General features: G+C 50.6%; 1 protein-coding gene across 2 annotated transcripts; it reads left to right on the top strand.

Moving 5' to 3' along the window:
• Positions 1-3,202: 3,202 nt before the first annotated feature.
• Positions 3,203-66,559, top strand: IGSF5 (immunoglobulin superfamily member 5). Of its 2 annotated transcripts, XM_070407174.1 has the most exons (10): positions 3,203-3,345; positions 27,886-27,943; positions 31,962-32,035; positions 37,280-37,597; positions 43,733-44,032; positions 53,819-53,938; positions 57,075-57,090; positions 58,393-58,475; positions 59,658-59,809; positions 66,156-66,559. In XM_070407174.1, the coding sequence occupies exons 3-10, from the start codon at positions 31,978-31,980 to the stop codon at positions 66,237-66,239; spliced, it is 1,131 nt and encodes a 376-aa protein (XP_070263275.1). In that variant the 5' UTR covers positions 3,203-3,345; positions 27,886-27,943; positions 31,962-31,977; the 3' UTR covers positions 66,240-66,559. The 2 variants fall into 2 exon arrangements, with proteins under 2 accessions (XP_070263275.1, XP_070263276.1); XM_070407175.1 differs by lacking the exons at positions 3,203-3,345; positions 53,819-53,938 and having other exon boundaries at positions 27,779-27,943.
• Positions 66,560-105,077: the final 38,518 nt, after the last annotated feature.

The raw sequence follows: 105,077 nt of genomic DNA, 5'->3' as shown, positions 1-105,077 counted from the left end.
ATACTAGTAACAGAGGGCACAGTTGAGTTAGCTGATTCTGAAACAGTGTGTGTGTTTCCTCCACAGACTCTTGGACTATCACAGCAAGCAGGGTGTGTGTATGCCATTGAATATTTTTTCTCTACAGCCTGACACCAATATATTTTACTTTCTTATTGGAGAATTTTATTGCTATTAAAAAATGGCTTGGGCCCTAGCCAGTTTGGCTCAGTGGATCAAGTGTCAGCCTGTCGACTGAAGGGTCCCAGGTTCGGTTCTGGCCAAGGGCACATGCCTGGGTTGCAGGCTCGATCCCCAGTAGGGGGTGTGCAGGAAGCAGCCAATTAATGATTCTCTCTCATCATTGATGTTTCTATCTCTCCCTCTCCCTTCCTCTCTATAAAAATCAATAAAAATATATTTTAAAATGGCTTGGCAGCCCTGGCTGGTGTGGCTCAGTTGGTTGGGTCATCATCCCATATACTGAAAGGTGGCGGGATTGATTCCTGGTCAGGGCACATACCCAGGTTGTAGGTTTGATCACAGGTTGGGGCACCTATGGAAGGCAACCAATTAATGTTCTCATGTTCTCTCTCACATAGATGTTTCTCTCTCTCTCTCTCCTCTCTCTCTCTCTCTCTCCCCTCTCACTCTTCCCCTCTCTCTAAAAAATCAATAAGCATATCCTTGGGTGAGGATTAAAAAAGGCTTGGCAGATAAAAATGAATAGAAGCTAAGCAATATTTGTAGCTTCTGAGAATTATAACGATGGGACAAAATAATATGACTGGATTGGGAAGATAATATGTTAGAGATTCGTGTCACCAGCAGTGTAACTGACAGTTGTCCTCACAGGAAGCTGTCCTCGCCATGGAAGTGTCAATGTGCTGGCCAATCTCACTGACCCCCTCAGGGGCACAACCCTTTGTTTCACTCAAGGAAATCTTTTCAGTCAGCTATTTGACTTACAAGCCTCAGTTAAGACCTTTAAAAACAGAATAAACAAAAAGGAGATTTTCTCCCAGCAATGTAATAATGTAATATACCGACAACAAATGTGTTTGTAGAATGTGGGCAGGGCACAGACCACACAGCAACCTTGAGTGTGTAACTTAGCACCTTGAGTTCGTGTGCTGTGAATGTTTTCCAAAGCCCAGGCTCCGTTGGCCAACGACTCTGCGAGGTGGGCAGAGGGGTTCTGCCCATCTCCCATTTTGGGCAGGACAGATAAGATTCAGGCACCTGTCCCCTCCTCACTTTTCCTAATGCTCCACTTCTTGTCCTGCTTGTCTGTTTACAGATGGTGCTATCAGCAGAGTGTGTTAATACCTCAGGATCTTCCAACTCTTGTCGCTTTCCCAGCCTCCCTTGAGATTGGTTTGGGACCAGAGTCATTCTTCATTTCCACTTGGTTCTTATTGATGGTTTCTACCTCCTTTTTTATGCTGCTATAGTTCTTACTAAGTTCCATAATGTTCTCATTAAGTTGCTTGAAGTTCTGACAAGTTGTTTGAGCACCCTTAGAACCATTACTTGGAATTCTTTATCTGACAAATTGCTTGCCTCTATTTCATTTAGTTCCTTTTCTGGCGATTCCTCCTTTTCTTTCATTTGGGGGTGTTTCTTTGTCTCCCCATTTTTGTTGTCTCTTTGTATTTGTTTATGTATTAGATCAGACTGCTATGCCTCCCAGACTTGGTGGGTGGTCCTATGTAGCAGGTGTTTTGTGGGACCCAGGGATGCAGGCTCTCGGATCTCCTGAGCAGGGTGCTCTAGGAAAGCCCTTTGAGTTATTTGGGTTCTCCTGTTGTAATTGGGCCTTGAATGTTGTCCCATTCGTGGATGGAGTCTCCTCTCAGGCTGGCTGACTATGTGGCTCACCCCCAACCATGTCATGTGAGCTGTTGTGAGGATGTTTCCAGAAAAGAACAGAAGACAACACAACAAAGCAAGAAATAAAAGAAACAAAACAAAACATACACAAGACCCCCACAACAACCGCAAAAGCAACCACCAGAGGGGAGAGAATTGGGAAAGAGAAAAGAGAGCAAGAATGACAGAAGAAAAGAAAGAAAGAAATAAGAGGAGAAAAAAATAAGAGAAAAGGGGGAAGAGAAAGGAATATGAAGGGACAGAGGTGAAATAAAGAAAATAAGAATAAAGAGTAGGGGAAGGAAAACAGTGTAAAAGAAGAAAAATATTTGGAAAAGAAAATAGAGGAGAAAGAAGATAGACCCAAAAATAAGAAAAGGAAAAATGATGAGAAAGCAGGAGAAAAAGAAAAAAAAAAGAGCAGGAAAAGGGAAGAGAAAAATTAGATATCTGAAGAAAACAATAGAGGCTAAAATAATCACAAATCAATAAAGTAGAGGAGGTAAACAAATAAACAAAACAAAACAAAAAAAAAGAAAGAAAAGGAAGAGAAGAAAAAAAGGAAAAAAGTGTCTCCGCAGAGCTCAGTGCTCCTGGGAGCTCCCTTTGGATCCTGCTTGACTGCTCTGTCTGCCAATTCGGGGCTTCCCGGGAGGTGCTTAGGCGCTAACCACTGTCAGACACTGTCCTGCTTTGGCTCTCAGCAGCCTGCCTGAAGCGGCAACAGATCCACGGTTTGTGTCTGTCTCCCCAGGACTTGGCTGCACATGGGAGGGGCCAAGCTACCCCCTGAAAACAGGTTCGTTAGCAGCTGGGGCCTAGGGCCGGGTCAGTGAGCTTCCCCAGGTTCCTTGGGCTCTGCCTCTGCTCACCTTCACCTGCCAGCCCCCTGTCAATCTTAATCACTCAAAGGTCTGCTTCTGAAAGGACTTTAGGCGGCATTGGGAGTCTAGACCTCTGGTTCTCCCGTGAGGGGAGGTGCTGTTTAGATTCCAGGGAATGTGGTAGGTGATTTTCCCTGCCCCAGAGCTACCCCCCTGCGAGTGGCCCAGTGGGACAGGCCGGCAACCTGGAGTGTCTATGAGCTCTCCCGTGGGTGCGGGGGAAGGACCAGCCAGGTTCCCAGGATGGGGTGGTGGTGGGGTGGCCCCAGCCCCAATCCAGTCACTGCTGCTTCCAGAGACTGTCCAAACCAGTGGGCTGGGCCTCTGCCCCGTCTCCTCTGCAAAGGTCAAGATGTAGGGTGTGGCCACAGGGCTCCTGAGGGCAGGGCGGGCTGGACCACCTCGGGCGGGCGGGGTTTTTCCTTTTCCTGAGCTGTGGCTTCCGGGAGCAGCCAGTGCCTCTCGGGAAAAATGGCCATTTCGGTTTGGGGGGCTGCGACTGAATGAACGCAGGACCCCGGCTGCTGCTTCTCGTCTCCCCGAGTGCTTCCCACCGGGCCTCTCCTTAGGCACCAGCGTCCGCACCGGCCTCCCTCCACTGAAGCCTCGGGTGAGTAGCTGCCACAAACACCTGTGCTCTGGGTTTAAAAACAACCTCCCTTACCCCCCACCCCCCCCCATAAAATCCCCCACCAACAAGCTGGCTTTCTGTCAGGCCAGCTCCAGACTCCCTGGCGGCCAGCAGCCCTACCGAAGGGCCTTGATCTTCTCAGGGAAATACCCCTCCCGCAGCCAAGAGCCCCTCTTCTCTCTCGGCCTGCCACCTGTGGAAGCGGGACCTGCCCCTCTCTCGGCCTCGCCCTTCCGCCCTTCCTACTGGCCTCCAGGTGTTTCTGTCCTTTCTTGGTCCGCCTCCTCCTCAGCTGGACCTCAGTTGGTTTTTCCGAGGCATGTTCCCCACTTCAGTTTTATTTCCAGCCTGGCCCTGGGAGGAGGTGCAAGAGGGGCCTTCCTATTTGTTTATGTGATGTATCATGTTTACTGATTTGCGGATATTGTACCAGCCTTGCATCCCTGGGATAAATCCCCCTTGCTCACGGTGTATAATCTTTTTAATGTATTGCTGGATCTGATTTTCTGATATATTGTTGAGGATTTTCGCATGTATGTGCATCAGGGATATTGGCCTGTAATGCTCTTTCTTTGTAGTGTCTTTATCTGTTTTGGAATTAGGTGAACGCTGTCTTCATAAAAAGAGCTCGGATGTGTTCCTTTCTCTTGGGTTTTTTTGAGTAGTTTGGGAACTAGCAGGTGTTAGTTCTTCAGTGAATGTTCGGTAAAACTCCCCCTGTGAAGCTGTCTGGACCAGGACTTTTGTTTGCTGGGAGTTTTTTTGATTTCTGCTTCAATTTCATCAGTAGTTATCGGCCTATGCAAGTTTTCTGATTCTTCCTGGTTGAGTTTTGGAAGATTGTATTTTTCTAGGAATATGTCCATTTCGTCCAGGTTGTCCAGCTTGTTGGAATAGAGTTGTTTATAGTATTTTCTTATAATCCTTTGTATTTCTGTGGGATCAGTTGTTACGTCACCTCTTTCGTTTCTAATTTTATTTATTTGGGTCCTCTCTCTTTGCTTCTTGATGAGTCTGGTTAAAGGTTCATCAATCTTGTTTATCTTTTCAAAGATTCAGCTCTTGGTTTCATTGATTTTTTGCCTTGTTTTAGTCTCTATGTTATTTATTTCTGCTCTGATCTTAATTATTTCCTTTCTTCTACTTGCCCTAAGCTTTTATTATTGTTCTCTTTTTAATTCTTTAAGTTGTAGGGTTAGATAGTTTATTAGAAGCTTTCCTTGTTTTTTGAGGTAGGCCTGTACTGCTGTGAACTTCCCTCTCAGGACTGCTTTCCCCGTGTCCCATAGATTTTGGGTTGTTGTGTGTTCATTTTCATGTTTCCAGGAAGTTTTTGATTTCTTCCTTGATCTCTTTGGTAAGCCATTCATTGTTTAATAACATGCTACTTTGCCTTCATGTGTTTGAATGTCTTTGAGTGTTTTTACTGTAGTTGATTTTTAATTTCATGCCATTGTGATCTGAGAAGATGCTTGATATGATTTCAATCTTCCTGAACATGTAGAGGCTTGTTTTGTGTCCTAACGTGTGATCTATCTTTAAGAATGACCCATGTGACTTGAGAAGAATGTATATTCTGCAGCTTTAGGGTGAAATGTTCTATAAATGTCTATTAAATCCATCTGATCCAGTGTATCTTTTAGAGTCACTGTTTCCTTGTTAATTTTTTGTCTAGAAGATCTGTCCAGTGAAGTCAGTGGGGTGTCAATGTCCTCTACTATGACTGTATTGCTGTCGATCTCTCCCTTAAAATCCATCAGAAGTTTTTTTTATGTATTTAGGTGCTCCTATATTGGGTACATATATGTTTACCAGGGTTATATCTTCTTGTTGGATCAATCCCTTTAGTATTATGTAGTGACCTCTGGTGATGGCTTTTATTTTGAAGTCTATTTTGTTAGATATGAGTATTGCTACCTCAGCTTTTTTATTTTTTGTTTCCATTTGCATGGAAAAATTTTCCCCATCCCTTCACTCTCATCCTGTGTGAGTCTTTTGTTCTGAGGTGGGTCTCTTGTAGACAGCATGTATTTGGGTCATGTTCTTTATTACTGCTATGTCATTCTTCATTTCCGACTGGTCAGTTTTCATAATTTCTATATCTTTTCTCTTGCTGTTGAGTATCCTGGAATAATGATAAATTTCTTATCTCCATTTCATTTAGCTCTTCTTCTGGAGAATTCTCTTCTTTCATTTGCGGCTTGTTTCTTTTGTCCCCCTGTTTTGGCTGCCTGTTTGGGTTTGTTTCTACGTATCAGGTAGATCTGCTATGATTCCCAGTCTTTTTGGAGGTTCTCTGGTGCAGGACAATGCTAGGTGCTGTTTGTGACTGGCCCTGAGCACCCCGTTGGGAGCCATCGGCCATCCACAGCTTGTGACTCCCTCTGCCGGGGCTGGGTGCCTTTGGAAAGGACTAAGATGTGTATCAAAATCTGCTTTTCCTAGTCCCAGGTCCGAAGCAGATAAGGAAGGCAAAGACTCAAAGCATCCAGAGAGCTGCCTCTGCCTGCAGCCTGGTTGCTATTCTGAGCCTCGGAATGAGCCTTAGGCTATAGGCCACAGCAAGGCATAGTCTCCACAGGGTGGGGCGAGAGGTTTTCCAAAAGCTGCCTGGATGGTCAAGTTTCTACCTGAGAAAGAAGTCCTCTGCAGTTGGGGGGGAGGGGGGGGGAGGGGCGGGATGACTCAGCACAGGAAACCAAGCCCCACCTTCTGAGCTCCAACCCCAGAGCCCTCAACCCTGGATTCTCAGACAGCTCCAGTCCACTCTGCCCTCCCTCTGCTGGAGCCCAAGGTGAGTGGCTGCACATGAAATTTTGTGCATTTGCCCTTTAAGAGGGTGCCTGCATTTCCAGCCATCTCTCCCTGGCAGACAGCAACCCTGCTGCTTTTCACAGCCAGATGTCATGTGGGCAGCTTTCTCAGTTCTGGTGCTCTGGGCTGGGGAGCCAGCCCAGTTGGGGTGTAGACCCCAGAGTTCTCAGTGGGAACCCCCCACAGCTGAAGTAATCCCTCCAGAACTTCAGCTGCTGTCTGTGGGCGCCTGGCCAGCCCTCTTGCGCCTGGGACTTCCTACCAGTCTCTCTGCCGCCTCCACTTTCCATCCTTGGTTATCAGGGTTCTCTCTAGCGAGTCTCCAGTTGATTGTGTAGGATGGTTTTTCGATATTTCAGTTGTAACTCCAGTTTGGCCCTGGGAGAGTGAGTGTCAGTGTAGCTTCCACTTAATCGGCTGCCACTTTGGAACCCCACCGAGTCCTTTTTAAATAAATGCAAGTGATCATAAAAAGCCGAGCCTCTGTCAGTCTTTGTGGTCAATTATGAGATGCCCTTTCGATAAGATCAAGTAAAAGGCAACCATATCCTTTCTCACCACTTCAATTCCACAAACCGCTGAGGTGCAACGCTCCCGTCTGGACGGAGACCCACAAGGGGAAACCACCCAGGGAATATGCTCCGAGGTAGGAAAACTTGAACTGCGGTTGAGAAGTTGATGGAGGCTCAGTGTGGACAACACAATATTGTGTGTGGTTACGGCTTTTTCCCATTAAAGTTCCTCCTACTTCATCGGAATGAATATCTGTCCATTTTCCCTTTGCTTCGTTTGTATATGTAGCGATCACTAATTCTTCCCTCCTTCGACTGCTGGTCAGTTCTGTTTGTCACGTGGCCAAAGGTAGTGCATCATTTTTCTGATGTAACTTCCAGTGGAGCCCTCTGTCCCAAGCTCCTCGTGCCCTGGTCACCCCCAGGCTCACTGCCCAGCTGGCATCCTGCATCTCATGCCTGGAATCAGTGTCTTCCTTCTGTTTGGTTTAGCCTCTTGTATGGGCGGAGCACACCTTTTTGCATTTACAGAGACAGGTGCACGGATGATAAGATGTGTGAGCTCTTGCTCGTGTGCTGTTGTTGCTTTGATATCTTCTTAGTTGGCCCCCACTGGGGTGATAGCTTGACTGGATTTGGAAATGGTGTTGAGAATAGTTTCCTTCCCAGTCCCTCTCTGGAAACATCTGCTGGGAAGTGGGAAGAGCGGTTGGCCTTGCAGAGGAGCACTGGGGGTTGGTAGTGGGGCGGAGGGCTCCTGTGTTCACTATGCAACTTTTTGTGCTGCTTGACATTTAAAAATTACTTGTAGACACTGTTTTATAGAGTGATGTGGTACATACATACGATGGACTACTACCCAGCTATAAGAAGATTGTCATTTGTGACAACATGGATGGGTTTTGAGAGTATTAAGAGTATTATGCTAAGTGAAATAAGTCAGATGGAAAAGGACAAGGACTGTATGATTTCACTCACATGAGCAACAAATGAACAAATAAAACAAACAAACAAAAAACAAGCTCATTGATACGGACAACAGAATGATGGTTGCCAGAGGGTTAGGGGGAAGATGAAGAGGGTAAAAGGGCTCATACATAAAGTGACAGAGGGGACTAGACTTCGGGTGGTGAACACACAATAGCGTATACGGATGTCAGATTATAATGTTGTACGCCTGAAACTTACATAACGCCATTAACCAATGTTGCCCCAATACATTTAATACAAATTAAAAAAAAATTAAGGAAACACGGCAAATATAAAGGACTTAAATTATCCCCCAATTTATCATGCATTACATTATATTTACCATGGTTTGAGCCATGTGAGCAATATATTCAGTGCGATGCAATGATTTTAAGGGGGTTTTCTCTAGACAATGCCAATGTGTAAACCCAAATATAATGACCATAATTTCATGATATAATGTTATCTCAGAGATTTAAAAAAAAACTAGTGAAGATTTGAAAATTTTTGGGAACATGTGTACAACAAAAAACAAATCTTGGCCACCACAGGTTGAATTACATTGATTTCAGTCTTCCCACGGGGCTCACGGCTGGCCCACTTCCTTCGTTGTCTTTCATGCACCCAAACTATGAGGAGGAGCTCCCTTCTCCAAGGAGACATTTAAAACTAGAACGTTACAAAGGATGGCCCAAATCTCCCTGTTAGTACACAGCAGAGCTCAGACGCAGATGCAGGACTAACTCCAACGCCTAGCCTCTCCCCCGGTGCATCTGCCTCGGGGAAGCTCACGGTCCGAACCATCAGAGACCAGAGGGAGCGCAGCCACCTCAGGGCGATGCTGGCCTAGAACCAGGGAGGCGTCGGGTGTCTCAGCAGATGGCGGCTCTGGTGGATGACACTCGACCCCCAGAATCTCCTACTTATTCAAGATGCTAAGACCCATGGGAATGAAATGCCACCCTGGGAGGCGGGAGGAGGGAATTCACCCCCAGCTGACGTAGTTTTACTCAGATATAACTGAGGTGACCCTAAATTATCAATGACTGTTCTGCGAGGAGGGGTCGGGGAGAGCTTGAGATAGAAATGAAATCCAGACATAACAAACCAATAAGAATAAGGAACGCTTCCTCTGCGGCTCACCTAAGCTTCGTGGATTGAGACACTGGCGCTTTGAGGGCTCTAGCTAATTGCCAGGCCCTGTGCTGAATAATTGATATGGATTAGACCATTTAATAATAGCAGCCGAATGGGTTGTCGACGATGATTGTTTCAGACGCGCTCAACTAGTAAATGGTTGAACCAGGTGTGTGGGGATTTCTAACGTTCATTTCCCTTTATTTTAAATGACGAAGAAGCAAAAAGTAGAGTCAGGTAGGCATCAAACTATTTTAGTTTATTCACTGGCTACTGTGGTTGAGAGAATGTGTTTTGGGCCTGAGTCTGAACTTTCTTCTTCATGCTCCTTCATCCATTACTTCTTCAAAGTCTAGACTTCATCCACCTCTCCAAAGTCTATACCTTGCCACAGGTTAGGATCCTCAGGAGATCCCTGAGATGGAGATTTCTGTGCAGGGTGATTGGGGGGTAATCTTTGAACTAAACCTAGCTTTTTACCTCCTCTTTGGCAGGTAATAAAGGGCAGTTCTCACCCATGTGGCCACAGGAGTGAACTGAAGGAGAAATGCTGATATAACAGTAACAGAGGTCAATGACCTGAGGGTAGGCCACCTACTGGTGCAACTCACGTGTTCATTCTGGTCCTGTGGTGCCTCTTCTGCAGGTTCCACCTCTGCTGTAAGAGTTATTTGCTGATTGCTTGCCTGACCTTATGAGTTACAGGTCTGGACAAGACCCAGGCCATGATGGACAGTTACAGCTGCATGGTCATGTGGTGTCCATGGTCAGGGACTCGGTCTCTGTCAGGACCCAGGGCCAGACAAACACTGTATTTCAAGCAGTGTTTATTTCTCGGCTGCCATTGGCATGCTCTTGCTCTAGAAACCCAGGGGTCGGCACTGGGTCTGTCCCGCTGGGGCTTGTCCCAGTGGCTCCTGGTGTAATTCCCACCGCAGATGTATGGAGGTCTCCCAGCCAGTGCGGGCCAAGCCACAGGCCCACTGCCCCACAGCCTGGACCTACTGCAGCGCCTTTCCTTCTCTGGGCTTCACTGAGAGGTGGCACCTGCCGTGTCACACAGCAGATGTGGTGAGCAATGGTCCCAAGTTTGGAGTGTGCTACCTCCAGAACCCGGAGTGGTCCCCCAGGCCTGTGCCTCCTTCTCAGAGGCAGGAGGCATAAGAGGCACTAATTCCTCAGACCGTTGGGCCCTTACAAATGTATTGATGCCCTGGATCTCCATAGCTTTCGTCTCCCACCTTCTGAGCACATGTGTCTTACAAAGACCTCCAACATACTTGCCACTTTTGTCCATTCACTCTGCTTAATGTGCTCTCTATATAGTGAGGACTGACGTGATGTTCTGAGCAATGCCCAGATGGCCCAGGTCTTCTCAGATTATATTATAACAGAGGGTAGGAGAACTAATATAGCCCTGGGCAGAGCTATAAATAAATACCGTTATCCAGCCCATCTATAATAATAAAAGCGTAATATGCTAATTAGACCAGACGTCCTTCCGGGCGTCCTTCCGGACAAGCCAGGGCTGTGAGGGAAGCCCGGGTCCCGGGTTCCTGCCAGCGGCTGGAGGGAAGCCCAGGTTCCAGGTGCCGGAGGGAAGCCGGTGCTGGCAGGGGGAAGGAAGGCCTACTCTTGCATGAGCTTTGTGCATCGGGCCTCTAGTGTGGATATAAACTGCTTCTGATCCCTCTTCCTAATAAAGATGGACAATCATGCATCCATCAAAGTGGCCGCGTGCCATCTCTGTGCTAATCGGCTCTGGAAAAGAGACCACATCTGCCACCACAGCTGTATTCGGGGCTACTGCCGGGTTGAGTTTGCGGGAGTTTGCCTTTCCCTTCTAAAACCGCTATGAATTGGAAGGGGCTCCGTTAGTGAATAAAATGGGGGAGGTGATGGAATCTACCACCCCCGCAGTGGCCTGTAAAGGCCTGTCCTTTCTCCTAGGAAATGTTGTTTGTAATTTACTGTCTAGACCGGAATTCAATTTCATGTTTCGCTTGGCCTTCCCTACTGTATGGCTCTAACCACAGGCCAAGGAACCAGTGTCCTGGGGCTGCCACACACAGAACCACAGCTGGGGCCTACTCAACAGAAGTCTATGGTCTCACAGTCCATGATCAAGGTGTCAGGAGGGCTGGTTCCTCCTGAGGCTGTGAGGAAGAATCTGTCCCATCCTCTCCCCCAGCTCCTGCTGGTTGCTGCCCGTCTCGGGGTTCCTTGGCTGTAGAAGCATCACCCCATCTCTGCCTTCATCGTCACATGGCATTCTCCATGTGTGTCCTGGTGTCCAAATTTCTCTCTCTCTCTCTCTCTCTCTCTCTCCTCTCTCCTCTCTCAGGACAACAGTTCTATTAAATTAGGGCCCATTTCAGTGACCTCATTCTAACGAATTCCATTTGCAGCACCCCATTGCCAAACAAGGTCACATTCTGAGACACGGGGGATTGGGACGTCAACATAAGAATTTGGAAGGAAACACAATTCAACCGGCACATGTGGGTGTCGTCATCCACCACGCCCGTTTGTCCCAGTTACACCTGGAGGACGGGACGTGGCCACCGGGCGAGTGTGGACCTGCTGGACGGGGGCCAAGCCTGCCTGTTATCTGCCCCAGCCCGTCCTCGCTCCAACACGAGCACCTGATGGCGCTTGGATGCCTGGTATTAACACCGGCAGGTGTCCCCTTTCCTCACTGAGTGGCTGGGCGTCCCTATGGGGAATGGCGAGATTAATTCCCAGGCACATTGCTGTCGTGTTGAGGTCCTTCCTCCTGAGAGCCCAGTGTCTCCTTCAGTCGATGGCTTCAGCCTGAGAACTGGCTCAGGTGCAGAAACTGGACCTCCAGGGGGGACGGAGGCAGGACAGGCCCGGGGACTGAGCAACAGCCAAGTGCTGGGAGCAGAGGCCTCACCAACCCTGAGCTGGGGAGGTGGGATGGCCCCTCAGGGGTGTCCTGAATTGAGGCCTGGGGTGAGGCCTTTGTCTCACCTTGGGGGCTTTGGGGGACGACTTCAGCAGCCACGGTGGGCCTCCTTGGAGAGGAGGCATGTGTGCAATGCAGCACAGATCCCAGCCAACCTCAGAAAGGAGCCTGCTCGGCCTGTGTCCTGACAGCCCCAAAGCCCAGACCTACTTCCCAGGAAAGAGTTCAGGGTCCCAGGCCCGGCCTCAGTCCAGGTGCGCTTCCCCAGGAGGACAGGAATGTGCAGGGCGTGCAGATGCCCTGGGGCGAGGCCATCCCCCAGTGTGTGTGAGGGGCAGGGCCCCAGGTGCCTCTCCCCCAGGGATCTCTCCCAGGGCCGGGCCTACATCTCTGACCTCCTTGGGGCAGGACTGTGACAGGCGCAGGGAGAGAGCGCCCCCCGGTGGAGCACTTCCCTGAGGCCAGCAGTGTGCTCTCCCTGAGCAGGCAGGCCTCAGCCAGAGACAGTCCCCTGGGTTCTGCACAGCTGTTATCCAGCACCCATCCCACTTCTTTTTTTAAAAAAATTCTTTATTGTTTAAATTCTTAAAAACAGGGAATCTCCTGGGAAAGTACTTCTCCACGTGTGTGTGTGTGTGTGTGTGTGTGTGTGTGTGTCTGGGAAGTCAAGCTGTCTGCCAGCTCTAGGCAGGGGCAGACACACGACACGCAGATGCTCCCTGAGACTTTAACCTTGAGGGGAATCGCCCACAGAGGGGAAAAGGTGGTGGGGGCACGGGTGAGGCCTGAGTCAGAGGAGGGGAAGCCCTGCTGTGTAGACACCAGGGTCTGGTCTTGCTTCTAACCCCAGTTCTCAGCTCCATCCATTCTTGGAGCTGCCCCGCATCCCCCCACATTGTGCTGGTGAGCCAGGGTGAGATGCTGTTTGCAGCCAGAGGACCTGAATTGGTCTGAGGCGATGCAGCTGAGGCCTGGCCCTGAGGTGTGGGCTCCGGGCACAGAACCCGAGCGAGCCAGCCGGTCCCTGAGCAGCACGTGGGCTGAGCGAGCCCCGTTCCTGAGCTGCGTTGCTGTCCTGACCGCCCTGTGTTGCGTGTTCATTTAGGCGCCAGACCGCGCGGTTGAGGACTTACTGCTGAGAGGGGGGCAGTGGGGCGAGGCAAGTTTTCTTAAAAGGGACAGATTCCGATGGAGGAAGGCGTCCTTACGCCTAAATAATCCTTTGTCATGAAACTTCCTGTTTTGGTGATAAATCTAGTTTTTCCTTTTCCTTTTTAAAAAAAAATCTTTATTGGATTTCCCTTTTTCTTATAAAGACTGTGCTTTGGGAGTCAACACCAGGGAGCATCGGTGTTGACCACGGACACTTACAATGGGTCTCTGTCTCCTTTCCATGTCTCAGCCGCCCCTGGGACGTGATTGCGGATAATCCTGTAATGCTGGAGTTTTATTATGGCCACTTCATTTTGTACCAAACAATGCACACATTTGATTAGCAGAGGAAATTTTCTCTTTTGTTAAATTTCCTTCCTTCCTTTCTTTTTTTGAGAAATATCAATTTCTTGTTCCACTTATTTATGCATTCATTGGTTGATTCTTGTATGTGTCCTGGCTGAGGCTTGAACCTGTAATCCTGCTGTATCAGGACAATGCTCTAACCACCTAGGCAACCTGGCCAGGGTTTGTTAAATTTCAAAAAGCAAAGAGGACTCGGTGTGTGAAATGCTTCTTTTCTTCTTCTGTTTTGCTGATGGACATTTTTTGAAGTGCTCCTTTTTTTTTCTTTTTTTGGTGTGTCTTATTCAGAGAACTGAAAAATAAATTATTTAGTGTTTTTCTTGGTATATTGGCCTGGAAAAATATTTTTATTTTTGATCAGTTTGTTGCTTGGTGAATGCTATTTCCTGGACACTGGGTCTTAAAATCTCCCTTGAATGTGCTTTTTTCTTCACTAGAAGGGAAAAGAAAACCCTTTATTTTCATATTGAGGGTGGAATCAGCAAAAACGGAGCTGGTAAAAATTCTAGCTTTTTATTCTAACTAATCCCTTGTCCTCAAGAAGAGCATTTCATCCTCTCTTTTAAGACCTACAGTTGATGATTCCTGGTAAAGGCCTCTTTGTAAATGTAAATAATTATGTGCTTTTGTTTTGAACTGGGTTACGTTATTCCAACTTCCATACAGTTCTGTCTAAGCTACTGGAGGTCCATATATTGACCTTCTTAATAAACTAGTCCATTCATGGGTTTATTCATTCTCCATGGAGCACTTACCTATGGGTGCTTTTGTTCTAGATCAGCCATGGGCAAACTACGGCCCTCGGCCCGTTTGGAATGAATAAAACTAAAAAAAAAAAAAAATAAATAAAAAGACCGTACCCTTTTATGTAATGATGTTTACTTTGAATTTATATTAGTTCACACAAACACTCCATCCATGCTTTTGTTCCGGCCCTCCGGTCCAGTTTAAGAACCCATTGTGGCCCTCGAGTCAAAAAGTTTGCCCACCCCTGTTCTAGATTCTAAAGATACGTTGTGAACAAGTAAGAAAGGAGATTCCTGATCTTGTAGAGTATATAAAATGTTCTGGCTAATTTTAGCCTGAATTATGAAAGTAGAAGAATAATTTTACTTTATTCAAGAAGAAAATATGGCTGAAGAATAATCACTCATAGACTTTATAGTTAGTATGATTGATAGCCTTTTTTGTGTGTGTTCCAGTTTTAGGGTAAGCATTCATAGAATTACTGACTCATCCAATATCACAGAATAAGATGAAGTGTGTGTGTGTGTGTGTGTGTGTGTGTGTGTGTGCGGTCTGTGGGGAGGGAACCCACTTCAGCATGTTATTAAAATAAAATTTTGTGTGCAATTCTTTCTTATTCAGTTCATTGCCCTGCAGTGCCATCTGGTGGTCGATAAGAAGGAAACCATTTCAACTGCCACTCAGAATTGTAATAGAAACGTTTCACCCATGTACCTGGGATAAAAATGTCATGTATTATCCAAACTTCAATAGTTTGGATGTAAGAAGGAAACCTATGAAAGATTTCCCAGGAGCAACAGGCATAAAGTTAGACTCTCAAAGAAAGGCAAAGCTACACTAGATACAAGAGTAATAATTATATTAAGCTTTATATGTTGCACCAATGCTTTCCATATATTATTGCATAAAATAATTACAGTACACAAGTGAAAGGGACATATAATATTATCTTCATTTTTATTGGTGAAGACATGGGGCATGAAAGTTTTCCAGGTAAAATAGAGGGCGTTCGGTTAATTCCAGATAATCAACAAATATTTTTTCAGTATGTCCCAAATATTCACATAAGCAATGAATAATTTTTTAGCAGAAGTAGATCCCATGCGATATTTGAGACTAGATGTTCTGTTTTTGTTTGTTTCCTTCCCCCTAAGTCTGGCAACCCTCGCTCGGAGAGGTGAGGTGAGGCCGTGTAGACAGTAAGGACAGAACCGGCATGGAAACCAGCTCTTGCTTAGAATGCAGCTCAGGCTCATCGCTGCAGGCTGAGCTCCGGGACCACTGCCCATGCCTGACAAGGCCCACCTTTGGGTGGGGGGGCAGGAGCCAAGCTATAGAATTGTGCTTCTGTTTTCCGCCGTATCTGTGGCATGGACTGTGTGAAAGTATGGACTGTCATTATGAACAGCACGTTTATTTCAAGTGAGTGAACCTCGCCGAATTTTAGGGCAGAAAGTGCAGTTGGGCGAACAGGCAGACCAGAACCCAGGCCTGGAAGGTGCTGGAAGGTGCTGGAAGGTGTGAGAAGATTTTCCCACGGTAAAGCAGAAATGCCAGCCTGGAACCTGGGGCACCGTGCAGTGGGTGTGATGCCTGGAGCGGCAACACGATGTGAGCATGGGGAACACCTGGGGACTCCTAAGGGGACTCCATGCTCACCTCCCAACCGGCCCTGAAACCGGGTGGCACAGACGAGGGCGCACCCTGAGGCCCTCTGGCCAGGGACCAGTGTCTGTGGCAGCCTGGCCTCGGCAGACTGGCAGCCGGTCTGTGGCTGTGAGCTGGGCCTGAGTTGGGGCCACCACTTCTAAGGCCAAGCTTGGTGGGTTGCCAGCGTCAGAAATGCAGGGAGCATGATTTTAACACTTGGATTTCGGGAAACGAGTTAAGTCGGCTCGCGTGAATTGCGCGTACTCCGCGGGAGCCGTCTTAACTCGGTTCATATAGATTTGCGGTGGAGTGCGGGAAACGTGTAAACTCGGGCCGATTGTAACTGCGTATTACCAAATATTTGTTTGTTTGCCGTTCACAAAGATACCTACCTGCGTATGCGAACCGTTTCATACCCATTGGGGTAATAGGTATCATAAAAATCCCTTGTAAGTAGAGAACACTTTATGGCGCTGGTCGAGTACAATACCGTTAGGGTACCAATGTATTGTTTTCTCATTTTATAACCGATATCCCTGGATATCTCACCATGCAAAGAGAATAGTTATTGAGAAATACTTCTTGTGTCCGGACGTCTTTAGTTTTGAGTTTTGTGAATATTATTACGTGTTTAAATATTTAAATATATTGTGATAAAGACATTCATATAGAATTTTTTAACCAAATAAAATAAAATCGTTCTGCAAAGTGTTCGCATAATAATTATTTTTTTATATCAGATATCTATCGGAGTACCGCTATTTTCAGTTAGTATTATTTTTATTTGCTTTAACCTAGAATGTCGCAGCATTCAGACTATAGTGATGATGAGTTTTGTGCAGACAAGTTGTCCAATTATTCTTGTGATAGCGATCTTGAAAATGCGAGTACAAGTGATGAAGATTCTAGTGATGATGAAGTAATGGTGCGTCCCAGGACATTGAGGCGACGAAGAATTTCGAGCTCCAGCTCTGACTCAGAGTCAGATATAGAAGGCGGGAGAGAAGAATGGTCGCATGTTGATAATCCACCGGTCTTAGAAGATGTTTTAGGGCATCAAGGATTAAACACAGATGCTGTTATAAATAATATAGAAGATGCCGTGAAATTATTTATCGGAGATGATTTTTTTGAATTTCTTGTAGAGGAGTCAAACAGGTATTATAATCAAAATAGGAATAATTTCAAACTTTCAAAAAAAAAGCCTAAAGTGGAAAGATATAACCCCTCAAGAGATGAAGAAGTTTTTAGGGTTAATTGTTCTCATGGGACAGGTGCGCAAAGATAGAAGAGATGACTATTGGACCACGGAGCCATGGACGGAGACGCCATATTTTGGTAAAACGATGACGAGAGACAGGTTCCGACAGATATGGAAAGCTTGGCACTTCAATAATAATGCGGATATCGTAAATGAATCAGATAGACTTTGCAAAGTGAGACCAGTACTAGATTATTTTGTGCCTAAATTTATAAATATTTACAAACCTCATCAGCAATTATCACTAGATGAAGGGATCGTACCTTGGAGGGGAAGATTATTCTTTAGGGTATATAATGCTGGCAAGATTGTTAAATATGGAATATTGGTTCGTTTGTTGTGCGAAAGTGATACAGGATATATCTGTAACATGGAAATTTATTGCGGCGAAGGAAAGCGATTATTGGAAACGATACAAACAGTAGTGTCTCCATACACTGATTCGTGGTACCATATATATATGGACAATTATTATAATAGCGTCGCAAATTGTGAAGCACTTATGAAAAACAAATTCAGAATATGTGGAACAATCCGGAAAAATCAAGGTATACCTAAAGATTTTCATACAATTTCTTTGAAAAAAGGTGAAACAAAATTTATAAGGAAAAATGATATATTGTTACAAGTGTGGCAATCAAAAAAGCCTGTATACCTGATTTCTTCGATTCATTCTGCGGAGATGGAAGAAAGTCAGAATATTGACAGAACATCAAAAAAGAAAATTGTCAAACCGAATGCACTCATTGACTACAATAAACATATGAAAGGTGTTGACCGGGCCGACCAATACCTTTCATATTATTCGATATTGCGGAGGACGGTCAAATGGACAAAAAGGTTGGCAATGTATATGATAAATTGCGCATTATTTAATTCTTATGCAGTTTACAAATCAGTGAGGCAAAGAAAAATGGGTTTTAAAATGTTTTTGAAACAAACAGCTATCCACTGGTTGACGGATGATATTCCAGAGGACATGGACATTGTTCCAGACCTTCAACCAGTACCGTCTACTTCTGGAATGCGGGCTAAACCACCTACATCTGATCCACCATGCAGGCTATCGATGGACATGAGAAAGCATACGTTACAGGCAATTGTCGGAAGTGGAAAAAAGAAAAACATTTTGAGAAGGTGTCGCGTATGTTCCGTTCATAAATTGCGCAGTGAGACACGCTACATGTGCAAATTTTGCAATATACCTCTACATAAAGGGGCGTGTTTTGAAAAATATCATACGCTAAAAAACTATTAATTTCCATTTGTTTTGATTTATTATGAAAATTTTATTTTAAACTTTAAAAATATGTGTATATTTTTAGGTAATAAGTATTTTTTGGGTTTTTCGTATTTAGTTTATATATATCGAATTATTTATGTACTGAATAGATAAAAAAATGTCTGTGATTGAATAAATTTTCATTTTTTACACAAGAAACCGAAAATTTCATTTCAATCGAACCCATACTTCAAAAGATATAGGCATTTTAAACTAACTCTGATTTTGCGCGGGAAACCTAAATAATTGCCTGCGCCATCTTATATTTTGGCGGGAAATTCACCCGACACCGTAGTGTTACCACAAATGAGCAGTGGATTAGAAGGATGCTAGGTGACGCCCAGACGTCACGGACGGAGCTGGGTCTCAGGCCCAGCCAGAGCCCCACCTGCCCCCCTTGCTGCCCCCAATGTCTCCCTACCCCCCTGTGTGCTGCCCTTCTGTGCACATGCCACCAGGCCATCGGCATGTCACGCCTCCAGTCCTGGATGAAGACTGACATGTCCTTTGGGTCTCACGTCGGGGAATTCTCACCGCCCCATCCCACCTCTGGGCCAGCCCGCTGTGGCCTGTCGAGCAAGGTGGTGAGAAGCAACGGCAGGTCCACAGCAGCCCACAGAGGGGGGGTGAGGGCAGCTCCCGGGGGAGAGAGGTGTAGGGCCCCACCAATGTGCATGTCCCCTAGGGCCAGCTGTGGTTCTCACTGTGGCTTGTCAGCCGGTGGATGGAAGCCTGTTGTGTGGCTTCTGACGGGCTTGTCTCCAGGGTCCCCTGACTCTGTAGGGGCCCGTGGGTGAGGCCCCTTCACCTGGCTGGTCCCTGAGGAGGCCATAGGCCACCTGTGTTCCCAGCACGGTTTCCCACGGGCCCCGCCTGGCCACTAGGTGGCGACAGATCTTGGAAGATGGGCTGGATCATTTGGGTGTCCCATGGCTTAGGGGACATCCAGGGGGACTGGAATGTCAGGCATGTCCCCGAGGCAGGAATGCAGCAGACACTTCAAGGCTGCAGGGCGGGGCTCATGCAGGAGCTGCCCGGAGGGGCTGGGGGGTGGGTGAGCAGGAAGCCTGCAGGGCTGGTGGGAGGGTGCTCCGATATATGGGGAGGTGGCAGCCTGGTTCCGAGGCCAACACCCAGCCGCTCACTGTGAGGGAGACTGTCCTGGGGAAACAGTCTCCAAAGACACCCGTTTCTGGGTGAATTAATGATAATGTAGCGTGTCTCCTCGTTGAACATGGGCGGGAGGACCGGGCTGGGTGCCCTGATTCTGTACCAGGCACCAGTGTCATCTGGGTGACAGCGCTGATGGTGTCACACAGACCAGAGGCCGAGGGGCTGCGGAGCTGCCGGGAGCATAGGGGCGTGTCAGGGGCTTCCGGAACTGGAACACAATGCTCACCTGGGCCGTGGGTTCCGGATGGGGAGCTGGGACGCAGCAGAGAGGCAGGCCTGGGCTCCCTGGTGCTGGTGAGCCACAGGGTCCCTGCTGCTTTGTGGTTCTGTGTCCTTCTCTCTCCTCCCTTCTTCCCTCCTCTCCTCCTCCTCATTCCTGTGATGACCCCCCAGTTCCCGGGCTGTCACCTCCTCCTCAGGTGGCACCAGAGACCAACTAGAGTCCTGGGGTTAAATCCTAAGTTCCCGGGAATGGGCTCTGGTCGCCCATCTAGGTCTGGTCCCCGCTGCCAGCTGCCGTTCTGGGCAGAGGGACAGGCCACCAGGGTTAAAAATGGCGGCCAGGGATCAGGAAGGACGTGGATTGGGGATGCCCCTCTGTGGGGTGGAGAATAGGTTTCATAAGGAGAGTGTGATGCAGGAGATGCCTCAAAACGCACATTCCGGAAGCTGGTGGCTCACGCTCAGGCCCCCTGACGCCTTTCCTTCAAAGGGAGGACATTACACAGAAGCACGGATACCAGGAGGCAGGGGATCCTGGGAGTTCAGAGAGGTGCAGCCACGTGCCCAAGGACACACAGCAGGCTTTTGGTTTCTCTTCTCTGCTCCTTGGAATCACCTCCCAGGTAAACGCCTTGCTCACGAACCCTTTTTTCCAGGCTCCCCCTCTTTAGAAACCCAGGCTAAGCAGCCGTGCGGTAGATCTTAGCATCTCTGCTGTACAGAAGAGAAACCCAGTGGGTAGAGGTTAAGTTTGTGATCCCCGATCCACGTTCTTTCTCACTCCCTGGGACCCAGACTTTGCCCAGTAAATCTTGAATTTCCCTAATGGCACCTAGCTTTTATCTATGAATCCAAATGTGTTAGTGTTTGGTTTGGCTGCTATAGAGACCAAAATGACAGTGGCTTAAACAAAGGAGAAATTTATTTCTCTCTGCAAGAGCCTAGGTGTGGGCTCGTCCTCTTTGGAGAAGCTTCTAGGACTTGATTGCTCCTGTCTTTCTCCTTTCTCCGCCACCTCTGGGTGTGCTTTACCCAGAGATGAGCCATTCCCACCTCCACTCTCCAGCCGGCAGGAAGGTGGGGGGGGGGGGGGGGGAGGAAGAGGAGAATACTGCTCTTTAAGGGCAGAATCTATTCACGCTGCACTCACCACAATTTGCCCCACAGCCATGCCTAGCTTCGGGGTAGAGGGGAGGGCTGGGAGATGCCGTCTGCATTGGTGCCCAGCTAAAGAGTAGGGTTCTGTGGCCACAGAAGATGGGAAAAGGGATATTGGGGGCCGCCAGCAGCTGTTCATGGGGCACTGTTTGCACGGGGCACTGCATCAAGCTTTGCTGGGAATAGAAAGGCAGACATGTGGTCGCCTCATCAGAATTCAGATGAGGGGGACCCCAAAGGTAAAGTTTCATTCACAGGTAGAAGTCTCCAATGTGGTCCATGGAACCACTAGGGTACAGTAACGGGGTGTGTGGATACCCCAGTAGAGCCAGCCAGCAGGTTCTGGCCCGAAGAATCCACAAAAGAAATACTTAAACAGAAGGGGGACGTGAAGGCAATATTAAGCCAGCGCAGGGCTTGAAATGCAGATCTCCATGGCGTACGATAAAAAACCCAGAGAACTCACTGACTGACTTCCGTTTTGAAGGAGACACGCCAGGGGAATGCAGGCAGAGTGGGGACACGAGAGACACTGAACCGCAAAAGCTAACTGGGCACCGCGTTCTCAATGACGGGGCGGAGCCCTGGGGACAGCGGCGAGACCGGCAAGCACTGGTGTCTGAGCGTCTGGGGCTGTGGAGCAAAGGACCACCCCGAGTGGCTTAGAAAGGGCACCGTCTCACAGTCCTGGGGCCAGAGGCAAGGCGTCAGGGTGTCGCAGGGCCCGCGCCCCCTGAAGCCTGCAGCAGAGGATGCGTCCTGCCTCGTCCGCTCCTGGTGGCCCCGGACGGTCCCTGGTTTATGGCCTAATTCCAGTCTCTGCCTCCGTCTTCATGCGGCCTCCCCCGCAGTCTTCCCCCTTGTCTTCCTCTATGTCTGTGGCTAAAAATTCCTCCTTTTAAAACAAAATTTATTTTTATTGATTTCAGAGAGGAAGGGAGAGGGAGACAGAGATAGAAACATCAGTGATGAAAGAGAATCATTGACTGGCTGCCTTTTGCACGTCCCCCATGGGACTCGAGCCCACAACCTGGGCATGATCCCTGACTGGGAATTGAACCATGACCTCCTGGTTCATAGGTCGATGTTCAACCAGTGAGCCAAGCCGGCCGGGCCAAATTCCTCCTTTTTATAAGGCCGCCAGCCCTATTGGATTAGCGCCTACCCTAATGACATCATTTCAACTGGACTCCTCTGTGCAGACCTATCTCCAAACAAGGTCACACGAGGAGGTCCTGAGAGGGGCGGGGACCACAGCATATCTTTTTGGAGAGAAGGGTTTGCTTGATGGATGTTCGTCTCTGAAGTCAAAGCAAATTGCACTCGCATCCTAGAAGCAAGCAAGACGCCCTGCTGGGGCCGACACTGACATCGGAGCTGCGTCTGCAGGCAGCTGAGCCCCGATTGCCAAAAAAGGGCCGTGCAGGCACTTCTCAGCGCGCACCTGCGCTCCGTCAAGCCGTGTGACAGGCCTACATGAGAATTCTGCAGTAAAAATAGACGAGGAGAAATTAGATGATGATGTTCCAACGGCACTTTATGCTTGTCTGTGCTTTGGAATTCATTTTCAGGAGACTTTTTATTGTCTTTTAGAATCGAAGTTCCCTTATTTTGCTTTCTGTCCGGCCATTATGTGACCTGAATTAGTGTGTGAGCAGGACAGTAATTAAGCGAGGGCCGGGGCACCGACAGAGAGCCTCCACATTTAATGACGGCTTTCAAAAGTGTGGGCACATTTAAACAATATTTTTATTGATTTCAGAGAGGGAGAGGGGAGGGAGAGAGGAAGACGGAAAAAAAGAGAGAAATATCAGTGATGAGAGAGAACCATTGATCGGCTGCCTCCTGCACGCCCCCTACTGGGGATGGAGCCCGCAACCCAGGCATGTGCCCTGACTGGGAATCGAACTGTGACCTCCTGGCTCATGGGTCGACACTCAACCACTGAGCCAAGTCGGCTGGGCTTTGGCACATCTGGCAGCCCTGTCGCCCATCAGCAAACACCGCTCTTTGCCCGGTGACAAGGCCAGATTGTCCTCCCAGGCCTCTTGTCACCCAGAGGACAGCTGGCACCCCGAGGCCCCGGGCTGGGAGCCTGGGTGTCTAGGACGCCTCTGTGAGCGCGGGTCAGCTCCTCCTGCGCCTCATGTCCTCTCCTCACAGCCCAAATGATTCGGGGATGCGGTGGCTTTAAAACACGACCCCAAGTTCTTTGGCATTTCTCCGCCGAGGGGTCAGAGCCCCCGCTCCCTGAACCTGGACTGCTTGGCCAATAGCACACAGTGCAGTGGCTGCAGGAAGGATTCTCAAATGACCGCCAGTGACCCCCACCACACCCCCACACGCTGAGTGTGGTGGAACCCGTGACGATGTTAGATTATGGGGAAAAAGGGGGACTTCCTAAAGGGGTCTCATCTAACCCCATGAGCCTTCCTACTCACTTCACCCCAAATGTGCCAACTCCCATCTGAGCTCAAACCCAACTTCCTCAGGGGATCTCACCCCACTGTACCCCTCCTTCAAAGATTTCTTCAGAGCTGTCACCACGACTCAAATTACAGTGTGAATATGCTTTATTTTAACTTGAACTTTGTGATTTTAAAATAGGCTAAAAATATTAGTCGAATATCTCTTTATGCTCAAACTTTGAAATAATGCAAATCTCCCAAATTCCAAAAAAAAAAAAAAAAAAAAAAAAAATCCCTCAGGATGGCACAGTCTCAGAGCTGCATTTACAATGATTTATAAATAGTATTGCCACTGGCCTGGGTGGCCATCTCAGCAAGTGGTGGCCAGCAATCTCCTGGGCCCGGCATTGGTGGGGGTGGGAGTGGGAGACCCCGCCTTTGCTACGGAACTTCTGAGAGTGGTTATCCTCATTATATATGCACTAGAGGCCCAGTGCATGAAGAGATTCATGCAATAGGCCTTCCTTTCCCTGGCTGCTGGCACTGGTTTTCCTCCGGCACCTGGGACCCAGGCCTCCACTCTGGCCGCAGTGGAGAAGCCAAGCCTCTTCAGTCTTCAGTCTCTTTGCTCGGGTGGAGCCTTCAGGCTTTGCTCCACACCTGCATATGCAAATTAACCACCATCTTTGTTGGGTTAATTTGCATACTCATCCTGATTGGCTGGTGGGCATAGCGGAGTGACACCAATTTGCATCTTTCTCTTTTATTAATGTAGACTAGAGGCCCGGTGCACAAAAATTTGTGCACTGCAGGGGGGCGGTCCCTCAGCCTGGCCTGTGCCCTCTCGCAGTCTGGGACCCCTCGGGGGATGACCACTTGCTGGCTTAGGCCTGCTCCCCAGGGGATTGGGCCTAAGCTGGCAATCAGACATCCCTCTGGCAGCCCGGCAGCCCTTGGGGGATATCCACTGGCCAGCAGGGAGCAGACCTAAGCTGCAGTCAGACATCCTTAGCACTGCTGAGGAGGCAGGAGAGGCTCCCACCACCACTGCTGTACTGGCAGCCATCAGCCTGGCTTGTGGCTGAGCAAAGCTCCCCCATGTGGGAGTGCACTGACGACCAGAGGACAGCTCCTGCATTGAGCGTCTGCCCCCTGGTGGTCAGTGTGTGTCATAGTGACCAGTCATTCCCAGTCTTTCTGCTGTTAGGGTCAGTTTGCATATTACCCTTTTACTATATAGGATAGAGGCCTGGTGCATGGGTGGGGGCCGGCTGGTTTGCCCTGAAGGGTGTCCCGGATCAGGGTGGGAGTCCCACTTGAGTGCCTGGCCAACCTGGGTGAGTGGCTGATGGCTTTTTTCAGGCTGGCCACACCCCCTTTAGGGTGGGGGTCCCCACTGGGGTGCCTGGCCAGTCTGGGTGAGGGGCTGAGGGCCGTTTTCAGGCTGGCCAGCAACTGAAGCTCCCAGCCTCTCCTTTTTTTCTTTTTCTTTTTATTCTGGGATTTATTTACCTTCTATAATTGAAACTTTGTTGCTGTCACTGGAGCTGAGAGCCGAGAGGCTCTTGCTCGCTCCAGCTCTGAGGCCACAGCCTGCTGAAAGCAGGTGTCTGGGGTTTGTTTAGCTTCTATAATTAAAACTTTGTTGCTTTCAGAGCTCAGAGCTGGGCCACGCAGAGCCGGGCCACGGCAGGCGGGGAACCTTGGCTTCCTCCATCACTGGAGCAAGCAAGCCTCCTGCTCGCTTCAGCTGCGTGGCTGCTGGTCGCCATCTTGGTTGAGTTAATTTGCATATCGTGCTGATTAGCCAATGGGAGGCATAGCAAAGGTACAGTCAATTACCATGTTTGTTTATTATTAGATAGGATTGTTGGTAGGGCACCTGTAGGGGGTCAGAAGATGCCACCCCAAAACATGCCACTTTGGCATAAGGATTATTTCAAGCTGAAGATAAATGAGAAACAGCAGACACCAAAGGAACTCTGCCTTCCCCTGTTTTGTACCAGGAAGGGCAGAAGGAACGTAATTACTGGAGACTCTTCACAGAATCTACAGAACAAACCTTCCCCTCACAGCCTTATCTTCCATTCATCTCTCCACTTACTCATTTCCCCACAGCTCGCCACCCCCAAAGCCTACACTTCTTTTCCTTTGTCTTGCCACTTCTCTACAGATTTATTATTTAAGATGCTAATTATATAAGCCCAAGTTCCAACCACCCCTCTGAGTTACTCCTCACTGATTTTCTCCCAGATGTATGAGTGCTGCATCTGTTAATAAACTCTTGTTAACCTCTGGTTTTTGTCCTGTTAATCTGTCTTTTGTCAATTTAATTTTCAGGGCCCAAGCCACAACATGGAGGAGAGGAGAGGAAAAGTTTATTTTTTCTTCCCAACACCATTGCACACTCATTGTAGTTTTAACAAACATTTGTGGAAGCTCTAACAATATCCTTTGGTTGTAGTGCCAAGGCCAAGGCTAAGGCTGGGGCTGGACATCTCGGGAGAAAGTCAGATGCAATACGGTGCCCGCAGGCCAGTCCTTGTGACTCCCAGTGCTGACTGATATTCTTAATATTAGGACTGAAGCTGAGAAAAATTTTAAAAAAGCACATCAGGGCAAAAAAGAATTATACTGGCCTTAGATTTTTTTTTTATTCCTGTGGCTCATTATTCTAAAATCATTTGAGTTTTGTATTATGCTAGGCCTTATGGCCCTGATTCATAAGTGGCAAGGCTTGTGAATAAGATGCTATGACCCCGTGTAGTCTTGTAAGATTATCAGACTAACCTATGGACTCCCTGAGTATCTGGTTTGCTCACCATTTTTCTGACCAGCTCCTGACATAGGGCTTTATAGAAAAGGAAAAAGAAAAAAAATCTTTTCTCTATCCTCTTATGTCCAGTGGCTGGGGCTTGTGAATTAAAAAGTCAGATTAACTCGAGAAAAAGTTTATTTTGCATGCATATAGGACCAACAAAGAAGTAATTGGCTCATTTAGTGGTTAAAGATTTATATCCCTAATTTAGTAGGAAAAAGGGAACGGGGAGGGGGGGAAGGGCGGAAACAGGCTTCTTATGGGACAAAAACATAAGTTTCTTGTGGAAAGATAAATAGATTTTTAGGAGCATGGACAGGAGGTAATAATGTGGGAATGTTTGTCTAATAGGTCCTCATGGTCTTTCCGTCTTCAGGACCGTAAACTCCCAGGAGAAGGGGGTGGAGTGGGTCTGTGCTCTCCCTCTGGGAGTAGATCCTGGGAGAAGAATAATTTATGGCAGCCCCAGTGCCCAAAATTGCTGCGCTGAGGCGCTGTTTTCCCTTCATCTGTTCAATCTCAAATGTCTTCAGCTTAAAATAATCTTCTGCCAAAGTGACTACTTTGGGGTCCCATATTCAGACCTCCTTCAGGGTCTCATTCTAAATACATGAGCCTCATTTCTTTTTTTAAAAAAATATATTTTATTGATTTTTTACAGAGAGGAAGGGAGACAGATAGAGAGTTAGAAACATCGATGAGAGAGAAGCATCGATCAGCTGCCTCCTGCACACCCCCTACTGGGGATGTGCCCGCAACCAAGGTACATGCCCTTGACCGGAATCAAACCCGGGACCCTTGAGTCCGCAGGCCGATGCTCTATCTATGGAGCGAAACTGGTTAGGGCATGATCCTCATTTCTGTTGGTACCTGTATCTGTGTAGACGCCCTTGACCCTGAATCCCTCACAAGATTAAAATGTAATGGGGGAGCCCAGCTGGCATGGCTCAGTGGTTGAGCATCGATCTATGGACCAGGAGGTCAGGGTTCGATTCCCGGTCAGGGCACATGCCTGGGTTGTGGGCTCCATCCCCAGTGTGGGGCATGCAGGAGGCAGCTGATCAATGATTCTCTCGCATTATTGATTTTTCTATCTCTCTCTACCTTTTCCTTCTTCTCTGAAATCAATAAAGAAAATACTACAAAAATGTAATGGGAAGACAAGCCAGATACTGAAAAAGGACCATGTAAGAGAGGACCGTTCAATATGGGGCTACTCACCAGGACTTCGGGCGATGCCTTTTTCCAGAAATTGTCACAACCCTCGGAACAGCCAAGTTCCTTTGTTTACACCTGAGGGGCCGGGCGTGGGGCCTGGGAGGCCCCAGCAAACTTCCTACATAACAGCTCCGAGCTGACATTCACAGGAAACTGATTCACTCCTCAAGGTGGCCACAGTCCAGGGCTCTGCACCCCAAGGACTTCTCTTGTTTTTCTTTCACAAAGAACCCGTTCTTGTGCGTGTGGAGGTGCCGGCAGGGAACCGGCTTCACCAGTCCCTGGCGGTGCCAGAGGCCGTAGGGCCCAAGCTTGGCTGGGCTGCGTCCTTGGGGCGAAGGGCCTGGCAGCCTGCAGCCGTGGTGGAGGACGGCGGGCCCGACGGTCTGGGCTCTGCAGGACTTAGGCCCCGAGGAGGAGCAGGCCCTGCAGGCCGAGGTCGGTGCCGGCCCCAGGCCTTGGCATTCCGGGCCGGACTTCCTGGGCTGCTGCCGGGGGGCTGGCTAATGATTACCAGGAAACATGCTGGCACGCCCGCACCTTCGGGGAGCGGGGAGCGAGGGCCCGCGGCCGGCGGAGGCTGCCTCTGCGTTCAGAGCCTGGCCTGTGACGTGACAACCCTTTGGTGAGGAACTTCCTGCTCAGGGCCGAGCCCGGGTCAGGGTTCTCTGTGGCTGATTGAATTGTTCCTGTGTTTGTGCAGAGAGAGGACGGAGGCCAAGACGGCTGCTGGAGCCTGGAGAGGAGATCTACCTGCGGAGGTAAGACGGCCCGGCCTGGGGTCCCCGACAGGTGCAGTGGGACCTGCCCAGGTGCTGGTCTCTCCAGGGAGCAGGACACCGGCTGTTCTCCCCGGGGAGAGTGTTGGGTGATCAAAACCTATCCTGGCTCCCCCTCCCTCGGAGTTAAACATTGAAAGGGCGGCGGCTCTGAGGGTGAAGGAATTTGAGACGATGTCTAATCAAGAGGGCCTCCCTGTCCCAGCTCTCGGGGATGCGCTGAACGCCAAGCTGGGGCTGGGACGGGGGAGGTCAGGCTACCACGCCGGAAAAGTACTGTCACTCCCTGTGCCCAGACACACTTTCCCTCGCGTTTGATTAAGTGCCGGAGGAGAGGCCTGTGGGCGGGAGACTTGCAGTTCCGATGCTGCCCTGATAGGTATGCGTGGTCTTTCCGTCTTGAGGATCATAAAAGGAATTGGGCTGTTCCAAGGGTTGTGACAACTTCTGGAAAAAAACAACAAAAACATCTGCTCAAACCCGGGTGCCGCGGCACCTCCCAGTGCGGGGTACACAGAGCGGGGGGCTGAGGGTCCAGGGGCGTTGGTACCCTCTCGTAGGCACAGTGGTTTGCAGCAAGCCAGTTAATGCTCACGCACCAGGCAAAGCGCTTCCTCCTTTTTGGGCTCGAGGTTTCTGCTGCCAGAGAGGGACGCTCTCCTTTGGATGTTCTGGTAACAAGTTCTGTCCGAGAGCCCGGGAACAAGCATTTGTGCGTGGGGTGGTTAAGGGAGATGGTCAAATTCTTCCCGCAGTGACTAGCTGGGGGCGTCCGATGATTCGAGTGTTTTGGACTCCTCGGGGCTTTAAGGAATTGGTTGGGGGTTAAATCCTGTCTATTCGATACAATTTAATAAGATTTAAGACTTTCAAGAAGACTTCGAAATTTTTCCACTAAAAGTAGGTAATTCAAGTCTTCCCCAATGAAATGAACGAGAACTTAAAATCCAGGGACCCGTCAGACTACTCCATAGAGACAGTAACTTGCACATTACCCGGCACCGGTCTTCACGCACTTAAATGGCTCGTCTGGTTTTAGTGTACACGTGAAATCAGCTTTATGACAGCTCCTTCCTGCACACACCCTTCCGATCAAACCCGAGTCAAACACACCCTCAAAAACCCTCAAAAACCCTCGTCTGTGCTCTCGCCAACCCTACACCTCCGTCCTGGGCTCTGCCCGGCTCCTCAGAAGCGGAGCCCTGACAGAGAACCAGCGAGAGGGCGTGTGGGGCGGTGGCGGGTGAGGCATTAGTAAGTTGTCATCGCTCCTCGTGGGCAGCCTGACTGCTTATCAGTGACTGAGGCGTTTGCTGGTGACCTTTAGCTGCTGCCCAGGTCTCCTGGGCACGGGGCGTGCACTGCTCATTGATTGCTCTCAGGAAGCGCTGTCACCGTGTGTGACTCAGGGCTCAGTTTCCCCCTCATCTTCTGCTGGGGTCTGGCATTCTACACGATTGGTGGTGACGGATTGGTGGTGACGGATTGGTGGTGATGGATGTGTGGTGATGGATGTGTGGTGATGGATTGGTGGTGACGGATTGGTGGTGACGGATTGGTGGTGACGGATTGGTGGTGACGGATGTGTGGTGACGGATTGGTGGTGACGGATTGGTGGTGACGGATTGGTGGTGACGGATGTGTGGTGACGGATGTGTGGTGATGGATTGGTGGTGACGGATTGGTGGTGACGGATTGGTGGTGACGGATGTGTGGTGACGGATGTGTGGTGACGGATGTGTGGTGACGGATTGGTGGTGACGGATTGGTGGTGACGGATGTGTGGTGATGGATGTGTGGTGACGGATTGGTGGTGACGGATTGGTGGTGACGGATTGGTGGTGACGGATTGGTGGTGATGGATTGGTGGTGATGGATTGGTGGTGATGGATTGGTGGTGATGGATGTGTGGTGATGGATGTGTGGTGACGGTTTGGTGGTGACGGATTGGTGGTGACGGATTGGTGGTGACGGATTGGTGGTGACGGATTGGTGGTGATGGATGTGTGGTGATGGATGTGTGGTGATGGATTGGTGGTGATGGATTGGTGGTAATGGATGTGTGGGGTTGCGCTGGCTGAACCTTGGAAATAGGTGACTTGATTGGGGATGTTGAGCCGATCTCAAGGGCTGTGATTTTGGTTTGGTGTGCGCACAGCTGCTGCCAGGCGTACAGTGTCAGAGGGGTTTGCTGAGTCCAGTTCAGATCACGGCAAGGGGCTGGGCTCCACACGGGAAAGCCCCCAGCCCAGACACTGAACCTCATGCCCGGACACGAGAGGTTATGGTCACGCACATGCTGACGTCTGCTTCCCAGAGGCATCAGAAACGGAGGATGGAAACCCGTGTTCCTTCTCATGGGCTGTGACTACCCAGTACCACACATACATGTAGCATGTGGTCCCATGTTCCTTCTCATGGGCCGTGGCTACACAGCCCTACATGCACATGTAACACACGGACCCATGTTTCTTCTCATGGGCTGTGACTACCCAGTACCACACATGCATGTAGCATGTGGTCCCAGGTTCATTCTCATGGGCTGTGACTACCCAGTACCACACATGCATATAGCATGTGGTCTCAGATTTCTTCTCATGGGCTGTGACTACCCAGTATCGCACACACATGTAGCATGTGGCCTCATGTTCCTTCTCATGTGCTGTGACTACCCAGTACCACATGCACATATAACACATGGTTCCATGTTCCTTCTCATGGGCTGTGACTACCCAGTACCACATGCACATATAACACGTGGTTCCATGTTCCTTCTCATGGGCTGTGACTACCCAGTACCATATGCACATGTAACATGTGGTCACATCCTGAGCGTCGCTGCGACTCCTCGCTGTTGCTGTTTCACTGAGCGCCATGTGGGAGGCGTGTTCCCCAGATGCCGGTGTGGCAGGCATTTCCCGGTGCCCATTTCAGGGCTTGTGTTTCTGCTCGTGAGCCTGTCCCCGCGGCCTGTAAGACAGGAAAGGGGCCGGAGCCCTGGACTGGGTGTCAGCACACTGCAAGAATCCCGCACGGGGCTCTGATGGAACCGGCACCCCATGTCCTCCAGGGACGTGTGGCTGTGAAATCGGGGTGACGTCCGAGATGTAGGGAAAGCCACCCCGGGTCACTGTGCTCCACATGGTGGTGGTGGAAGAACGTGTGCAATAGAGACCTTTTCCTCAGGTTAAGGGGAAGCTGGCTAAGGTTTTATTTTTGTAGACGGTTCAGGATACGCTCGGTGGGTGATGTAGAGCCCTGACTGCTTCAGTGAGCCCAGCAGTGCTGGCGACTGCATGGGGTAGGCCCGTCTGTGGGAGAAGGGAAGAATAAGGAGAAAAAAATGCAGAGATGGAGGATGAGCAAGAGGATCACCAAAGAGCAAAAGGTTGAACGGGAGGGCCGAGAGGCGTACGTGGCGGGATCCCCGCGTGCTGCCAGCGGCTGAGAGGACCTCACTTTCTCTCTCTTGACCTCCCCTAATCTGACTTCTCCCCTCCCACCCCTCCCCTTCCCCAGCCCAAAGCCCTTGCTGCAGTTCCTCATGTGTGTCAGTCACCATCCACCCCAGGGCCTTTGCACCTGCTGCTTCTCTGCTTGGGAAGCTCCTGTGAGGTATCCACATTGTATCACCTCCCCTGTGGCCTCCCTGTGTGAAGTGACAGCCAGCCCACCACCCTCCTCACACACATTCCCCTCCTCTGTTTCTCTCCACGCCTCTTGCTGCCTTCTCACAGGCTTGTGATCTGTTCTTCCTCTTGCCGCCTGCTTTTCCTTTTGATCATGTAAGCGTGTCTTGCGTAGGAGTTTCCTTTCTCAGCGATCCAAACGTCACGGTGGCAGCGAATTGCTTTAAGTCCAGGCTGGCACACTGTGGTCCACGGGCCACACCGAGAGTGCTGACTCCTCCGTCCTCGGACGCGGGGCTGGTCGGGCTCTGCGTAGCTCTGCCTGTTACCGCTCCCGCTGGTCAACTAGCCCGCCTGCTTTCTTTTTTCAGGTGAGGAGATGCCAAGATGGAGGGCAGCTGCCAAGGTGTCCTGGCCGCGCTGGTTGTCGTGGCTGGCCTAGCAGGTAGGTCACGCGAGCCTGGTGGGATGTCCCACGGCTTCCACGTGGAGGCGGAGGAGGGAACCCAGGGAGGCCCCGGTGCTGGCGGGTGTGGTTCCAGGGGTTGTTCCTTGGCCCCTCCCACCACGTGCCCTTCCCTCTGGGGGGTCTTCGGGGGGGGCCCACTTCCTGCTGCACTGACTCAGCTCCGGGGGCCCTGCAGGTGCAGCGGACCCCCAGTTCTCTTTAATGGGGTTCGCGCCTCCTGGCATGTGCCCCGGTACCTCTCCACAGCCATCGCTCCTGTTGAAATGTCCTGTCCCTCCTGTGTTTCTGTCTGGGCCTCGCCCAGGGTGTCGGTCGGCATGGCCTCGGGGTGTCCCCGGCCAGGGTCCCCCGTCAGACTCTGCCTCGCAGAGCTGAGGTGTGCGGACCTCGGGGTCTCTGAGCAGCCGGGGTTGTCCCCCCAGCTCTGTTGTGGCTCTGTTTGTGGACAGGCCGTCGCTCAGGTGTGCTGTCTTGTTTCCAGCTGGAGTTTGCTCTCCTCGGGGAGTCGTGCTCCGTATGCGGGGGTTTGAGGCCTCGCAGTGGAGAATCTATATGCGGGGACCTGCACAGTCACGAAGACCCGGCTGAATGAGTTCCCACAAGCCGACACCTCGTGTATCAGCACTGAGGCCAGGAACCCTCCACCAAAGCTTCGTCCCCCCCTCCACCCCGCAAGGGACCATTGTCCTGACGTCTAACTGCAGACTGTGTTCTGTTGGTTTTGGACTTATATACAGATGAACTCTATTTCACAGGCTAGATAATGTTGTTTTTTAAATAATATATTTTTATTGAACTCAGAGAGGAAGGGAGAGGGAGAGAGAGGTAGAAACATCAGTGATGAGAGAGAATCATGGATCGGCTGCCTCCTGCACACCCCACACTGGGGATCGAGCCCACAACCTGGGCAAGTGCCCTGACCGGGCGTCAAACCATGACCTCCTGGTTCATAGGTTGATGCTCAACCACTGAGCATGCCGACTGGACAGGATAATTTTTTTTTTTTAAACTCTGGCCATGAAGCATCGGAAAAATAAAAAGGAGTGAACTAGAAGAGGGCCATGGGTGTGTTACACGCAGTGAGGACTGTGCGATACACGTTGATCTGGGTTATTTTCATGTGACGTCGATGGGCACCGGGCCGTGGTGTTGACACGTATTTGGGAGAAAGGTGTTCGAAAGCTCGGCCTGATAGTGCGCAGTGCGGTGTCCAGTAGGTGGTGACCAGTGTGCTTGTGGTGCGGAGAGGGACCCCTCCCCACGCTGTGTGGAGCTTCGGCCTCGTGCAGCTGGCGAACCAGGCTCAGCACAGTTGAGGGAACGTGGCTGCACCAGGCCACTTTGGCCACGGCGGGCGGCAAGCATTCTCTCCCAGAGGAACGCGGTGCATAGCTTTCCCAGACACCTTTCCTGAAGTTCCGTTTTGAAGGCAGGGATGGCTGAGGCCTGGCGATGGCTTCCCAGGACGGGAGAGGGTGCTGGGCTAATTCTAGAGCCCCCTGGTGGGGGTCCATAGCAACAGACGGAGCCCCTCGGATACTTCTTCGGGCAGAGACACCTTCGTTTGCAGACGTGGCTTTGAGTAGCTGAGGGCTACCCCATGTGCACCCTCCAGGCTCTGCCAGCCTCTCCTCTACGTCGTCCCCGGCGTCACGAGGACCCGGCCACTTACTTATTCGCTCAGTGAATATTAACCGAGGGCCCGTTGTGCCCCATTTGGTTGCAGGCACTGGGATGCCGTGATGAGCAAAAGCAGGCAGAGGGCCAACAAAGAGTTGAGAGCCACAGGGGAAACAGGCTCTAATTGATAGAAAAATCAATATAAAATCACCCCTGTGAAACTTGCTTCGCTCTGAAAGCCATTATAGAACGATGTAACCTAGATCGGGTGGTCTGGGAAGGCTCCCTGAGGAGGTGACAACTTGGCCGGGCGCTGAGGAGTGAGACGAGCATGCCAGGCTGGCCACTGCCTGTGCAAAGGCCCTGGGGCCAGAAAGAGTTGGTGAGGAAGAGGGGGGGGTTTGGGGCAAAATGAAGTTGATATGAGACTAGGTAGGGTCTTAGGATATGGTAATGCCCAGGATTATCTGGTCTTTACCCTGGATGATGGACATGTTTAAACGAAGTCTGGGGGGTGTAAGGGGAAGGGGGTTCCTGAACATGCTGGTGTGTTAAGAAGATCCTCTAATCACACGGAGAGCAGTTTTGGGGGGCGAGGGTGGCACAGAAATGGTGCTGGCACTTCCTGTCGCCCTCAGCAGGAAGTGGAGACCCATCTCACCCCCCGCCCAGCTTCTTTCCTACGGTGGCCCCAGCCCCTGAGGCGTTCAGACGCCTACTCTCACCTTCGGGCGCTGCCTCCACTGGGCAGTTCTCTTCTGCGCTCACCCCTCGTTGTTCCCCTTTCTTTGCCTGACTTTGAATTGCCTGCTTTTCTGTTCATTTCCAGTGTTACCTAAGAAATGGGAGAAGGCGAGGGGTCCCCAGGTGCGGCGGGAGGAGCAGAGGAGAGGAGGGTGGAGGAGTTGAGGGGTCCACCCCCCCAGCCCCCCACGCCAGGGAGGCAGCCGGCTGCTGAGAAAAGCCCTCTCAGGACTGATGTTCAGGACCAGTTTCGGGAGGACGGCCGGGCGGGAGCCACAGGGCTGCAGCTGTGCTCCTGTGACTGGTTTCGGTTTTGCCGATGGCAGGAGGTGGCGAGGAGAAGGGAAGCTTTTCTTTCTTTTTCTTTTTAAAAAAAATATTTTTATTGATTTCAGAGAGGAAGGGAGAGGGAGAGAGAGAGAGAGGAACATCAATGATGAGAAAGAATCATGGATCGGCTGCCTCCTGCACACTCTACACTGGGGATCGAGCCCTCAACCAAGGCATGTGCCCTTGACCGGAATCAAACCCGGGACCCTTTAGTCCGAAGGCCTATGTTCTATCCACTGAGCCAAACCGGCTAGGACAAAAGGGAAGCCTGTCCTCTTTGCTGAGGTGCCTGGTGCAGTAGGGTCATGGGGGCGGGGGGAGAGCGAGGGGCAGGGGAGAGAGCGAGGGGCAGACTGTAGACAGGCTTTGGGGAATCGGAGAGTGCCGGCATGAATCAGTATCTTACAGGCAAATAGGATAAGCCCCTCCAGGGGACCTGGTGTTGGGTGACCCCTGTCGCTGACGCACAGGAGGCCCCTGGGAGGGGGACATTGGTCTTCCCCCTGGCTCTGCCCCTCACTTGCCCTTTCGCTCTACACAGGGAAAGGGAGCAAAGGGGAAGGGGAGCTGTGTGCCGAGGCAGGTGACTTTGATTAAAGGTCTTATTTATAGTTTGCTCATATTTGCTCTGGGTGGGACAGGCTCACGCACACCGCCAGCTGATGGGGTGCAGGAGAGGAACGCGCACCACCACCCCACTCTTCCGGAAGGGCAGCTTCTGAGTCAGGAGGAGGAGCCGGAGGGCGTTACCTGTGGTGGGAGCCCAGACCAGGCTGTGTGGCCAGGGCAACTCAGTGCTTAGGGTTTGGTGCCTCCCATTTAAGTTAAAGGTCAGGTTCAAACTCAGAGAGTTCCCATTTGGTGCAGGGCCCTCCCCTCTCCCTTCCTCCCCTCCTCTCACCCTCTCAGCTCCCTAGCTGCAAAGCAAGCGAGGCAGCCTTGGGTCTTCTTGGTCACATGTGCAGCTGGCAGGGCATTTAGACGGGTATGGAGGGCACAGTGTCTGGAGTGAAATGATCAGCCTGGCACCAGCCGGGAGAGGACCCATCTGAGCTGTTATTTAAGTCACACTTTCTTTTTTGCTCTCCTGCCCGGAGGCACGGCAAAGAATAGGGAACAGTGGTCACGCTCACCCAACACAGGAGCAGCCCTACTTACAGCTGACCTTCCTGCAGGTTGGCCTCTTTGGAGCCAGTGCACCCGCCCCCCCCCCCCACCCCCGCCTTGACCCTGGCTGCTGCTCCGCCCCATCCTGCTGGCCTCGGACCCTGTCCGTGTAGTGGTTCACTCTTCGCCCTTAACCTGTTCCTGTGGTGCATCCCGCAGTGCATTCTGGGAATGCAGGTGAAGTGTTGCTTGTTATTGTGTGTCCAGCGGTGTGCTTTCTTCCCAGAAACCTTTGGGGCTATCACGAGATTCTTTTAGAACCCGCCTTACAGCTGGTGAGCGAGGGGCAGTGTTGGGAAAGGCATGATGGAAGCAGCGCTACTTTAATCTCCGATTTTCTTGGCTCATCTTGTCGGTCCACGTGATCCCTTCTTGCAGGTCATGTGACAGTGACTGTCCACTGAGTGCCTGCGGGTCACGTGAAGCGTTTACCCGGATCGTCCTATTTGGTCCTTGACATAAGTCCCGGTGGCACTAGTGTCCCTGTTTTGCCCCCCAGGAGCGTGGGGCGTGGAGATGACTTGTCGGGTGAGCCAGGACGCTCATTCCGGAGTCCGTGGTCCCACACTCCAGAGTGTGGAGTTTTAAACTCAGCTAGATGCACGGAGGCTTTCTGAGGGGCTGCCCAGTACGTGCCTGGGGCGTTCTCCCTACATCTTTCTGCCCTTTGTCCCTCTCTGTCTCATCTAGTCCTTAGGAGGAGGGCGAGGCCCCGGTGATAGTACCATCTTCTTGATGCTTCGAGATGACTTTCAATGACAGTGTATGCAGGACCCAACCCCCATCCCTCCAGCTGTTTTCCTTCCCTCGCAACCTTGTTCATCCTCCAGCCACAGACACTGTCCTAAGTGCCATGTGGGGGCTCGCAGGGTGCAGGGGTAGGACATGGGCCATGATCACAGCATGTCAGGGTCCCCAGCCTCTGTCCCCTCCCAGCCCTGGGAGAAGGTCCCCCTCATTTCACCAGGAGGAGAAATGCTCATTTCATCGTGAGGCTGAACAACTTCCCTGCAGGGACAGACCGGGCTAGTGGTGGCTCTCTGGGCCACGCTGGGGTCGGATCCTTGAGGTCACATCCCGCAGGAAGCGGAGGAGGGGCACTGCTCCCTCACTGCCAGCCCAGCTGTGGTGCTGAGGACTGTGGAGCGAGGAGAGGGCCGTGGAAAGGAGGATGGAGTGGCTTCCTGTCCACGGGCAGCTCCTGATCGTCTGGGAGACCTGGTGTTGGGACCAGTAAGACCTGGGGTCTGAGCCATAGGACAGTCACGCGGGGCTCACAGCTTGTATGCAGGAGGGTTAAACTCTACAGTTGATCGATACCGATTCATTCACTTACTTGGAACACGGGGTGTCTTTTAGGCTTTGGATCCAGCTACCAAATCATAGAAGGACCCAAGAACGCCACGGTGCTGGTGGGCCAGGAGGCCCGCTTCAACTGCACCGTCTCGGGGGGCTGGCGCCTCATCATGTGGGCTCTGAAGGGCACGGTGGTCCTGAGCGTCACACCCATGGGGGTCATCATCACCAACAACCACTTCACCTCCGAGAACTACACGGAGGGCGACAACTTCACCTCCGAGATGATAATCCACGACGTGCAGCTCAGCGACGCGGGGCACATCAAGTGCAGCATCCAGAACAGTGGCCACGAGGGATCCGCTTTCCTTTCTGTCCAAGGTGCGCGTGCGTGTGGGGGGGACTCGAAGAGGTGTGCTTGGAGTTCGTTGGGCTCAGTGTCAGGGAAGCGGAAGGGACCTGCTGAAGTGCAGGCCATAGGTGGTGACAATGGGCGCCTTCGGTGGTGTGGCGCTCAGTACTCTGAACTGAGGAATGAATGTGTTCTCGTATTTATCACCTCCCTCCCCCCCCCCCTTTTTTTTGGTGTTAATCCTCACTGAGGATATTTTTCCACTGGTTTTTAGAGAGAGTGCAAGGGAGAGAGAGAGAGACAGAGAGAAACATCGATGTGAGAGAGACACATCGGTTGGTTGCCTCCTGCACAGTATGTGCCCTTGACCAGAACCGAACCTGGCACTCTTCAATCTGTGGGCTGACGCTCTATCCACTGAGCCAACTTGTTAGGCCCCCCCCCCCCGCTTTTTTTTTAATGTATGGGTTAGTCATCAGTTCCTGTTACCCTGAGAATTCTTCTAAACTGACAAGTGTTTGTTGTGTTGTTTATTTCTCTCCTGCCTTCCTCACGGCCTCTATTTCTACTTTTCTTCCTTTCTGTTTCTCTCCCTCGCTTCCTTCCATCTCTTCTTCCCGTTTCTATGATTAAGACTCTTATAGACAGGTTTTGTCACTTTCCCATCTCATCCATGTTGGTACCTACTAGCTTTTCTGGAATTATATCCTGGAGGTCTTCTGGGGCAGGTAGAGCGAGGTGGCGATCATTGCCTGTCTCCAGTCTTTCATATGCTTGCCTCCATTTCTTTGCCTACATCATTACTTTTGACTTTACTCCTCTTTGACACCTTTAGCAATTTTGAATCATGCTTAACTTTTTCCTTTTTCTAGCTTAATTCCCCCAATTTATTGCCCTTCCTCACCCCCAGTGGTTTTTTATAGATAAAGGTGTGTCAAGGGTTTTAGAGAAAAAAGAGTATACAAAATTTATAATAATGGATAACTTAATTTTTTTAAGTGGTACTTCCATTGCCTCTTTTTTTTAAAAAAAATATTTTTATTGGTTTCAGAGAGGAAGGGAGAGAGAGAGATAGAAACATCAATGATGAGAGAGAATCATTAATCAGCTGCCTCCTGCATGCCCCCCTACTGGGGATCGAGCCCACAACCTGGGCATGTGGACTTGACTGGAATTGAACCCAGGACCCTTCATTCGCAGGTCGGTGCTCTATCCACTGAGCCAAACCGGCTAGGGTGATAATTTTTATTTTCAGAGTTAATTTTTAGGTACTGAAGATCATGCTACATAGTGAAGAAAAAAAAAGGATGATTTACAAGGATTCAGAACATGTTTATCAAAGTTCAATCACTTTGCATTCCTTAAAAATGCAATTATATACTCTTTCTAGATGCATTGGACCAGCAGAGTGCCCGCTTTCTATGACAGCATTTTTTAACAACAGACCACATTGGGTCTTTGACATTTTTTTTTATGTTTACTGGTATTTATTTGCTTGTCAGGGAGAAATCCCCAAAGATTTGGTCTGCATTTATGCTGCTATCAAATCAAATGGGGTAACATTTGGTGCAGATATATGTCTACCTATTTCTACTTGCATTTTTAAGTTTAGGCAAACTATTGTCTCTTTATGTGTCTTTAATTCCACATGGTTAGTTAGGGGCATGCTGATATTTTGTGATTTTGTGGCATTTGTTGACTTAGTGAGGCTGCTGGATGACCAGCCTAGTTTGCATGACCAGATTCTTATTCCAGTACTTAGTGGTATAAGGGAAAGAACACTGGACGAGGAGTCAAAGATATGGGTTCTGGTGTTTCTTTCAACAGTTACCCACCTGGGTGACCCCTGAATTGGCTCAATTTCTTCACCTTTAAAATTGAGACAAGACTCTGCCCACTTTTCAGGTTCACTGTGAGGATCAGAGGATGGAATGACTGGGGACGGTGTGAAGACTCCAGAGCCAGAGTGGGCTAGTGGTCAGCAGTGCCGACTCGGGTGCCCCACTGCCGGGTTCAAGTTCCAGCTTTACTACCCACTAGCTGTGTGACCGTGGGCATGTCACTTCGTGACCGGGTGCCCTTGTTTCCTCATTATAGGGATGTTGTGAGATCAGATGAGGATCATCTATGTAAAGTCTTTGGAACAGCACCAGGCTCATTGCAATCTCCAGATAGTCATTCGCTATTGTTTTTATTATTATTATTTTTTTAATCCTCACCTGAGGATATTTTTTCCATTGATTTTTAGGGAGAGTGGAAGAGAGAGGGAAAGACAGAGAGAAACATTGATGTGAGAGAAACACATTGATTGGTTGCCTCCTGCTTGAGCCGACCAGGCCACAGGCCCAGGGAGGAACCTGCAACCAAGGCATGTGCCCTTGACCAGAATTGAACCCAGGACCCTCTGGTCCATGGGCCCGTGCTCTATCCACTGAGCCATACTGGCTAGGGCCATTCACTATTATTTATTGCATCCCCAGTAGGAGCATGCCATTGGGTTAGGCCAGCCGTGGGCAAACTACGGCCCGCGGGCCGGATCCGGCCTGTTTGAAATGAATAAAACTAAAAAAAAACCAAAAAAAAAACCGTACCCTTTTATGTAATGATGTTTACTTTGAATTTATATTAGTTCACACAAACACTCCATCCATGCTTTTGTTCCGGCCCTCTGGTCCAGTTTAAGAACCCATTGTGGCCCTTGAGCCAAAAAGTTTGCCCACCCCTGGGTTAGGCACTTAAGGGGGGCTCAGAGGTGAACAGACTAAGTAAGACACAGTCCGCCCTCTAGGCCCTTAGGAGAAGAGAGGCTCATGCAAATGCATGAACCACAGTGGTGCACGCAGTCGCTGGCAAGTGCATTAGCAGGGAGACGACTCATGTTCGAATTGGGAAGGAGGTGAGAGAATCGGTAGTCTACAAGGAGGACTCCAGAGAGAAGGGGCCATTGGCACTGTGCCTCAAAGGTCTGGAGATGCAGCATGGGATGAGAGGGATGCAGCATGGATCAAGGAAACAGGACCAAGGCATGACCTATTACTACTATGTGTTTGGCATATCCAATGCTTAAGTGTATGTGCATACATCTTCTAAAAACTATACATCTTGCCCTAACCGGTTTGGCTCAGTGGATAGAGCGTTAGCCTGTGGACTCAAGGGTCCCAGGTTCGATTCCGGTCAAGGACATGTACCTTGGTTGCGGGCACATACCCAGTAGGGAGTGTGTAGGAGGCAGCTGATCAATGTTTCCTCTCATCGATGTTTCTAACTCTCTATCCCTTTCCCTTCTTCTCTGTAAAAAATCAATAAAATATATTTTAAAAAACAAACAAAAAAACTATACATCTATAAAGTGTCTTCAGGCACGAAATTTTACAAGTTAATCATTACTGTAGCTTTTAGTTTTAAAACAAATAGAAGAATGAGTGTCTTGGGAAGTTCAAGTCTTCCTCATGGACCCCGTAGGACAGAGGACCTTGTAGAACAGAACTGAACTTGATCATTTGAGCCTGGTTCCCCTGGCCTGAATGGCACTTTCTTCTCAGAGGAAAAATGTTCTGTGAGCAATAGGGTCTCTTTCAAGATTTTTGAAAAAAAGAGGAAGCATCCAATTTTATCTTGAAAGTAAGTAATCTAAAGATCATTTTGTTCTCTTCAAGGATCAACAAGAAAAACAAAGAGAACTGCCCTGACCGGTTTGGCTCAGTGGATAGAGCGTCGGCCTGCAGACTGAGGGGTCCCGGGTTCGATTCCGGTCAAGGGCATGTACCTTGGTGTGGGCACATCCCCAGTGGGGGGTGTGCAGGAGGCAGCTGATCGATGTTTCTTTCTCATCGATGTTTCTAACTCTCTATCCCTCTCCTCTCCTCTCTGTAAATAATCAATAAAATATATAAAAAAAAGAAAGAAAAACAAAGAGAACTTACATAACTCCATATTAAGTCATCCAAACATCTATGTAAAAAGTTCTGTCACCTCCTATAAAAGGGTCATGAAAGCCAATGGGGAAAGTTGAGTCACACATATACACAGAAAAAGCAAATGCCTCCTTCAGGGTCTGCATTGCCCAGTCCACCCACTCATCACACACCACACTCTAGACCTCTTGTGTTTTGAGGGCCAGTTTCTTCTGTTAGTAACTGAGCCAATACCAATCCTCCCAGCTTCTGCCAACCTAAACTTCTCCACTGAATGAAGCAATGAACAAGCCCAAAAGAACAAAGAAACCCTTTGGCCTTGTGGGGCCCACCCGGTGCCCTCTCACTGCTCGAGGGCCCACCCGGTGCCCTCTCACTGCTGTGTGTACAGTAGTCCTATCCCTAGCAAAGGTGCTCTACTTGCTCCAAGGGACCATTCAGGAAAGAAGTACAGTATCCAGAAACTGAGCATTTCTGAGTCCTCGGATGGAGCTTTCAGAGCAGATCCAGTTCAGTCTCCTCTGGGATTTCCTGGGTGTTTCCCAGGCCCTTCGCGGTGGTCTGTGAGGTCACGACTGTTTTTGTGACAATACTAAGACATTCGGTGCCACGCCCACTCTCACGTTCACGTGTGAACAGGGAGTTTTCTGCTGCACACTGGGGAGGGTTGTGGAACTCAGTGGGCCAGTGGTTTCCAAGGGATTGATGTGTAAGGGCAAAAAGAGCCATTCAAAGGGCCCGATGGACAATGGATTTTAACTTAACAGACCGTGAGGGCTTCTTTGTATAGTTTCAGATTCCATAGCGCAACTGACCTTCCAGAAGCCACTACTTGTCAGGTTTGGGTAGAGTATCAGAGAATGCCCATGGGTATCTGGAAAGCCTACGCGTGCTCCTCACTGCTTCAGCATATCTCTGTGAAGTCAGATTTTCTTTGTAAAATGTAAACAAAGCAATCTATCACAACAGACAGTATACAGAGGAGATGAGGGCCTGGCAGGAGACCGAAGAGAGCTGCATAAACATAAAACAGTATCACCCTTCTTGCTCATTTGTTTCTGTTTAAGATGTAGGCATTTTTTATAAAAATATATTGATCTCTGTTAACATGTCAGGGGTTATTATTATTATTTTTGAATATTGAAAAATAAACACATATTTAATTCTAATTTCAAGCATGATAAGTCTTGATAGATATAACCCACATACACAAAGGCCTTTGGAGTTCTCCAGGATCTGTAAGAGTGTTTGAGGTACGGAAGCCATAGGGATTGGAAACCACTAATCTGGTCAAATCATCTCGTTCGACGGGCAGAAAGCAGCCTGGAAATCTCAGTGACTTGTGCAAGGCGATGCCAACGTTGTGGCAAAGTCAGGGTTGTGGCAAAGTCAGAGGTTTTGATTCTTAGTCCAGTGTTCTTTCCCTTAGATTATGTCGCTGGGAGTTTCGACTATTTTAATTGGGGCGTTTCATTGCATCTATGTTTCAGTAAGGCTGTCTCTACTGGGCCAACCTCAGGTGGTTTTGGTGACATTGGCACACACCAGGGTTATCTTCAGATGGGTTATTTCTAGCATTGACACTGGCAGGTGGGAGTGGATCCTCAATAGAACTTAAAAAAATTTATCTGACAAAAAAAAAAAAAGATAAAATTTTATTTGAACAACATATTCTGATTGTGATTGAGGGTAGTTATTTCTTTAATTCTGTTGGGTTTAATGTTGATTTAATGTTTATCTAGAAAAATATTTTAAGACCTATCATAGGAAGTTATGTTTAAAAATATGGACTGCCTTTTCCCCGCCCCCTCAAAAAAAAAAAAAAAGAGAATATGACTGACCAAAGGGACTCCCCATGATGTGTTCACCTTACAATGAAAAGGAGGTAAAGGTTATTTCCGTTTGCTTTGGCTCCCAGGCAGCTCAGGACAACTTAGTGACTGTCCAGCCCCCATGGCAGCCACCTCTGTCCTCTCTTTTCCATATAGTTTATACTGCTCTGGACCCTGATTTTTATTCATGTCTCTGGAATTATATATTTCTGGTGAGCAATCTCACTTTCTTCTGTGGGTCTGGACAGTACAAATAAAGACATAGATAGAAGCTGAATGACGGTTTCCCACTACGGCCACGGCCACTCTGGGTTTGGGGAGGTAGTACTCCTGCAATGTGATTGAAGGAAAAATGAAAGCAGACCTGGAACGGAGAGGCGTGGCCATTCCCTCAGAATGTTTCTCTTTTCTTCTTTAGTTGTGGGGGAATTGCTCGTTCACACTGACAGTCTCGTAGTCATTGAGGATGAACCTTGTAATGTGACTTGCCGTGCGGTGGGCTGGAACCCGCTTCCGGAACTTTCCTGGGAGCTCTGCGTCCCCGTGAGCAATTCAAGCTTTTACTCCGTCCTGGAGCCGGGCGACCCTCCAAGTCTCCTGAGCATCCTGACTCTGACGCCGACGGGCAGTGGGAACCTGACTTGCGTGGCTAAGATGAAGGGGCTGCAGGCCCGCCATTCTTTCATGATAAGCCTTACTGTGGCTCCGCCTCCCTCAGGTAAGTGAAGACTCTTTGCTTTATGTAAAGCAGGTTATTATTGCATACTTATATTTTATATGCCCTGCTGCCTAACCTCGATGTTTAGGGATCTTGATTCCAGGGAGCAATGGAGACATATTACTTAGAGAGTGTCAGCTTAATGACCCTGCAATGTTCCTGGATTTTAAAATCCCATCTTTCAAGTATCCACTTACAGATGAAACATCATTAAGAATCTCGACAGTTAGTAACACGAAACGGCATCAAGTTCAGAGATGAATACTTGAATTCAACGTTTCCCCCCAGTTTTTACCCTTTGTTCATGTTTGATCCCATCCCTGGGCCCGTATGAAGCAAGCTCTTCTAACATTACAGGAGGGTGCCCAGTGCTCTCAGATTCCTCCCAATCTTAGTGGGATTATAAGGTGGCATTTTTAAAATCTTTATTATTGAAAGCATTACATATGTCCCCCTTTCCCCTGATTCGTCCTTTCTAGCCCCCTACCCCAGGCCTTCACCACCCCATTGTCTGTGTCCATGGGTTATGCATGTATACGCATACAAGTTCTTTGGTTGATCTCTTCCCACCCCCGACCCCTCCCCCCACTCCCGTCTTCCCTCTGAGATTCTGTACTATGGCTCTGGAATATGTTATATTTTAAAAAGCTATAAACAAATGAGAACTTGCTCTGGCTGTCTGCGACAGGTGGGGCTAGACTAGAGGCAGGTAAAACTGGAAGCAAGGAGGTCCCTGGTAGGTAGTCTATGCGAGAGGAAATGCCCAAAGCCATGGGGGATAATTGCACGAGATATTAAGGAGCGAGATGGACAGAACTGGTGAGTAAGTAAGTACGAAGAAGAGGAGGAGGAGAATAGGGTGATACCAAGCGCTCAGGCTTGGTAACTTGCTAGACAGAAGACACAGAAGGGGCACTGAGGTTTGGGAGAGGAGGTGTTGAATGTGGGTTTGGACACAGAGTTCATGAGGGAGGGGCCATCCCAGAAGAGATGCCTGGGAAGTAGTTGATTCTCTGGACCTCAGAGCCCAGGGGAAACATCGGGGCTGGACACCTACATCCGGGCATCTCGGTCATAGAGAAGCAGTAAGAATGAGCGAAAATCGCCAGCGCTGCTCTGTCTGTGGAGACACGTGAACACCCTCACCTTACACAGCAGGAGAGAAAGGGAGGCCTAGGGACGTGCTGTGCTGCGCCGGTCATCCGGGTGGCCAGGCTTTTCCTTGCATGAAAACTCCTTCCCTTCAGATCTTTCAAAGTGTAGATCAAGGCTATAGCCAAAGCAAGGTGGTGACGACGATGATGATAGCAATGATAACAATGGCAAACAGCACTTACCCAGTAAGGACCCTGCTTTAAACCTCTACATATTCACCAGACCCGCCTGCACAACCATCCTCTGAGTGGAGGCTGCTGCCGCCGTTGTGAAGGGGAGGAGACAGGGACACAGTGTTGTTTGGAGTTTGCCCACGTCCCTAGAGCTGGTAACAGGCGGGAGGTGACCCTGCCAGTCCGCCTTCAGAATCTGCTCACCTGTGAACTCTGCCCCCGCTGTGGGAGCAGCCACTTGGAGGCTGGAGGAGTATCCCGGGGCCGACGAAACCAAGTATGAGTGGGTGGCTGAAATAACAGAAGTGGATTGTCTCACAGTTCGAGTCTGGACATCTGAAGTCACGGTGTCAGCAGGGTTGGTTCCTTTAAAAAGTATTTTTATTCATTTCAGAGAGGAAGGGAGAGAGAGATAGAAACATCAAAGATGAGAGAGAATCATTGGTCGCTGCCTCCTGCACACCCGCTACTGGGGATTGAGCCTGAGATCTGGGCCTGTGCCCTGAACTGGAATCAAACCTCAATTTCCTGGTTCATAGGTCGACACTCAACCACTGAGCCACACCGGCTGGGCAGGGTTGGTTCCTTTTTTAAAAAAATATATGTTATTGATTTTTTACAGAGAGGAAGGGAGAGAGATAGAGAATTAGAAACATCGATGAGAGAGAAACATCAATCAACTGCCTCCTGCACACCTCCTACTGGGGATGTGCCTGCAACCAAGGTACATGCCCTTGACCGGAATCGAACCTGAGACCTTTCATTCCGCAGGCCGACGCTCTATCCACCGAGCCAAACCGGCTATGGCAGGGTTGGTTCCTTTTGAGGGCCGTGAGGGAGCATCTGTTCCAGGTTCCTCACCCCCTCCACCCCCACTTCCCCAACACCACTTCTCATGGTTGCTGGCCATCCTTGGCATTCCTTGGCTTGTAGACGCATTGCCCTGATGTCTGCCTTCGTCTTCACATGATATTCTCCCTGTGTGCTCGTCCGTGTCCAAATTTCCTTTCTTAAAAATAAGGACACTAGTCATATCAGAGTAGGGCCCATTCTATATCCAATCTGACCTCACCTGAACTAAATGGTATCTTCTATACTCTCTTCCCAAATAAGGTCACATTCTGAAGTACTGGGAGTTAGTACTTTAACATGAATTTGGGGGTGGGAGGGGGAGACACAATTCAGCCTGTAAGAGGTGGTGTCCCTGTGAGCTGTGAAAGGCCATTCAGAACCCAGCTGTGCTCAGCATGAGAGGCACTGTGTCCTGCAGGGACTGACCCCCGTGCAATCCCACACAGGCTCGCCCCGACCTTAGGCCCTTATCTCTGTCTCCAGCTCAGATGCCCTAGGGGCCAGGTGGCTAACAGAAATGAAAGCATGAGTGAACACAGGTCGGGGAGAAGACGGAGCGGAGGGGCCAGACAGCCGCCCCTGTCCGCGGGGAGCAGCAGTATCTGTGCCAGCTGGTGTTGCCAACAGGCCTGGGGACTGGGGCTGCCAGGTCTGTGACCTGCTTCTGGTGCGCCTCAGTGCATCTGAGAGTCAAGGACACAGAAATTGGTGTCCCTTTGATTTTTAAGTCAAGGTAAATTTATTTCAGCTTCTGAAGCGGAAAGGAACTTAGGTTAGTTTCCAGCAAGACTCTATGAGAAGAGGAAGCTGGAATTCAGCCAGCTTGCTCCTCTCCCTCCAGCTTATTATTTTGAAAATTAAAAAAAAACACCCCAGAAAAGTTGCAAGAACAGGATGGTGAATACCTAGATACAACAAATGTTTACATTTTGTCACACTTCTTTCTCTCTCCACTTTTCTTGTTTTTCTTTCTTTCTTTTTCTTTTTTTGCTGAATGATTTGAGTTAGTTGGAGACTTTATGACACTTCACCCCTAAATACCTCAGCATATGGTTCATGAGAACATGGCCCGTGTGTGTATCCCCAATGCAGGGGGTAGTCAGGAAATTGAACATTGATATAGTACTACTATACAATGTACGGTCCATATTTGAATTTACCCACTTACCCTTTATAGCTATTCCCCCACAAACCAATTTCCAGTCAAAGGCCAAGCATTGACGGTCAGATATTCTTAAGTCTCCTTTCATCTTCAACCGTTCACCCACCTTTTTTGTCTTTCCTGATATAAACATTTTTGAAAGGTGATTTTTGCAAGATGCCCTTGCATAGATTTGTCAGAGTTTTCTCCAGCACACTTTGATTGAGGCTGAACATTTTTGTCAAGACGTGGGTGAAGTTAGTGGGCACATGAGGCCCATTTTCTCTCTCCTTGATAGTGAGTTTGATCATTTGGTTAAGGTGGAGAACCCGGAGTTCTTCATTGCAAAGGTGCCTTTGCCTTTATAATGAACACACAATCTGGGAGACTGTGTGAATTTCTTATTTCTCAGTATTTTTTACCCGATAGCGTTTGCGTTCACCGTTAGGTCTCTGCCTGAAGCCATTATTGGTTGGTGGCTATGAAAGAGCGATTTTCCGGTTCCCTCATTTTTCTGTATTCATGAGTTGGCATTCCTCTGTAAAGAAAAGACTTTCCTGCCCCTTCCTTCCTTTTCCTAAACACAGCTTTAGTGCGGACTCACTTTTACTCATGACATTGTAATTTTGCTCCTAAATTATTTACTTTGATGCTCAGCTTGGCTCTGGCGTCCTTCTGACGTGTCCCTATTCGTTTTTGAGCACTTGGCTCCGTAGGATGTTCAACTCCCACCGCCTTCCCCTGTCCTAGCCGTAACCCTCCATGTCTCTGGCCAGCCACCCCGCTTGCTTAAGCTCTTTAAATCTGATATAGCGTGGCCCGGGCTTTGCATAGGCAGATTGAAAAAAAGGTCCATCAGCACCAAACGGAATGAAATTGACTGTTTAAACTACACATCTTTTTAAAAAAATATATTTTATTGATTTTTTTTTACAGAGAGGAAGGGAGAGGGATAGAGAGTTAGAAACATCGATCAGCCGCCTCCTGCACATGTCCTACTGGGGATGTGCCTGCAACCAAGGTACATGCCCTTGACCGGAATCGAACTTGGGACCTTTCAGTCCTCAGGCTGATGCTCTATCCACTGAGCCAAACCGGTGCTGGCTAAACTACACATCTTAAAAAAGGAATAATGCAGCCAGCAGCTCCGGTCTGATGGATGATGCCCATGGACATGGATTAGGGAGCCGAGTTGCCTGCAAAGGTTTTCTGTTGGAGCGGAGGGCGAGGGGCACTCAGCTCCCCACACAGGCTTTAGTCCGGCTGAATCCTTCCTAGACCAGGACGAGGGCAGTGGGGAGCCTCAGTTAGGGCAGCTGGAGTCCCTTCTGCCTCACAGAGGGGGCGCAGTGGGGGCCTCGCCATGAGTCTTACTTTATTGGGCTCGTTTGGAAAAGGGTAATTTGTTTCTAAATTATTCATCAGGTTCCAGAGCAGCTGGTGGCTGGCCACGTGGTGTGTGTGTTTTATGTAAGTTTTAGTGGCTGGGGGAGCTGGCGACGAAAAGGCTCCAGGAGCCCCCCAAGTTCTCGGCCAGTCCAGAAGGGACCCGTCCGGCTTCTTCAGGAGTCGGACCTGCATCAGCCCGGACACCCGTGTCCTAAAAATGCCAGGAATTTGTGTTCATTTCCAGAACGATGCCTGTGAAGGCTGCCAATGGCAGTTCAGGAAGCTGAATTCTTCCAGGCAAAAGCTGTATGAAGCACACATTGATTCTTTTAAAGGAAAGGGCTAATGCCAATGTTTTCTAAAAATCGATTTTCTCGATTTCAGAAGCAATATGAGCTCCAAGCACCCCAGACACGTGCAACCGAGAGCCCTCTCGTGCCCGCCTGGAGAGAAGCCCCGACAGCCCCGTCTGCCCACCTGGGTGGCTTTCTCCTACTTTAATGCGTGGGCTGTGAGATGTAACAAAGCGATCTTTGCAGGACACACGAGCATCTTGTAGAATGGGGTGGCTCCTGGTGATCATTTTAGCCTTGTGAAGAGTGGCAATTGCAAGGGCAGAGGAGAGTGGCTGGAGGGTCAGGCCCCAGTCGTACGTGGCTCTGGCACTGGCTGTGTGACTGTGGACAAGTCACCGACCTGTGGGCGCAGTTGTTCCGCCTGTAAACGGAGCGGAAGAAGAACAGGGCAGACGCTCTCCCTGCTGCTGCCTGTCAGCCTCGGGGGAGCTTCAACACAGAAGGACCCGCCCCGCCGGCTCTGATTTCATTGGTCTGCACGGAGCCTGGGAATTGGCATTTAATAAAGCTCCCAAATGACTTCACTAGGCAGTCGGGGTTGGGGACCACTGAACTGGAAAAATCTCAAAATTTAAAGCTGAATTTAAAAACGAATACACTGACAATGGACTAAAAGAAAGATAAATATCCTATATTGATAAATCAAACGTCATGACCCAGATCGGGACCCGAGACAGCCTGGACTCAGAGCCAGCTGGCCTGCTCCCTCGCTCTGTGACTCTGGGCAGGTCACTCGACTTCCCTGTGCTTCAGTTTTCTCGTCTGTGAAACGGAGACCATGAGACCTGCCTATGGGTTGCTGTTGGTGTGAGGAGTAAGTGGGCCAGTGCCCACGGGACAGTCCCTGCCTCAGAGCCACAGGACGGCAGGGAGGGGTTGTCATCATCGCTCTCACGGATGCAGAGACCTCCCGGGCCCTCCCGGGTCCCTTCTGGCCCGCACATGCTGCGGGTGACATTTGCGTCAATCCAGTTGGTTTAGAGAAGCTGTACGCGCCCTTTCGGAGCCTGAGCGTTTCTGTGAGAGCATCTGGGAGGCGCTCTTTTCCTTTTCTCCACAGATGGGAAAAGGACAGCCTCCCCGCCGAGGCTGGTCACACCGTAAATTCAGCAGCGCAGCCCTAAGGTGCAGAAGCCGGGGGAAGGGACGTAAGAGGAAGGCAAGCCGTGTGGACGTGGAGATCATCTTCCTCAGCCACGTTGCTGGGTTGTGCAGGTATAGCGTCCTCATCCTCTCAGCAGGGCCCAGGCCGCCTGACCTGAGCCATCACGCCCACCCGTCACTAGAGGCCCTTGTCGGGGCGGTGTCCGCCTGGACACCCTGTTTCCTGTGAGACCCGGGCTGTATCCTCCCCAGGAGGGGTGGTCCGTATTGGACAGCTGTGGGGCAGAGTGGACACGCGCGAGTCCAGCCCCTGGTCTGAGTGCCCTTGACCACTGTACCCAGTCTCTTTGTCCCACCCACACGATTCATCTGCAAGACGAAGGGGCTGGATTAAGGATGAGCTCATTCCAAGATTCTGTGTTTGGGGCCACTGTCACCACGTTTGATTTATCAATATAGGACTACTATTTATTTTTCTTTTAATCCACTGTCAGTGTATTCATTTAAAAATTAGCTTCCTGCTGAAAATTTCATGCTGTTTGGGCATATGTGTATGCAGATCGGTATACATATATTTGTCACATCTGATAAATTAAAAATTATTATGCTATATAATAAAAGGCTAATATGCAAACCAACCAAACAGCAGAACGACTAGTCCCCATGACACCCACTGACCACCAGGGGGCAGGCGCTCAACGAAGGAGCTGCCCCCTGGTGGTCAGTGCACTCCCACAGAGGGAGTGCCGCTCAGCCAGAAGCTGGTGGTGGGAGCCTCTCTGCCTCCGCGGCAGTCGGACATCCCTCGAGGGCTCCTGGACTGCAAGGAATTTTGTGTACAAATTTCGTGCACCAGGCCTCTAGTTAAAATATGAAGGGTTCTTCTGCGAAGCTCTCGTCCAAATTACACCTCTTCCCGGCACACACACCACGCCCTTCTTTGGGCTCCACGCGGCAGAGGGAGAGCGCCAGCCTCTGCCAGGTGTGCAGCTCAGGGCTGGTTGACTCCCAAAGGAGTGTGGTCACAAAACAGGGAGTGAAGGCATGAGCTGTGGGCACCAGCTGCCGCTCTAGTGACACTTTGGGGCTTTTAGGGGCGTGCAGGCCTCACTTAGCTGAACCTGGTGGTTGAATGAAGGGACAAGGGTGTGCGTGAGGTCACAATACCGCCCACTCTGTCCCTCGATTTGGTCACCAACCCCTGCAAGGTGGCCCTTCCCTTTCTTTAAACAGGTCCTCCCTGAGGGTGAGCCATCTCTGTGCTAGGTGGTGTCAGGACAAAGGTGGCCGTGTCCAGGCCGGTTGGCAGCAGCTGGGCACCCTGACAGTTTTCTCCAGCGGGGAGCACTCCGGTGAGGCAACCGTGTGGTGACTGTTTCCAGGGTGAATTGGAAGCCTGTCTTTTGAATCTTCAGCCAGCCCTTTGCGTTTAACTGCAGCTGCCTCCCTTGCTATGAAAGCTCCTCATATGGTCCCACTTCAGAGTGTAAGCAGTCTCCATCGGCCTGAACTGAGGATGGCCACAGCTGTCTCGCACAAGCGCGTCATCCCTGAGTGTCCTCAGCATCTCACGAGCATCTCTTGAGTCTCTGAATAGCCTGGTGGGAGCAGGACCTGTTATAGACGATGAACCAGAGGCCAAAGGGAGCTCAGTGGTCCCACTGACACAAGGCCCAGAGACCACCCTATGAAAGCTTCATTGATTTATTTAAAAAAATATATTTTATTGGTTTCAGAGAGGAAGGGAGAGGGAGAGAGAGAGAGAAACATTAATAACAAGAAAGAATCAGTACTCGGCTGCCTCCTGCACACTCCTACTGGGGATCGAGCCTGAAACCCAGGTATGTGCCCTGACCGGGAATTGAACCATGACCTTCTGGTTCATAGGTCGATGCCCAACCACTGAACAACACTGGCAGGGCGAAGCTTCATTTATTTAAAAGCAAACCTTGTCTTCCTTCATCGGAAGTCTGTTGCTTTAATATTTTCTAATGACTAGGAGCTAATGAAATGGCATGCCTTTACACTGAGATACCCCTAGGCACTCAGGGAGGAGCGGCAGCCTTCACTGAACCACAGTTCACATTTAAACAGAGGAACCTCAGAGTGGTTTGCCTGCACTGGGTTCCCCTAGGGAAGTGGTCTAGGCTCTTTGGCGCATCGGTGCAGTTCCCACAGCGTGGCGCTGGGGGCGCTGTCCAACAGAACTTTCCTGGATGGAGGCCATTGTTCTGGGTCTGTGGCACCCGAGCCCTTGCAATGTGGCCAGTGGGACTGAGGCGCTGAGCATTGAATTGTGTATAATTTTAATTTAAATTTGAATGTAGAGAGCCACAGGATGTGTGTTAGAGAGCTCTAAGGCAGCGGTTCTCAACCTGTGGGTCGCTACCCCTTTGGGGGTCGAACGACCCTTTCACAGGGGTCGCCTAAGACCATCGGAAAACACATATATAATTACATATTGTTTTTGTGATTCATCACTATGCTTTAATTATGTTCAATTTGTAACAATGAAATTGGGGGTCACCACAACATGAGGAACTGTATTAAAGGGTCGCGGCATTAGGAAGGTTGAGAATCACTGCTCTAAGACGTGGCTGTAACAAATCAAATTGGCTTTTCTTCTCTCCTTCCTTCTCTTTCCACCCCCTTTCATTTCCTGCCCGCCCTGCCACTCCCCCTCCCAGCCTTTCTCTCCCAACACCAGGCTGCCCCCCAGCCTTTCTCTCCCCCACTCCACCAGGGCTGCCCCCCAGCCTTTCTCTCCCCCACTCCAGGAGGACTGGACAAAATAGGAGGGCGGAGAGAACTAAGGAAGGTGGCCCTGAAAAGCCGAGGAAAGAGCAGTTGCTACATGGGAAGTGAATTCCTGGGTGGGGACTGGGTGGCCCTAGAGTGAAGGCTTGGCACCGAGTACCTTCCCGAGTGGCCCTTCCTCTATCCGTCCTCGTTTCCTGTGGACGCTGAGCTCTCGGCAGGTGGGGACACGGAAGCGAAAACCAAAGGTCCATCTCTGGTCTTGTCCAGCAGTAGCTGCTCACCAAGCATTTATTTTTAATATTTCTTAAGATATTTATTGATTTCAGAGAGGAAGGGAGAGGGAGAGAGAGAGAGAAACATCAATGATGAGAGAGAATCATTGACGGACTGCCTCCTGCATGCCCCACACTAGGGACTGAGGCCACAACCCGAGCATGTGCCCTGACTGGGAATGGAACCGTGACCTCCTGGTTCATAGGTCGATGCTCAACCACTGAGCCACACCTGCCGGGCTCACTAAATATTTCTTGACTAAATAAAGGTGGTCGGAGCAGGAGGATCATTCTTCCAATCGGGTGCTGTTGTCCAGCGCAGTCTCACCTATGTCTCAGGCGTGGGAGAGGTGCTCAGTGTTACTAAGCAGGTGTCCATTGGCGGCAGCAGGATTGTAGCTGAAGATGCTCTCAAGGGCTTGATAACTCGCACTCACAAGGGAAGTGCCCATGGCATCTCAGGGCAGCGGGCAGGGCGGCTGTCACAGTACTGGAAACGTAACCAAGCGTCCAGTGTGGCAGAACCAGGGTGTCATGCCCAGACGGGCCAGCATCACTAAATGTGTGTTTTCCTCTCTTTCTAGGTACCTCGTTGCCTACCTGGGCCTTGGCCCTACTTGTAGTGTCATTCTTGTTGCTTTTCATCCTGATCATTGTTCTGATTGTAATCTTCTACTTCTGTGTCTCTCGGAGAGAGAAAACAGGTAACTTCTTGGTTCCTATGGATTTGTACATGTTTTTAACTCTTGGTACCTACAATTGAAGTTCATGAGCGCCTCAGCTCTTCCCCAAAGTACACTGGCTTTTGGAGCTGTGAAAGGAGCCGTGTGAAATCGGCAGCAGCGGACACACGTTCTTAAGGAAGGAAGTCATTCCTTGGGGGCGGGTGCATGGGAACAGGTCTTCCCATCTTTGCGAAGGCGATGAGGTGGCACCTTTCTCACCAAAGACACTGACTGATTTGTGTGCGTATCTGCAAGGATATAAGGCTACTGTGCTGTGTCATTTTTAAAAAAAAAAATCTAGAATAATACCTACCTATCCCAGCACTGATTAGTCCTAAATTGTCTTTTTTTGTAGAATTCCAAGTCTTCCTTGGTAGGTGAATGTTGACATAGTGGTAGAAAGAACAATCAAAAGGCCTCCTGTTAACTGAAATAGTACAAATAAAGCTAATGAAAATCATTACACATTTCTTCTGAGTGGGGTCTTCGGAGCTACCCCAAGGTCCATGGAAGCAGTGGCCTTGTTTGGGGGTCGGACTCCACACTGGGGTGGGCTTGTGACGTCAGAAATCACAGAGCCTTTGGCATGTGGACGGCTCAGGACTTCCCAAGTGCTGACTGGGTCTCCATCCTTATCCTTGTCTCCAAAAACCTTCACCTACTTTTATTTGAGTATTTTCTACAATTGAGTCATTTTTCTTTCTTTCTTTTATTTTGTAATATATTTATTTTTGTCGATAGTATTACAGATATTTCCCATTTCCCCGTCCTCCACCCAGCAGGCCCTACCCACACCCCCAGGTCTTCAGTACCCTATTGCCCATGTCCACGGGCCATGCATGTACATCCCTTCTCGTTCCCCCAACCCCACAGCGAGGAAGTCATTTTTCTTAAAATCAGAATTTTGATGTTAGGCTCCATGTTGGTTTAATTGCGTTTTTAATTCTATGAACACTGCCCGCCATTCGGTGAGGGCTTTCTGGGGGTGTGCCAGGCACCGTGATAGTCCATAAAGAGCGTGGTCCAGGCTTAGCCTCACGGTGTAGCCTTCGCTCTCGCCTGGAGTTGGTTTGTGATGGGGGCATTGACTTTGTGATGTAACTTTATTCCCGAGGAAACAAAGTGAAAACTCCTGAACTCCCGTTGGCCCAGTTTGGATGGGAGCTTGTTTTTACCTGGGAGTCACAGAGGGACAAGTCAAATCAAATAGACTGGGATTTAAATGGAAGCTACTGGGGGCCTTGCCCTTTAATTCAGAGCTGACCAGGGTTATTCAGTGCTGTGGGATGGCTCCTCCCCCCACCAGCCGGGGCAGAGTCACAGAACATCCTGGTTGCTTTGATCCTGCTTCCTCCAGGCTTTTGTCTGCTCCCCGCCACCCTAGGAAGAAGGTTTGGGGTGCTGGTGGCCCCCGGAGCATTTGCAGAACCACGATTCTCTGGCTCTTAGCTTCCTCATTTGCAAAATGGGAATAAGTCTTATCCTACAGGGTAGTTGTGAGAATAAAAGAAACGAACATATTACACGTTTCTGTGATTCATCCTGGAATTTACCTTTTATTTAACTCTGAGATGATCAACCCGTGTAAGAGTGAGATGTTCCTATTCCCCTGGGAGCTGAGCTGAGGGCCTGTGACAACCTCCTCACCAGGCCCGCCCCCTCGGGTGTAACTCACAACGGACAGGACGCCTCACCTGGATGTAAACGTCAGGGATCCAGCCGAGTCCTGGACTTCCCGTGGCAGTTATTTCCGCGCTTGCAAATAGTAAACACCACGTTTTCTTAAAAGTATTTCTGGCGTTCTGCCTGGCTGGTGCCTGGAGAACTCTCGGTTCTGACTGGTTCCCTGGGGGCTGACGGAGGACGGCTGCGGACCCCCCTCAGCTGGCCTGGAGGCGTGTGGTCACAGCCGCTAGCAGAGGGGCTGAGTGCCGGGTGCCCCGGGAACGCCAGTGGTGCTCCCTCAGGACCAGGCCACCTTTCTCCTTCAAACACGATTGCTTCTGCGGTTCAGTGTGGGCTGTGAATCAGCAGGTGTTGTTAGAACTGGAAAAAAAGTGAGAACATCACCTAAACAATAAGGCAAATGAATGCTTTTAGACCTCCTGAAGCATCCTGAATAGAAGGTGGAGGCAGGGAAGCAGAGCTGTGGAGGACGCGGGCCTCAGAGACCTACGGTGGGGGCTGGTGTGTGGCCCTGTCATTCCACATTTTCAAGTGCTTGATTTCCTCCTGCCCAGGAGCCCATTGAGTAAACACATTAGCAATTTAAACAGCCTTTAAATTGCTAAATGGTGTGAATTGATACCATTGATACATATTAATTGAAACCATATCTTTTTTTTTAAAATATATTTTTATTGATATTTTACAGAGAGGAAGGGAGAGGGATAGAGAGTTAGAAACATCGATGAGAGAGAAACATCGACCAGCTGCCTCCTGCACACCTCCTACTGGGGATGTGCCTGCAACCAAGGTATATGCCCTTGACCGGTATCTGAACCTGGGACCCTTGAGTCCGCAGGCCGACGCTCTATTCACTGAGCCAAACCGGTTTTGGCGAAACCATATCTTAGAGCTACAGAAATACAGTGCTTAAGCAGTATAATGCCTTCTCTGCTAAAAATATGGTAATGCTAATATAGTGGTTTCTAGTCTGTTAGAAATATGATTGCATTAACACCTACTTCTTACGTTGTTGTGACGATTAGATGAGACAATGCCTTGCACAGGCTGGCAGTGTGCGGGCACCCATTGGGTCCTGCGTGAATGGCAGCAGGCGTGGAACGCAGGGCAGCCCTGCCTGCAGGGCCAGCGCTGTCTTTATCATCTTGCTAGGCAACTGCAATAGTCACTAAGCACTTAGTAGGTCCCTGCCATGTTTCAGGCACTCAGGGGTTATTAATATTTATGATCGCGAGGAATGAGTTCTACTTTCCTTATGCGTAGAAGCCATTTGATCATTCTGGGTTGGGGAACTTAAGACCTACTGGGTCACCTGTTCAGTAATGTGTTAAAATCAGGGGAGTCTATAAAAAGTGATGAGATTTTATTTTCAGAATTACTGTCCTGATTTTGCTAATATAATTTCATGGTTTTTTTTGTTTGTTTTCAGAATCCAGTTCTCTAAGGTAAGTTTGAAATAACATCTACTTTCTTAAAACAAAACCAAATGAAAAACAACCGAACAGCAACACCACACACCCGCACACTCAAACACACACACACACACACACACACACACACACACACACACACTCCGCGTAACTGAAGGATTTTAGGACTCTGCTACTCAAAAGTAAGTACTGAAAACGGACAACTCTGACAAGCCCCCATGCCACCACAGACACCAATGGCGACATGAAGGGTGGAATGCACCAGGTGGGTTGCAGTCCGCTTTTCCTGGCTCTCAGGAAATTGGAGGTTTTCTGCTTGGTGTCTGGCATTTGCAACTCTTTCCACAAGAGGACACTGTGCACCATGACTCTTGTCCCTCCTGCTTTGAGTCAAGGCTCGGGACTCGAGGACCGTTGCAAGGATGTTGGACAGCCAGGCTGAGGCCTTGCGGGGTGGGTCAGGGCACATGAACCTGGCCAGGCAGACATCACAGTAGGTTCACTGCTGTATGTTGGAGAGGGCGGGGACTGGAAAGTTCCTGTCCTTCCTGCAGTGGCCCGGAGGAGCTGCGAGCACTGTGAAGGCAGCCGTCCTGTGGGACTCGGTGGCAGAGATGTACTGCTGTCTGCTTCACTAGGCGCCTATGGGTGGCCACCTGTGCTGTTTGCAGGTCTTGCCACTGTGACTAGCTCACGAGTGAGCATGCTTTCAAGTAAACCTTTGCATGTTTCCTACACTATTTCCCTATAATAAATTCTGACTGGTCAAGCATGACTATTTACAAATCTTTGGATTTCCATTGCCCAACTTCCTGTCCCCGGGAAGCGGCACCGATTTCTGCTCTATTTTAGAGGCTGCCTTTTTATTTTAGAGGCTGCATGCTTTTCCTATAAAGAGTCAGGGAGTAAGTACTATTGCTTATGTAGGCCGCATGCTCACTATCACAGCTACTCAACTCTGCTGTTGTAATAGGAAAGCAGCTGTAGACAGTAGGTAAGCAGACAGGTGTGGTGTGTTTTAATAAAACTTTATTTATAAACACAAGTGGTGGGCCAGATTTGGCCTGAGGGTTGTAGCTTGCCAACCTGCTTTATTTGGTCACTGGTATCTGAGGGTTGAGAACTGACTTGGGAGTGGGGTCTATGGGCCCCGTGTGGGTGGCTGTGAGTGTCCATGCTGAGGCTCACCACCCCAGAGCCAGGGCTGAGCTGCGGCTTGTGCTAAGTTCAGTGTGTGAGAATGATCTGGGCGGAGCAGTGCGAACTAAACATCCATCGCTGACGAACGTTTGTTTTTTTTAAATGGTCTAATTCTAGGAAAGCTGCAGATGTGGAGACAAACCAAGAAACTTTTGAGCCAAAGTTAAAAGGTGGAAATGAGAACTATGGCTACAATGCAGGTGAGCCGAGAACCGTGCGGGAGGGCGGGGAGGATGTCCACAGGTGCAACCCGATTCTGAAGTCTTTTTGGGCATCTCGGTATCTTGCCTTGAGAGGATACACTCCCAGTGGGGCCACTTCCCGGAAAGCAAGGTCACTAATAAGAGGCGGGCGTAGGATTTGAACCCAGATCCTTTTGTAAGGCAGACAAATTTCTCCTTAGCAGTTGGGGAGGGAGGCCTGGCCCTAAAAAGTTGTCTGGCAAAATAAATTCCACAGAAAGATTTTAAGTTCATCAAGTCTTGCTGAGAGGCCTGAGAAAACATCCCTCCCCTAACAACTCCCCCCCCCGCCCCCCCTCTCCCGACTAAAATTTGGACTTAATTCTCAGCAGCCCCATTCTTTTCTTTCTGCCGAGGCTGCCTCCCATGGACATTCCGGATGGCCTGCTTTGGATGTTAAAGACCTCCACAAAGCATTGACTATGTCCTTTGATAATCTGACCCCAGCTTCTTGCAGCATTTCCTGTGGGCGAATATTCATTCATCAGTATTTTGCGCCCTGAATCTAGTAGCTTGACCAGGATCATGGCCCAGACCAACCCTCTCGCTTCGTTTCCCCACCTGCCCTGTGTTTGTTTTCCTCGGTCAGCAGTTAAGGCTGTGGGTTCATCTTGCCCCTGGATGACACGAGTATGGCGAGAGAGGAATTGATTTCGAGCCTGTTTGCCATATTTTTATTTCCTTAGAAAACTTAAGTTCTAAAAGGATGTGACCTCCAGGGAACTTTAAAAACAGTCTGTGGCCGTAGCTGGTTTGGCTCAGGGACTAGAGCATCAGCCTGTGGACTGAAGGGTCCCGGGTTTGATTCCGGTCAAGGGCACGTACCTCAGTTGCAGGCTTCATCCCCAGCCCTGGTCGGGGTGTGTGCAGGAGGCAACCGATCGATGTGTCTCTCTCATAGCGATGTTTCTCTGTCGCTTCCCCTCCCTCCCACTCTCTCTAGAAAATCATGGAAAAATGTCCTCAGGTGAGGATTAACAAAAACAAACAAACAAACAGAACAGCCTGTGTCTGGCTAAGGGTTATTTTGTGCCAGGGCTGCTGTATTACACACAACTGCATTTCTCCGTAAATCGGAATTGTTAGCCTGTGCAGCTTGGCTTTGTTGCGTGTCACTCTAAAGCCATCCTTCCGTTGCAGAGTCGGCTTCCTCCCCTGCCAAGTCCTCCGGCCCCAGCCTTCCCGTGCAGCAGAGCAGCAGGCAGCAGAGCAGCAGGCAGCAGAGCAGCAGGCAGCCGCAGCAGGTGACGAAGCAGGCGACGAAGCAGGTGACGAAGCAGGCGACGAAGCCGGTAACGCAGACCTTTCTACCTTTTTTTTCCATTTAAAAATTCTCACCTTTTGGTTTTAGGTCAGGGTGGAGAGCCTGTCTCCTGCCAAGGGCCATGTGGATCTTTATAGCATCATTTGAGGGCCACACAAAATTATCAAATGAGCCTGCTATATTTGGTCAAACATTTAATTAATTCACCCTGAATGCCTTGGCAGGGCCAGACCAAATGATTTCTTGGGCTTTGTATGGCCCGCAGGCCGGACGTTCCCCACCCCTGTTTTAGGTGAACAATGAGAGAACACGGCCTTTACTCACCTCCAGGTCCACTACCATCCTGGAGGGAACGGGGCCAGGACATGTGGCCTTGCTTGTCCCTTGTAGTGGGTTTGGGGAGGAAAGACCAGAAGTTTAAGTGGGGCTTGTAGATCTTGAGGTGTCTGTTGGACATCCCCCGAGAGATGCTGCGTGTGCAGCAGGGTGCACAGCCTGGACTCCCTGGGAGAGGCATGTGTGTTGATATTGCTGGTTTGAGGGCAATTCTGAAGGGTGCCATCCTTTTAAAGGATGTTAACGTCAAGAAAACAGTCGCTTTGGGATCGTGAGAACACAGTACGTTAATTTTCGGACACAGAGTCAGCGTCGGTTGGCACACATGAATGACAGTTTATATGCAGAAAATACAGTTCTTTTTATCCAAAATCATACTAGGCAGAATAGAAGTCACAGAACCATTTTTCTGACCCGTAGAAATACAACCTTAAATGAGAAGCGCATTTTTACGACCCTGCGATGGTGTCCCCAGTAAGAGCGGACGTTCTCCCCTTTTGGCTGCTGGGAAAGCCGGCCTCACAGACGGGTTTCCACCAGCGCCGCACCAGGGGTGCTGGCCCTGCTCTCTGGAGTTGCTGCCTGCGCAGCCCCATCGCTGGCTCTGAGTAGACACGCATTGAGTCCCCCGCAGCTCCGGCTGTAACAGTCCTTCCTGCAGTTGGGGTGCAGCTCAATCCATACATCTTGCCAGGGCAGGGCTGTGTCTCACAGGCCTTCGGGCCAGGGGAGCTCTGACAGATGCTCACCGCCTATCAGGAGGGCCCAGGCAATGCTTTAGCGGCAGCGACGGCAGCCAGGCGGGAAGACGTATGTGGGGTCTGCGGCACAGAGGAGCCGTGGCTACGTGACAGATAGTGAGCTCAGGCCACTTCCTCAGGCCGGTGCCAGCAAGATGGAGAGATGCCGGGCTTCTCATCAAGGCTGCTCTCTTGATGGTTTAATCTGGTGCTGGGAGGCATGGCTGCGGAGGTGCGGGGGTCCCCTTTCGAAGGGCCGACCTCTTGACTGTGAAGAATGTTGCCTGTCAACTCCCACGCCTGGACCTGAGTGGGGGTCATGGGGTGATGAAGGGGGTCCCCCACCCAGCGCCAAGCACGGTCACCCCAGAAGACGCTCAAGCCCACCATTGCTTCCGTGGCTTTTCCGTAGTTACCTTTTGTCGCGTGTCTTTTTACCAGGCCAGCCAGAGTGCGGGGGGCTGGGTAGGGGTTGGGGAGGCAGGGAGGAGATTCAGAAGAGGGTCCGATCCGAGGGTCCCTCTGAAATATAGATGAGGACAAGGGGGAACCCTAGATGCCTTTGGAAACAGGAATGGAGGGTGACGTTTCGGAACTCTGGATGCCTCTTAAGCTTAAGTGTTGTTTTGAAGATGCACAGGGAGAGAAATTCAAGAAGTTTCTGCTACTTGGACATGTAACCAGCTAAATAATCTATCGGTGGAAACAGAACAGTGGCCTCCGTGCTGGCCCGGAGGGCTGGGGACACCCCGTGTTTCCTAAAGTGTTCGAGAGGCTTATTCGTGGGGAGCCGTGCGTGTCGGCCCAGAGCGCTGGGTCCTGAAGGAGCAGACAGGATGCAAGGGAGGGGAGCTGGTTTGCCTGTCTGGAAACTTCTGAAGGGTGTTTAAATAGCTGGATTTTCCTGCTTAGAGTCGGGGACTCGGGACAGGCAGCTCTGAAGAGGCCCATGTTTGATTGCTAACCACAGGGTGCCTTTGCCGGATGGGCCCAGGTGCTGTGTGCAGGTGCCCTTTGGAGAACTTGGACTTGAGACGTACCATGGGCTGTGTTTCTCCTGAGGCACTTACAGGAAAGGACCAGGCCTAGGAGCATGCCAGCTCCCTCTGTGCCCTTGGCCCAAGGAGGACATGGTCCTGCACCTGGTCAACTGGCCACTGGAGAGCCTCCGGTGGCCAGGCCTCCGCTTGAAGAAGCAGGTCAAGGTGAACCTGGCATAGAGGGTCCTATTAGACCTCCCCGAGGCCAGGCCTGCCGCCCTGGGCTTAGTGGTCTCGTCCTTACTCTTCAGGCCGATGAGGACCTCCTTCAGGAGTCACAAGGCCACCGAGCCAGCACAATGCCATCTGCAGGTTCTTTTCCCTTCACTGCTCTCCATTCTGCAGTGAGCCTCACCCCTAAAGGGCCCAGGAGAGGCAGCCGAGCCCTTCACAGCCCCTCCCCACCTTGTCCTTTCATCCCGGCCTCCACTCTGCATGGCTCTGTGTGACTCCAGTTTGCCACGCTGCTGTCTGCACTGCTGCTGCCTGCACTGCTGCTGGGTGTGTGTGTGTGTGTGTGTGTGTGTGTGTGTGGTTTCCATGCACCCAGCGGACTCCTGCCCGAGAAGCTGGCTCATTTGAGTCCTGGGCTGTTGACCACAGGTTACACCACTTTGTGGAACCTGTGCCATAGGATTGGGTCCTGAAAAGTGTGTAGATTAAACCGAGAGGTCTCAGGCTGACTCAGTGGGCAGCAAAGGCCCGCCCCAGTCTTCGCCGTGGGGAGCTGGTGGGTGAGGTGCACGTCCTGTGGTGGAGACCCATGGAACAGTAGCTCCCGCTCCCGCTTCGCTCCATGGAACCAGGTCTGAGAGCAGGTGACCTTGGTTTTGTCATCAGTACAGCAACTGCCCTGTACACGTGTCTGTCCCATCTGCACTCTGGCTTTCCCACCTGCCTGGCCTGCTGGTCTTACTAGCCCGCGGCATTTTCAGAAGGGCTCAGCCAGTGGTGGCCATGGACACCCCACGGTCAGCACAGCCTTACTGCAGCCTCCCCGAATCGAATCGCTCTTCCTCTAAGGGCAGTGTCACCAGCAAGGTGATGCCGGGAGTGTGTGCACGGGGACACACTCATCTGCTGAGACTCACCATCCAGTCACGACAAAGATGTTGGAGCAGCCCAGAGGAATATGTAGCGTAAAAATAATGTTAGGCTTTGGGTCTCTGAAGAAACGTGAGTCATTCCATGTCAAGTGCCATTTCACTCCTTAAGGGTCTCGGGGACTTTGATTTTCTTCAAGGGTCACCCGTTCAAACATGATCCAAGGGAGGGGAAGCCTGCAGGGCCTGGGCTGCCGAAGGGCGTCGTCTGTGTGGCCTTTGGAGGCCGATTCTTGGTCCCCACCTCTGGTCCGCCTGGCTCGGGGAGTTGGGGGGTGGGGAGGGAACAGTCTGAGCGTCTGTGTTTCAGAACGACCTGCTGGGGTTCTGATAGGTGGCTGGGTTCAGGGTTATTGGCTGCCTTGTAGTGAGATGGAAGTGAGGGGTGCTGGGATACAGTGGGGCATTGCCAAAGACCAACTCGTCTACTTTGCAATTTCACACCACCCGGTAAGTACCATTTCCTCAGAGTCCAAAGGCATTCATGGCGCCTGCACTGACTACACAGCAGGGTTGTACTAGACCCCTCCCCGGGGCTGGCGGTGCCTGGACTCTTGCTGGAATCACGGGGACCCTCTATAGGTAGCGGCGGGTGCAGACACTGGGCCCTGGAGTGTGGCCCACAGCCAGCTCAGCGCTGAGGGGCAGGCAGCGCTTCTGGGCTACTCTCCCCCGTGCCTTCAGTGCCAGCCTTCCCATCCCTGGGGACAGTGTCTGTAGCGCTGGAGGAGGGACTGCAGAAGGCAGCCACCGTGGTCTGAAGCTAAGGGGTCGGTGGCTGGCATAGGTCGGGGCCATCGATGGCGCTGGGTCGGGTACCATGATGGGATGAGGTACCTGGTGACTCTCGGAGACCCCTTCCTTGCTCACCCCACCTCTCAGCCCACTCCCCGCCGGGGTCTCCCGTGGCCTGGCATTGTTTATCAGAGGCTGAGGGAGGAAGCAGTCCTTGCTCCTGCCACCAGGAGGCAGGAATGGGGATCCCCACGAATGCTTCCTGCATGGGGAGGTGCACCTAACACCCGCGACGCACTCGCTGGGTGGGTGTCCCACGGGTTAGGCAGTGGCTCTCAGCACAGGGAGGCTCGGTGCAAGTTCAATGCACACTCCTGGGCCTCTCCCAGGCTTTCTGGGCCGGACTCTGGGAAACCGGCCAGAGAATGGGTATTTTTACCATGTGCCCCGCGGGTGATCCGCTTGGAGGAGAGTGTGTCGTGGCCCAGCGTGCAGACAGGGCACTGTTTCCGGGCAAGAGGCGGCTTGGAGAGCCGGGGGTGGGGAATGACGTGGCTCTCACGAACCCTCGGCCTGTGCTGGCTGCCCGTGCAGGGAGGAACTGGCGGTGCTGGTGGGGTGTGTGACGAGTGTCAACTGGAGAAGTCTCCACGCAGTCCACAGAGCTTTCAAACGCCCGTGTTTCAGATGGGCCCTGAGGCACACACTGCGTTCAGTGTGCGTGAAAGAAACAGGATCTCAGGCGGTAGAGACCCCGGATCATGCGTTCCATAGTAGGAAGGTTTAGAAGGAAAAACAGACAGATTTTCAAAACTGACACATACCCACCACGACACTTTCCTACCCGATGATTCCCATTCGGACCGAACCTGCAGTGGTCACACTGACGTTCTCTCCCAGGCGCCGGTTGCTGTCTGTGAACAACAAGCAGCCAACCCAGGTGCAACCTCCCGCCAGGCACATTAGGACGAAGCGAATGAAAACAATTAGAAATTTGCACTAAAAATTACAGCTGACGGGAAAGGCAAGCGCCTTTTATTTTTATCCGAAGTCACGGGGTTTGGAAATGGGTTTCATCTTGATGAATATTTAATACAAACAATCCTTCGCCCACCTCCCCATCTTTCCAGGCATCAATTCACTGTCGGTTTATTTTTCTGGTTATTTTAGGCAACTCTGTGTCTTTCTCTGCCGCGCCTGTCAGTTTGGGGGGATGAGAAGTATGACAACCTGAAACCTGGAGCAGATCTTCCCTGTTAGTCCCTCTCCTCTTGAGATCGACATAAATCAACCCCCGGTACATGTAGACAGCCTGCGTCTGTGCAGCGGGCAGGGAAAACCAAGGCCAGACCGTGAGAGCGCAGTCCCCGGCCCAGCCACACACAGGCACCGATCTTACAGCGCTTCGCTAAGCGGTCCCCTCCGCTCTCGGTCTGTGTGATTGGGAGGCGATAAATTAAGCCCCGGAGCTGGAGTGATTCTATCCTGGAGACTGACTGCCATTCCATCGCCGCGTAAATCATGCATGGGGCCCGGTTCCATTATTTACGACGTTGGGTGCAGCCACAGCACCTGGAGTCGTAGCAGGCGTTCTCAGCACCAGCAGGAAAGCAGGCAGCACGCGTTTTAATGGGGTGAAACCCTCAGACAGGCCGTGGCCCCTCGAGGAATGAGTGGGTGGCTCAGGATTACACCTCAGAAGGAGAGTGGCGATGCCCTCTGGATGGAGCCAGATGGGTGGTGTATGTGGAGCCGGTCCTTCAATTTTACCCCTGTCCTTCAGAGGGACTGTGTGTTTTTAAGGTTATAAATATTGTATATTTTTATACAAAAGCTAGAATTTCCACAGGAAAATCAAAAGACAAAATGGTGTATCTTTGCAGGAATTTGCCTTCATATAAACAAATATTGATTCTTTGAGCTGGGTGGCTCTTTAGATCCTGAACTTGGGAAACTTCTAGAGTGTGTTATTGAAAATACTTTAGTAGCCCTAGCCGGTTTGGCCCAGTAGGTAGAGCATTGGCCTGTGGACCAAAGGGTCCTGGGTTCGATTCTGGTCAAGGGCATGTACCTTGGTTGCAGGCTCCTCCCAGCCCTGGCCCTGGTCAGGGTGCATGCAGGAGGCAACCAGTCGCTGTGTTCCTCTCACATCCACGTTTCTCTCTGTCTTGCCCTCTCTCTTCCACTCTGTCTAGAAGATCAATGGAAAAATATCTTCGGGTGAGGGTTAACCACCACCACCACCAACAACAACAAAACCCAAAAAAGAAGAAAATACTTAAGTAAAGGAAGGCGCTGTGTTAACATTTGGGTTCCTCGCTGCACCCTCATTTTCTCTGACCTGGCGAGTGGGGCTTCCGGGCGCAGTGCGCCTGCACAGTGACCTCAGCCTCTTTAACCAGCCTTTCCCTCTGTTGCAGGAACCCAAGCTCCATCAGCAGGCCCCAACGAGTCGCCCGCACACGGTCAGTCCCAGGGTGACCAGGAACGTGACCTTAGTGTAGCGAGGGTGCTGCATTTGGCTGATGACCTGCCCCACGGCCGGGCCAGCACTGCTATCCAGAGGCCCAGCCCGCGGCGTTACCTGGAAGCGGCGATGTTGGAATCATTGAAACGGATATTTCAGTGAGAGAAGGAACCATTGTTCCCAACTTCCCAAGTAGAAGTTCACTTTTAATGTGTTTCAAGATTCCAGAGACTTCTGTAAAGTTACTAAGTCACTGCACACTCCTGCTTGCTGGTCCAATGAGTCGGTAGCCTGCCATGACTTTAAACATGTTTTTGTCACCTTACATCATATAAAGTTTATATGTGTGTCTGTGTACTCCGTGGGCATTCTTGCACAGGGTCAGTGAGAAGAAGAGGCTAAAAGTTAGGATCCGTCATTCATCTAACATTGCCTGGAAAGCCAGAACCAGGTTACAAATAAGATCACGGTCTAAAGCACCCGGTGAAACATCTCACTGGGCATGTACACGGAGACATGCATTTTTCTCTGCCCCCTTATCAGCTGCTCTCACGGCCTCAAGATGACTCAGATGTGGATGATGCTTTGTAGGAGGTGTGGCTCACATAGCACACACACCGTGACGTAACTGGACATGGGTAATGTGTTCCTTGTGTTTTGTTTTGTTAATCCTCACCAGAGGATATTTTTTTCCATTGATTTTTAGACCGAATGGAAGGGAGGGGAAGAGACAGAGAGAGAGGGAACATCAATGTCACAGAGACACATCGGTTGGTTGCTTCCTGCATGCGTCCCAGCCGGGGTCAGGGATCGAACCTGCAACCGAGGTACAAGCCCTTGACCAGAATCAAACCCGAGACCCTTCGGTCCAAGGGCTGACACTCTATCCACTGAGCTATACTGGCCAGGGCAGGGGAATGTGTTCTTTAATAAATAAAGGAGAAAACACCAAGAAGCTTGCATTGCCTCTCTTAACTTCACTATTCAGGTGGTAGTTTACAGAATCTCAGTGTTCAGGAATCAAGCACTTTTTAAAAAATTGAAAGCAATTCTTCAACATCATCAAATAGTAATTCAGTTCTGGACTTTTTGTCATTGTCTTGTTATTTTTTTTATAGTTAGTTTTTTTTGTTTGTTTGTTTTTGGTTTTGGTTTAGGACCTAGTCTGGGTTCATACATTGTATTTGATTACCATATCTCTTAAGTCTCTTTTATTTTATTTTACAATTACAGTTGCTATATAATATGATATTAGTTTCAGGTGTACAAGATAGTGGTTAGACACTCATATACCTTACGAAGTGACCCGCCAAAGAGAGCAGCATCTGGCACCACACTTACTACAATATTATAATAGGCTGTGTTTTACATCCTTGTGACTATTTTTATAACCTTTCTTTTTTTAAAAAAATATATTTTATTGATTTTTTACAGAGAGGAAGGGAGAGAGATAGAGAGTCAGAAACATCGATGAGAGAGAAACATCGACCAGCTGCCTCCTGCACATCTCCTACTGGGGATGTGCCCGCAACCCAGGTACATGCCCTTGACCGGAATCGAACCTGGGACCCTTCAGTCCACAGGCCGACGCTCTATCCACTGAGCCAAACCGGTTTCGGCAAGTTCACCTTTCTTAAACCCTTTCACCTTTTTCTTCCATCCCCAGGAATCAAGCATTTCCCAAGACTCAAAACAGATGCTTGTAAAAACAAAATCACATCTTCTTGGCAGTCTTTGCCTATTGTGCATTAGCCCCATTTAAAGTGAATATACATGATGTTACTAAGAATAAAAGACCGAAATGGCTGCCTTTTCCAAATACATGTTTACCATGTAGGTCTTCAGTGGGCCTTTCTATGTCACTGAGAGGTGGGACTGCTGTTTGGCTGAGCTCTGCGCTAGTTGGTGCAGGCTTCCATCATGGTTGGTAATTGACAGCTGCTCTGAGCACCCCTCATGCCCTGCCATGCTATTGCCAAATAGAATTTGATTTTTATTTTATTTTATTTATTTTTTTATTTTATTTTATTTTATTTTTTTTAATATTTTAATAATTTTTATTTCTTAAAGTATTACAAAGAGTATTACATATGTCTCCTTCCCCCCCCCTTGACATTCCCCCGGCCCCTACCCCCCCCCCCCCCCAGTGTCTTGTGTCCATTGGTTAATCTTATATGCATGCATATAAGTCCTTCAGTTGGTCTCTTAATCCGCCCCCCAACCCTCCCCAGGCTTCCCACTGTAGTTTAACATTCTGTTCCATGTTGCTCTGCTTCTGTATCTACCCCTGTTCATCAGTCCATACTGGTCCCCTTTATTTGTCCCAACCTCACTAGAGTAGTCTCAACCTCACCAGGGCCGTCTGAGCCTCACCAGGGCCGTTTCAACCTCACCGGGGTCGTCCCTACCACACCGGGGCCGTTTCAACCTGACCGGGATTGTCCCTACCACACCGGGGCCGTTTCGACCTGACCGGGGTTGTCCCTACCAGACCAGGGTCGTCCCTACCTCACGGGGGCTGTTTCAACCTCACCAGGGTCGTTCCTACCTCACGGGGGCCGTTTCAACCTCACCGGGGCCGTCCCGAACTCACCAGGGCCGTTTCAACCTCATCGGGGTTGTCCCTACCACACCGGGGCCGTTTCAACCTGACCGGGGTTGTCTCTACCACACCAGGGCCGTTTCGACCTGACCGGGGCCGTCCCTACCTCACGGGGGCCGTTTCAACCTCACCGGGGTCATCCCTACCACACCGGGGCCGTTTCAACCTGACTGGGGTTGTCCCTACCACACCGGGGCCGTTTCGACCTGACCGGGGTCGTCCCTACCTCACGGGGGCCGTTTCAACCTCACCGGGGTTGTCCCTACCACACCGGGGCTGTTTCAACCTGACCGGGGTTGTCCCTACCACACCGGGGCCGTTTCGACCTGACCAGGGTCGTCCCTACCTCACGGGGGCTGTTTCAACCTCACCGGGGTCGTCCCTACCACACCGGGGCCATTTCAACCTGACCGGGGTTGTCCCTACCACACCGGGGCCGTTTCTACCTGACTGGGGTCGTCACTACCTCACGGGGGCCGTTTCAACCTCACCGGGGTTGTCGATACCTCACCGGGGCCGTTTCAACCTGACCGGGGTTGTCCCTACCACACCGGGGCCGTTTCTACCTGACTGGGGTCGTCACTACCTCACGGGTGCCGTTTCAACCTCACCGGGGTCGTCGCTACCTCACGGGGGCCGTTTCAACCTGACCGGGGTTGTCCCTACCACACCGGGGCCGTTTCTACCTGACTGGGGTCGTCACTACCTCACGGGGGCCGTTTCAACCTCACCGGGGTCGTCCCTACCACACCGGGGCCGTTTCGACCTGACCGGGGTCGTCCCTACCTCACGGGGGCTGTTTCAACCTCACCGGGGTCGTCCCTACCACACCGGGGCCGTTTCGACCTGACCGGGGTCGTCCCTACCTCACAGGGGCTGTTTCAACCTCACCGGGGTCGTCCCTACCACACCGGGGCCGTTTCGACCTAACTGGGGTCGTCCCTACCTCACGGGGGTCATCCCTACCTCACGGGGGCCGTTTCAACCTCACCGGGGTTGTCCCTACCACACCGGGGCTGTTTCAACCTGACCGGGGTTGTCCCTACCACACCGGGGCTGTTTCAACCTCACCGGGGTTGTCCCTACCACACCGGGGCTGTTTCAACCTGACCGGGGTTGTCCCTACCACACCGGGGCCGTTTCGACCTGACTGGGGTCGTCCCTACCTCACGGGGGCTGTTTCAACCTCACCGGGGTTGTCCCTACCACACCGGGGCTGTTTCAACCTGACCGGGGTTGTCCCTACCACACCGGGGCCGTTTCGACCTGACCAGGGTCGTCCCTACCTCACGGGGGCTGTTTCAACCTCACCGGGGTCGTCCCTACCACACCGGGGCCATTTCAACCTGACCGGGGTTGTCCCTACCACACCGGGGCCGTTTCTACCTGACTGGGGTCGTCACTACCTCACGGGGGCCGTTTCAACCTCACCGGGGTCGTCGCTACCTCACCGGGGCTGTTTCAACCTGACCGGGGTTGTCCCTACCACACCGGGGCCGTTTCTACCTGACTGGGGTCGTCACTACCTCACAGGGGCCGTTTCAACCTCACCGGGGTCGTCGCTACCTCACGGGGGCCGTTTCAACCTGACCAGGGTTGTCCCTACCACACCAGGGCCGTTTCGACCTGACCAGGGTCGTCCCTACCTCATGGGGGCTGTTTCAACCTCACCGGGGTCGTCCCTACCACACCGGGGCCGTTTCAACCTGACCGGGGTTGTCCCTACCACACCGGGGCCATTTCTACCTGACTGGGGTTGTCCCTACCACACCGGGGCTGTTTCAACCTGACCGGGGTTGTCCCTACCACACCAGGGCCGTTTCGACCTGACTGGTGCGTCCCTACCTCACGGGGGCTGTTTCAACCTCACCGGGGTTGTCCCTACCACACCGGGGCCGTTTTGACCTGACTGGGATTGTCCCTACCTCACGGGGGCCGTTTCAACCTCACCAGGGTCGTCCCTACCTCTCTGGGGCCGTTTTAACCTGACCGGGGTTGTCCCTACCACACCGGGGCCGTTTCGACCTGACTGGGATCGTCCCTACCTCACGGGGGCCGTTTCAACCTCACCGGGGTTGTTCCTACCACACCGGGGCCGTTTTGACCTGACTGGGATCGTCCCTACCTCACGGGGGCCGTTTCAACCTCACCAGGGTCGTCCCTACCTCACGGGGGCCGTTTTAACCTGACCGGGGTTGTCCCTACCACACCGGGGCCGTTTCGACCTGACCAGGGTCGTCCCTACCTCACGGGGGCCGTTTCAACCTCACCGGGGTTGTCCCTACCACACCGGGGCCGTTTCGACCTGACCGGGGTTGTCCCTACCAGACCGGGGTCGTCCCTACCTTATGGGGGCTGTTTCAACCTCACCAGGGTCGTTCCTACCTCACGGGGGCCATCCCGACCTCACTGGGGCCATCCCAGCCTTACCGGGGAAACAGGAAGTTTGGCCCTCTGTCCCCTGCCGGCAGCTCCCCACCAGACAAAATCTCCAGGCGTTCCTGGTGGTTGAACATCCAGCACTCCTGCCCTCCACCAAGTGCCCAGACTGCCTGTCTGCTGTCCCACAGCGCCCCACAAGAGACTGGGACCAGTGGGCATGTTTGTGCGCTTGCTGGTACAGCGGTTCCACAGTGCCGGCCCAGTCAGGCCCAGCCCTGGCCGGCCCCGGACCCGACTCTGCCCCCGGATTGCGTCCCTCCCAGATGCAAGGAGCTGAAATCTGCAGCCTGCTGGGATGGGCTCTGTACTTGGTGCCTCTGCATATCCTACTCAGTCTCAATGCGCTTCTTTCTATGCGAGGAGTTGAAATCTGCAGTTTGTTGGGTTGGGCTCTGTACTTGGTGTCACATCCTACTCAGTCTCAATGTTCTTTCTCTCCTTCCAGTTGTAGAGCTTCCACTGGGCCAACTTTCCCATGGTTCTGTATGATAGGTGTTTGTCTGATATTTGGTAGTTTCGATGTTGTTGTGTGAGGTAGCACGCACAGGTCTCTTCTTTATGCCGCCATCCTGGTTCTCCTGGGTCTGCTTCTTGAGTGTGTCTCCCATGGTTGCGAGCAGTTGAAGTCTGCAATTTGTTGGGATAGGCTGCAAAAGCGCAGGTGGGTCTTTTTGTGCACCTGGCACAGCTTGGATGGGGATGTAAATTGATTAGGGCTGAGTCTCAGGGAGTCGCCATGGCGGAGCAAATAGCACTGGCTGAGTCTCCGCGGCCCCTTGAATCTCTGCCAGGGCTTTGTGTCCCCCAGTTCTGGCGAGCAGCTGTGCAACAGAGTCTCCCTCGCTTTCTGATGGCTGCAAGGCCGTGCTGTCTCTCCCCGTAGGGTCTGGTGCCTCATGATCCCGCCTGAACCAGCTCAGTGGATTTGAAAGTTTGCAGAAGCAAAGGCGTTTCTACTTGTGAGTCTGGCACAGCCCAGATGGGAATGTAAATTGCGTAGGGCGGGGTCACAGGGAGTCGTGGGGCGGAGACTCAGCGGCCCCTTGCCTATCCAGGACACCAGGACTTTGCGTCCCCCAGTGCCGGCGAGCAGCCGAGCGCCAGAGCCTCCCTCGCTTTCTGACCGCTGGAAGGCCTTGCCGTCTCTCGCCTTGGGGCCTGGGGCCTCAGAGACCTGCCCGAACCAGCTTAGTGGATTTGAGAGTTTGTAAAAGCACAGTCATTCCCTCTTGTGCCTCTGGCACAGCCCTGAGGGTAGGGCGGGGTCACAGGGAGTCGCCAGCGTGGAGGAAATAGCGATGGCGGCGTCTCCGCGCCCCTCGCCTCCCCGGGACACCAGGACTTCTTGTCCCTCAGTGCCGGCGAGCAGCCGCGTGTCAGAGCTTCCCTCGCTCTCCGACCACTGCAAGGCCGTGGCCGCCTCTCCCTGTGGGATCTGGGGCCTCAGAGACCCGCCCCGAGCAAGCCCAGAGGATTCGAGGGTTCGTAAAAAACCGAGAATCCATTTGCAGCCCGCGTGGCATGTGACTGCGTACCTCTGGTTTTGGTGCCTCCGTAGCTCCCACTCAGTCTCACCGCGCTTCTTTCTTTTCTTCCAGTTGTAGATCTCCCACTGGGCCAACTTCCCCATGGTTCTGAGTGGCGGTTGTTTACTTCATAGTTGATAGTTTCAATGATGCTGTGAGAGAGCAGCACACACAGGTCTGCTCCCTACGCCGCCATCTTGGTTCTCCTCTGATTTTTAAAATGTGTGAAGATTTCAGTAAGTTCCTTCAAGTTACTAAGTCATCCTGTTAATATTTCTCATTACTCAACACTCCTGCTTGCTGGTCCATTAAGTGGTGGACAAATATATATATATATATATATATATATATATATATATATATATATATATATACAAGCTGATTTAGAAAATACTTTTATGATCTTAAATCCCATTAGGGTCCTCCCATGCACTCCCTCCTACGAATCAGGAGCTAACACAAGGGGCATTTGCTGGCACATAGGGCTTTGGCAGGTACCCTGCCCATTCTGATTGGTTGGTGTCCATACCATGTCTATTCTGATTGGTTGGTGCCCAGACAATGTCTCTTCTGATTGGTTGGTACCCACACACTATCTTTTCTGATTGCATGGTGCTCATACCTTACTGGTTGTCAAATAGTTTGAATATAAGCAGGGTTGGAAGGATCCTGAAAAAAATGCCATGTCTTCTAAGACTATATGCCTAAAGTGAGGGGACTGGCTGACTATATATTTTTTAATTTTTAAAAAAAAATCTATTTTATTGATTTTTCACAGAGAGGAAGGGAGAGGGATAGAGAGTTAGGAACATCGATGAGAGAGAAACATCGATCAGCTGCCTTCTGCACCCCCCCCCCCCCCCCCCACTGGGGATGTGCCCGCAACCAAGGTACATGCCCTTGACAGGAATCGAACCTGGGACCCTTCAGTCTGCAGGCCGACACTCTATCCACCGAGTCAAACCGGTCAGGGCCTGGCTGCCTATTTTTGTTGGAGCAGAACTGAAATGCAAAATTTCAAAAATACATTCCCATTTTGCTTTCCTACGGAGCCATTTTATGGGAAAAATTGCCAGTGCACCTGCCTGTAAAATGAGACTCTTGTTTATCACACGAATTCTTTACTCCCGGGCAGTGTGATTCTGTCTCCCACCACCGTCCTGGAATGTGTACAAGTCAAGGAGAAAGATAAGAAGGTTCAGGAGACCCTGTGGGCCGAGCTGTTCAATGCGTGATCTTCACATTCTTCACTGAATAATTTTCTCCCCTTCAACCACCACAGAACTCAGATTCCAGGACCAGGCAAACATCATGTCCCTTATGCCCTTTGTAACCTTTACAGAATCTGACATTCTGTAGGTGTTCAGGAAGTATTGGTATTAAATAGGTCCATATCGAGAAAGACAGTATATTGAATTATCACAAATATTTGCCATCTGCAGGCTGTACGTATTGTATTTCTGTGGTTATTTTAAGAGTCAGGGAGGGGTTGCATGTAGAATATAATTGACCTTCAAGTTCTGAATTGGGAAGCACAATGCCAACTGATTTTCATAGAAATTTCTCCAAGTTAGTGTGTGCTTATTGAATTATCTCACAATATTTTCACGTTGATCAGACTGGGGGAGGTTTGCCTGTGCCGGCAATGAACAGGTTTTATAGCAGCTTTTTCCAGGAGCAAGTTTCTCAAGTTTTCATTTCACAAGAGGTAGATAAGTTATTTGAATAAAATTATCAAGAACTGCAGTATCCAATAGCATGAGGCTTTTCATATTTAAAGTCTTTGAAGTTAAATAAAAGGCAAGATTCACTTCCTCAGTTGTACTAGCCCCAAGTCAAGTGTTTAATAGCCACACCAGCTATCGGCTACTGTATTGGACAGTGCAGATTACAGCTTCCATGGCTGCGGACAGTTCTATTGACCGTGCTGACCGAGAGCCGGCTACTTTGACAATGACCTTCATGTATCCAGGACCGGCTTTTACACAAACACGCCATCCGTGCTTTCTCTTGGTGTTACGTCTGTGCATTTGCCAGTTTCTATTTAGGATCCTGCAAATCCCAAGGCAGCTCCCAACTGAAAATGGGGTTTTGCTGATGTGGAAAATTCACCTCTCACTTCTGTAATGCAGAGAGATGACTCGGGCTCAGGGGCACGGGGTGAGAGGAGTCAGTCCCTCCCAAGGTCATGGCTAAGGGTGATTCTCAGAAAGATAGCTATGGCTCTCCCATGATGAATGGCAGATGAGGCTGTTGTTATTTATTTATTATTTTTCAAAAATATATTTTTATTGATTTCAGAGAGAAAGAGAGAGGAAGAGAGAGATAGAAACATCAACGATGAGGGAGAATCATTGATGGGCTGTCTCCTGCATGCCCCCTACTGGGGATCGAGCCTGCAACCAGGGAATCAAACCGTAACCTCCTGGTTCATAGGTCGATGCTCAACCACTGAGCCATACTGGCTGGGCGAGGCTGTTGTTATTTAAACAAACATCCCTCAAAGCCCCTTGTCATGAAATCCTAGCTTGGTAGACCACACCTGCCCATCCTCCTTGGGGTGTTGGACCTGGTTACTCTGCAGATTCCGAGCCTGCCCTGCGCACTCAGGGATCTCCCATAGTTTACCTGGAGGAGGATTCCGTGGCAATGTTAACACAGTGAAGATAATTGAGATCTTGAATGAAATCACTTCCTTGGTTCTGTGTGGCCCTGACCTTGGAAAACCACTGGGGCATTGAAGTGGGGTTGCCGGTTTCTAGGAGTTGGATGACCTACAAGGTGAATGGGTGCTGCAGAACATGCAGCAGACGCTGGGTCAGTGTGTGGAATCTGCCACCGAAGTGCTTGGGGAAACACTCCATCCTGCATGAAGAGGGAGGCAGACATCTCTATGGAACAGCGAAGGACAAGAAGACTTTGGAGACCAGAGAAATGAGGCAAGACAGTAAGGAAGAAGGGTGCTGGGGGCAGGTGAAATAGGCAGGATAGGGTGGATGGGTGGTCCAGCAGGCCTAGGCAGGACCCGTGGGCCTGAGGAGCTGTTACCATCCACCAACTGATGGGCGGGGAGAGGCTAGACCTGTATGGAGAGGGTCGCCGACAGCTACGGGGACTTAGGTGGAGGGACACAGTCAAGCCCTGGAAACCTGGCAGGGAGGGAGTTGGAGTGACACAGACTCTGGCCTCCCAGCCCACCCCCATCTCCTCCTCATGCCTCCCATTCACTACACCCACCCAGAGCCGGAGGCCAGGTTGCCCACTGAGGAGGGTGCAACATGGATGTGGAGGGGCAGGCAGGAGATACCCTGCCAGGAGGAGCTGGCAGTTTAGGAAACAGAAATCGAGGGATGAAGACTGTGTCTGTACAGTCCCGAAGAGACGGTGTGCCTAACAGTGTTCCACTTTTTTCTCTCCTTAGGGATGAATCCATTTCCCTGGGGCACCAGTTGGAGAAAAGGCATTTGGTTGCATTGAATTTGAGTCAGTCACGTCTTCAATGACACATGAGTAGAACAAAGGAATTGGACTGTGAACCCCTAAAATCCCTTCTGGCACTTACCTTTGTTGAGATATTCACACACACACACACACACACACACACACACACGCACACACACCCTGCCTGCTCATCTGAGATTCTGAGATGGCCCAGCTGTTCAGCTGAGGCAGCCCTGGAGGGAGCTGCACTCCTCTGCAGGCGGTAAATATTTAATTCTCACCCAGCACAGACTGTGAATCATGCCAGGGCTATGGCCTCAGGGGTGGGGGTGGGGCTCACCAAACTCCTGAAGCTCCAACTCCCACCTCTCAGTCTGACCTGGACAAATGCCTAGATGGAGGGGCAGGCTGGGTCCTGAGCTGCCAACAACCCCTCAATTGTCTCCCCCTTTTGTTGGGTGCCTGCTGTTATTTCTAAAAAGACAAGGAGTCTGAGCCCGCAGTGGGTGGAAGGCTGGTGAGAATGATCGCCCCGCCCTGGCTTCGGACTGGGACACTGCTGCCCTGCCTCATGATCGTACCAGGGAAAGCACGCAGATCATCTAGAGCAGTGGTTCTCAACCTTCCTAATGCCACGACCCTTTAATACAGTTCCTCATGTTGTGGTGACCCCCAACCATAAAATTATTTTCGTTGCTACTTCATACCTGTAATTTTGCCACTGTTATGAATCGTCATGTAAATATGTGATATGCAGGATGTATTTTCATTGTTACAAATTGAACATAATTAAAGCATAGTGATTAATCACAAAAACAAGATGTAATTATATATGTGTTTTCCGATGGTCTTAGGCGACCTCTGTGAAAGGGTCGTTCGACCCCCAAAGGGGTCGCGACCCACAGGTTGAGAACCACTGATCTAGAAGATTCCAGTAAAGGCTGTTGGGGGAAGTGGAGCTCGGAATGAATTGATCGCGTTTCTTTTCAGAAAACCTGAAGAATGTATGATATTTCATAGGGTAACACTTTGGGAACAACTGGTAATATGATGCTTCAATTTCATGGCTAATAAAGTCTGAGGCAGTTCAAATAATAGCAAATCATCGTCTAAATCAAAAACTAATTTAGAAAATTACAGCTGATTTAGCTTTTATTTTTTTTTCCTCAAAAAGTGCAAATTGGACTGGATTCGGTGAAATGTAGACAAACCAAAGGCTGGGATTGTGGCGGTAGCAGGCGGGGGGAGAATTCGCCCGGGCCTCTGCATCCTCACAGTTGTGGTGTGTGTGTGTGTGTGTGTGTGTGTATGTGCTTATGTGCTTATGTGCTTGTATGCTGTACACTGTGTGCATGTGTGTGCATGCACATGCATTTGGTGTGCACGTGTGCACATTTGTGTGCATGGGTGTGCATTTGTGTGTGTGTGCGTGTGTATGTGCTTATGTGCTTGTATGCTGTGCACTGTGTGCATGTGTGTGCATGCACGTGCATTTGGTGTGCACGTGTGCACATTTGTGTGCATGGGTGTGCATTTGTGTGTGTGTGTGCGTGTGTATACAGAACAAGGGAAGGGAGGGCCATTTGTTTTGTGTCTACCACCGGGGCCAGCGAGCAGTAGGCCAGGAGAGCCCAGTCCAGCCTGCTGCCGAGTGTTACATGGCCCACACACTAAGAAGGGTTCTCACATTGTTAAGTGGCTGGAATAAAATCAAAAGAAGAATATTTTATGACATGAAAATGTTATGAAATTGAAATTTCAGTGTCCACAAGTGCCGTTTTAATGGAACCCAGCCAAGAGTGACGTCTTGCCTGTGGCAACGTTCCTGCCACCCAACAGAGATGAGCGGCGGAGACAGAGGCCGCGTGACCCACAGCGCCCGAACTGCTTACTCTCTGGCCCTTCCCCAAAGAAGTGTGGCGGCTCCTTCTCTCCTTTACATCACCCATAGTGCACGGTGTGGAGTTTTTGTCTGGAGAGGTAGCTATAGAGGTAAGTTATGCTGTCTATGAATTTCATTTCGGGATAGTAAGGTGGGCAGAGAGAAATGGTTGATATTCAAATCAGTGTTGCATCTGAAAGGGTCAGAGCCTTTAGCCTACCTGCCTGCGAATGTCCTTTTAGCTTTAAAATACCCCTGTGGTCTTCCAGTCCTCAGTCACATTTCATTTCTAAAGGGGTTTGGCAGAGGGAGGGAGGGATCAGAAATTAGCATGCTTAGTGTCAGTGCTTCTCTTTCCACCTGTTGGCCCTCTTAACCGGATGTTTACGTATTTCTTGAAAACCTTGGAGCAGTGGAGGACGATCATTGGCCTCAGAGCTTCCTGGTCATCACGGGGCTGTGCTGGCCACCATCTTGTTTGCAAAAGGCGTTTTGCTGGTGCTGAGTTTGCATGCAGCAGACTTGCCACTGAAAATTGGACGTGGGTCCACTGGGCCTGGGATGTAGGAAGCGAGAATGAACGTCACTCAGACTTTAATGAGAAAAAGCCAGAGAAACCACCAAAATCAATAGTTTTTCCTGAACCCATCAGTCAGAGAATTGAGCTCATGGGCTATCGAGTAGGAGAGACCTCCTCCCACCCCCCCAAAAAGGTGGGACATAAGCATTGTGGCTGGACAGGAGGTCACCTCTGCCATAAAAGTGTTGCAATGAAATCAGCTAGAATTTTAACGAATTGCCACAGGACTGGGAATTGACACTCACTCACAAATTCTCTTTTGTGAACCTCTATGTGGGGTACAAATTGGGATCAGTCAGACATCTTGTCAACTTCAGTGGACACCTTGCATTCTTCAGCTTGCCCCACCCACTGGTGGCATTTGGTACAACTGGTCACTTCCTCCTGGGATCTTTCCTTGGGATTCCATGAAGCTCCATCCTCCCCCTCCTACTCCACTACTTCTCTTTCTGTGTTTTTTTTTTTCTGTCTCTCTCTCTTTTTTTAAAAAATTCTCCTCTTCTTATGACGTCTAAATGTCAGTTCATTCTGGACAGAGGTTTTGATTCTCTTCTCTGTCTACAGTCCCCCTGGGTGGTTTCACATTTTCATTCATGGCTTTAAAAACCAGGCTTAAGCTGACCGTTTCACGCTCTTATATTCACCCTTGACCTCCCTCCTAAACTCCAGACTTGTTATCCAATTCCCTTACCATCTCATTTGGATGTTGACTAGCCACCTCAAATCAACATATCAATCCTAGGTTTCTCCAGGCTCATCCCTGCCGTGGAGCTTGTATCCTTGCTGTACCCTTTCCCTGGAATCCTGGCTCTTCCCCCAGATAGTCACTGGGTTTCGTTCACATCAATGCTAACATAGCACCTCCATGGGCAGGACCTCCATGATGGCTATATTTATAATGGGTCCATTTTCCACTCTTGGCACCTCTGTTCCTTCACTGCTGTAATACTCTTGATTGCATTTATTAGTATTTGAAATGAATTTTATAGACACATTCCTTTGCCAGTTTATTGTCTGTCTCTGCCACTGCATGAGGACCCTAAAGCTTGTCTTGTGTGTTGCTGTTCGGTGGTTGCTGGCTGGAACAGCCCCTGGTATATGACAGGGGTTCAATATCATTTGGCTGAATGAATGAGGAAAGGGCAGAATGTGGTGAGAGTATCTAAGTCTATGATTCAATGAACCTGTCTCTTCCACACCTCAGGTGCTTGGAGAGGGAATGTTCTCCATTTTCTATGTGATCAATTCTTTTTTTTTTTTTTTTTTTAATATATTTTATTGATTTTTTACAGAGAGGAAGGGAGAGAGATAGAGAGTTAGAAACATCAATGAGAGAGAAACATCGATCAGCTGCTTCCTGCACATCTCCTACTGCGGATGTGCCCGCAACCCAGGTACATGCCCTTGACCGGAATCGAACCTGGGACCCTTCAGTCCGCAGGCTGACGCTCTATCCACTGAGCCAAACCGGCTTCGGCACGTGATCAATTTTTTATCAGACAGATAAACACATCAGTGGGTTCAGGGGTGAAAGGTCTCTGTGGGGCCATGGAAGGCAGTGATGCTGGATTGGGCTGACACCTTGAACACATGCCGGTGCAGCAGAACTAGAGTTCAAGGGGCAAGTCGGACAGGGGGAGCATCTGATGGGGATGGTCAGCTGCTGCCTCAGGGCTCAGAGGGGCCAGAGGTCATGGCATCTTGCTTGCTCCCTTGGTTTTCTGCTGAACCCACAGAGTGTGGATATCATGATGGCTGAAGAAGGTGTTTCCTCCTCCCACTTACAGAATGGGCTGGTATCACGCTATCACAGCCTGCAGGTTAGGTCACCAAGCACGACCTTCCAATGAAGAGCTAGCATCTCTCATTTCTGATGACATCGCTGAACTGCTGGGACATCAGGGCATGTGATGTTAAAAAGCTACTTAGGGAAGGTGGGGGAGGGAGTGTGGGTCAACAAAGATCTTGTATGCATAGATGCATAACCCATGGATGCAGACAGTGGGGTGGTGGGGGCCTGGGGTGGGGGGTGGAAGTGGATTGGAGGAGGTCAATAGGGGAAAAAAAGGGGACACATATAATACTTTCAATAATAAAGATTTTAAAATAAAAAAAAATAAAGGAAGAGCTCCTTCCTTTGACAAAAAGAAAAGCTACTATTCCCAGAACAGCTCCTTCATCTGGGAAAGATATTCCATCCCGTGTGTCCTTCAGTCTACACACCCAGGAAACCCTCCATCTGACCGTCCACTGCCTCCCACTCGTTCCAGGACCCAGCGGGCACAGCAGGACTCAAGCCTCCATCGCCTCCTGTGTCTACAGTATGAGTTTTCTTGTAGTTTTTACCAGGCATCTTTTAATAGGATTTAAAATAGAAATTTACATTTATTTATTTATTTAAAAATGGTTAATCTGTCCTGGCCATGTTCCCCTGCTGGTCCCCTCTTCCTGATGGGGTAGCATTTGGGAGTGCCTGCTGACTTTAGTATTTCCACCTGTAGTAATCTACAACATCGGTGTCATATGGAGCGGCACACGAGACCTGCCTTGTGATGGTAACGCTGCATCATAGCATTTACCGAGGCTTACTATGTGCCAGGCCCCTGCTAAGAGCCGCCCTTTGCAGGCACAGTCCCTCCTCCCTGTTCTCTTGTCAGTTCAGTCCAGCTCTGTCCCCGACACAGCAGGGAATCAGCTGGTGCCAGGGACACTGATGACCCTGATGACCGCCAGCCACCTCGCCAAGGTCCGGGAGAGCCACACGGGCTCTCTCATTGGTCCTCTAGGCAGCGTTGACCGAGTGAGCAGAGCACTCCTTCTGAAACACTCTCTTCTTTGGCTCCCATGTTGCTTCATTCTCTTGATTTCCCTCCCGCCTCAAACAGCCTCCTCCGTCACTTGTGTTTACCAGGTCACAGGCCAAAGAGCCCACGGCGCAGGGCCGTCTCTCCTCCTCTGTTTACATTTCCTCCTTGGGGGCTCTGTTCTGCTCCCATGTCTTTAAATAGCTTCGGGACGATGATGACTTGCAACTTTATCATCATGCCTGATTGTTTCCAGGGGCTCCAACTTCATGGACGCAACTGCCCCCTGACATCTCTGCTTAAAGGTCCACTAGGCTTCTCAAAGCAAAGAGTCCCCAACAGATAAAGTGCCCCACTATAAAATGAAAAAAAAGATAAAAGTCATCTTTGATTAGTGTCTCTCCGTCATTACCACATCCGTAAGCATTTGGAAGTCCTGCCAGGTCTGCCTCCACACTCTACTTCCCCAGCCCAGCCACTGGCTCCTCCCACAGCTCTCATCTTGGTACAAGCCATCACCTCTCAGCCAGATAAAGACCCTTTTCACTGGTCTTCTCGCTTCCATTCTAGCTCTAGCCCAAACAGGAAGGGGTCCCCACTGATGTAAACCAGAGAATATTTATTCCTTTCCTAAGGCTATCCAATGGCTTCTCATTGTACTTACAGAGAAAAAAAATCCTCCAGTCTCCCCTCCTGTGGCTCTCCACGCAGGGAGCAGGCCACGCACGTGGAGACAGAGGCAGAGACTGGAGATGCAGCCACAAGCCAGGAAGCCCGAGGGCTGCCAGGACCAGCAGGAGCCAGGAGAGAAAAGGAAGGAGCCCCTGTGAGAACCCCTCAGAGGGAGTGTGGCCCGCAGGCACCCTGCCTTTCCACGACTCTGATTTTTACAAACTGGTTTGTGCTGGTAATTAGTTCTGGCAGCCCCAGGAAACACACACAGCGTATCAATAAGAGTAAAAATCCCCACAATCACTTCTTGTTTTTGTTGGAACAGCTTCTTTATATTTTAAAAAGTGGTTCCCAGCAATCATTATGAACAGGCAGTGCATTCACATGGTTCTCAACTCAAAAACGAAACCGGGGATGCGTCCTAAGACCTCCCTGTCTCATCCCTTCCCGCACACCTCACTTCAGCTTCACAGGCAACACTGCCCACCAGTTTCCTGTGTTCTCCCAGGGGAAGTCTGTGCACACACATGCAACTCAAGGACACACTCCTCCCTGGTTTGAAGCAAACCGGAGCATAAGTGCCCTCTGCTTGGCACCTTGCTTTTTCACTCAGTTATTTATCTTGGGGAAATGTCCATGTGAGGACACAGAGACTAGCTTGATTCACTTTTATGGCTGCAAAATCTTCCATCCCGCGCTTGGCATGGTCATTTATCTTGCTGGTGCTCTCACGGAGGCTGCTGGGACGGCGTCCACTATTTCACCGTTATAAACAGGGCTGCCGAGATAGCATTCGACATGGGTAATGTCATGCGAAATAGATCATCTGAAGGGCATGCGGTTTTTCTTCTTAACCATATCTTTATTTTATCGTGGCAATATACACGTAGCATAAAATTTAGCATCCTCATAATTTTTAAGTGCCTGAAGTACCTTCACATCGTTAGGCAACCATCACCACCATCCGTCTCCAGAATATTTTCATCTTCCCAAACTAAAACTCTGTCCCCATTAAACTAACTCCCCTCTCTTCTCCTCCCCCCGCCTCCACCCCTTTAGCTCCTGGCAGCCACCAGCCTGCTTTCTGTCTCCACGAATCTGGCCACTCTACGTAGCTCATAGACGTGGAATCATACATAATATTGTCTTTTTGTGTTTGGCGCACTTCACTTAGCAGGATGTCTTCTAGGTTGTTACGTTGGAACACGGGTCAGAATTTCCTTCCTTTATTAAGGCTGAAAAGTATTGCATTGTATGTATACACCGTGTTTTTATCCATTCATCCATGAGTGGGCATTTGGGCTGTTTCTACCCTTTGGTTCTTGTGAACATGGGTGTACGAATATGTGTCGAGTCCCTGCTTTCAGTTCCTGTGTATATTCTCAGAAGTGGAATTGCTGGGTCATGTGGTAATTCTATGTTTAATATTTTGAGGGGACCCCATACTGTTTCCACCGAAGCGGCACCATTTTACATTCCCACCAACAGTGCACGAGGGCTCCAATTCTTCTGCCTCCTCAGCAATACTTTATTTCTTGTTATTTTCTGTTTTTTTTTTTTGTTTTTTTTTTTTTTTTTTAAATAGCCTTAATGGGTGTGCAGTGATTTTGATTTGCGTATCCCTAATGATTGGTGATGCTTTCATGTGCTTATTGGCCATTTGGATATCTTCTTTGGGGAAATATCTAGCTAAGTTCTTTGCTCATTTTAAAATTGGGTTCTTTGTTGTTATTGTTGTTTTCGACTTCCCTCCCCATTATTACTCTTTATATATTTAAACATCATAGAATTTTGTATTATTTTTGATATATATGTATAACAGGCAGTAGTTATAATATTATTACCTTTTTGCATAACATCAAACAGAATTTATTTTTTCTTTCCAACTCAGAGATGTCTTGCCTCAGTTTTTCTACTACTCAGAAATACGAGGTGTTGGCCATTTTTCAAATATCCAGATATTGCTATCGTTGAGCCAACATTTTCATCTTTTTGGTGTAAGATTTTCAGTTCATTTATTGAATTAACATTTAATAAGAATCTGTTATGTAGCAGGCACTATTCTGGGGTTGATGAAGCAAAAATGAGTTAGAAATTGTCCCTGTCTTTACAGAACTTGCAGAGGAATAAATGAATGATTGTAACAGAATGTGGAAGAGCTGTATGTTATGGCGGTGGGGGTGGGGGCTGACACAGGGAATCTTTTTGGCCTGACTTAAATCAGGAATGCCTTAGGCTCTGTTGCATGTGCTGGAAAACTTAGAGGAATGTTACTCTATCAGATAATCATAAATTAGAACCAGAGCAAAGGCCACTTGTAATATCTCCATCCCAAAGTCATTGCCTCCCATAGACTCTACAAAATGGTACAGCAAGTGCGGCAAGAACTCACCAAGTGGACACCTGGAATAGGAGCTAGTCACTCTAATTAAATTGCCCAATATTGTGCTAAGGCAGGGTCAGAACATGCTCCTCTGACCTTCTTCATGCCAGTCCTGCAGCGCTGTCTGTATCCTAGGTCTGGACTGAAAAAATATGGCATCCATGGCCGACTCACTAAGTGATGGTGGACTTTCCTCACTCAGCCCAGATGTGGCTTCTCAGCCCACAGCTACCAGTCATAGGTGCTGGCATTGGAAATTAAACTCATTTGTTTTTTGACTGTTGAGGATCCCTGTGTATAAGAACTTCAGGGGGTCTCTATTCTGTTTTTCTTCTTAAGTTGGCCATTTCTCCCTTTTTTCCATGTTGTGTTTTAATAATGAAAGCATCAATGTACTTGCCCCAAGGAGAAATGGTTGTCGCAGGCTTTGATTTGGTTGATGTGTTCACATTTGTTTGGGTCCCGTTGGTCTTTATCCCCCCAGCTCCAGCCACAGTGCTTGGAGCCTGATGGGGCTCAGAGAACATTAGCTGGGGAATGACTGGATTTACAGGAAGCCAGAGTCTCAAGCCGACCCACTTGGTTACATAAAAGTCCAGCTGGACGGTAGGCCAATCACCAAGTCGCCAATGCCGGGCAAGAGGAAGTTCTCAGACAGGGTTGCCGCTTGGGAGCCATTCGTGTGCTCATTCGTTCAGCACATGCTTGTCTTGGGTTCTTAGGGGCAGACAAGGAGCATGATCCCAAGCCCCATGGGACTGACAGTCTAGTTGAGGAGACATACCTCAGCCAAATAACACACAACTATCAACTGAGAAACACTAGGAAAGAAAGAACGAGAAGGACTCAGTTGAGATTGGGTTTGGGACTGGCTGGTTGTGAGGTGGGGTGGAGTTTTACACCCAGTTGGTCACCTTGCACATGTCCTGACACACGTCCCCAGTGGGAAGGACCAAGGAGCTCGGGGATCAGCTGCTCTCTGGGCGTTAGAGGCTCTGGGTTCTTGGAGCGAACGGCTCTCCCACGTGAGGATGCGGTCTGTTACCTAACACGCTCCACGGGCAGAAACAGTGGTGACTGGAGTGCTTTCTACCGTCGTTAACATTTCAGCTGCTGAGGCTTTGGTTCTAAAGAGGCAATAAACTATTTAAGAACCCAGAATCAAAATGGACAGGTGGACCCAAAGAAGTTTCCTACTTTGTAATGATCAGAATTAGCATATTTTCTACTTCTTAACAATCTACATTTCCAGGCTTTATTGGCTTTCACTTTTTGGTAGCTTAACTCAATCTGAGCCCTCAGAATTTGGATTTTCAAAAATTCCATAAAAAGAATGACTTCATTTTGTTCTATTTAAAGCATTGGTTTCTTTTCCCTGTCTTATAAAATGATGGGCCAGATTCCAAATCCTGATAAGACTTTGGAATGCTTCTTCTATTCGATTGGGTTTTTAACAAAGTCTTGTCTCTCTCTGCAAAATATAGAACTTGAACACTAAAATAAGAACCCTAAAATTAAAGCTTAAAAGCGTTCGAACCTGATTTCTCTTTACTAACACAATCCATGAAGTGTTCTGGTTATCTCTGGGTAAGACAAAGGAGCCATGTTACAGCCCTGTCTACCAAGAAGGGTGCTTATTATAAGAAACGAAATGTTTAAAGATGAATTGTTAGTATTTCTCCCTTCCTGTGACCCTTCGCTGATTTCAAAGAGGTCAATATTCAGTCAATTTTGAGCTCGCTTTTGTACAATCCAGTCTGCCCAGTATTCATTTCTCCTCCCTGGTCCTGACCTTTGTGGCCACTTGCAGCTTCCCTGGCTTTGGACAGTGTTTCTCGGATGTTCCACTCAGGGCTGTCTTGGCAGTGGGGAGGGGGATGTGTGTCCCTGGGTTTCTGGGGAAAGACCCGGATCGTCTTACCCAAAGCACAAAATGTTTGTATGAATCTCTTATTTCAGTTTCACATTTTGCTGATGATTTGCATTCTTATCACAGTCCTACTTGTTTTCATATTAAAATGTCTGTTTTCCCCAAACACTCAACATTGGCGCTTTGGGATGATGTAATTATGCACATGTGCCCTGCAGTTGTGTGTCTGAGAAACATGGGGGTACTTGGCCCAGTAAGCCAAGGGGTTCAAGGCCAGAACCTGACCTTCTCTTGTGGCCCCAGTAACCTGGGGCCCCAGCAGTGGACAGAGTTCTAGCCCCACCTCCCTCCATGTGACTCCTCACATGTGTCTCAGCAGAAGACTGAGAAAGCAGTGTCACCGTCACCGAGCCCAGCCAGGGCACCCTGTCTGGATTTGCATATCTGTTTCCTAATATAAGGCACTCAGTGGAGCCTTTCTAATTTCCTTCCACATCTCCAATGCCTTCTCCTTCCTGAGGTTTCCTTTATCACCTCAGCTAGAGATCTCCCCCTCCTTCAAACCCACACAGTCAATGCAAAACAGAACAAAGGAGGAGACAGGATGAGACGGAAAATGAGGGAGCTACAAAGTCATCATTTTGCAGTTATCACTGTAACTGCGCCGGGTGCCGTCCTGAGGTGGAAAGTTGTTGGGGAGCAGGGTAGTCACAGGGCCGCAGAGTAGCCCTCCCTCGGTTATTATTAACCACAAGGGGAAACTTCCCTTCTAGCCCAGCCTCGGACATCAGGGTCACGGGAGAAGCTGACTTCATGGGCTCCTGCTCTGACGCAAGGGAAGAGCATCAAATATTTAGCATTCGGGCCCAGGGCTTAACCTGAATCTAACAACGAGGACACAACCAGGCACATTCAAACCGTAGGCCAGTCTACACAGCAACGGGCCTGGACTCTGAAAATGTTACAAATGAAAACAAACATAAAACCAAAAACATAGGCAAGGGATTTGTTCTAGGCAAAAAGAGACTAAAGAGGCACAATGATCAATACATTGCACGACCCTTGGTAGGGTCTCGGCTGACTGGGCCATTTGATATGCACTGTATACTTGATAATAGTGTTTATCAATGTTAATTTTTATAGGTGTGGTTATGATATTCAAGTTATGTAGAAAATATCCTTTTTCTCAGAAGAAACCTTTATGGATAAAACATTTGGAGATGAAATGTCATAATGATTTCAAATTACTTTCAAATAACAAAGACAGATGAGAGAGAGGGGGAGAGAGAGAGAGAGAGAGAGAAAGAGAGAGAGATGGTCCCCACTTTCTTCTGTTCTGGAAGAAAGTGGGGACCATCTCAGAGGTTTTTTTTTAGGGGAAATGTTAGCAATTGGTGAATTGGAGTCAAGGGTGCATAGGTGTTTGTTGTAATCTTTGACCGTCTTTGCTTTTAGGTTCAAAGTTGCTTTAAAGTTTCACAGGAAAAGGGTCCACACAGCAGCATAATTGTCCACAGCTCTTGTTGGGCAATTTTCATCTTGTCCTCCAGTTGTTTGTGGAGTTTCTACTGCCACTAATGAGATGCTGGCTTTTCTAGGGTGAGGTCCCATCACTACATCCTTCATGGCTTTTCACACTGTATGTATTCATTACGTATCACTCGCATGGGTGCTGAGTATTGATATCTATACATTGAATGATGAATGAGCCTCTCCTCCATCCTTTCTGGGGCAATAAAATGGGTCAGAATCTCCATTTTCGTGGGCCATAAAAGTCTTGTGAGCCCTTCCAGAGTGCATACCCCACACTTAGGACACTGGGCCTCCTGACCTTGAAAGCCTGACCTTCATCTCCACAAGATGTTTTTGTTTGTGTTTTTTTGTGGTTTGTGTGAGGGAGTTGCCCAAGTTGAGAGTAATGTAAAAACAAAGCCTTTACAATAGAGCAGGGATGATGCACTAAGTTCCAGCTGATAGTGTGTATGAAGATATGATTTAAGGATATAGAGCAGGGGTCCTCAAACTACGGCCCGCGGGCCACATGCGGCCCGCCGAAAACATTTATCCGGCCCGCCGGGTGTTTTTGCCTCCATTGCCTGTCCTGCTTAGCAGCAGACTCGACCTGGGCCCCCAGTGCACATGTGTGGAATGTCTGAGGGACCGTGAACTGGCCCCCTGTTTAAAAAGTTTGAGGACCTCTGATATAGGGCATGAACAGTAAAGAGGAAATGCACATTTCAGTTAGAGCAGTCACTTTTTCAGGATTGTATATTTACTCAAGCTTCAGGAACACATGTACTTCACTCATTTTCATTTGGTTTGGGAAGCACAGAGCTCCTAAAGGGGCCTGGAGGCAGCGAGAAGGGCTCTGAACCTTTGCGTCAGCTCCCAGCGAAGTGTTGGGGCTCTTGTCGTCCTCATCATGAGGACTTCATGGTTTGTTTCTCTGCACCCACCCCGGATGGGGAGGGAGGCATGTAGTTTCTTCGCTGAAGGATCAGGTGGATTTCAGGAGACTCCTCCCTGCCCCTTAGGAGGACGGGGTTTTCTCCACTGTGGTCCCTTCCCGAGTCTAGAATCCAGAGCACCTCCTGGTGGGGCTGGATGCGGGCGGGACTCCTGCTGCGGCTGCGGCCCAGGTGGCAGGCTCAGCGCTGTTCCTGGGGGTGCGCAAAGCAGAAGCCAGCCTTCCCAGCTCACCTGCAAAGCAGGGACACCCGGCCAAGGTGAGCGCCATTGTTTCTGGGAGACGATGCAGCCGGTCTCGCCCCATGAAAGGGGTGTCGCTCCTGTTACAGCACCTCGTCATTGCCTCTTGCGAAACGATGAACCCTGGCTTCCCTGTGCCAGGAGCGCTGGCTTCGTCCCAGGACCAGCTTCCGTTGCAGGCGCTGCCTCTCTGGCTGTGAATGGGGCTCCCTCTGCCCGCAGGGAGCAGGACACTGCTCCGAGGCTTCCCCAGTGATGGCACCAGGGCCATGATTACCACACATTTGTAAGGCATTAGGGCAGTGATGGCGAACCTATGACACGCGTGTCGGAGGTGACACCCGAACTCATTTTTTTCGTTGATTTTTCTTTGTTAAATGGCATTTAAATATATAAAACAAATATCAAAAATATAAGTCTTTGTTTTACTATGGTTGCAAATATCAAAAAATTTCTATATGTGACACGGCACCAGAGTTAAGTTAGGGTTTTTCAAAATGCTGACACGCCAAGCTCAAAAGGTTCGCCATCACTGCATTAGGGGATATGATGGAGTTAAGGCCACAGTGTCACCCTGTATCCTACGCACCACTCTTCGCTTTTCCATTTTGAATTTCTGATCCTCTGCAGAGGCCAGGGCAGTTGGGGACGTGTTTCCCCTCATCTTGAGGTCAGAGGCCTTGTGGCCACAATGGATCGGCGCCGTCTCCGGCCTCACCTCTGCAAAGCTTCCCCCTCACCCCTTCCCTCAGAGCTGCGACCTCAAAACGTGCTCGTGGTCCTGGGAAGGAGCTAAAACACAACCTGCATTGGGGTCTTGCCAGTGAAAAGAATATTTCCCTTTGCTAGACTGGACCCATGTTTTAATTTATCGGTGGGGGTGATGGCCCCCAGAGGTCGGGCACGGCCATCTGGGAGCAGGCTTTCATCTGAGATGCTGAGCACCTTTGCACTTTCCACGTTCCATTCTCAGTGGCTCACTGACTTGCTCTTATCACGTAAGAGATACCAGTTCAAGTTTCCTTCCCGGGAAAGAAAGGGGGGAAAGAAACGCCCGTCCGGGAGAAAGGGGACCGTCTCAGAGGAGGTCTTGGGGCATCACAAGGTATAAATCACGCAACAAGAGCCGTGAGAGATGAGAACCCTGTTTTCCGACCTGGGAGAATGCTCTTTTATAAAAAATATTTTTATTGATTTCAGAGAGGAGGGGAGAGGGAGAGGGAGAAACATTAGTGATGAGAGAGAGTCATTGATCGGCCGCCTCCTGCACGCCCCACACTGGGGATTGAGCTCACAACCCGGGCCTATGCCCTGACAGGGAATTGAACCGTGACCTCTTGGTTCATGGGTTGATGCTCAACCACTGAGCCACACCGGCCGGGCTGGGAAGAATTTTCTTTGAGCCTCTTGTGCATAAAGAAATCCATCTTGTCTCCAGCGCACCAACAGCTCCCTTTCCGTGGGCGTGAGTGCCCATCCTTTTCGGGTTACCTCTAATGTGGCCCTTAAACCTTGAGCCTGGCAACCAGTGTGGGCGTGGCTCTCCAACCCACATTTCCCCAAGTCAGAAGGGAAGTGTGGGCAGAGGTACACTTTATCCTCACCCCTTTCCTGAACTGCAAGAAGTATGGAGGCCTGTGTGGAACACGTTAATTTCCTTGTCGGAATAGATTGACATTTGTTAACTGGTAATTAACATCTTTTTTCAATCTTTTAATTAAAAGTTAACTGCCAGGAAAAGTGCCGAGGAGAATCCCAGCGCTCTATGCGCAGGCACAATGCTCTCTGCTTCCTGACCTCCGGCCAGCCAGGGTCCGAGGGCACCATTTGTACACAAGTGACACGGTAGGGACTTGGGAGATAGAAATAAAAGTTATTTTTTATGCAAAATTATGCAAAAGATGAGGCTGAAGCAAAAATGAAAACCATCTCCAAGCCCTGAGCCCCTTTAGCCCCAGCCCCAGCCCGCTGTTTGCCCGCTGTTATTGCAGGAACGGGCTTTTTCCAGAACCTTCCACACCTAAGGACAGATGGCCATCATCTCTAAGACGCCGCTGGGACCATACCTTCTCTTTGCCCTGCCCGTTGTCATGAGCCGTCACAGACGGTGCGGAACTAAAATCTCCCCAAAGGCTGCTTGCTCCCCACGTGGTTTGTTCCTCCGCGTATGGCATGTGCTGCAGTCTGTCCAAGGTTGGGGGTGGGACACAATGTTCCCACCTGGAACTTTTAAAAACTGTATTTTGCACGATCCGAGTCCAATTTGCATCCTTGTAGGATGCAGGTTGTATTTCGTTCTGTGCCAGGCACCGTGCGGAGCCTCCAGTGTTGGTCTGAAGCCTGGGAAACTGCAGATATTCCACCGTTTGCCCCACAGAAGCAGACATTTCCCACCACCCAACCCAACCCCGGATCTTCCTAATCTTCACATAGGTCACCGGGGAAGGTATTTCACTTGTTTTCTGGATGGCGGAGAGCTGTGGTTCAGGGCGGTCAGGGTGTCTGCTGAGGGTCGCATGGCCTGCGGGCTGGCAGAGCGGGCAGCCTGTGCTCGCAGCCTGTGCCTTTGGCTGGGGCCCCCACCTGCGTGTTTGGAAAAGCGTGGACTGAGCTGCAGCGCTTTCATCAGGATGCTGCTGCGCTCCGAGGAGGCGCTCAGACACAGTGGCCAGCTGGGTGGCACAAGGCCTTGGGGCGCTCGCTGGTGGACTAGGGCTCCCTAGGGGCCCTGCGGCATATGGGCTGTCCTGACCAATGGGCCACCCTTCCGCCCCAAATGCCAACTCCTTTCCTTCAGTAACACCGCCTGAATGAGCCCCAGGGTTTTGGATAATAGAATCTGAGCCCGCACATGTGGGAGTTCCTTTCTGTCAAGAGCTGACAGGCTGGCTGACCAGTCCCCGCTTTGAGGACATGCTGGCCTGCCAGGCTCCGGGCTGCCTCCTGGAGCCATATCTGTCATGTGACTATGTCACATATCATGTGACTATGCCACATATCATGTGACTATGCCACATATCTGTCATGTGACTATGTCACACATCTGTCATGTGACTATATCCCTCAGGCATAGTTAGCCCATCCATGGGCGGACACACCTGGCCAAGCCGGGCTAATTCCTGGGAAACCTGACCATGTGTATTCATCGACCCCATGTAGTAGGAAGCACATTTGTGAACTTGGGCTGGTAGGTGGCCATCTTCCAGCTTCTCCACCCTAAGTAGCCGACAAGGCCAGTTTGCAAAGAAAGAAAGTGGAAAGCAATCACCAGCGGTTGGTGATCCCTGGGAACCTCCAGTCCCAAGTCCAGCCGTCCTTGGTGAGCACCGGGCCTGTGTCCCTGGTGCCAGGAGGCGGCCCGCTTTGTACAGTCAGTCCTTCTCTTTGGCTTAAGCCAGTGGAAATGGTTACTGTTCTGTGAAACCCACATGAACCCAAGCAGGGAGCTCTGCTGCTCTGGCTTCGCCGCTGGCGGGTGTGAGAGACAAGCCGCGGTGGACTCCCTCTTCCCAAAAGAAAGTCAGCGTCACGCATGAGTGACGGCGCTCGTCTGAATTTGACTCCACAGGAGGTTAGCATTTTTAGAGTAGACACACTGAGCTGTCATTGTTCAATTTTCCACAATTAAAAAGGCAAATTACCTGTGGAACTGGAGACTGTTATTAATTAAAACAATTTCCAAAGAAAAATTTCCTGTTTTCCCAACTTAATAACATTTTTTCCTTTGAAATCCTCCTTTGAAATTGATTTTGTAAGTTTGTCTGGAGATGTACCCAATAATTATCTATTTTTTTGTGCAGCCAATTTTAATAAAATGGAAATGTATTATTATCAAGCTACATTTCTAAGGAGGAACGTGGGTGCTTTCCACATCAAATAACCATTACCTACGAATGCTTTTCATCTCACGGGTTTGTCATGGGCAATAAGAGCATCTATTCTCCTTGTATTCGCATCATCACGGCTTAACCATTCCAGCTCAATTATCTTCAAAGTCTTAGCTTCATAAAAGTCACGGAACTACTTGGAAATGACACTTTTAATATGGACTAATAGAATCAGATGTGAACAATTCCATCCTCACACATTGAAAGGAATGGTGACAGCGGCCGACATCCACACTCGTCCCCTTTTATTCTTGTAATTATAGGACTGGGTCCCATCGCTATGAATAAATAATACGTTCCATTTACCTGAAAAAATGAACTGTGCCTGCTGCACAGTGAGAATCAGATTCTCAGCTCCTCTGACACTTAGGGAAATTGTTTGGTACATGAGTTTCCTGCAGCTTTTTTGCTGGAGCTGTATTTCCAGGAGAACCTTTGACATTCTAGGTGACTTCTAGTGGTTTTGGAGCTGAAACTAAGCCCCTGAAAAGAGTCTGGATTATTCATGTCTGAATCCACGCCATTCATTTTTCCTTACACCTTGGGTGGGGCGGGGGGGGGGGGGGCGCGGAGAGAGGAGCATGTTAAGTAGAGTTGGGATTTTTCATGGTTCCAAGCATCATGATGGCAGTGTGTGTGTGTGTGTGTGCGTGTGTATGTGAGGAGGGGATTTACAATTAGGGGAGCTCTTTCATTTCTGAGCCGTGGAATGTGGGCAGTGTGGTCAGCAGAATGTTGACTTCTGCAAATATATCCACATCCTAATTTCTGCGACATGTGATTCTGTGTGAACCTGCTCCCTTACGTGACCTAAAAGGGCTTTGCAAATCTGATCCAGTTAACAATTTTGATGTGGGACGGTTTTTCTGGATTATCCATCTAATGGGCCCAATGTAATCACAAGGGTCCTTAAAGGATAGAAGAGGAAGGAGAGGGTCAGAGAAGATGTGACAGCAAAAGCAAAGGCTGGGTGATGGAAGGCCATGAGCCAAGGGCTGTGGGGGCCTTTGGAAATGGGAAATACAAGGAAACAGATTCTCTTCTAGAACTTCCGGCTGAACACAGCTCTACGGACCCAATGCCACTGGCTGCTTTTCCAATAGTTGAAGGACCACAGGTAGTTGAAGATATTTTTCAATTGTCCTAGAGATCCAAGGATGCACAGGACCCCCAGGATCCCATGCCCCCACGGATCTTATTAATTGCATCACTGTTATTGCTAAGAGGTGTGTTTATGGGAGAGTGGGCAGTGAGTTTGTCCACACTTTAATGTTTGGGCAGGAAAATTGTTATCGATGACAGTCTGACCATTAGAATGTCATCTGTTCAGACCAAAATAGGGCCACTAAATAGAATGTTGGCACCCAAATATTTTTTGACGTATAGGTCCCTGGTTGCAAAAGCTGTTTTTTTCTGGTTAATTTCTCTCCGTGATGAAAATGGCCTTGCCTTTTGGGATCCAAGCAGATGATGGCATCTCTGCAGTTGTAAGCTTCGTCTCCACAATTATGCCTTAGTCAGAACAGCTTAGTCATTTAGGAGGCTGGTAGCTCTGGCTGCTCTGGGGGAGCACTGCACCCCTCAGCTGCTTAATTAGGAAATTAATTTTCTTCTAAAGACATTTAGCTCACTGGATTTAATTGAATGACTTTCCCCCCTTAATTCTACAATATTGGTAATAAGCTTTTTTAGCATGATTTAGTGTTTGGAATTAGTTAAAGCAAGCATTCATATTGAATTGAGGAATGAACTGATCACTTTTTATGCTAATATTTTGCAGTCTTGAAATTGCCAAAATGACATGCAGGCTTTGCAGATCAATTTAGGCCATCATTCCCGCATCCCTTTTGGAAGAGGTTAGTAGTTTCCGGCATTCTATTCACTTTGCATCTGGCCCACTTAGAGGTGCCGTAGACATATCTCCCATCACCATGGAAATGCTGTACAATGCAGTGAGGTAGAAGGTACCCCTAGGAATGTGTTGGTTTACGTCCAGTCCACCCATTTCTGCAGGCCCCCTGCCCCCGCCCCCCCCCACATGTCTTTGCCCTGTTTGCTTGCCCAGCAGAACTCCTCATACAGGGAAGAGACTCTATTGGGAATCACGACAGAACAGGAACAGTGGTGTCCACCTTGCTAATCTGCCCAAAAAGAAAAACCATCACCAACCTTAGTGGTGGAATTTGGGCTGCAACAAGGGCCTCCGCTGATCCCACAGGAAGCTCGGGTTGGCATGGATGACCTGCAGGGTTCTTTCAAAGTGGGACAAGGGGGCCGGGCCTTTATTGGACGTGGGCCTGAATGAATTGGGGGTGGGGGTGTCACCTGAAGGGTATGTGGACTCTGGGCGAGGCAGCTAGCTCCCTTTGGCTGCCAGCAGCCTTCCGGGGGGTGAGAGCTGAGTCCATCCCCAGCATTCAGCAGGGGATACTTACGTCCCAATGGGGTGGGGGCTCAGGGGTCACTGTAGTGCCTTATACAGAAAGAACCTCAGCCGTGTCCTGCCCAAACCTTCAAGTCTGCTTGAGCTGCCATAACAAAGTCCCACAGGGTGGGTGGGGGCGGGGCTTACCCAACAGAAATGTTCCTCCCAGTTCTGGAGGCTGGAGCCCTGCTGGCTCCTTCTCGGCTGGTGGAAGGCCATCTTCTCCCTACGTTTTCACACGTTTTTACTCAGTGCACACCCCTCTCCCCACTGTGACTCTCCCTCTTCTTATAAGGGCACCAGTTTTATTGGGGTAGGGCCCCACCCTTATGACCCCCCAGTGACCTCATTAAAGGCCCCGTCTCCAAATACAGTCCCCTTGGGGGTTAGGGCTTCACTGTTTGAATCTGGGGGAGACACAGTCCAGCCTATAGCGCCGGACCAGTGGATTGGCCCTGCAGAATCACCGATTTGCAGTTTGGGGAACAGTTGTTGGAGAGTGAACTGGAGGAGCTCGCCAGGGGTGTGCGGACGGGAAAAATAATTAAGGCTCCAAGCACAATTCTGCGAGCGAGGCGGCTGCTGAGATGGGAGCCCGAGCAGCAGACCCCAGCGTGGCCTTCAGCGCTGGGCCTGGGTTGAGGCGGCAGAGATGGGCTCTTTGAATACAAACACCCGCTGACCTTTTCATCTGACTCGGAGCTGCAAAGGGCTCTGTGAACACCCCGGGCAGTCCTTCCCCAGCACAGGCGTGGACACTTAATTGGGCTAAAAGGGACGGCAGGATAGAAGATGACCTTTTCATCCACAAACAGGAAGTAATTTAAACCTTTAAATAGCAGCAGCTGCAGGTAGGGCTGCAGCACTTGACACTGGAAGATGCAGCAGGACAGAGCTCCACGGAGCTTGGCAGACAGCTGACCTGTCCATGTCTGTCTCTCCTTCCTCTCTTATTGGTTGGAGCCTCTTTTCTTTCTTTTTTCTTTTAAATATTTTTATTGATTTCAAAAAGAGGAAGGGAGAGGGAGAGAGAGAGAGAAACATCAATGATGAGAGAACCGTTGATCGGCTGCCTCCTGCATGCCCCCTACTAGCGATCGAGCCCACAACCCAGGCATGTGCCCTTGACCAGGATTCGAACCATTGAGTAACCCCGGCCAGGAGGCTCTTAAAGATGAGAGATCTCGCCGAGTGTCCAGGTGAGATGGGAGGTCACATGTGTAAACACAGGTTCGTTTTAGGAAGAGAGAGGGACACAGAGGAGGAAAGGGAGAGAGAGTTTACGGACAACAAATTTTCAACATCTTTGAAAAGAATAAAATGTACACTGTTCTCCTGAGTGGCCAGGTGAGGGCGACCACTAGCGCACAGCGGGCTGGGGAGAGCAGGTTGCTGGTGGGGACCAAGAGGCAGGTGTGCCCTGTTATTTGCTGAAACTTCGGAAGGAAAGCCGCGGCCTAACATTCCTATCAATCTATTTTTTCTTTAAAAAGGCGACAAAGCACAGCCGTCCAGGTTTTAAACAGGTCCGTTTTGCCAGAACATTTTTTTTAATGTTTTAAAAAGTTGGCTTAAAATCTGACTGCATAGAGATTTTTAAATATCATCCCTTTTCTCATTTTCCAAAGATAAAATTCTTATATGTTGGCTTTGGAAAGTGAATCTAATTTTATAGAAAGAAGAGTTTACTTTCTTCGGCAACATGCACAATCGGTGAAGTGTTGGAGCCACCTTGGTGCCAGGCACGGGGGTCGGGGGTCGGGGGCAGGGGACGGACAGAAAGCAGTGGGGGGGAGGGAAGGGGAGGGGGGTGGACAGAAAGCAGTGGGGGGGAGGGGAGGGGAGGGGGGCGGACAGAAAGCAGTGGGGGAGGGTGGAGGGGAGGGGTACGGACAGAAGGCGGGGGGGGGGGGAGAGAAGGGGAGGGGGACAGACAGAAAGCAGTGGGGGAGGGGGGAGGGGAGGGGGATGGACAGAAAGCAGTGGGGGTGGGTGGAGGGGAGGGGTACGGACAGAAGGCGGGGGGGGGGAGGGAAGGGGAGGGGGACAGACAGAAAGCAGTGGGGGGGGGGGGAGGGGGACGGACAGAAGGCCGGGGCGGGGGGGGTGGCCTTGCCCCCTTTCAGGAGGCTTAAGCCAAGGAGGTGAGAGGCAAGGTTTGTGTAAACAAGCACCCACAGAATGAATCACTGCAATACACAGAGGTGTGCAGAATGATGTTGCATTTTCACATCCGTAGGGAGGACCGGGATGACCTCCGGGCTCTGGGTCATGTGACACCCAGAGGTTGGCAGAGGCTAGACTCTGGAGGAAGGATTCAAATTCAAAACTGCAGGAAATGGGGCGGAGCAAGGGCAGGAGCCCACTGGGCCCACCCAACAGGGTGGGGCATGCTGAGACCCGGGGTGGGGTGCATGGACGCCCAGGGACTGTGCTGGGCCCGTGGTTGGGGAGGAGTGAAGGCAGAGGGAGGGAGGGTCCCCGACGCCCCCACTCCAGGGGGTGAGCACCTTCTCTCTCCGTCCGGAAGCTCAGAGATTGGGACATGGCGGCACGTGACGAGGCAGAAAAGCTCAGGTGGGGCCACGAGGCAGGAGGTGGGCGTTTTATAGCCCCGGTGCCCCCGAGTTTGCACACACACGATGCATTTGTGATGTCTGATGAAAAGCCCCGGGCCATCCCTCCGCAGTGTCCCTATAAATCATCCCAAAGAGAGACTTTGAAAGATGGCCCGGTCCGGCTCTGCACCTCCAGGCAGGATCGCGCGTCCACGAAGATGACAGTAATCTACCGATATTATAGATTTTTTCATAAATTATGGGACCGCATGTCTGTATTTAAATTCAGCAAGGTTGAAGCATTCCCCGAGATCTAATATAGGAAGCTGTAGATCTAATTCTCTTGAAGTTCTTTCAAAATTTATTTCCCAGCTCAATACATTCAGCGTATATATTTCTGCTTAGGTTGGCAGATGTGAGGTTTTAATATTCCTGCATCGCCCGTGGAGGAAAGGCGGCGCTGAGGGATGGAGAGACCCTGCCAAGTTCATGCAGAAACGATCGCTTGGGTCAAGGATTAGGGTGCGGGGCTCTGCTCTGGGACTCCATCTACCGTGTCATGTGTTTCCTTGATGTGAGGAAAGTCAGGTAGTGACGTGTCGAAGCTTCTTACAGAGATTGGTGCTTGTGACGGTCAACAATGGTAACGCAGGTCCTAAAGGGAGGTCGGGAGAGGAGGCAGGGGCAGGAGGGAGCCTGGAAAGTTTGGAAGGAGTGAGAGGTGTGTGTGCGTGTGTGCGCGTGTGCGTGTGTGGGCACGCTATCACTGCTTCGAGCAATGATTCTCACACTTGACTGCCTAGCAGACCCACATGGGAAGGTTTAAAGACCATCCACTTAGCATGCTGTCCCTCGGGCTTCTGAGATGAGGTCCAGGGAGTCTTTGCTGATGGACCTCATCCTGGTCTGATGGCTGGCCAGGTTGGTGCACCACCTCCCCAAGAGAATGGGTGGGGCTAGGAGAGGGTCTGAGGGCCCACCTGTTGGGACATGATCAGAGGGGCATTCGGTGGCAGCGAGCATCCGTGGAACTGTGTGGGGTGCACACTCACTTGCTTCATGTGTGACTCGTGGGTGCGGATTTCCCACAGAAGCTTTGTGACCATCCTCAGCATGTACTCTGTGTCCCCTAGAGCGACACAGCTCCACACTCATGAACACAAGATAGAGACTATCGGGTCCATTGAATGCCACATGGGAAACCTGATCAAATTCCCCCGAAGATCCTTCTCTTCTTTCCCGGAGTCCCCTCCAGGTGCCGGCTATGCACCTGTCTCAGACTGCTCGCGGCCATGGCAGAGTTCCACAGGCTTAGACCTCAGACATATACTTTCTCACAGTTCTGGAGTTGGGAGCTGGAAGTCTGAACAAGGGTTGGCTTCTCCTGAGGCCTCTCTCCATGCTTTACAGACGGCCGTCTTCTCCCTGTGTCTCCACATGGTCTTCCCTCTGCAATGGGTCTGTGAGGAGGTTTTCTCTTCTTCTAAGGACACCAGATCTACAAGATTGGGGTCCAACCACAGGACCTCTTGTTACCTTAATCACCTCTTTCAAGGCCCTGTCTCCAAGGACAGTCCCATTCCGAGATCCTGGGGGTTGGGACCTGCCATAGCTTAGCGATAGTGTGGGCTGGGTTCCAGACCCCCGCGATAAAGCGAATAGCACCGTAAAGTGACTCACACTAACATTTTGGTTTCCCAGTGCATCTAAAAGTTACATTTATACCACACCATAGCCTATTAAGTGTGCAATCACATTATGCCCCCAAACCAACTATCTACCTTAATTAAAAATATTTCTTGGTAAGAAATACTGACCATCATCTGAGCCTTCAGTGAATCCTAATGTTTTTGCTGATGGAGGGTCTTGCCTTGATGTTGATCGAAACACAATGTTTGTGAAGCGCAATAAAACGAGGTTTGCCTGTGTATGAATTTGGGGGGGATACAGTTCTGCCTGTACTGTCATCCACCCTCTCTTCCATAGCCTTTCTAGCCCCCTGATTCATCTCAAACAATGGGACACTCTACTCAGCCAGGCCACAGCCCGGCCTGGGCACCACCCATCCTGTCCCCAACCCCGGGAACTCCAGCAACCGTTCACTGCTCCCCGAACCCCAAGCCGTTGCAAATCGATGTGTGCATCTGCATTAGGAGAAAACTCATGTTCGCGCCAGAGCCCGGCCAGCAGAGCCAGGCTGCTTCTCTGTGTCCCCTCTGCCTGAGGATAACCCGGACCCACACGTGGGCTCGGCGAGCGTTGTCCCCAGGAGACGGCATCCTCCCCTCCAAGCCCCCAACCGGACAGGTGTCCCCTGGGGAGGGTGTGGCTCTCTCCGGTGCCCTCCCTCTTGGCCATCCGTGGGCCCCCCTTCCCTGCTCCATGTCCAGCCACCTGGGAATGCAGAGGTCACCTGCCTGGGTGGGACTGGGGGAGGGGGGCGGGGAGCGGATAAGGAGGATGCTGTTGGGATGTGCTGGCAGGCAACCCTGCCTTAGTTTGCCCATGAGCCATGTGGTCGGGGCACCTAAGTATATATAGATACGTACAAGTATATGGAGTCTGTGAGATATGAGCTATTATAACACACACACCAATCTTCCCACTGGAAGGGCCTCTCCAGAGACAAGTTCCTACGTAAAGTGGCTATAAATGGAGATAGGCTCTCCCAGGCCCTAGAGACTTGTGCCTCCTGCTACTTCCTGCTTGTGTCCACTTGCGTTTAAGCAGCACAGACGAGGGCTCCAGGCAGCCTGTGCTCCCTGGGGCCCATCTGGGACATGGGGCCTTTCTGTCACCCACAGAGGGCCCCTGAGAAGAGTGGTTGGGCCGGTGGGACCAGGGCTGGAGGCCTGAAAGTCCAGGGGAGGAGGTCACAGTGAGTGGAGCTGCGTTAAGGTGAGAAGAGGACTCCTATGGGTTGGGGTGTGGGGTGCAGTGCCCTTCTCTGTACGGGGAGCAGAGAGACAGTGGGCAAGTGTTGGGAGAAGGGGTCAGTGGACACTTGAATGTTCTTGCCAGACCCATTGCCTCCCACCCAGGACTGGCCAGGTAGCAGGACACCAACGTTCCTTGAGTCTCCCTTTCTGCCTCTTGCCCTCCCCAAACATGTTCCCCAAGTGCCCAGGCTGTTGGAAAGCCACTGTTGCTCATGTCCCAGGGACAAAGCAGGATCCCAGCAGTGACCACAGTGGGGGAAGCTTGAGGTTTCAAGTCAGCTGCTCACCTGCAGGCTGTATTGATCTGTCCTGGCTCCATCTTGAGACATGCATTCCGGCTAGAACGCTCAACAGAGACCCAAGTTCACGGCCTCCTCTTGGATGGGACCCTGGCAGGGTTCGAGTTCTCCCTTTTCCCCTGCTGTCATTCCTCAGTATAAAGCCCTCCCCCGTCTCCTGGGAACTGGAGAGCTCCAGCAGGGCCAGGACGAGGGTGGCACAGTCCTGGCGCACAGGGCACACAGGGTGAAGGAGGTGTCGGCTCTTGGTTCCAGCAGTGGCATCGGCTTTTGCATGGACCCTAAGCTTGGCATGTGCACTGCACTCACCACTTACTTCCTGCTCCAAACTGAGGGGAGTGGTTTCTGTGCAGCCAGCTGCTCTGTCTGAACAGCAGGCAACTCAAATATTCACAGGCCCCACCTGGGCATTGCAGTCCCAAGGTGACTGCGAAGCAGAGATTGGGGACTCCACCCAGTCCTTCCCTGGCGGTGAGGAGGGTAGGCAGTAGGGAGAGAAGTAGGATTGCCATGACGGTTGGGGTGGAGAGGTGGGGTGGAGAGGTGGGGTGGAGAGGTGGGGTGGAGAGGTGGGTGGAGAGGTGGGGTGGAGAGGTGGGTAGAGAGGTGGGGTGGAGAGGTGGGGTGGAGAGGTGAGGTGGAGAGGTGGGGTGGAGAGGTGGGTGGAGAGGTGGGGTGGAGAGGTGGGTAGAGAGGTGGGGTGGAGAGGTGGGGTGGAGAGGTGGGGTGGAGAGGTGGGGTGGAGAGGTGGGTGGAGAGGTGGGGTGGAGAGGTGGGTAGAGAGGTGGGTGGAGAGGTGGGTGGAGAGGTGGGGTGGAGAGGTGGGGTGGAGAGGTGGGTGGAGAGGTGGGTGGAGAGGTGGGTGGAGAGGTGGGGTGGAGAGGTGGGTGGAGAGGTGGGGTGGAGAGGTGGGGTGGAGAGGTGGGGTGGAGAGGTGAGGTGGAGAGGTGGGGTGGAGAGGTGGGTGGAGAGGTGGGGTGGAGAGGTGGGTGGAGAGGTGGGGTGGAGAGGTGGGTGGAGAGGTGGGTGGAGAGGTGGGTGGAGAGGTGGGGTGGAGAGGTGGGGTGGAGAGGTGGGTGTAGAGGTGGGGTGGAGAGGTGGGTGGAGAGGTGGGGTGGAGAGGTGGGGTGGAGAGGTGGGTGGAGAGGTGGGTGTAGAGGTGGGGTGGAGAGGTGGGTGGAGAGGTGGGGTGGAGAGGTGGGTGGAGAGGTGGGGTGTAGAGGTGGGGTGGAGAGGTGGGTAGAGAGGTGGGTGGAGAGGTGGGGTGGAGAGGTGGGTAGAGAAGTGGGGTGGAGAGGTGGGTGGAGAGGTGGGGTGGAGAGGTGGGGTGGAGAGGTGGGGTGGAGAGGTGGGTAGAGAAGTGGGGTGGAGAGGTGGGTGGAGAGGTGGGGTGGAGAGGTGGGGTGGAGAGGTGGGTAGAGAAGTGGGGTGGAGAGGTGGGTGGAGAGGTGGGGTGGAGAGGTGGGGTGGAGAGGTGGGGTGGAGAGGTGGGTAGAGAAGTGGGGTGGAGAGGTGGGTGGAGAGGTGGGGTGGAGAGGTGGGGTGGAGAGGTGGGGTGGAGAGGTGGGTAGAGAAGTGGGGTGGAGAGGTGGGTGGAGAGGTGAGGTGGAGAGGTGGGGTGGAGAGGTGGGTAGAGAGGTGGGGTGGAGAGGTGGGGTGGAGAGGTGGGTAGAGAGGTGGGGTGGAGAGGTTGGTGGAGAGGTGGGGTGGAGAGGTGGGGTGGAGAGGTGGGTGGAGAGGTGGGGTGGAGAGGTGGGTAGAGAGGTGGGTGGAGAGGTGGGGTGGAGAGGTGGGTAGAGAGGTGGGTGGAGAGGTGGGGTGGAGAGGTGGGGTGGAGAGGTGGGTGGAGAGGTGGGGTGGAGAGGTGGGGTGGAGAGGTGGGTAGAGAAGTGGGGTGGAGAGGTGGGTGGAGAGGTGAGGTGGAGAGGTGGGGTGGAGAGGTGGGTAGAGAGGTGGGGTGGAGAGGTGGGGTGGAGAGGTGGGTAGAGAGGTGGGGTGGAGAGGTGGGGTGGAGAGGTGGGTGGAGAGGTGGGGTGGAGAGGTGGGTAGAGAGGTGGGTGGAGAGGTGGGGTGGAGAGGTGGGTAGAGAGGTGGGTGGAGAGGTGGGGTGGAGAGGTGGGGTGGAGAGGTGGGGTGGAGAGGTGGGGTGGAGAGGTGGGTGGAGAGGTGGGGTGGCCACTGGCGACAGAAAGCCTGGAGAAGGCCGGCGTGGAGGTGGGATGAAAGCTCCAGGGGGTGTGATGTGAGAGAGGGAGGAGCCCATGGAGGCAGGAGTTGAAGGGTGAGTCCATCTTGGCCGTAGAGAAGCCAGTGGACGACAACTGGAGATGGGGCTGCGCTCGGCACTGACCCCATGGGGAGCTTTGGGCCGCGTGTCTCCGTGTTGGGGTGGTGGCTGAGGCCTTGTGAGGTGTCTGAGGTTTGTACCAGCCACCCAGGGGCTCACCGATCTTCCCACGTGAGCTATTTGGTAGCCACCACTTGGCTATGCCTGTACCTCCAGTAGGCCCTTGGCACCTCATCGCTTGGGGTGTTTGCCATGACACGACGCCATTGTTACCGTGCGAGGCTCTGCTGGGCTCTGGGACCAGTGGGAGCTGGCAAGTGGCAGGGGTCACCGTGACCAGCGATGGGTCACGGACACGGGCAGCCCCTGCGTCTCAGCTCTGAGCATCCGCCCTGGGACAGTCGGGGGCCCGCTGGCTGCCGTGGAGACTCTTCAGGCATCACGAGTCCAGGGCTGGACAAGACTAAACCTCTGCATAGAGACGCTGGACAGGCTGAGGCCGTCCGACCTTCAGCAGACTCCAGAGTCAAAGCAGAGGCTTCCACCGCTGGCCACGTCATGACCCCCACAGAGAAAGCCTGGGACCTCTTCCCCTCTCTGGTCACAGCACATGTCTCCCAGTCCACGGGCCAGTCCTCTCATGCCCTCCAGCAGGATGAAGAGCCTGGGGAACTGGGCTCGGGGAGAAGGAGTGGGAATGCTCAGCTCTAACAGCTGAGGTTGGTGCCGCCAGGGGCGGGGGAAGCTGCAGGGGCTGAAGACAAGGAAGAATGAGAGTCAGCACACACGTGCCTCAGAGCTGCTCTCCCTTCAAGAACAAACTTCCAATAGCAAGCGGTGGAAGCAGCCCATGTCGGGGGGGGGGGGGGGGGGGGGGGCGGGCGCGAGGGGGCACACGCCCATCTATAGCCGAGGGGAGGATGGAACACTCTTCGGCCATAAAGAAGAATGACATCTTACCGTTGGCAACAGCATGGAGGGACCTAGAGGGTATTATGCTGAGTGAAATAAGTCAGACAGAGAAAGACAAATACCATGTGATTTCACTTATATGCAGAGTCTAAAGAACAAAATAAAGGAACACACAAAACAGGAACAGACTCAGAGACACAGAGAACTGAGGGTGCCAGAGGGGAGCTGCGTTGGTGGGCTGTGTGCAAAAGGGGAAGGGGTTAGGAAGTACGGATTGGAGTAGCACAGTCAGGGGACGTAAATTCCAGCACAGGGAACACAGTCAGTAATATTGTACTAACTGTGGGTGGTGGCAGGTGGGTACTAGAGTTATTGGGGGAATCGCTTCGTCAATTATGTAAATGTCTAACCACTGAGAGTACACCTGAAACTGATAAAATACTGAAAGTCAACTGTAATTGAAAAATAAAATTTGCCAAAACCGGTTTGGCTCAGTGGATAGAGCGTCGGCCTGCGGACTGAAAGGTCCCGGGTTCGATTCCGGTCAAGGGCATGTACCTGGGTTGCGGGCACATCCCCCATGGGAGATGTGCAGGAGGCAGCTGGTCGATGTTTCTCTCCCATCGATGTTTCTAACTATCTATCTCTCTCCCTTCC

Source organism: Myotis yumanensis, unplaced genomic scaffold (assembly GCF_028538775.1).
Source record: "Myotis yumanensis isolate MYYU_CA2020_CCGP unplaced genomic scaffold, mMyoYum1.0.hap1 SCAF_2, whole genome shotgun sequence".
Lineage (NCBI taxonomy): Eukaryota > Metazoa > Chordata > Mammalia > Chiroptera > Vespertilionidae > Myotis > Myotis yumanensis.
This window is presented reverse-complemented; position numbering and strand designations above follow the sequence as displayed.

Coding starts and splice junctions, on each gene's coding strand:
- IGSF5 (XM_070407174.1), top strand. CDS start 31,978: ATGGAGGGCAGCTGCCAAGGTGTCCTGGCCGCGCTGGTTGTCGTGGCT. Junction 32,036..37,279: donor TGTCGTGGCTGGCCTAGCAG/GTAGGTCACGCG, acceptor GGTGTCTTTTAG/GCTTTGGATCCAGCTACCAA. Junction 44,033..53,818: donor TGTGGCTCCGCCTCCCTCAG/GTAAGTGAAGAC, acceptor CTCTCTTTCTAG/GTACCTCGTTGCCTACCTGG.